General features: G+C 40.1%; 1 protein-coding gene and 2 long non-coding RNA genes across 5 annotated transcripts; 2 read left to right on the forward strand and 1 right to left on the reverse strand.

Moving 5' to 3' along the window:
• Positions 1 to 3,324: 3,324 nt before the first annotated feature.
• SYT9 (synaptotagmin 9) lies at positions 3,325 to 73,419 on the reverse strand. 3 transcript variants are annotated; one of them, XM_021527581.2, is made up of 8 exons: positions 73,196 to 73,419; positions 41,891 to 42,242; positions 38,155 to 38,701; positions 11,741 to 11,861; positions 10,538 to 10,709; positions 9,831 to 9,960; positions 9,100 to 9,256; positions 3,325 to 8,096 (listed from the first exon to the last, which is right to left on the reverse strand). In XM_021527581.2, the coding sequence occupies exons 1-7, from the start codon at positions 73,341 to 73,343 to the stop codon at positions 9,149 to 9,151; spliced, it is 1,578 nt and encodes a 525-aa protein (XP_021383256.1). In that variant the 5' UTR covers positions 73,344 to 73,419; the 3' UTR covers positions 3,325 to 8,096; positions 9,100 to 9,148. The 3 variants fall into 3 exon arrangements, with proteins under 3 accessions (XP_021383256.1, XP_021383257.1, XP_077640517.1); XM_021527582.2 differs by lacking the exon at positions 9,100 to 9,256; XM_077784391.1 differs by lacking the exons at positions 3,325 to 8,096; positions 9,100 to 9,256 and having other exon boundaries at positions 9,840 to 9,955.
• Positions 73,420 to 75,487: 2,068 nt separating this feature from the next.
• On the forward strand, positions 75,488 to 79,296 carry LOC110469127 (uncharacterized). The gene is made up of 4 exons (XR_002465205.3): positions 75,488 to 76,251; positions 77,360 to 77,517; positions 77,648 to 77,731; positions 77,951 to 79,296. It is a non-coding gene; the product is annotated as an uncharacterized LOC110469127 (long non-coding RNA).
• A 12,448-nt stretch (positions 79,297 to 91,744) lies between these two features.
• Positions 91,745 to 104,479, forward strand: LOC144246513 (uncharacterized). The gene is made up of 3 exons (XR_013340214.1): positions 91,745 to 91,865; positions 103,751 to 103,857; positions 104,363 to 104,479. It is a non-coding gene; the product is annotated as an uncharacterized LOC144246513 (long non-coding RNA).
• The last annotated feature ends 39,700 nt before the right edge of the window (positions 104,480 to 144,179 follow it).

A 144,179-nucleotide genomic window follows, 5' to 3' on the forward strand; every position in this document is an offset into this window, starting at 1 on the left:
AAAACAGCAGGGATCAGAAGTAAAAAAAAACAAATAACAATCATTATACCAGTCAACAGTTAAAATGAAAATCCGTCAGGCATATATCTAGATGCAACTCGGAAATTATTTCTACTGGCAATGGAATTTCCAAGGCAAATGGTCTCAGATCTTCTGAAAAGCTGCAGAACCTTTGAAGGTTTAGTTGGAATGTGTGGTTCTGCCTTGGCAGGGCAAGGGCAGAAAAGGGAGTGGGGCAGAGTGGGGCTCCAGCTCTCAGGCAGATGGGAGGAAATGGAAAAGCAATTCAGCCCCACACCCAATCTTAAAGATACTCCTGATGAAATGAATGATTTTTTTTTTTCCTGAGAAATCTCAATCCACTATTTGGAACAATGAATTTTTATTTAAGATGGATTTATAGTAAGAGTAGGAGGAAGTAACTTCCTGTCCTTCCTCATCAAGAGATGATACAGCTCCGGTTTTGTATTGGAAATTGCTCCTTCTCTTTCAATCCACTTTAACTTTTCAAGTAGTTTAAGTAGTGTAGAAAGGGAAGAAGTCTTGGGGCATTTACAATTAGGTAAAGAAGCAAGAAATTAATTAATCTGGGGAAATCTGACAGAAAACCTTAGCTCATGATAAGAACAGCAAAGCTTATTTTATTTATTGACCAAAATTGTATTTCTAATTGATTCACGGCCAGACTTAGAAAAATGTTCTGAGGACTTATTGTTCTTTTCCTGAGATGTGGTCTGTATTAAACCCATTTGAACTGAGAGGAAAATGCCAACATGTTTGGGGAGCTGAGGTTTTTTAGTGAGGAAATACCAATAGAGAAGGTTGTTTTCTGGCAAATGGAAGAAATATTTCCACTGGAACAGCAAATATTTGGACTTGAGTTTCACTAAAATACAAAAACTGATTGATGAGTTTGGATTTTTTTCTAAGCTATGTGATTATTCAGGGTTTTTTTTCAAATACTATTTTATGTTGGGAACAATATATAATTTTTTCTAGGAAGGCAAAAGTTTTTGAAAAGGGTCCTAACTGTTGCATTTTGAAAATATGGTTATTAAAACTATATTCCATTTTTGGGATGGAATGGCTAACGTAGCTGAACTCTATTTAATATATTGCTTTAAAACTACTTTTGTCAGTTACCAGGATATAAATGATAGGATTATAGTAACATTCTTGAAACAGAATTTTCCCTGCTAAATTGAAAATTACAAAGTAAGGGTTCAGTATTGAATTTGTTGTTACTATTAAGAATGGTTTCTCCAAGAAAAATATTTTTATTGACAGTTTTATCTTTGGGTGAGGATTTAACACTAGTTAGCTTATTGACATTTCTGACACTTCTAAATCATTCTTTAATATTAGACAGCTTTAATCAAGCTCTTTGAACCAGACTGTTTGGGCACTTCTGATGTCTTGGAACATTTACAGATGTCCCTACATGTGCTGGTGTTGGAACATGAATTCACTGAATGTTTTTTGATGAGTTATTAAGTGGTTTAAAGCCACGACCTTTTGGATGGTGTGGTGGGCTAGACTGTGTGGTTAATTAGGATGAGAATGGTAAATGCATAAGTGCACCCAGAGAATTATGTGATTCTATTTAAATGGCAATATATACCAGTCAGGGAGAAAAAAAACACGTGCTGCTTACATGAGAAATCTCTGCTGGGGACCACTGTGACAAATTTCAGTGATAATATTGTCAGAGGTGAATGGAATTCGTTCTCAGGACACGACACTCTGTGATTTCCTTCCCTGGAAAGGTTACTTTTGGAGTCCCCAAGTTTCCTTGAGGATGCTGACTTTGGAAGCAGAGCTTGCAGCCCTGTTCTGTGCCTCTGCCCCTCGCTGAGGCACGGATTTCTCTGTGTCCTCAGCTGCTGGGGGCCATCCCTGCACTCCCTGCTGTCACTTCAGGCACTTGCCAGGCTCTGCTGTGTCCCCACCAGGCATTCATTCCCCCGTGGGGAAGGCACAGGCAGCCGCCGGCAGAGCTCCTCACTAACGAGGCACCTCCCTGAATTTTCATCTCACTGCTGGTTAGCTGGGCAGCAATTAGGGGCTCCTCAGGTTTAAGGCCATGTGGGATGCTTTGCTATTGATCAGGCTTTTTCCAGGGAGGATTTTCAAACTTTGGCTTGCAGCCATTAGCAGCCTGTTGCAACCACTGTCCCTTTTCCTTTCAAGTCTCTAGGCTACATATAAAAGGATGATTCTGCTGGAAAAGTGTCTCGGAAGGAGAGATGTGTGGGCCTGTTTTGACAGAGGAAGAGGCATTTGCTTGCTTATTAACAAAGAAACAGAGATGTGCAAACCAGTATTACTGAAAGACATTAAAAACAATTTGCAAGTTCATACACTTGCTCTGCTGAGGTGCATTTTATGGTGGCTTATGGGACAGAGAGGGATAATTAGCACTGCATTCACTGCCAGGGACAAAATGCCTATAGATGTGTCCCTTGCCAATCTTCCATCTCCCAGTAACCCAGCAGGAATCTACCCAGGGACTAAAGGTGCTCCCATTATTAAGGACAGTATCAACTTCAAAACTACAGGCCTGTTGCTATCTCTTTCCCATGTGTCTGTGATAGCAAATACTCCCAAAAAGAGAGCAGAAACGAAATTAATTCCTGAGTGTCATGATATATTGTTTTGGGCCTTATGTCACTTGTTTATTAACAGCCCTTTATTGATATGGTGTGTGCAAGCAGGCCAGATCTTCCAAATGAGGAGAGATTGAGCTTATCCCAAAAGACACAGAGAGGCTTTTGCTTAATTAGAGTCATGCACAAGCAAATGCACTCTTGTGGATGGACGTGTAAATTCAGTTTGTGTAAAAGAGAAGGGAAAAGGACAACAGGACAACTGCACCTTTTTGGGTGCAGTTTGTGTGGTCATACAAGATATATTTTTGCTCTTTTCTATTTGTTTCTGGGCTCTGTCAGGGAACCTCTCAGAATTTCCTGGAGCTACATGTCAGGTGTTGACAGGAGGATGGTTAATTTTGCCAGCATGTCATGCTAAATACTAATTTTGGTAATTTAACACAATATCACTCGATAGACGCACTTCTGTAGCTTCTTGATTTTCTTCTTAATATGAAACATAGATGAGATTCACCACTGACATGTCAAATAATCTTTCTGCCATGATGACTGTGGACATGGGATGAAATACGAGGAGGTTTCAATATCCAAACTCCTAAATTATGTGTGAGTGCTGTAAAGTTAAAGCTTTTTCTCTCTGGCCTCATGTACCTTATCAAAACACACTATCTGTCAAGAAAAAACAAGCAAAAATATTTCCAAAGTGTTTACTGGCTTTCTGAATAATGAATTGAACTTTAATATTTATTAAATACAAAATAGTAATAAATTACAATTGCACAATTTCTTACAGTTTTTATTAAGATCAAAACTTATTTGTTCAGACTAGATTTATATAAATAAATGACAGTACATTTTTTACTTGTGTTCAGAAGGTTGTAATACATATTACAAAATTAAGAATTTTTTTGTCCCTCAAACCATCACTGCGAAAAGAATCATGCATTATTTCTACTAAACAAACAAAATGCCCACCTAATTGAGAGAGCCTTGATACAGGTATGGCCCTACTCTCCAAAATTAGACATGAAACAAAGAGATACCAGGACTATTTATTGAACAAGAAATAATAAAGTATAGTACAATGTTGATGAGCTACCAAAACCAAAAGTATACCAAAACAACACAGCTCTCCTCACGCGCCTTCGCGATGGGTATCGAGGACGGCAGCTGGCCGGCATGCAACCGAGTAAAACGCTCAGTTTTACAATGTCTGTGTTCGAGCACAAAGGAGGAGGAACTAAAGAGCCCAGACAAAACAAAGGAACAAACAAAGAGCCCAGATGTTTGCAAGTCCTCCCGTCGCCTCCCGCTCCGCGCCGCACGCGCTGCCTTCGCTCCGCGCTCCTGTGCCACCGCCGCCCTTTGTGCTCCTCCGAGGAGATGGATGGGCTCCCAGAGAGCTGCAGGGCCCTGGAGAACTTCCAGCTGTGGTTCCTTGCCCAACCCACTGTGTTACAAAAGAACTGTAAGCACAACTCTTGGAACCAGCCAGCCTTGGGCGCCGCGGTGCCGCTGGAACGCAGCTGGCGCCTGGCACGGCTCGGCTCACGTGCTGCTGTCACCAAGTCTGTCCTGCTGCCCTTTTCTGCAGCACAGGGGGCTTCTATTAAATTCTACAGTATTGTGGATTACTTTCCCTACATGATAAGAAATCCATTGTTTTCTCCCTTGTTACCGAGACACAATCATTTGGTAATGCAGTGTTCTAAGGGGAAAACAGCATTTCATCATTGACACTTCAGATGGAGTCACCTGATCCAATTTTTCTACTTCCCTCTGTTCAAACTACATATATTAACAGTGAAGTAATTTCAGATGGATTTCTAGCTGGATCAAACAGATTTTCCAACTGAATTTACTGGTCCTTGTTTATTGTTTGTTGCTTTTAAATCAAAAGAATTTTCAGTTATTTTTTATTTCACTTGCAGACACATCCCCTCAGTGCTTGAGTGTTGCTAGGTGATAAGCATGTAAATCAATATATCTCTTGTGTCTCTGGCTTTGGGTGCTCATGTTAATATAGCTACATACACATGCTTGGTGTTCAAAGCACATGAATGGAACCAAACTAAACCAAACCAAACCAAAACAAAGAATAAAAACAACCTAAAAGCCCCCTCAGCAACCATCCCCCCAAGCCAAGAAGCGTGGACTAAAATAACCTCTTTTTTTTTAAATTCCTTTGCACTGCCCTTTGCTGTTGTTTCATTTTGTACTGATCCAGGAGGTCCCCTACCAGCAGTTAAATTGTACCTCTATGTAAAAAATGTCTCACACGTGCTGCTTTTGCATTTTGTGGATCTGCTGGCATGGAAAACTGAGCCATGCAATGACTGGGAAAAACAGTTTTAACACTGGGTCTTTTATGCTACGTATTGGTTTTCTCTTCTGGTAGTCCCCACTTCCCCAGATTGAGATTAATTGTTGCTTATCCACTGCCAGGGCTATTTGCAGGGAAAAGTGAAAAAAAAAAGAAAACAGCAATGCTCTTAATGTCTTGTGAATTCAGTGGAAACAGATAAAGAAATATTTGAGCACTCAGATGCAAAGGAGTTACACTTTTGAGTGTTTTGTCGCGGGACTATCAGGCCACTGTCCATGGTACTTGCCTCACAGTCAGGAACTCAGAAGATTTTCCCATTGCCACTCACTGCTTTTTCACAGAACAGCACCTGACACCGAGGCTTTTTAGGGAAAACTAAAAGTAACAATTGAATAGCATATTGTTAAAGAGCAAAATGGGATTAAAATCCTGCTGAAATGCATTTTTAAGTGATTTTCTTTTCTATCTTAGAGTCACGATACTTGTCATACAATGTAATAATGCATTCACAGCAAATAAGAAAATAAATGAGGGTTTCAGCTTTGAAAACATTCTTCAGTCTACTCCTAATTCACCACTGAGAATCATAGTTCAGAAAAGAAAGACTGAGCAGCATTGGGACCTTACTTTTCCCTGGGTTTCCAGTTGAGTGTGTAGCAGAATTATCTATCCTCTGGTCCTTCCAGCAGGCTGTGGTATTATTGTAATTCAGTCCAAAGACAGCAGCAGTCTACTGGCCAACCAGAGCCAGAACAGAAAAATATTTGGGGTCTAGGGAATATCACCAGTTGAGTGGAGTATAAAGATGAAGAGAGAAGTATCCTAATATAGAAAATATCTATCACTCCATAGATGCACCACTATGATAAGGCAGGTATTTGTAAAAAGCACATAGTAATGCCACAGCCTGAGTAATAGTTTCTACGTCATGAGCAAAAATTAGAATTCAATAAATTTAGGGCTTTTTCCTTATCCTTTGAAGTCTGCTGGATTCCACTTTAAATGCTCACTGTCACAGAGATTTCTTTCCCTGTTTTAGTAGAACTCTATTCAAAATAATTATTTTTATGCCGGACCCGTGGGCATTAAATAAACTGAGCATGGTGATAAAATAGAAGAACTGCAGCCCACTAGCAATTATACCACTTTTCAGCTGATGTCCCTTTGAGCTGCTGGGGACAAATCCTAGAAAGGCTCCTGCACTTTTCCATGGACACAAATTGAGCCTGCTGTGTAGGTGTTTTCCCCTTCCCAGCAGTTCCTGTTGCTAATGTTGCAGTGGGAAGCGTGCCCGCTCTGCATTCCAGACAGAGATGACATGTAGAGTGATTTGTCCAGGAAATCAGACAACACCACTCCAAGGAAGAGCTCCTCCTCCTTTGCTCAGGCCCATCTCCCCTTGGCAACTCCTGGGTAAAGAGCACAGGATTCTGCCCGAGGGGAGGCTGATGCATGAGCAGAAATGCACATTGTCATGTACCACTGGCCTCCTGAGAGAACGCTGATGGTGCAGAGAAACAGTTTTGCCATGGCAACATTATTTTTACTCTTTTGGAAATGCCGAGTGGTTGCCCTCCTGAAATTGTGCTTAGGCAGGTTTGGAAGTGCTGTTTAGTTTGCCAGGTATACCCTTGCCTGTGGTAGCTGTATTCTCCATGGCATGGCAAGAGATTTTTGAAAACAGCTGTGCTTACAGGAGTTCTTATTTATACCTGCAGCATACATTTACAACAGATCCAAGATCTCCTGCAAGTTCCAAGATATTCTTTACCCACAAGTAATTCTGATTTTATGGAAGATCCTCATTGATCCCCTGAAACTAAATTTTCAGACTTGAGGTCAAAATTTTAGATATTTCTTCAAATCTGTGCATGCATATTTGTGTCAGAAGAGTTGCAGATCCAAAATGCTTGGTGAACACTCATCACATACAAGATGTGAAGCAATGTGAGTACACATAAACTTATCTGAGCTCTATGTAAGGATCAGGGCTCCTTCTCTGTAAGTACACAGCAGACAGCTGTATTGTATAAACCATCCATACTTTGCATTTGCATCTTTTAAACAAAAAATTCCCATGTAAAGACGTGAGTCAAGTTCTCTGAAGACACTGGAGGATGAGAGAACTCCATGCGTGGCTAAATAAGTGCTGAAAAATTTATCCCAGGGTCTCCTGCTTTGGGGCACAAATTTCATTACGTGACAAAATGCAGCGCTTTGATTAATTTTCTTTTAATGGTCAGAATTTGCCAGAATTTACAATATATCATCATGTAAAACAGCCCTGCTAACTCTACCACAAATAATAAAGGAAGTTTTCACAGGCACTATATATTTGGAACAGCATTTTCAGACAATTTGGGGGGTGTGTGTTTGTTTGTATGATCCAGCATTGCCACCTGGGACACGCTTCCAACAGTCTGCAGTGTCGTGGACACGACTCAGAAATGTTGACTGGAAAATCATCCACAAAGGTTGAGGGCTAACAACCTCCATGTTACACAGATGGTTATCTCCTTTCTCAAAGAACATGCTGTCATTACAAATACCATATGCATCTTGTTCTCACCCAGCAGAACTTTTTTTACAGTTTTTCAGATTTGAAGGATAACCATATTAATTTGTTTTCACGTCAGGTGAAAGGACGCACCAGCTGAGACTGAGGACGCAACTTGTCATCAAAAAATAAGTACCTGATGGCAATCATTCTTGAAAAAAAAAAAATACTTAGAAAGCTAATCATTCACAATACTGCACCTTTTTTCAAATACAAGGACAATATTTGTTGCTGCTTCCCATATTTGTTGGTTTACACTGCTATAATTTTGCTTGTAAACCTGGGTTATTCTACTGAACAGAAATGATGACTTGAATTTGGGTAATGCTTACGACCATACAAATAATCTATCAGTAGCAGTAGTGTCAGCTGGAGAATTAATGCTACAGGTGGATAACATCACACTATTTGAAACCAATAGCTCTTCACACAGTTGAAGACTGAGGGTCCTATTCAGCAAATATTCGGGGTCCTATGGCTGTGGCCACAGAGGTTCCAGAAGCTCTCGCTGAGTCTAATCCTGATTCAGGAACCAAAATGATATGCTGTGTATATATTTCTCTGCACAGCCTGGGTGTGCTGGACACCCTCCCCCACTTGATTCCTGGGAAGGAAAAAAATATGTCTCTGTTTAGCTTTCAGTGACATGAAAACCAGTCCGCAGTAATGAAATCTAAAGAAGTTAGCCAGGCATGTATGAAAAGAACAGGATGCCTGTGGAAAGGGAAGAGCTGTCAAAACCTAATTGTGGGCTCTGGCTGCAATGAAATTTATCAAAGAGGGAAGACAGGTTGGATATAAGGATGTAGACAACTTCTGCTAAGAGACACTTGTTGTGCTCTGGGCAGCAGTAACCCTTGCGCCACACCTTGTGTGCTGTGTCAGGATACTCCTGTCAACACTTGGCTACAGCTGAGAGCTCCCAAATGCCCAGGTCAGCACTTCAAGTGTGGCATTTCAGCCAGCATCTACCCTGTCACTGGGGGCACAAACACCTGGGCAGAGCTGCCCCACTGCTGGCAGCACACCTGTGCTGAGAAGGCGTCGAGCCTTCCTCCTGCCACACAGCCTGTGGGCACTCCCTGCTCAGACTGTGCTGCTGTGGCACCAGGAAACACAACTCCTTATGGACACAGGACAAGACTGTGGGATTCTTCCCAGCTTGCAGTATCTTCATAATGCGTGATAATCTTTTCTGGAGCTGCCCGTGGCCAGTGCTCACAACCACGCAGGGAAATCTTCGGTGGCACTGTGGTAACACAGCTGCACTCTGGTGCAGAAAGTAAACTCAGAGGGGCTGTGAACTGCCTGCCTCCAAGTATTAGTGCCCACAGCATCATTCCTAGCTCCATATGGGTACTGTGCTCTTTCCTGTCTTTCAACATTGAGGATAACTCTGGGGCTGCTCATAAATAAACAAGACACTTCCCTTTGACTGGGAGTACTGCCTGACTCAGCCAGTGAGAGCAACAATGGGAGCAGGTCATGGTAACTTTAGGAAGTGGTTTAGTTTGATCTTTGATGAATTTCTGTGTCTCATGGATCAGGATTAGTGTTCCCTGCATTGGGGAGAGGATTAGACAGAGGGATTAAAAGGACATCTTTACCCCACTGGACTCTGTGGAATAGCCCCTGAGGATATGGCTAAGAAAGAGTTCAACAGGAATGCCAAATTTCTGCTGAATAGGTTAAAAGGGTGAGGAAGCCTCTTCGGCAGCCATCCAAGCGCAGAAGACCTGCATAACATTCCTGCTGAATAGGGCCCTAAAGACAAAAAACAAAACAAAACAAAACAAAAAAAAACCATAGGAACCTTGAAAAGCTTTTCTGATTGTGTCGCTTCTTATGAGCACCTCAGATCTTCAAAGATACTTAAGCATATTTTTGTCAGTGCAGTTAGGCATCCTTTGAGATGTGCTAGTGGCATGGATGATATATTGTTACAAGAAAAGAAGTCAAATTAGGTTGTTGTATATAAAAAAAAAAATAGGTCTTGATTGTTCTGTAAACAAGGTCCATTTCTTTGCATCAATTAATAGTGAAAGTTACCCAAGATCTTATTTAAAAAGCAAAACTAAACCCTCAATCAAATAATGTTTGGTGTTTTCATGTCTGTATTTTATAGACAACAATTACCTTCTATCTCCTTAAAATTGAGAGGAGCAGACTTAACTTGTGTGTCACATTTCAACTTTAATGAGTTTCCAAACCCTTTTCTAGGATTTACCTCATGCACGCGGATCTTGGGTTTGCTCATAAAATTTTATCCAACTTCTAATGCCGTGTGGGAGAATATTCAGGATTATTGCAAGGGGGAAGCAGTAAATGAAAGCCTTACCTCCACAAGAGGATGCCAGTGGGCGATGGGCTTCCGAGGGTACGAGAGCATTTCGTTCCAGTGGTCGCGCCCTAGACTCTCTGCATCGTTGCCTACTTGACAAACTCCAATGACCTCATTGTGACCTACACTGTGAAAATGGTCCATAATATTTTTTTCTTAAAATTTTACCTTTGGAACCACACCAGTTGCATATTTCATCAGAAACATTAATCGTGGATTTTTAAGATTAATTCTTGCCTGGAGAACATAACACACTCGGCAATACGCTTGCTCTTTGTGTTTCCCACAGTTCAGAACCATTTTATATTTCCCCCCTTGTAGCACACAAAAGGTTCTTTCCCTGTGTTCTGTAATTAGCTGCAAAGGCAAACAGGCTCTAAGACACAACTTTATAAATAGAGAGTGTGTATGTAAAAAGGCTTAGCATAAATGTACAAAGTGAACATCAGTGCTTTAATGCCCAGTTACCTCATTCTGCTAAACACATCTGCAGCTTACTGATGTCAGTTATGGATCCAGATCTACATTTTAAAATTTAGTAAGGAAGTTCTGCCTGGCAAAACAAAAAATGTGCAGACTTTTACCAAGCTCAACCTGACATTAATTCCCTGCTTATAGGGAAGAAAGTAGTAACTTTCTTTCTGGGTGTGAACCTAGCGTGCAAGACTTTATCAGCCAATATTTGACAGCTACAGGCATCTCACCGGTCATAATCCATAACAGCTATCGACAAGTTAATTTGGTCAATGTTTTCTGGAGGGACGTCAAAGACTATGGCTTCATTGTAAACAGGATTTAGGGTGTTCCTCTTGGTGGAAGTTTTCCTTTTCTTTAGCCGCCTTCCTTCACACATTAAAGAAACCTTCACGTAGGGATCTGTGTGGGTCATAAGAACAACGTTGATTTTTGACAAATGCAAATGGAAAGTGAAGGGAGACTTCCTGTGTGCCCATTTCTGCTTGCTGGATTAATCTCCTGGACCTGACTGGAATTTGAGCTTCTCTGTCACCATGATATACACAGGAGGCAGTGCAGCTTTGAAAGCTTTACCTGGGTCACTGCTTATAATGACCTTTTTAGGTTCAAGAAGCTCCTTGCTGTGTACCAACTTCTCAAAGGGTATTAAAATATCCACTGAAGCGTGTTATACATGACTATTTTATACAATAGCCTGTGTATCAGCCTATTTATAGCAGCCTAATTACTTGTTAGATTTGTAGGACAGACAGAAGATGACAATGCTTTTCACAACGGGATTTACTGATGTATGGTTAAATACAATTCAAAGTGCAACAATTATTAGCTTATATTTCTCAAGAGAACGATAATTATTTTTGAACTCCTGAATGTAGCAAAAAAGAAAGTTATTTCTTTGTATCTCCTTTCTGAGAGCTCTACAGCTCTCTGCTAGTATTTAAAAGACATCTCTAAAACCTTATTTATGTTTCTAATATTTATTGTGGGCTTTTGAAAGGGTTGCTGAAAGGATTGGGGGATGATCACTACTTTCTCCATATGCCAGCAAGAACAGAAGTGGCTCAGTGGCTCCTGGGGACTGTCAGAGAGGGCCAGTCTGCCTCTGTGTAATAGCTGCAGCAGTCTGCTGCACAAACAATTCCCAGTGCTGGGAATGCATTTTGGCCAGCTTGTTTTACTCTGAATTACAGTGGCATTGGAAAGAATAATCTTGCACTCTTTTTAAGAGAGCAATTTGTTTTAAACTGTTCCTTGGATCTAAGCTAACTAAAATGCGTTGTTTATTTCTCATCAACTCCTGCACTCAAGTAGAGTTCACAGTGTAAAAACCCCCCTCTCAAAAATCATTCTGGGATTTGACAGTGTTGAATTCTGTGTCTTGGGAGGAAAAGGGGACAGAAATCCACTCTGAGCATTAAATTCATTCCTACCTGATGCTCCTGTGATATCCATTGCCTTTAGATTTCTTGCCTTTATTATTGTAATAGTTAGTCTACCAGCTGTTGGAAGGTAGCAGAGCGAAAACATAAGGTCACCAAGATCCACGTTATCCTGTTCCAAGAAAAGAAAGATCATGTGAAGCAATAATAACAATTTTTCTACTCCTAGTAGGATTTAAAGATGAAAATATACCTTTGGGGATCTACAGTTATGCAGTAAAAGCTGAATTCTTATTCTGAAACATCTGAAAAAAACAGCTATCCATGTGCATACAAAAATCAAGTCACTCTGTTGCTAGCCCACCAAAGTTCTCCAGGATAACTGAGGTTATAGTTTCTAGCACTCAGTCCTTGGAGATGGCACACATTTAAATGATAAACTGCCTTGTGAGGGACTGGAAAATCTTTCTTCTATTTTATGTTTTTTACTGATTTGCCTGTTTCGTTGGCAAGCAGCCATAAATGTCTGTGCCTTTCTTTCTGGTGTGCAGGAGGAAACCCACAGAGACAGTCACATTAAAAAAAAAAACCAACAAAAAAACCCCCAAAACAACATGGTTTGGGCAGAGCTTTTTCCAGCTCTTAAGTTTGCATGAATTCTGGTGTGACAGGTTAGAAGTATCTTTGGTAATGGGACAGGATCTACCAGAAGAAGAGTAAGGGTAATTATTAATTTTTGATCATAATAATTACAATAATAACAACAACAACTTCCTGTGCCTCACACAGACAAGCTCCCTTAAGTAGATTTATCCATCTGTTTTATTGATAATTTGCAACTTTTTCTTGCACTGATGGCATCAGAGTTCCAGAAAAGTAATAGAAAATTTGCAAACTCTGTTCGCAGTTACAAAGCATCACTATTTTTTTAAGAGGGAAATCCAGCTGTTTCATTTAAAAAATAGCAAAGGAAGGTTTGCATTAAATGATTTCTTTGATTTGATTTGCATTCTTTGGACTGAGCAGTGAATTCACACTTTCATAGACCTGCTTCCTGTAACTTAACGTTTCATTCTTGACTGAAAAAAAATATTTAAAAATTGCCTGATCCTTGAAATTAGCAGTTTCAAGGCCATGTTCCATGTTTTTTAGGGAAGACAAATGCAGCTGCTGTGGAGTATGTTTATCTTGCTTACCTAGCTTTGTGCAATAAGTTCTCATCTTTCCCACGCTGGTTCCTTCTCTGTCAGTCACCAACAGCTGAAGGGTGGTGGATGACAGAGAAGGAGAGGGAAAATACCTGGAAAAAGCTCCTAGCACAGGTTTGTCTCTGAGGCAGCTGCTGCTCAGACTGATGCCCAGAGCCTGTGCAGTCCCTTTGTGTCACTTCATGAGCTAGCAGGGGACATAAGCAGGACAGAAAGCATTGCTGGCACGGAGCTGTAGAAAAATGTTGTGTCAGAAGGGAATTGTGGAGGTCACTTGGTTCAACCCCTTGCTCAGGAGAAGCATCTTTGCTTTAGCTCACAGATCATTCAAAGAAAAAACCAAACAGGTGCAGTCATTCAAAAGTAGATCCTTTCATTTTAAGAGATGCAGTCAGAGAAGGAAAAGGCTTATATTATGGGCCATTTGTCAGGAATAACCAGCTTTTAACCCTGTCACCTTTTCCACTCTGAAGATCAGTGTTTCAGGGTGGCTGAAAAGCTAATAAAGGCTGGGACAATATCGAGGTGGCTGCTATGACTCAGACTGTTTAGTACCTCTTGATAATTTCCACTTGGAAGTAAACCTGCTGCAACAAATTGTGTCCCTGACTCACTCGGTGGGAGGATCAAAGTGCTGCTTGGGATGCTGTGAGAAATCCTACAGGTTAAGGAAGTGTCAGCACATCCAGGAGAAATGTCTCTTGGCTAACACTCACCCTTAACATTACAGGAAAATAACTGACCTCTGAGATTTTCCCAGTGATCAGCTGGAGTTTGATACTGATAGTAAAAGGGTTTTAAAATCATGGGGATTTAGGGTTAACAGGAAAATAAGCTTAGGAGGCCCTGGAAAAATAAATACCTTAAGCACATGAAGAACTAGTACTTGCTAGAACTGCACTGTGTAGCTAGTACATGATAAATAAGATAATTGTTAGATGTGATGACTGTTTAGTAATTAAATATAATTACTGTTTAATCATAAGAATAATCATGAGAAACTGTGGTCAGGGGCCTAAGAAAGATCACTAGAAACTCATGTCAATGTATAAAACAGAACAATGTAAGTTTAATAATTAATATGTAAGTTATATAACGATAGAATATAAAATACGTTCAGCTCGAAAGCCATGTCGGAGTCAGATTTGGGTCTGTACCCCTGACTCCCAGAGCTCTTAATAAAAGCACATGCAGATAATCATATCTGTGATTCTGTGTGCTCTGAAGGCTAATAATACCAATGACCAGAAAAACAGGAAGCAAAGTTTTCACTTGTCCTTCCCACTGTGAGAGCAACTTCCAAGGTGTAAATGTAAATGTACTTCCCCAGCTCCAAGGTGCTGAGATTCATAGCTGTGAAGTTCTCGCTCGTGCTGCAGCTCTCAGGGGGCCAGAATTCCAAAAGCCATTTAAAGATATTATTGACTGAAGCCATCTTTTGGGAATTTGTCACTCTTGCAACTATTGATAGGTTTAGAAGGCAGTGTTGTTGAATCAGTCAGGTTTTCCCTGACCACAGAGAGCCCATCAGGCATCTGTTATTTTACCTGTGTATTTTGGCATACTTTAACATTGTCAGCTGTGGCATAATTATATGCATAAATACAGACAGTTATTGATTGGGGATTTTACATCATTTTTTTTGTCATTTATTTTGTAGCACTTTACAGTTCATCTTTATCGGATAGAGGTAGGTTTGACTTCAAATGTATTAGAATGTACTGTCAGTATTTTGGATTTTATGTAATCATGGAGGTACTTCAGTAAGCAAAAACTGATCTATGCACCACTGATATATATATATATATATATCTGTATTGTAGAATGTCCTTCTTACATATTTTGTACTATATTATGTTAGACACTGGTACATTAGTACTTGATGCAGATATTTCCAACTGTTTTGTGTCTCTGAATACAAAATTCAGAGCCATAGTCCATATTGAATACTCAATATTCAACCCCAGTGCTCCACGTGCTGACTAGGAATTCATTCTGGGAGTACAGTAAATTTACTGCCTCTACCAAATACAGGAGCTTCCACTCCAGAGTTGATCACCCTGAATGAACATTTAGAAAAATTTATCCAATTTTTATCAAGAAGTTTATAGGTAAATGAATTATTATACAATTGTTTTAGGAATTGAATTCAGATACCAAGAAAAATCAGAGAATCACAGAATGTCCTGATTTGGAGGGGATCCACAAGGATCAGGCAGTCCAACTCCCATCCCTGCACAGCCTGAAGAGTCACACCCTGCATATATAACTGCACAAATGGACTGCATAGATGAACTGCTTAGGAAAAGAATGGATCACATGTGTTGAATGCAGTATTAGGAATTAGGCCATAATATACTTACCCACAAACTTTGCCTTACAACTGAAAAATAATTGTCACCTGCACTGTGATGGGTTTTTTGTAGCAAATACTGTGACATACATAATATACATATGTGTGATATATATACATAATATATAATAACACTTTATCAATGCTTCTTGAAAAACTGCACTAGGCATTATATGGGAAAAAAACAGAGTTACACTGGAAACAGAGCCTGTGATTTCTTTAGTCTTTTCCAGTTGTAAAAGTTGTAGGTGTTGTAGCAATAGGTCACAGATGATTGTGAGATTGTCTGTTCACAAGCCAATGCCTGAGAATGTGGCTGAAGGGCAGCTTGCAGGCAGCAGCAGGGAAGAGACACCTTTTGCCATGCAAATCCTTCTCCCTGTCTGAAAAAGAGTCCCTGTTTTCTCATACTTACATTTTAAATTGTAGAGAATCAATGACTACTCCATCATACTGGCTATTTCTAAAGATTGGAAAGGACTTTTATAACAGAGAGCCTTTCCCCTTGCCCTGGCTATTCCTCCCTGTCTTACCTCTATTTTCTCTAATCAAAGGGCAACACTGAAAATTGCTGCAAGCAATGGGCCCTCAAGGTTCAGTTAGAAAGGTTTAATGAGGGAATGTTCTTCAGAAAGTCCCACAAACTTTGACTACCCCCTGTGGTGGTGAAACAGCAGCCAAAGGCCTAAAAACTGAATCCTGCCGATGTCGCTATAGGACACGTGAAAGCACGACGCGAGCCACCTGCTATTTGCAAGGTAAAGAAGGAAGTTTATTCTCTGACTCCAACTTTTATACTTTCCTAAAGGTGAGATTGGATTGGAGAGTGAATGGGCCACCTCTCCAAAGACATTGGACAAACCACTAGTACATCAAGTTTCTCCACCCCCATAAAAGAATGCAAAGCAATATATTGTTTATAGAAATAGTGTGGGAAAGTTCTCCAACAGAATGTAAACTCAGAAGGCTTTAGAAAATCTTAAGAATCAGGGTGACATGCCTCGAGCCAACAGAAGCCATGAGAAAGCTGACAGCTCTTCATCAGCATGATCTCTGCCTGATTGATGCACTATTTGCTCTTTGGTTTCTTTATTTACTATTTGTTTTTCTAATGCATCTTGCTAACGCTCTTTGAACTGCAAATATGGCTCTGCAGCACCCTGGTTTATGGCTGTGTAGCTTTGAGATGGTCTGGGTGTGTTACTGACTTTTAATATTGCTAACAATCCCACATCTTTGGCTTGATGTTTCACGACCACAACCCCCCAGAATCTGCACATGTGTGTTCATCCCTCTGTGGGGGGGACAGGCACCAAGCTGTGGCTGGAGACCAGTGCTGTCACAGGCATGACCCTCACATCCAGCAAACACAGGGCTTTTCTACAAATGCAGCTTCCTAGCAGAACCAAAGCCAATGTATCTCTAGCCTGGAGAAGAGGAGGCTTAGGGGTGACCTTATTGCTCTCCACAACTCCCTGAAGGGAGGTTGTGCACAGGTGGGGTTGGTCTCTTCCACCAGGCAGCACTGACAGAACAAGAGGACACAGCCTCAGCTACGTCAGGGAAGGTTTAGGTTGGATACTAGGAAAATATTTTTCACTGAAAGAATAATAAAGTACTGGAATTGTCTTCCCAGGGAGGTGGTGGAATCACCATCTCTGGATATGTTTATAAAAAGACTGGACTTGGCACTGGGTGCTATAGTCTAGTTGTGGTGTTAGAGCATAGGTTGGACTTGATGATCTCAAAGGTCTCTTCCAATCTCATTATTCTGTGATTCTGTGTGATTCTGTATCAGAGCACAGAGGGGATTAGTGTGCATCTTCACGAGTTTAACATCACTGAGCTACACAGCTTAAGCCACGGATTGTCACTAAAGGTGTGCTGTATTAGCAAGAAATCACTTCCAGGAACAGAATTAACAAGCAGAGGGCAGGATCTTCTGCAAGGATTAGTTCCTGTTTCAATTGAGTCCTAAGGCATTACCATGTAGGCTACACAAAACGTGGCACTACAGGATTACACTGCCAGAGGAATTTTGAAATTCCTGCTTAGGAGAAGATTTCATAAATAATGTGGGCTATCATGTCATGCATGTGGTACTTTTCCAAATTTGTGCCTAACCTGATTCAGTGTGGTCGTAATACCATACTGGGCATGTTAGAGTGCAACCATGAGAGCACTAATATAATCTGACCTAAAGGCCGGTCAGTTTTATCAGTAACTCAAAAGAGAATAATCAGAAGATAAGTAAATTGAAATTCTAATTTACTCACATGTCCATGCCCTGTATTATTTTTCTTTTGGTCCCATTCAGCAGGAAGCATAACTGAATAAATATCCTCTAACAAACATACCGCTCTCCCGTTGTCCTCAAAGCCTGCCTAGGTTCAGAGGTAGAAATACAGCCTTTATTTTTAATCTGTAACCTGCCTGCTCCTGTATTCTAAAAAAAAAAGCAAAACAAGATTGGGATCAGCTTTGCTTTTCCAGTGCCCCAGGCTTGGGCCCCAGGCTCAGGCTGAGTGCCTTGGTGTCCTGAGCTGTGCCTCTGATAATCCCACCTGGATTTGTCTCTGAGCCCTTGCAGTGTTCATGCAGTTCTTTATTCAACAAAGCAAGAGCATGAAGATTCTCCCTTGAAAATAGCTCAGTGTTACATGGAAGAGTTCAAACCAGAGGTGTAAGTCACAAGGTTTGCCTGAAAACTGCAAACAGGATGAATCTCATAATCCATGAAACCTCAAGGTAAATAAAATTGCTGTTAGGAGCATGGAGACATGCCCCCCTGTCATATTATGCTTCCTTCTTGCTCTGTTCCTGCTGAAAATACTTGATACATTATAAAAATAATTTTTAACAATTTTCAGTGGCTTCTACTGAAAGGGTTATCGTTCCTGCTTTTCCCAGAAAACATTTTGGGTTTCCTCCGCTGTGAAACTAACCCAAAATAAATACACCTTTGAAAATGCTGAATTTGAATAGTAACATTAGTAGGCTTTTAGTCTATAATCACACATTACTTATAGTTTTAAAAAATGATTCAGTTTTGCTGGAGATTAGCCTGCAGGAGAAATGATTCCCCAGTACTGTGTCAGCAGCTCCATGCTGTTGCTTAGTGAGTATAACTCAGCATATTAAACAGGGAGATGTGCAACCTCAAAGAGGATGGTGACTAAGGGCCCCGAAATGGCCTCACCTTTGATGCCTTTGAGGGTGCATTAAGCAGCTCAGGCTGGATGAAACCTTCCCAGTGAAACCTCCAAGTCACCTGGTTGTTAGGGACATTCTGACAAATGGGAATGACATTTGGGATCAGAGCTCTCCTCTTCCTTCTCATAAATACATTAGAGTGCAGAAAATGGGTATGGAAAGCAGGCAGCAGGGGATGGAAGAAAACAAGACAATTTATATCATTTTGCTTTCTGCCTCGGATCTGGAAGGAGATTTGCTGTCCCCGAGTTAGGCATTCATAGGGTTTGTGCTCATTTCTTTGGCAACTTGAGTTTTGTATTTCTGGAGCAGAGAAGCTGTGATGGGCCTGCACCACGCAGTGCCTGTGCCACTCTAATTAAAGCATATGTCTCAATTATACCAGGTTCCTCCGTTCTCCAGCTATAAAAAGACAGACACCACTTTTTCACTTTTCTGCTATGTTGCAAAACTAATTATGGGTTGTGAGGTGCCCACATGTATTTTTATGCATCTCACCAACATAACATTAACTGGAGCACTTAGCAGGCACTGATGCCCTTGCTTATTTCCTATTAAGTCAGTAATTCTTGAGAGAGGTTTTGGAGGCAGAAGTGGTTTGAGATGTGCTGAATCCCTGCTGCTGTGGCAGAGCTGTACAGCTCAGGCCATGGTAGCTCTGCATGCTGCCTGCTGTAGCAGTGGGACGTGTCTCTGCACAGGAAAACAGGAACACAGCAGAGGTGTTGTGGAATGAGAAGGCATCATTTGAATCTCACAGAAAAGACGGAGTGCCACCATTTTATTTAAGTCTCTCTTTCTTATCCCCTCCAAGCTGAGGAGCATTAGTTGAATTTTAAACAACAAAAAAAGTATTCCTAGCTACTTCCAAATTTTTCCTGGAATTAAGGGAATTATGCTGCTACTGTGCAAGAGAAGTTTCACTGTACATCATTCTAATATTTGCTAATGAGGGGATTTGAATTTTGCAAGGATTTATTTCAGAGGAGGTTCACTCAGCTAAGACAAGGATGAGTTTAGTATGACTTACACATACTTTAAGTAGTGTTATCTGCTTTTTGGAATATGCATTTATTAAATTGCTTATCTGTGTTGAGAAGCCTGGAATAAGATTTGAGTGATAAAATACAAATTCTGCTGAGGAACATGTCCAGGACACAAATACTATACAAATCCCAAAGACTATAATCTCCTTGGGAATGACAGTAAAGCTAAAGTATCTAACATGAAGAATTTGTGAAGTTAGCACTTCATTTTTTATAATTTCATCATAGAGTCATTTTGAGTTATATCTATAAGAAATATATACCGATAAAAACTCTTTTGAAATATTGGATTTTAATTGAATTTGCATGTGACTAGAAGAGTGTCAGTTGCTTCTCATTACACATCTTGAGATGAATAGAAAAGATATGACTGGAAAATTCTATTTTCATGACATCTTAAATCAAAGAAATGAACTCTAGCAAAGGAGATATTTATTAATGCCTGAATCAATCCATATCTACAGATATGTTATTAAGTAAAGTAAGTGGAAAATGGGAATGGCCTATCTTTTAGAATTATTCTTTCAATACATCAATGTCAGGCTGTATTTCATGTTTTAAGTTAATTTTCAAGGGGTACCATTTTCTCGCTGTGATTTCATTTAAAAATTTTTATTTAATTGTCTCGATCTCATTTCTTTATGCTTTTCTTAAAAAATGAAAGCAAATAAGCAAAGCAGCCTTTTGAGCTTGGTATGTCTGATTTCACTTACTGGGAAAGAACATGAACAAACAATTCAGGAGTTTCCTTCACTGCAGTGAAGGAATACAAGAAAGCTGAAGTGTTTGCATGTAATTCACTCTGGATTTTGCACTCACAGTTTCCTGAGCATTTTGGCAACTTCTCCATAAAGACATTATCAAAAACAAAGCCAATACCATATCCTCTGTCTTCAGTATGTGAAGATCTTTAACATGGATTGTTAGAGGTTGTGTTTTGGGGTTTTTTTGGGTTTTTTCCTCTCCTGATTCCATTTTCCTTGTGTCATGACTACTTTTCTTTAATTCAAGCCACATAAGGATTCTCCAGCCACAACTCTGTGCTGTGCCCAGTCATTCAAGATGCCTCTGAAATGAGGGTAGTGGGAGCCAAAGCAGGAGCCTTTCACTTCATGAAAGTTCCAGAACAAATCCAGTCAGTGTCCTTGAGGAGAACATACTCATAACTTTCTCCTGCCACAATGTCCTCAGCAGAATCAAGGACAGAGACCTTTTCTTGTAGGTAATCAATGTACTTATCTCTCAAAAGACCCAACAACTCCACTGTCATCTTATATCCTATAAATAAGATGGCAATGATTACTGAAACTTTCCAATTGGTGAGCTGCATATGATCCTTGGGATGCATTTGTTCTTAAAATAATTTAAGATTTTATTTATAAATTATTCTGCATTAAGATCCTTTTTAAAAAAGCCTCCATTCAGTACAGATAAACTTAATCCCATACCTGTTCTTAAACATATGCTTAAATCCTATAGATTTTACTGGCTTTGAATCCTGCGGATTTTCAGTTCTCTACAACTACAGTGGTTTGCTGAATCTGGGCCTAACAGTGAATCTAATGAATTATCCTGTAGCTATTCAGATAGAAAAAATGTCTCAATTTGTTCCAAACGAAATTGATGAACTGCAGAGATAGTCTGAATTGAGCTAATGAAAATTAGCAGGGACACGACAGCAAAGGCTGGAGCACTTGTCCTGTTTATGTGTGTGTGCCTATGTCAGAAATTGATTTCATGGGAGAAACAGAAATGAGGCCTTCTGAAAGTGAAACTTCTGTAGAAAAGTTAACAGAAGTAATTTTTAACTCCCTCATCAATTAAGGAAACAGTGACTACAGAATTGGCTCTGAAGGTTTGCTAGATGGCATTACTGGCCAGACACGGAAGTTAATTTAAGTTTCTCCTTGCAAATTAAACTGTAATTCTGAAAGTTATGTTAGTTTCTTGAATTGTTAGTGCCTTTTTTTTTAAATTATTTGATGACTTGTCACTGTCTAGAAAATGGAAAATTCAGTATAGATTTAATAATACAAAAAAAAAAAAAAATCTGCCCTGGCCCTTGTTTTCCAGGCTGCCTTGGATAATTTTGGTTGGTGCTGGGAGGCAAGGGGTGCATGTATGTTTGTGGTGGGTGGGTGTAGGACAGGGAAGGCTTGAGAAGTAGAGGAAATAACGGCACCTTCCTGATGGAATTATATAAAATGTATACATATACATTTTTAAATGTATACACATACATTTTATATGTATAAAAAATGTCATAACCTCCGAGATGTGAGTTCACAAGCACGATGCTGTGGAGAAATTGCCTTCTCCTTTTCTCCCACCTCCAGGTATCCCACCTCGTCAGTGTTCACACTTTTGGAAGGACACTTCCAGAGCCTCGTGAGGGTGGGTTTGGTTTCCCACTGCTAAAGCTTTAAGGGGGAGCACTCTGGCACAGAGCTGAGTCAGACCCTTCCCTTTGCAGGGAAGGCAGCGCTTGCTTCAGGAATGTTGACAAGTTTGGGAATAGCAATGAAATGCAAATTGCCCTAGACAGGAGTATGTGTTTGGAGGGCATGTGCTTTCTTGAAAAGAAATGAGGAGGGAGCTTCAGCTGGGAAAAAGAAGAGTTTTGATGTCAGGTGGAGGTTGAAGAAATGGAAGGACAGGTAGGTCAGGCAGACGGGGAATGTTTCACAGAGGGCAGTGTCAGAAGCCAGTCGAATGGTGCAATCTGGAAAATTAGGACAGTGATGGGATTTGTTCTGAAGCATTCCTTGCCTAAATTAAGGACAAAAGTTTTTATGAATGTCCATCAGCATCTGTCATATGAAACCCAGCAATTTTTCCACAGACTGTTACTGATTTGGATTAGACCTCTGCTTTTTGTGAAAGAATGGGACTGAAAAGACCAAAGTGACAAAGAGGTTAATGGCATTGTAGTATGCACTACCTTAAACCAGTTTAACCTGAGGGGGGGCCAACCTTGCAGATTAAAAAGAAAACTTTTAGCGAACATCACAGAGATGGAAAGAGATGAGAAAATAAACCCCCGTGGTTTCAAGGCTAAAGGCTGGTTCATTGTATGAAGGAGAGGCCAAATTATGTGTTAAGTGTTCAGTATCTCTAGGCAAACACCAGCTTGAAGAAAATGAAGCAGCAAATCCATTCTAATGCATTAAATTATTTCTAGCACGAATTATTTTCCAGTTACCCTTTGCTTCCATTCTGACATAAGTTGAAAGATATGTTCAATTATCTCCATATACCAATAATAATGAAAATTTCAAATACATCCAGGAAAAATTGCAAGGGAGGAAGCTGGTTTTAAAAGGAAGTTAACTAATCAAAATGTTTTAATCCAGAATGTCTTGCCTGTTAATTTTTTCCCCCCTAGTGTGTTAAAATGAAAATGTCAATTTAAACTAGATCTGTATGCAAATGAATGGACTGGCCTTTCACTCTACCTTGAGTTACAATGGCTGCACGTGAACTTACAGCTCCACTAAAATATGAATTTCTTTCTCAGTGCGGGCATTTTGTGTTGTGCAAAGCAGCTGACTGTTAAATCATGTATTCTGAGCACATCACTCTCAGAAGGAGAGAAACTAAGTATCTGGGTAATGCTGCAAAAAGATGGAGAAAGTCACAGTATCAGGAAAAAAAAAAAAAGTTCTTTTCAGTCTGCAGAAGCACTTATAATGTGTTGTGGATGTACACATGTTCATTACACTCACATTTGGTGCTCTGCACTGACTTTGCTCCTCAGGCTTAGCACAGAGCATTCACAAAATGTGTAGCAAGGAAAGGCCATTTTCACAAATCTGGATCTACTATTAGTCTAACTTTTCTCTACAATTTTGCAGAAATCAATACAAAAAAAGAGAGGAGTCCAAATAGCATAATTTTAGAAAAATAGAAAGTTAATGCCAAACTCTATGTTGCAGTAGCCTGCCATTCTAGAAATTTTCTCTGTGTATTGTAAATGCTGGCGAACCCAATGGGAAGAAATGACAATGTCTGACTCAATTCAAAAGGCTGAATGATTTCTTTATTATATCTATGCTAAAATACATCAATATACTATATAAAAGGAGGATACTAAAACTACATACTACTTTCTCTGACTCTAACCCAACTCGTGACCCTCTCTGAGAGCCCAGCCCCAGGTGGGTTGGATTGGCCATCAGGCTCAAACAATCCTCACCAGAATCCAACCAAGCACTCACTCCAGGTAAACAATTCTCCAAACACATTCCACATGGGAAAAACAAGGAACAGAAATAGAAAATGTTTCCTCTTTCATTTCTCTCTGTGCGCCTCCATGAAAAATCCTGAGAGGGAGAGAAATGTGCTTGCCACATCTGAGATATGTTTAATTTTTTTATTTAATCAGATGTCTCTTGGTAGATCTTTCCATCTGCAGTGGAATTCCACTCCAGGTGGGATTTCAGGGGGTAAAATTTGGTGGCCAGTGTAAAGAATGCAGAAGCTGGAGAAGCACATGTGCCTTGTTCCCTGCAAACAGGCAGCAAAGCTGCACTTTGCCCCTAAATCCTGACCCCTTGGATATGCAGTGCTCCCTTCACAGCCCACGAAAATAACTTTAGTGCCATTAATGCAAACCCTGTCTGGTCATTTAAAATTTCTGCTGAGTGGAACAGGCTGCCCAGGGAAGTGGTGGAGTCACCCATCCCTGGAAGGACTTAGAAGACAAGGAGATGTGGCACTGAGACAGGGTTTAGTGGTGGCCTTGGCAGTGCTGGGTTAATGGCTGGACTACTTGATCTGCAGGGTCTTTTCCAACCTAAACAATTCTGTGATTCCATGATATCAGGATATCAAATCCCCATTCAATGAAATCCCTGGTGTGCCTTTTCTCTGTCTCTCTCTGATCCTTTTTGGCTTCTCATCCCACTAAAAAAGTAATGTCAGAGTTACTACCTAAGTTGGACTTTTCAAAAGCAATACTTTCTGTGAGCAGCTCTTTTTAAGTTCAGTGTCAATTTAACATGTGGGGAAAGCAGCATTGGTTTATTAAGCTATTTCTCCTAATTTTTTTTTTCCTATGAGCTACAAAGGGATTTTCTTACTTGCTATTAAAAGGTTTTATTTTGTTTATTTTTTTTTCTTTTCCTAGGCATCCTTGTGATTCTAAAGCCAAAAATCAACTGTCTTTCTGCTGAAATTTCTCCATGTGTTCTGTTTCTCTGGAGTCAATTCTGTCATGTTGTGCCATGCATGCCCTCTGGTCAGGCAACAGTGAAGATATTTCACCTGAAGAAGTAGTTTTTTGCTGCCAAAAAGCAACTTCATTTCTAGAGTTCCCTGATGCTGAAATTCTGTTACCTTTGACTTGAATGTTATTAAGTGATGCCACTAAATACAAAAAAAAAAAAAAAAAAACCAACCAAAAAAAGCCAAAAAAACCCACTTTGTGATCTGTCACCTGTGTAACAGTAACCTAAATAACAGTGACAATTGTATAACAGTAACAGGGCCAGACTCCAGTGCATCATCCACAGAAAGTTTCCTCCACCAGAGAAAAGGTGAAAAGGGATCATTATGACTCAAAACCAACTCTGAAAGCACTCCATGTAACCTTCCATTGGAACAAAAGCACACCAAAATTTCACAACATGCACTGTACTAATAACATTCATATATAAAATTGCCTACTTTTAAAGACAGAGAAAACAATTTCCATAGAAGTTTCATTAACTCCTTTTTATAGGTAATATAGAAAAGAAAATATCTGCAAATTTCAAAGTGAAGCAGCCAAGGTAAAGAGAATACTTCACTGCTGGCATTATTCTACTAATGGATGGGGTGCAAAGGTGTGCAGTTGTAGTGCTTTGAGTGTCCTTGCACAGCCATTCTATTTTAAATGCAACTTAAATGGAAGGATAGAATCAAGGACTTTAATCCTATAAAACCCAGTTATTAAATATGTCAATATGGATGAAACTCCTACATCTTCAATACTGCAAAATGATCTAATTTTATAACTTAGAATCTCTCTGGTTTCCAAATGCAAAAGGAATTAAAGCAGTAGTGGGAGGAAGAAAGAGGATGACAATAAAATTAATGACAACCAGACAGCATCATTCCAGTGTGGACAAGAGGACAGTTTTCATCCTTTGGTTCTCAAACCATGCTAAAAAGAAAATTACACATTTGAATCAGGGGAGATGTTGGGGTTTTGGTGATGGTTTTTTTGAGGCATGGAGGGGGAAACATGGGAGAAAAGGCTCTTCTGTTTCCTCCTGGAGGTGCCACTGAGGATTTCGTAACAGTCTGCAAAACCTGCTGACTGCATGTCATACTGAGATGCTGTTGGTATCTAACTCTGCCAGGGCAAACCTCCCTACCTCACCTCTCAAACCAACTCATGGAATCCATGGTGCTCCACCTCTCTCAGGCACTATCAGGAATATTCTCTGTTTCTTGGTCTCTTCATTGCTGGTGCTGCCCAGAAGTTCATGCAAATCCAGCTGCCTGCTTTTCTTCAGAGTCAGCTCTGGACTATTGTCATTAGGACACAAATTGACACACATTGGCATATGTGGATCTGGTCATGGAGAATTTATGCTGTTGCTGTGTATCATCCACCTACCTCACAAATAAACAGAATATTTTAATCATGAAGCTGCCAAGCTGTTTACCAATCCAGCACTACATCAACTTAGCAGTATACAGAAAAAAAAAAAAGGAGTTTTAAAGCGAAACAAAAGACTGTGAGGAAGCTGAAGGAAGGTGAAGAGAGAAGACAGGAATCCATTTTAGAAAATGCAGACTCTGAAATTGAGTGTATCATCCATCCAGGTGTCTACAGCCTGAGCAGAAGATGTGATTGTGCAGAGTGTGATAACAGTTCTTTTTCTGTAACACTTGCTCTCGATCAGATGTGTTCCTGCCTCCCTATTATATTTAGACGTGCACTGGAGGCAATTTTAGGGCCACTTCAGTGAGCATGTTTTTTCTCCCAGAGAATGCACAGAGGGTAGTGTAAGATGTGAGATAAAAAGAGCACTAAATATAGAAGTGCTTTAGTGCTTTAAGTCCATAAAGATGAGTCAACAGAACTCTCTCCTCCTAGCAGATTTTTCTACTAACTTGTTTTACCTTACACATGCTACATGTGAAACACACCTAGAAAGGAAAATGACTGTTTTCTGCAGCTTGTTCTGCTCTTCCTCATGGAATTGAGATGAGTGTGGTGAGCTGCCCAGACTTAGAGCTGGTTTATGACTATATTCAGAATAAATGGTATGATTCAGAACATATTAATTTATAGGTAGGGGAAAAAAATAGCACTGTTAGGCAGGTTGTGACTTAAAATCTCTTGGTCACTTAAATACCTTCTCAATTTTTCAGTTTAGTCAAATCAATTTGATTAGTTTTCCAGTTTAAATAATTTGATGGTTTTAGATGAGAGTTGTGAACTGGCTTGTCCTAAATTATGAATATACTTTAGAACTCTGCTAATCTGATTTTGGAGACTTGATCTGATACCTTAAAAGGGCCAAACTTCAGTTTTTTTGAAGTATGATTTTGAAAGAACTTAGTGTACTTACCTCTGACTGTCCTGACTCAAAACTGTCAGAAAAGAAGGGTGTGTGTGCTGATTTAGCACTGAAACGTTTCCCAGAATAAGTAACTTTTGACATGATGATGGGGATGAAGACAGTGAGCATAGATACATATGTTTTTAAAAATACCTGTATTGTAATGAAGAAAGCATTACTGTTACAGATGGGATAAGAAGGTTTTTCTATGTCCTTTTATGATAAAAGCTTGGTGTCAAATCAAGTGTTTTTCATGGCTTTTTCATGAATGCTGCTGCTCTAAACATTAAGTGAAGGATTTGGAAAAGGTGCTGAAAAATGAGAAACAATGCTGAGTTACCAAAAGGCATGGATCAGGGTGCTTACAGCAGAAACCTTGGGGGAAAATAATCTGTCATTGAACTCAGGTAACTTCTGATGGAGTGAACCCTATCTGCTTTCTTCAAAACCAAAGTTGATAGCTCACTCCCACTTTAATCATCAGATTTTGGGGGAGGAGGGCTACCTTCAAATCTTTGTTGAGTAAGTCATTGTCAGGTTTTGTAGAGAGGAATAGAAGGGGGGTATTTTGCTTATTCTTGAGTTCTATTGCATTTCCTGATGTATAGCTCAGGCTGCCTGTTTCCATGATTTCATTTGTCTTTTGGTACTGATATTTTACAAGATACTATTTCCACACCATGGCAAGAGGACGTGCATACAATCTGAGCTTCAGTGGGAATTCTTTCCCTGAGTTTACAGTAGAGTCAGGATCTAATCCTGAGCACTACTCATTTCTACCTGCATAAGATGTGGTGGCCCCAAGAAAGTGAAGTTTATAGTTAAATTAGCATTTACTGTAAAATTCTGTGCTCAGTGAAGTACAGATATTGAAAGGTTTTCATTATTTTTAAGTGATTCCTTTCTTCCTGATGATCATAACTATCTCGCTAGGGTGCTTGAAACCAAAGTCTGCTGGTTTTTTCTATCATTTTTGTACACACTTTTGTTTCACTTTACTGCATACATATTTATTTTGTTGTTGGGGTTATTCAGAAGTTATCATAATGCAGATCAGATGGTTGATTAAATCACAGCTGGCTTTTAAAAATACTTATAAAACCCCAGCATGCTTTTAAAGAGAAAACACATATAGAGTTCAATGAATTCTGAAAACAGATGTGCAAAATACAGTATGGAGAATTGTTCTTTTGTTCTTTGGAGTTAACCTGCAAAGTGTTTCTCCTATTCACTGCTCCTTTCCAAATAATTTTACTGCAGGAAACAGGAGGAGATGTTAGGTAGGGGGGCAATGACTTTAAACACACATTTTGGGGATGACAGTAAAGCAAGAAAGGTAATGCTGATGTGATAAACTGCTATTTTCTTAGATGCCAGGTTTACCCCAAATATCTGAGTGGGGGATTTTCCCCCAATAGTTCATATAATCCACTGTAAAAACCTCCAGCTGTCAGTTGTTTTCTGCTTCCCTGCCCATCGCAAGCAAGATCCCACCACTAGTGAGGAATCCTCTTCCAGACGTGTATGTAGCTTTAATTTGAAGTTTGCCTGGAGAAGGGAGGAGTGAATGATTGAGCACTCACCAAGGTAAGAGGTAGCTTGTGACTCCTGTTTTCTTGAGTAAATAGAGCAAGGTGTTTAATCAAGCAATGAAGGGCCAGGAGAATGTAGCTACACAAATCTCAAATGTCATGATAGCACAGACATTGCTAATGCATTCCCATCATTTGAGCCTGTCACTTCCCCACAGTACGTGGTGTGAAATGCTCACTAAATCTGTTTGGGAGCCACAGGAAGGCTCAGACACTGCAAAAGCTTCTCTGCCTCATTTACCCCTGTGAATACTTCCAGTAACTTCAGCAAGACTAGCTACAGGGGTCATAATATCCATGATTTTAGAATTGGAGTGTGCACTGAGCATGCATTGCCTTTGTGAGAACCAGTGCAGAATTCAGAGATTTGTGTGTCTGTCATTTAATGATCCCCAGGCAAGCACAAAGTGATGTTGCCGTGGCCTGCTGTATTTTTATGTTGTTCCTGACACACATGCATTCAGAATGTTTAGAGAAATGAGCATACATGCCAGGAAATGAAACAAAACTGAATTAAAATGAAATTCTCTGCTGCAAAGGCATCATAAAGTCGGGGCTGATAAATCTCGATGGAAAAGCTCTCAGTCAGGTCCTCAGTTCTGCTGCTGTTTTTTCAGCTCAGCTCTCAGAAAAAGAGCTCACTTAGCTTGAAAGAGTGATGCCTTCTGCCCCTCTTCCCCTGGGTGGTTTGGCTGCCTATTTTTCACGAAGTGAAAGAATAGAGGAGCAGAGCTGTGAATCTTTCTGCAATGACCTGGGCAAGGTTCTCTACACAGAGAGCCCTCGTGCTCTTGAGAAAAGAGCTGCCACACACCTCAACCTCCACAGCCACCCAGGGACAAACAGGGCCTCCACAATACCTCCACAATATCTGGAATGATACTTCTCACAGCATGAGAGTAGTCTGAAATATTCTGTCTGAACCCACAAGCATCACCCAGCCCCACCCTTCAGTCAACAGCCCTTACAGGGATTGACTCCACAGCCTTGGCACCATTTTTCTTAGGAAAAATTGTTTGTGAGTTCTTTGTAGTTCCTACTGTCATTTAGAGCAGTTCAAAGTTTCCTGGATGAGGAGCAAACCTAGAGAATCTATAGATATATATATATAGATAGATACCATGGGAATAATATGTCCTTCTCCACAGGTTAGCTCCCACTTCAGCTGCAGCTCCTAATGTTTTCCTCCTACTAGGGCATTGGAGAGGTCTGAAGACAGCCCTCATGTGATTATTTAGAAAATGGTATAGCCTCATCTTAATTTTGGCAAGACCTACTATTTAATCTCATGCCTCCTAGCAGTAGTTATGATCCAGCAATTCGTCCCTTCTGTACAGATGATATTTTGTCCTCTGGAATCCTGAAAGGTTTAAATGTGACACAGCTGACGTCCTCTAACAAGATCTTGAAGGGGGCCAGACAAATCTTTTGGTGAGAGAAGAGCCTGGGTGTCGTGGCACTTGCTCTTCCACCTGGCTCACAGATGTGCTAGAGAAGATGAAGACAGGACTGTGCTTCCCAAACAGCTCTGCTGTCCCCTGCCCCAACTCCCAGGATTTCCTGCTGTGATTCAGGGCACATTTACAGTGAATCCCTGAGGAAGCTGGAACAGAAAAATCCACTTACTCTTAAATAAAAGGCCCTGCCAAAATAACACGAGGACTGGGTAAACAGACTGCACGGAGAGGGAACTGTAAAACTCTGAAATACCCTGTTTGGTGGAGAAAGATGCCTGATGGCTGTGATATCTAGTGGGGATTAAAGGCTAAAAATGGCTTGAGGCTTTTCACATAAGCACAGTATGTTCAGAGGGAAGAATACTTTCAAGTTTGGCTCCAAATATTGAAACTTAATTTAAAAAGTAGGATTTTGCAGAAATTTTGATAAATCCATAAGCTATTGAAATGCTTTTTGTGACCTCTGTTAGAAAAAAAAAGATGGAGTAAGCATTCCCAAAACTGTTCAATAATTAAATGCGTGTTTGAAGTGATTTTTTTCCCCTGCCTGGATAAATACATGTTTAAATTGAAAGTTATGTAACACTGTAGAAAAAAAGGCTATGGCACAGTCTAATCCTGAATTATGAGCAGAATGGTTACAACCAAGATTCCTTTAATACAGCTATTTTAGTCCTAGCACTGTGCAAATGCTCTTTGCTTGTCTTCAAGAATTGCTGCCTATGAATTGTAAAATACTGGAGCAGGATTTTTCTGGTATTTGCAGCTCCCACTGACAATTTTGGATGGTATAATTGAAGGACGGGCTTGGCTGACCAGGATCACATTTTGACTTTGGTTTCTGTGCAGTCAGTGTTGCTGGGAGCTTTTTCTCTCCCAGAGCCTCGCTTGGGAGAGATTTCTGGGGGAAAAAAGGGATTGGCAGAGGAGGGTGAGAAGAAAGGAGAAGGGGGACGTGTGGAACAGGGACACTTAGAGACACTTCCACCAACAAGGAAGCAGGAATTTAGGATGGTGTCTGACCTTTTTCAGCATGCAGCTAATGTGTGGAGGAAAATATTCTTCATATACCACTGCTGTTCTGGGGCTGTTGTACCAGGGAAACATGGAGCATACAGGGACCACGGGGAACTCAAGAAGATGCAGCACTGATGGGCAGGGAAAGTATCAGTTTAGAAAGCAGCATTCTCATTTGATAAGGAATTTTGAGTTAATTCCATTTTGAAGCAGAACACCCATCACTTGACTCGAAACAATTTGCTTTCAAAATATTTTAAAATATGGTCGTAGAAGGGCATTCCAAATGAGAAATCAAATTATGTTATTTTGAAATTTCAGTTTGCTCAAAATACTAACTTTGACATACTTTTTTTCTATTAAATTTTTTAACTGGAATGATGCTATGATGCCGTTTCTACTACATAGGTTTTGTTTTTATTCTTTGGCTGCTTCAGTTTATTTTGTTTGGTTGGGTTTTTTGTATGTAGGGTATTTTTTTGTTGTGGGTTTTTTTTTTGTTTGTTTATTATCTTTTTGTTTAGTTTTTTTTTTTTTTCTTTTGTAGAAAAATATCCATCTTGAAAAAGCTCCCTTGGAAATTCTGATGGCCACACTCCCAGGCTCTGTAAACTTCACATGGTGCATACACACGGACACAGCTCTCTGAATTATTATTTCCTTAAACTGTTCCCAAACCCCCAGTAAATGGTAGCTGAAGCCTCAGTGATATTACAGGATCCATCCTGTTTCTGGCCATGCCTGTGGAATTACAAGGCCGTTGGGAAATCCCTTGCATGAAACAGTCTGCACTCCTTTTAGAGCCAAGCTTGAAGTGCTTGTACCACTCACCAACAGAAAAAAATTCCTTATCAAACCACTGCTCTCCAAGGCACTTGGGTTTTTTTTTACTCCTGACCCTTCCTAAGTTTTGTTGTTTATTACTCTCACCATTACCCAGTTGCTCCAGTAGAATTAAGCATATATGCTGCCTTTAACTTTCTGAAAACCTGTGAATATTTTATCTCTACCCTGTGTGATTGTACATAGCCCTGTCTGTCCTTTGTTTAGCCATGCTGAATGCTGGCTCCTAACCATTTAAATGCATGACATTCCTGACAAATGTTCCACATAGTAATTATAACAATCATTACACTTACAAAGGAAAAAAAAAAACCCAAAAGACAAAAGGAAAAGTTTTGAAAATTAATGCATCTAAATAGTAGTTAAAAATGTATTTGAAAGGAAAAACATGGGCTGCAGCTGTTCTCTACTGTACACTAAGTACTATACCTGTTGTGCTGATGCTGAAGCCTAATTAATTTCTACTTCCTTCTTACTGTGGTAACCCTTAGGAATTGGAAGGATTAAAGATCTGTGACTTCCCAGCACCTTTTGGTTATGAAATGATTCATTACACATGCACTTTCAATTTTTTTTCTGTATAGTTGATTAAGAATAGACAGAAGAAACCATGCAACGAAGGGTAACCTTGCATCTCAGGAGAAGATGAATACCCACTGATCTGCCTCTCAAAGGCAATTATGCTTTCCAGTTTTGGGTTTTTTTGAGTACTTCTGGTTTTGTTTGTGGCCTTTTTTTTGGTTTTGTTTTTAATTTTAAGTTTTAAACAAATTAATTAAACAAGGTGAATCTTTCCCCTTGTGTTTACTGCCTTAAAATAGCCATCAAATAGATGTTGTTGCTGCTAAGCTTGTGCTATGATTTTAAACAGGGAGGATTCATGGGTTTGCAAACCTTTTATAAAGAGACTTGCAAACCTTTTATAAAGAGACTTGTATTTGCAAATCAATTAAATAGGTACATCTCCACAACCATAAATGGTTGCTTCCCTGATGCCAAAGCCTAAAGAAATAGAACACCAGGTTAATAGAGGATAGGTCTTCTGTATTAAAAATAATAATAATAATAAAAAAAAACTTCAATTCTTGTTTCTCTTTTACTGACATAAAAAAAAGTAGATATGGCACTTGACATTGATGGGTTAGATTTGAATTCATAACCAGACACTTGGTTTGTTTCTGTTCTTCCTCAAATTCAAAAGCTTTGTTAACCACTGTAAATATTTTAAAGGCTTCTCTGAGCCCTTGCTCACTGCCATCACTTCTCCAAACCCTGCAAGTTGCCAGAACAGGGATTTCAGAAACACTAGCTAAAACATCTTGACAAGCGAAACAGTTTTTAGAACTGGAGTAGGTGGACTTAGCTGACTTCCTGCCAGCTCCAGAGTCTGCACACTGTCGAGGGAGATAAGCAGTGCAAGCGGAGTGGATTAAAGCTGGAGCCAGGAATCTGCAGATCCTGGACCTGCTCTCATCTCTGCCATGCCCTGAGCAAGTCCTGTCCTTGTTGGCCAAGCCTGTTCCTCTGGAGGTGAGCTAGGGGCAGGATTTACCTACTTCTTTCAAAGGATGCTTATTTTACTCAGTTTTTGAGCGTTTAAGCCCTCAGTTTTTGAGCTGCACCTATTCCTGTGCATTTGGCAGATGCTGAACTGCTCAAAGCTCTTAGGAATGGACCTGAGCAATGAGGCCTTTGAGGAAGCTCTTTTCAGTTCAGTCAGATTTCAGTATTTTATACTTTTATTATGCTTTCCATAAACAACTGACTGAAAATTTTAGCCTCTTTTCATCTCTCTTCCACACATACTGTGGTTGGCATTAACATCTCCAAAACAGGGAACTTGAAACTTCCTTCTGGTGATGTTATTCCAGTTGCATCTCAGTTATACAACATAAATGCCTAAAAATACAAATTCTCAATTCTTTCTTGCTTGGGCAAACTCAAGAACAACAACCATGAACAATTAGCATTTTTAGAATGCAGAATTTCAAATACGTATAGCCACCCTAATTTTTAACTCTCTCCTTGCCTAAACACTAACACGCATTTCAACATGAATATTATTTTTTTAAAATATACTTTTATTTCCTGAATCTGTGCAAAAGGAATTCAGCATTATCTCATACGCTGTTGTGTTTTAACTAACAGAGTTTGAAGATTCCTACAAACAGATGAAATCAATTTTTTGGCTTTGAAATTTCTGGCACATCCTGGCTCTTTCTGGATGTCAAAATGAACAACTTGATATACAGCTCATGTCTCTTCATAGCTTTCAACTATCCATAACTCTCTTTTGGGTTTAGTAAACACATTCCTTAAAGTCTGTAGCAAGTTACGTCTCAAATTCTATCTGTATTACCCAAGGTCTTGTTTCTGTAATCTCTTGTCTCTTAGATCCAGAAATATTTCCCTATGTTTCCATTTCTATCTGCACCTTGATATATTGGGGTTTTTTGAGATGAGAGAAAGCTGCCAATTGGGTGTTAGGAATAGGATTTTTTAAGTGTATATATGAACTTAAACATTCAGAAAAAAGAGCAGTTTTTGTTGTTGCATGCCTAGATTTTAAACATAACTGTATTTGACAGCTGAAAAAATAGCATCAGTGGCAGATGCTATTACACTCTAAGACCAAAGCCAGAAATCTACCTGCTAAAATGACTTCCTCACTCCAGTTATTCCTCTCATCTAAGCTGAGAAAACTCCTCAAGAAAGTTTACCCTCTTATTAAGTGCTCAGCACTTTGAGAATCCCAAGAGCCAGGAGGAGCCAGAGCTGTATTTGCAGCTGGCAGAAACGCTCTCTGTGCCCTGCACTGGCTAGTGATGTTTAGCAAGCAACTTTTGACAAAGTATTTTCCTTTCTAGGGGCACAGCAAGTTATGTAAGATGACACTTGGCACCTTCTGAAAGAGAAGGCTTTCCTTTATCTGAAATGGACCATCTGACACCTTCCTGTTTCATATCTGACACCTTCTTCTTTCATGGTTTTCCATTTTATCTTGTGACAAAGCCATGTGTTTTCGCTTGATCCCACTTGAGTTTGAAGATGGCAACCAAGGCAATATCAACCACTTGTTTTTTCTCTTCAAACATACCATCACTTTGTGAACAAATGCAACCAAAAACCCCACCCCAAACCCTGACCATGTTTTAGATGCTACTAAACAAAACATGACAACAAAAGAAGCCCAGCCCAAAAATAAAAACTATCTTTTTTTCTTGATAAGGCAGAAACCAGTGTAATCTGACTGGTAGATAAAAGAAAAAAAGCTTATCTAGTTCACTTCATGCTCATGCTAAAGCTGATCCACTTCATTATTTCTACCATTGTACATCCCACTGTTGCTTTTCTTCCTGCTTGGAAAAAGTGTCAGTGTTACAGGAGAGAGATTTTATGCTCAGAGGACCTGGGACTAGAAGAACAATAATTTTGATTTAGGAGATTCATCTTTGGCACCAGACTGCTTTTAAGCACGTAAAAAGATTTTATGCTGAAATATTGTCTGTGTTACAAAATAATTTCAAGCTCTGGGATGGCAACTGATCTTATAGTCTAAAGAATGAAAACTGCTGGTTTAGGATAAAAAAATCTACCACTGTTATTAGAAAACAGAAGAAAGCACATAGCATAATAGGTCAGTTTAATGGCATTGTTTGCAGTAAAGCTGACATTTCAGGCATAATCTGCAGTGCTCACTTGAAGTAGGACATTTTGCTGGGCAGAGAAGGATTTGATACATTCTTTTATATTGCTGTGTCAAATTGGATTAGAACACAATAAAATGGAGAATGTAAAATAAAGGCCTTTGGGCTCGCTGGTTAGGCAGTGTAATAAGATGCACAAGGAATTAAAATGAATTGTACTCTTCAGAAGTATGTCAAACCTGTCATGTGCAGTTTGTGTGGAGCTTCCCTTTTTCTCATTCATTTCCTAGGAATATCTTTCCTGTGTGCACTTTCTGCTGACCTACATAAAGTCAATTCCCTTCTGTGGCTTTGCCCAGCATTTTTCTGTTCTCTAATTACAATCTGAAACAAGACGATGCTTGAATATAAATTATTGAAAATCTGTTACAGTTGATACAGTTTTGGTTGCCAACCATAAACTTCCCAATGGGGCTCAAAACTTTGCCAAAACTTCTTTCTGAGTTTCACTAAAGCTGTCTGCTGGCCTGAAGAGAAGCCACAGGAGGATTCAGTGCAGCAGCCTCACCAAGCAACCCTGGATCAGGATCCAGCTTCTGCTGTTAGGCTGAGAGATATCTCAGCTGCACAGACAAGAAAATGGGCTGAAACTTGGTTTCTTAAATGATGCATGGAGTATTTCTCATAACCCCATGGAATGAATTTTAACCTTTGAAATTTTGGAAATGTTAATTGGTAAGCTGGGTACTCCACACTTTCATTTATCTGATACTCTTATCTCAGAATTCACATTACCCAAAATTGAATGTGTCTCCTATGTGCCATGAGTCACTTGCTTTGAAAAGGCCTCTGTTAGTTGGAAAGCCAGTGACAAGCCATCTAGGCAGGTCGTGTGTTCTGTTTGGATAAACAGGGTTACACTTCATGGGAGAATTGGTATCAGGAGGAATTAATAAATGACTCATGTTTCAGTACTGAATTTAATTTCATATATTACAGAAAATCTGAATACAAATGATATGCTGCATCACTTTTGAAATTTGAAAGAAGTGATTAAAAAAGAAAATACTAGAGCCAATCTTCTGCCTAAGTTAAAGCAGGGGAAAATGACCTGTTCATATCAAAGCAGCTCCAGTGTGTGTGCACATTCAGCTTTCAGTTGACTGTGAAAAATGTAGTTGATCTTTGGACACTTAATGCTGTATGAAGGCAGCCTTTCACTTGGAATGACTGTCATCTGCTCTGTCACATCCTTACTTTTCCCTTGCAGCTGAAAAGCAGTAACTTCTCCTACAAAAGCCAGACATCACTTCCATGCCCCTGCCTGTACCCCAAGTGAGGAACTGCTTGTGCTGCTGCTGCACTTCTATCCTCATGTGGGACAGGATTGTGCAGAGAATTCTCCTTAAAGCCATTTCCATAAAGAATTTTCCAACAAAAAAAAACATCCATTTGGTCTGTAATATATATAAGACCACAGAGGTATAAGGGGAGGGTCTGCGTTCAGGAAAGTTATTTGTCTCAGAACATCCTTTACTTTTCAATGATTTCTTATTCTCAGCTAAACAGATGTTTCTGTGCTTTCCTGAACCGAGGTCTAACAAACTTACCCTTTGATCTTACTGCTAATGATGTCTGGTTTATTTGACTCTAAAATGTGCACTCCACTGGAGTATGGTTTGACATTGCAAATGAAATGTTTCCTGACACCTGGCACTGGTGCCTTCACCCCTGTGGATTTCTGCAATGTATCATTCTCACCGAAGGTCTGTCCTCCCGAGGATGCGTGGGATTCATCTCTAATGGCATTACAAGGAGGTTGGCTCCTGCTCTGAGTAGAAAGCTCCTTCTTTTTTGGAAGTAATTTCCATGATTTTATACCTAATACCTGTTTGGGTTCCTGCATAGAACTTGATATCCCAGAGATTCTGGGATAACTGAAATGCAGACTTCTAAAATACATTCCTCATTTCCCTGGGAACACAGCAATGCCAAACAAAGAGTTAAACCAATTCAGTTCACTGCTTTCATGGAACAGAATTGTCTGAACTCTGTTTGGCTGGATTATAGCTGTGGGGTTTTCTGACTTTATGAGAATAAAGTCTTCAGCCTTTTGAAGAACTGGAGATTGCTACATAAGAAATGTTGAATCTGCAGTTCTGGCTGATTAGTGTGCTGTAAGTTACATAAAGAATCATGCAAAACAGGAAGAGAGGCAAAAAAAGAAAAGTAGTATTTCCTTAAGTAAATTTCATATTAAGTAAGATTAACATTCTCTAGCATTTCTGCCCTATCAGCAGGGCAATGACTAAACCCACTGTCTCCTACATAAAACATTCTTTAATATATCCAAAGAACAAGAATTGAGGACTGAAAATGTACTGTCAGTTTCCTTGGATTAAGGTCAAAGCTTGAGAAAGAGAAAATAGAGTATTTTCCTTCACAAATTCAACAGACAATTTCAGTTTTAATCAGATTAGGGAAATAAAGTCAGAAAAAAATAAAATTCAAAAAGAAGAATTGTAGTACTTACATTGGTGACATATTCAATATCCTTCCAAATATTACATTCCCTGGGAAAATCTGCCAAATCTAAAAAATTATCCACTACCACTTGGCCAATCAAGTCGTGCCTGGAGAATCTGTCAAAGTCATACACAGAGAAATGGAGTTTCCTTGTGTTGAGATCATTGTAGGGGACAGTAAATAAAAAAACTTCATCAAACACTGGATTTAGGGTCTTTCTGTGCACTTTAGTCTGGTGTTTTGTTTTCCTGTCAGGGAGCAGGTATATCTTCACGTAGGGATCTGAAGTTCCAGAGAAGTCCTTTGCCGGCAGGTTGACGGCCTTGTGAATCTTCACTATCAGCTGCTCCAGATCGCAGTCGTACTTGAGGATGAAGTTGAGTTTTCCACAGGCCTTGCTGTTACTCCTCCGGCCGTCGTCCGTGTCCAGCGATCTCTGCTTGTACAGCTCCGGCTTGATGCGGCCGATGCCCGTCAGCTGCTCCTGCTTCTGGACCTGCTGGATGTTGAAGTCAGGGTTGGACAGGTTGAGCTGTCTCCGGAGCGAGTTGTGCCTTAAAGCCAAAGAGAAAGAAGTGAAACAGGCTGTGCATGCACGCTGAAGGTGCCGGTCACGCCGGGCGCGTTCCCGTACCGTGCGATGGGCTCGGGTTTTTAACAAAGGGATAAAAAACCCTGAGACCCAGCGTGGGTGAGAGCTGACCTTCAGCACCAGACTGCTAATGCCAATCAGTGCCTGCTCCCATGTCTCAAGCTGGGCTGAAACGGTTTGCTGATCACCCCAACAATTGTTTTCCTTTTTCTCTCACACCTATGTAATAAACTCTGAGGTACCTTGACTGAAAAGCTCCTTTACTTTCATTAGCTGAAGATAAGAAAGTTGCTTTTAGCTTAGGTCCAGTGAAATTTAATTGTCGCCCTGATTCTTAAGATTTTCTAAAGCCTTCTGAGTTTACATTCTGTTAGAGAACTTTCTCACACAACTTTCTGTAAACAACCTATTGTTTTGCATTCCTTCACAGAGGTAGAGAAACTTGATGTACTAGTAGTTTGTCCAATGTCATTGGAGAGGTGGCTCCTTCACCCTCCAATCCACTGCCACTTTTGAGAAAGTATAAATGCTGGAGTCAGAAAATAAACTCTCTTTTTTCACCTTTGCAATAGCAGCGCCTTGTGTCATGCTTTCACGTGTCCCACAGTTACATTTAATAATTCACACTTACTGTGACTGAAATTTCTCCTTCATGGATGTTAACAAAAATCGAATTTTCAATCCCTGTTGAGTCAGGGAGATGTGAAAGTGAAAGCTGAATTAGGTAAAGCCCTAATCTTTTATGAGCTCCATTTTACTGTCCTCCTCATATGCAGCAATCAGTGTATTGGAGCACCAGGAGCTCAGGTTGAACACAGAAAGACAATGTGGATAATGCCAGCACAGGATTAATTCAAAGCTATCTATATTGAATGTAATCAGCAAGAGTTCCTCTGCTATAATTGTTCATTCATTCCTGGTAAATATCTGTTTACCCATGCTTAAAGCAGAAACAGACTCTTATGTGCTATCATAATGTTTTTTCTCTTGTTGCATAATAAATACATAATCTTGTGGCTCTACATTAGTCATTTCCAGCATAAAAAATTATCATGTCACCAAAGGAAAAAAAAAAATTCAACCCTTAAGCACCTCATGGCAGTGAGAGGACTAGAATATCCTGTGGAGGAATAAAAAGAGGCTAGCAAAGAGCTACTGGGCTAGTGCTGTACTTTCTCCAACTGAAGTGCATCTGTTTTGACTCAGATATTTACTGGCTCTTCACATGCTGATCCTTATTCTCGCTGTATGAAACATAATCCTTTTTTCACCTGCCCCTGCACACGCTCTCAGCCTCCCCCTTTCCTCTCCCCTCGTGTACTGGTTTTCCAGTTCCCTTGGAGACTTCACTGACTCTTGTTCAGTCACTCTTCCCCCCACAGTCATGACTGTGGCTAAAACCTGAGATTTTTTAAATCCAATTTCTAACTCTTGCAAGAGTTTCATTAGCTTGCCCTACTTTTCTTCTTTGGAAAAAATCTTTGAGGAGATATTACTGAGTGTTCAGCACCAGTGCTAAGTGCAAATGAATATGCTTTACAAGCTAAATCTAGGCTGCCCTGGTACTTTTAAGGGATGCAGGGCTCTGTGTTATCCAGCTCCTGAGGGAAAAGCACCAATGAGACAGTAGTTGTAATGTTTTAGGATTCTAGCTTTTATATTTTTCATATATTTGTAATCCTGCAATTCTTTAGTGTGTAACTCTAAACTCCATATACAGTGTGAGCTGCTGTTCTCCCATTTTGGGCAGACAAAACAATTCCTGTCCAGGCCTGGCAATCAAAGACACCTCACTGCCTCAGGCCCCAAGAGATGTAAACAAAAGTGAGCTGGGGAGGGGCAAACGGAGGGTAAATGACTTCATTACCTGAAACTGTAATTGGAAGACCAACCCCCATTTTGCAAATGAACCAAACTTAAAAAGTATGAAACCCGTGATGTGTCCCCCATTTTAGGTGCAGCACCTGGGTGGGCTTCGCCCGCCCAAAATGTACCTGAAGGCCCTTCAATAAATCTGTAACTGCATTTAATTCCCTTAATTTTGTCTGGCCTCTGGTTTTAGGTAGTCCCAACATGACATCAGTTGAGAGAAGAGTGGAATAGGATTGCGATCCTGTTGCTTCAACCGATAAGGTTTGTGCACCTCATATATATATATATATGTGCATGTTGGAACTCAAAATGTTTCAGACATTTTTGGAGGTTCCAGGCCCTGGTCAGAGGCATTTGAGACCCTGGCAGGCAGCTGGAAACAGCTGTGATTTTGAGTTTGAGCCATGGAATGAGTTATCAACTTTTCAGGTAGAACAAGAAGTCACAAAAGTTTAGATATAAGAGTAGAAGTAGTTACAAAGTAGAGGGAAGAATTTTTTAGTGTTGTACAAGGGGGTTTTAACACCTGTACAGGGAGGGTTTTACTTTGTACATGGGGGTCAGAGGTTTTAAGATGGAGGAATGTAGGCTGGTCCTATTTCTCCTCTTTCTTCTTCCTTACCTCCATGTTCTTGATGGTATTGGCACTTATAGATTGGTTTAGAGTAGAAAAGCACCATTTAATATAGGTAGTAGGTACTGGGGAAAAACTGTAACCATGTAACACGTAATGTACCATATAAAAGATAGAAAAGCACCATTTAATATAGGTAATAGCCATTGGGGAAAAACTGTAACCATGTAATGCACCATATAAAAGAGATGTACCATATAAAAGAGAGCAGCAGCCCTGGGCAGGGAGAGAAGAAGCAGTCGGGGTCAGAGAGGATGTCAGGGTGTGTGTGTGCCTCTGCCTGAGCTGTGAGCAAACCACAGCAGCCCACAGAAGAAAATCTTTTAGATAATTTGCAATAAACTGCCTTGAGACCAAACAACAAGAGGCTGCTGAGTTTTCTTTGGAAGCACGGGCTGGAGGAGAGACTTTACCACCACATGGAACCCCGGAACCAGGCCAGGGTTCCAACATGTGCGCACACACACACACACATACACACACACACACACATATATATATATATGTATATAGGTGAATAGCATATATATTTATATATATATATTTTTTTTAAGGAATGTGGCAAGAAAATGATACCCTTTTTTAAGATCACTGTGCTTTTTGCGCTGCATCCAGGAAGAACAGAGAGAAATTGGAGCTACTGACCGGGCAGACGAGGTGGGCTCGGTGGTCTGGCGCTGCATCCGCACGTTGGGCACGCAGTTCTCCTTGGCTCCCTCCTGGGTGTCCAGCGGGAGGTCAGGGGACGTGTGGCTGATCTTCATGGAGGCCTCAGGGTAGGCGGCGGGCTGGCCCAGGTAGTCCTCGCTGTAGTCGCGCTCATTGGCGTCCGCGTCCGCGTAGTGCAGCGGCTCCTGCTTGCTGTCCTTGTTCCCGAAGGGCAAACCCCGCTCCCGCCACGGGATCCAGCACAGCTTCCAGGACACGAACAGGGACACGCCGAACAGAGCCAGCCCGCAGGCGGTGACAACCAGGGACAGCAGGCTTATGGAGATGTCTGCGAACGACAGAAGCGCATCCGTGTCACCCGGAGTGCCAACACAGCAGCCAAACGCCTCTAGACCACAAACTCAATTCTGGTCCCTGCAACACTCATAAAATTATTAAAAGTTTGTATTTCTTTCCCCCTCAAGGGAAAAGAAAAAGTTGGGAATTCAGCATAAAACTCGAACCCAGCTTATAATTTCCCTACAAAAGATGGGTGGGATGAAAGGTCGTTCTAAATGTGAAAAGGGTTTTTAGCTTGCTCACTCGGCTTCCTGCAGTACATTTTATCTTTTTGGTTTTCTTTTTCTTTTCATGTAGTGCAGCTTCCTCCACCTGTTTTACCCATTCTTATTAGCTTCTCTTCCAGAGCTTGTATTAGGCTTAAACACCATGAAAATATGCACACAAGCACCTCTGTGACATGAATTTTTAAAGTATTGCACTGCTGTATCCTGGTTTATTATTTTAATTCCATTCCATCTAATTTTAGACTCATTCCTATATTTGCAAATTATTTTTGTCTATCAATGCACGGCTTGCTCTTCGTAATTTAATCAGGACACCAATAACTCTTCAAAACTGAGGTTTTACTGGGTTTTTTAACTCCAAAGGCTCTTCCTTTTCTTTTTCCAAACTTCTGGTATAAAAAGGAATGTGAAGATGAGTTTTCTGTTGTTTTTCCTCACATTTCCAGCATTATCCTACTCCATCAACAGAAATAAGTTATGGGAGTGGGTTTTGCTATGTTTTGTTTTAAGTTGCACGTTGGTAAAATGACTCAGTGGAACAGCTGGTTTTGTGGTTACAATGTTTTGGAAATTAATCTCTCTGTGGATTACACAATACATCATGCCTCGAACACAATTAGTGAGGATTCTATTTTACTGCCTTAAATTATAAACACAAGCTGATCAAAGCAATTTTTCACACTGTGTGTAGGTTCAGAGTGTCAGGCTGTATCCCTCTAAGCAAACAGCCAGCCTGAATTCTCAAAGGATGACAGAAGGTTGAAATGCTCTGCTTCTACTAAGACAATTATTTTAAAATTACAATTCAGATGAAACAGCCCTGGTCCATTCCAAAATAAAAATAACATTTTTTAAAAAAAGTGGGAAAGCCAATACCTTCTGCCCCTGCTGTGAGTCTCATTCTCACCAGCCAGCCAGATTAAATTTCCACAGTGGGGGGAGTGACACTGCAATCCATTTCACACAGGAGCTGTCCAGTTTATTTTGCATGCTGCAAACCAATTTCAAACAATTTTAGCCAGAACGGCCCTTTCTGTCCTTCTCCGAGTCATAGCAAGATAAAGCTCATGAACGGTGGGGACAGCATAGCAGCTGCTTGGAGTTACAGCAAAGAGTTTTTCAGAGCTAAAATTAATTAAAGAAATCCCTCCCATGCATAAAAGGGAATTTGGGAGAGAGTGGAATGGTAGTTCTTGATAATTTCTGAATATTTATTGGTAAACAAATCTGGCAGTGGAGGCAAAGCACAACCTCTTTTTGATTAAAAAGCTGAGGATCAAGGATATAGAAGTGAGAGAAGGCCTTTAGAATAAAGTAATTTGTCTTGGATTCCCTGGAGAAGAAACAAGAAATACATGAGAAGTCTGCAAAAAGGCCATTTCCTTCAAAGAACTGATACAAGCAAATGACCCAGCATTGAAAGAAATGAGAAATTTGGAGCTATCAGAAGCAGCCAGAAGATTACAAGGTGAGAACAGAAGACTGGCCAATGGTAAGGGTGTGTGAATATAAAGGTGAGGAACAATTTGAAAAGCAGATCAGCAGTCCCCTACCCTACCATGAAGATGACTAAAGCAGAGGAAGTTTTCTAGTGAACAAACACTGTGAGAAAAAACACATGAGGGCAATATGAACTGTTTTTCATTTGGAGAGTTTGGGGGGCTTTAATAACATATATAACACCTTCCTCTCACAGCTTGCTTGCAGAGAAGCTGGGCAGCAAACACTGCAGGTCACAGCATGAGAGAGGAGTTTTTATCCATCATCTTGGTTTTACTTCTTCCCGACTCCTTTGTGGCAGGAAGTTTTTGTATGAACTTTTTGTTTCTGTGGGTGGAAAAGAGACCACCACGTATCTGTCTGGCTTCTGTGGAAGACGGCAGACTAAAGGGTAGTACTCTGAGCTTTTCCCTTTCATCAGTCAGTAATTTTCACATCCTGTGTGCCTGGCAGGCAATTTTCAACAACAGTGCAGATCCATGGTGAACATCTGAGGTGAGCACAGTCCCACGTGAAGAGATTTTTGGCTGCATCCCTGAGCTGCTTTTCTATTAGCCACTTGTACAGTTACATACAGTACTTTTCTGTATATTTTTTACTCCATCTTTCCAGATGTCTCAGTTTTTCTAAGCCTGTTTATCTGTATTCTCCTGTGGTAGCAGTACTCATCTGATGCCAGTGATTTCCTCTGCTTTGTAATGAGAGCAGGGTAAGTCTACACTACTTTGTCCTCACAGAAATGAGATCTGCAGCACAGAAAATGTTCCTCAGAAATCCAGCTGCTTCTGAATTCCTTCTGTGAATGCCGTGACACCAGCCAAGCGTCTTGATACAAATCCAAGTCAAAATTTCATAATTCTACCTTTGTCATCATGGCTGCACTAAGAGCTGAGCTCCCAAATTCCAGCATGTCAGAATACTTGGATTACAGCACATTGATTACAGCATGCGTTCCCCACTAGTAAAAGAGGCCTTTGGATAGACAGAAAACAAAACAGACCTTTAGGGTGGCCCAAATATTCTTGAGACCTGGTAGGTGCCTTTAATTCTTTGTCTATTGAGACTGTGACTTCACTGTTAAGAGGACTGGGGAGGCACTGCCATTATTTCCATGCAGCTCCAACAACCAGAAATTCAGCTATGGTTTCCAGGAAGGACACAGGCTCTCTGAACATCTTGCTCATGGCACTGTCTTACAGATATTCTGATGCAATAGTAAATTTTTGACCAGGTTTCCATGTTTCAATGCCTTTTATTCTACTGACTTCAACCTCATTTATCTACTATGCTTATTAGCATAATATTTTCTGTTTTTTTCTTGTTTTTTGGTTTTTTTTTTTTAGTTTTTGTGGGGTTTTTTTGCTGTTGTTGTTTTGTTGGTTTTGGGGTTTTTTGTTTTTGTTTTTGTTTTTTCTTGTAGCAATCACAAGGTTAAAAATGATGTGGAAATAGCAAGTTGAGTTTTCTACCTTTGGATCACACCATCAGTTCTTACCACAGACTGGAGAGATAAATGTGGCCTTTCTGTCTGTGACAGATTTTATTACAGTCAGTGAGATAAAAAACCCGCAGCCCTTTTATCAAAAAGACTCAGTTTGGTCATTGCTGAATGCTGAATCTTCCTACATTTTTTTTACTTACATTTTAATGTAGATCTGTTACGCAGAAAAGAAAAATCCCACTTTTTGTATCAAGAGATTGTATGATAGGAATATAAATTATCTTATCTTCAGATTCTCCTATTAAAGGGAATCAGAACTTTTGGGGAAGGGACCCTTCAGATCATTTCTGCCCAAGCAAGGTCACCTCACACAGAATCCACCCAGACGAAATTTCTCCAAATGATGGACACCTCCCCAGCCACTCTGGGCAACCTATTCCAGTGTTTGAGAGCCACCAAGTAGGTTGATAGGATAATGTCACTTTGGCCCGGATAAAATACTAAATGGGTAACATTTTTTAGATCACAATAACCAAAATTTCAGTAACGTTTTAAGACATAACTTTGCTTTGTAGATTATCTAGTAAAAAAGGAAATGAAATTATGCTTCTATTTATATTTCAAAGGTTTTTAGTATAGATTCACTGAACATAACCTTTTTTATTGACTTTGAATAAAATCATGTTTTTCTAGGAGAATTTGAATTGTCTTGAGCTTTTACATACAAGGTGCATGAGTGTTGTTCAGTATGACAGGCTGTAAGACCAAAGACAATTGTATAATAATTCCATTCAGACAGAGCACCACATTGCAGGCCTCTGACTTGTTTTTTCTGGAGTAAATCATTATGCTTTATCCTCTAAAAACTCTGGTGCTGAAAAATCCCACCAAAAAATCAGACCAGCAAATATAGAAATGTGGTGGCTCTGCCTTTTCATATGTGAAACAACGACTGAAGTTTTTGGGGTTTTTGTCCTTCTTGTATTTATTAAGTTACCATTTGGATTGCTAAGTTTTATACAAAATAAAATATCTAAATTAGCCAGCAATGGGAAAGGTCAATAGCTAATGCAGATCAATTTATGTGTCTAGACATGCAATTGGAGTTGTGGAGTCAAAAAGCACAAATTACACTGTTTGGATTCGTCTGTCTCCAAAAGATTCAAATAAGAGCCAACATATGAGAAATAAAAAAACAACTGAGCAGGCAATTTCTCATCATCCAGGCACAAAGAGGACATTTAATCAAAGGAACTGCTGATCAATAATGTAATTATTTAGACAATCAAGTTGTTGGTTGCCTGGATGTGACTGGTGTTCTACCAAATGAACTCCTTTCCCAACAAACTGGCTGTAATTTGGTTTAACTTGAGGCTGAAGGAGTTTGACTAGAAATCCTAACTGGGAGAGTTTTTACACATTCTTATCAAAGTACAACAATGATGAATTACTCTCCTGCTATTAAAATGACTATTCCAATGTTGCAGGTATTGTAATATACAGTCAATCTTTTGGGCAAAGTTTGGCTACCAAGTAATGAAACAAATCTCAGCAAGTCAAAATCTGCAATACAGATATTTTTAGTTCAAGAGATGCAATCTTTTCCTGCTTACACCCAATAAATTTCAAAAGGCATTAAAATAAAATAATGAAGTAAATTATTTTCTGAATAATCGTATTACTAGGATATAAGCTATACTGGGACAGATCAATCTTTGCAAATATGATTCTGTCTAAATTAAGTGAAAATTTCAAGCTGTCATTTCCTGAGGGAAAAAAAAAATTGTCTTTTCATTACTTTTTTTGTTGTTTGGGGAGAGATTTTAAGGAATATGTTAAGAAGTCCGGTTTCTTGAAAAACATCAGTGCCTATTGCTCAAATCCTAGCTGTGCTTTTGACAATCTGAATTGCTTTTCTTTTTTGCAAATACATCCATGGAGGGTTAGCAGCCATCAGTAGTTGTATTGCAGGAGCAAATGGAAGGTTTTTTTTAAACCTAAAATCCTAAAACCCTAAGATTTTAAACCTAAAACCCTAAGTTTTCCAGAGGAGAAATGTTGGGGTCAAGTACCTGAAGCAGTTTTAACCTGGCACTGCACTGTAGTTTCCTCTGTGCTTCACAAGATTTCCTTAATTAACATAACTGGCACTTGTTCAGGATGGAAGGTGTCCCTTGGCAAAGACTCCTGGGACAGAGGAATAATTCTCAGCTAATGTATTCTTCCCTGAAATGCTGTTAATTATCCTTAATACCTTGTTTAGAAACTTTCAGTGCAATTCTTTAAAGGAAGGCAGCTGAAAACCAAGGGAATGAATCTCAAATTATATTCATTTTATAACACATACATGCTCCAGCTGTGTCTGACCCTGACATTTATGGGTGTGGACCAAAATAAAAGCCTAAATGACATCAGTGGCAGGGCTTCACATGGTAGTAACATTCTCTGAAAAGATATTTGTAGCTGGCTCTCACTGGTATTTGAGGCTGTTATTAGCTTTTAGTGATTTTTTTTTTTATTCCCTGGTTGTGTGTTCTACATCTTCTAGGTAGGCTTTAGGGTATGTAAAGCTCTTCTGTTGGCTAAAACACTGTTCTAATCCTCTGAGTGGCTTGCATGTCTTTTTATTCCCAAAAAGTGTTACAAATTCCAGTTTATCAGTGTGTGCTTTCTCTTCATCTGCTTCGCTACGGTTACAAATTTGTTGAATGTGTTTTCCAGATATTGCTCAACATTAACTAAGTCTCATAAACGTAATCCCAGGACTTCAGCAGGGTACTTGTCAATTAGTTTAAATCTACATAAATTTCACAGCACAATTTCCATATGAAATCAGAATTACTAAATGCCCATAAAAATAGTCACAATAACAAGTGCAAAAGCAGTAAGAGATTTGATTGTGCAGAGTATTTTTCTAGCAGAAATCACTGTGATACAACTCAAAACTGACAGAAGATTGACATAATAGTTTATTGACAAAATCAAAAAACTAAAGCTTAAGGCAAAAAAAAAAAACAACAAACCAAAAACCCAAAACAAACAATCTAAGAAAATCTAAAGCAAATTGTTCATGGACATTAAACAACAAGAAAAAAAGTATTCAGAACATAGAAAATTGCACCTTTTTTTGTTTTTCAACAAGAAAGTTTAGCTTATGAAGAAGAAAAGTTATGTAAGCACAATGTCTTGTTTGTAATTCAGGTAAGGTCATTTCATACTTAGATAGTTGATTAATTACAACTGAAATTGTATGTGAACTTGTTCTAAGAAGAATTTATTACTGTTTGCAGAGCGGATCTCTAATATATTTAGTCTGCATTAATGTGAATATCTTTGACAACTTAGCTGACACATAATACTGTGCTACAGTTTGTAAGTGACAAAAAAGCCTTCACTAATCAGACAGCAGGCTGCATGAGCAGTGATTTTTAAAGACAGAGTTGAGAGGAGTCGTATGTCCAAGGGCTTGCATTTTTCCCTGCCATCCTGCAGCAGTACCTACTGACAAAGAATGATGCTGTTCCTCTGGTGAAACAAAAGCTTCTGCTCCACAAGTGACACGGACACCAAGTACAGTAGAAAAAAATAATTTTTCATGCCTGCATATACATTGCTGCAGTAAAATTTCCCCCAGGTTCCTATGCCTCATTCTTGGCTTTTTTTGCTTATTATTGATTTCTCTTTCAATACACACTTCATGCAACTGTATACCTTTGGTTTTCTAATGCCAAGTGTAAAAAATTGTAAACTGGGGGAAAAAAATCATAAATTAAAATAGAACAGAAGAGAGGACAGCAGTTCTAAAGATACCATGCCAGATTTTCAAGTACTCTGTGTATGGAGATGGCTTTAATGGTTCTATTTCACCCTGCTGGGAAGAATCATGGGGAGTGACACATTTGCAGGACAGGAAATGTAGCTGGAGCAAAGTAAGACAAAATCTTCTAAAAGCCATTTGGCATTTGAGGCATGCTTGTGTCTTCTTAGCTAAAAGGGAAAGCTGGTGATTTTACAAGTGGGAAAGGAATTTTGGGGGTAGACACAGACTGCAAATTCCTGTGACCATCAGTCCTGTAAGGTCCTTCACAGTGAGCAGTTGTGTTTTGTAGGATTAAAGTTTCTGTGACATTTTCTGCATCTTTGCGTGTGTTAAATCACAGAATCAGATTATTTATTCCAAGAAAACAATTAATATGATACATTCTGACTTTTCTTTATCTTGCAGGATCCTTCACAAAGTGAATGGAGCTGTTAATTAATGTTTTGCAAGTGTTTATCCTGGCTTTTTTTCCAGTATGCAAAATAGAACTTCATGCAGTAATTGAAGGATTTAACTTCTCATCTAGTCAAACAAAATGACTAGTCACTTTTGGCAAATACTGTGCATGTTCCCTCATTAGCAGAATGAAAGGTTTTAATAGCAAAATGAATGATGGAGAATGAATAAAGAATAACCTAAGAGAAATTTTCCAGGAGAAATTTTTTTGGACAAATTGCATCTGTTAAAAATTATGAAACTGTCAAGATTTGTGAATATTTCAATGACTAAGCAATCTGAGCACGCATTAATCTTGAATATTATGACCCTATGAATAATAATGGAGAGAAATTGCCATTTATTTCTGCAGTGCATAGCCAGCAGCAGGAAGTCCCCAGGCTATGGAAGAGCAAACAGCTCATTTGAACCATGCCAATAAGCTCCAAGTTCCATTATAGTCCTTGAAAGCCCAGTAAGCTGCAATAACAGTAAAGTGTTTTAAAGTATTAAAGGAAATGACAGAGCAGCATTTCATTTCCCATTTGTATAAAACTGTACAGGAATATTCTCCCAATGTGCTCAAAACGACAGCTAGAGAGACCATAAAATTGTAGGATGGTTTGGGTTGGAAGGGACCTTAAAGATCATCTCATTCCAGTCCCTCTGCCATGGGCAGGGACACCTTCCAAAATCTGTGAAATTAAATTAATACAAAGGACTGGGAGATGTGGACAGAGCACTAAAGAGTATGAAAAGCTGTTTGAGCCTCAACGAAATTTAAGTTTCACGTTAATACCTAAAGACTAAATATGTACTCACAAATCTATAACAGGATGAATATGATAAACAGATACTTTCACAGAGACAGCCATAGTTAACAGGAGTTGTGTTGCTCATATAGTTCTAGTCAAAATCTGTATTTTTCTTTCAAACTTCCAATCTTTTTCCTACTAGAAGCACTGAATTTCATATTCCACTGGTCTCTCCTCTATAATTGTATTAAGTCTAGTGGAAACCTTTCTGATTTTGAATAACCTAACAAAAATTATCTATTTTTGAACCTTTCTTAATTTTTTGGTGTATTTTGGTTTTGAAGTTTTTTTTTTTTTAATAAATATTTAAGAAATAAGAATATAGTATTACTTTTCTGGCCAATTTACATAGAGTAGAAGTGCACTTCTCTTTAAAGTCAGATGGCTTCCAATGGAAAAGAGGTCAATTATTTCATTAACTTCCTTTTCACAATCAATGACTCTAAGCCTACATTATGGGAGTCTGGCACTTGACAGTGGTTCAATATTTACAATGCTTGCTTTACATTTAAGGAAGAGCCAAAATTCATTTTCTTTCTCTATATTGGCAGATCATAAAAAGGTTGTCACAAGTGTTGAAACCTCACAAGGGACTTCAAGAAAGTTGTCTGCATAGATTGATATGGATAAAGAGGAAAATTATTGCATATTACCATCACAAATCACTAACATCTTAAGCTGATTAAATAGCCTGATTTTTCTTTTAGAAGGGACTTGCTGGAACAAAGGTAAATAAAGTCAGCCTTGAAAGCATTTATCTTCCCCAGATGAGGAGCCAGATACACTGCAACACTCACATTGACTTTTGTTAAAAATATTTTAGCCACAGCTAATGTATTCTGTAATGTCTGTTGTTCTTTGTGAACTTAGGGCTCCCACTTCATAAAAGGAAGATTTCTGGGCTGATCCATAAGTATTAGGGTGTGTTGAAAGCCTTACTGGCAGGGATATTTGCAACTAGAAAAGAAAATGAATTAATAATTTACCATCAGATCATGTCTACTATGAATTCACTGTTAGGAAAAAAAATGGAATATATATTTTTTCCATTCATACTCCGTTGGTAGAGAGCAAAAGAAATAGCTTAAGACTATGAGTGGGTAATTCTGGAAGTCATAAACTCATAGAATCATTTGGCTTGGAAAAGATCCTTAAGATCAAGTCCAAATGTCTTGTCTGTCAACAGCACTGTCTAAGAGAAAGCTGCAGAACAGATATGAAAACAGAGAAAATCAAGAGAAATCTGAAGTGAAACATCTTAGGAATGCAGCAGCTAAAGAACAGAACTGAGAAACAGATTTGATAATATTATCATTCAGACTGCTCTTCTGCTTTTTCATTCCTAGACATGGATTATTTTAAAGCCAAGATGGTCTTGGAAGCCTTCCTAATTTAGGTAAATCTGAAGAAAGAAAAGAACTTCAGCTTGCTTATTTTTGCAAAGCACATACTAAAGGATGTATGCTTTGAGTAAGATCTGAATATATCTGGATTGCTGTTTTCTTGGGTTTAATTGTACAGCCATGCAAGACATTTTATTAAAAGCAATCTGTAGAAAGAACAAGTAGCAACAACTCTTGTAAATTGAACAATTTCTTAGGAACTGAATCATTTCATGTTGTATTTAGTCGTGAATATAAAATTGAAACTGGGCAGCTTGAGGGGTTTTTCTTATTGCATTTCTCACTCCACAATGGGCAAGAGGCATCCAATTCTGCAGCTTTCTCAGGGAACAGCAAACTGGAGCTACTGTAGTTCACCAAGGATGAATTCAGGGTTTTACTCTCCACAGCTGCTGATTTAAGCACTTTGATTGAGCTGTGACAGATTAAAAAGAGGGGAAAAAAAATCAAGATGATAATAAATCTGAGCCATGCACTTCAGCATCAGTGAAGCAACCATGGGATTCCTGCTCTCCAACATAAATGTCAGAGTTGAAGGATGGGATGCAAAACTCCTGTCAGTGACTCAGGAAGATTGGAGTATTAATATGCCCTTAAATTCCCTGAGTCAAACTGGGCACCTCTACCTGGAGAAACGTGGCCCTGCCACGCAGCCAAAGGGGCACACTCAACAAATCTCTTACTGAGAAAGGGTCAGGCTGCTGGGAACCTGCTGGATTTGTAAGGAAAACAAATCTTTAGGAGGAGACAGGCTGGGGACAAGAGACAGAGATGAGACTTGATATAACCATGCTGTCAACCCTGATCCCTCTGGTACCTTTCTGTTAACAACACCCATAGTTTGTACCCATAGAATAACAAACTAGAAATTCCACAGAACAGTATCAATAGCTATTTCTTTAAGGCTAGAAATTCTGACAACCATCAAGATTAAGGTATTTCAGCATTTATGAAAAACTGCCTATTTTGGCCCTTCCGCCTCTATGAAAAACCAGATATTTTCAAACAAATGCAGTCCTGCAGTCCTAGAAGTTAATTTATTTTTCATTCATCTTGACATAAAGTCAAGATAGTAATGTTTCAGCATTTCAGGATTTAAAGGCTGATAGTAACTTCACAACCACATTAGCCTTGCATCTGTCTGGGGGTTTCAAAAGCTGCAAGGGGCTTCGTGGTGGATTTTGCACCTAAGAAAAGCAGGAGGTATTTTTATTTTAGATATTTGAAATCACTGTGAGCCACAACTCAAGAAACCTCAGAACACTAGAGACTAAGGCCAGAGAGAGGATCAGAAGCTCTTATACAAAAAGTCATTTATAGCAATGGCTGCATGCTGAACCCTATTTAAGGGTATCCACCACTTTAAAGAAGTGCGTTAATCTGATGCATGTAAAATATCCAGCAATTAAAATATAAATGGCTAATATTTTAAAACCATTCTGAAGATTTTAATCTATTTCTCCCTACAAGGAAGAACAGGCACACTTCATACATTCCATTTTTCCAACACTGCAGAAGGATCCACAGCCATTTATTCTGGTTTGTACTCTGGTCTGTATGTTCCCTTTCTCCTTTGCTCCTGTGTTCTTCTCCCTCACTGCATCTCTCCCCTCTGACATACACACTCACACAAAACCATCCCAAGTCTAAGATACATCAGCATAGGTGGAAATATAAGATTCTGACATATGTATTAAATACACATAAAATGATCGCTGACATGAGCTTCATAAATGCTATTGCCTGTAGGGCTTGGTGGTCTAAAAAATTCCTAATGCTGAGAATGATAGATGTGTATGGCTGGAATCACAGCTCCTTGCTCTGTTCTGATGGAGCTGTGAGAGCTGAGAGAGAAAGCCAATGACTTTCAAGAAAACTTGACTGAGTCATCCTCCCTGGAGGCATTTAAAAGGTGTCCAGACATAGCACCTTGGCATTCAGGGCCTTGGTTTTTGTGGCATTCCCAGGACTGGGTTATGAGTTGGACTCAACGATCCTAAAGGAGCTTTTCCACCCTTAAAGATTCCATGCTGTGATTCAATGAAGGTGTCATCAGTCATCAGTCACAGTGAGCTCAGAATTCCAAAGCTAAACCATCCAAGCACCTCTGAGACCCTGATTTAAGGAGTCATTTAATTACTCTTCAGGAGTGATTAAGAGAAGGAGGTGACACTTTCTTGTCCAAGTCTCCAGACCACCTCTCTGATGCACAGTTACTTCATTAATGTCCATCAATTTGCAATATGCCTCTTGACCTCCTGGACTATGACATGAAGGTCTATTAAAAATATTTTTCTCCGGTGCTTTCAAATATCATACGAACAGGAAAAGATATGAAAATTCAGATTTTTAATTGAAAAGATGTACTGTTTAATGTCTTAAAGAGCAATTTGCAAGCTCTTTTTTTCAGTCTTTATTTAAGTATAGTGACCTCTGCTATATATCTGAGACATAAGTGACAGCCTTCTATCCTTGTTTATTTCTTTTTTTATGATATATATTCTTTTTTTAATAATTCTTTTTATTATATATATATAAAATAAAGTAATTTTATTTTTTTTTAAATCAAGATTTACTCATGAAAGCTGTGAGAAAGCATTAAAATGTGTCTGGACAGACACAGTTAAAACCACTGTGAGTAAATCTGTATCAGCAAAATGTTAATCGAATGTAAACAGCACAGAAATGTGCCCAGAAACTCAAGTGGATATTTGAAGAATTGTTTGTTTTTCTATTCACAAGACCAAGTAGACCATAGGAAAAAAGCTGTTAAATTAACTCAGTGATTAAAGTGTTTATCACTAAGTAGCTTTTCCCTTTATAAATGTCATAGTTACTTAAATGTCTTCTTAGAAATAGGAGCAGAAACCCAAAACGCAGCACAGTTCTCAAGGTGAGCCTTTGTAAAAGAGTTTGGAAAGTTAAAAAGGGAACTTGGATCTTCTCACTCCTCACTGTGAGTCTAGCAACCTTCCAGATGCTTCTAGAGAAGCGTGACACAACTGAAGAGAAGGGATGCAGGGAGTTTGACAATCACACAAGCAAGGTACTGACCACCAGACAGCTGGGATAGCTTTTCCAAAGAATCCAGCTAAAAAGGAGTTAATGAAATAACTGAGCCCTGAGAAAGCTGTCATTTCTCCAAACGCACCTGCTTTCAGCAGGCACACGGCCAACACGTGAAGGACTGAGAGGATGAACAGATTTTGGAGAAGGAAAGTGATACAGGCAGCTGAAAAGCCACGTCACCAACCCTGCAGAGTAGAAAAATTCATGCTGAGCATCAGTTCTTAGGTTGTAAAGCAGAAGGATTTATTTTTTTTTCCAGAGTAGATTCTAGGAAGACAGAAATACCTATGAATCTATGAATCATAGAATGGTTTGGGTTGGAAGGGACCTAAAAAATCATCTACTTCCAAACCATCTGCCAAGGGCAGGGACACTTTCCAACAGACCAGGTTGCTCAGAGCTCCATCCAACCTGGCCTGGGACACTTCCAGGGATGAGTCACCCACAACTTCTCAGGGCCTCACCACCCTCACAGCAAAGAAATTTTCCCGAATATTTAATCTAATCTAATCTAAATCCACCCTCTTTCAGTGTGAAGCCATTTCCCTTTGTCTTGTCACCTTTGTAAAAAGTCCCTCTCCCTCTTTCTTGTGGGCTCCCTTCAGGCCCCATTCAGGTCACCTCCTCTTTCCTGGGCTGAACAAACCCAATTTTCTCAGCTTTTCTTTGCAGGAGAGATGCTCCATCTCTCTAGTCATCTTGTTGGCCTTTCTCTGGTTAATGTCCTTCCTGTGCAACTATAAAGTTCCAAATCAATTATAATCAACATCTGTAATTAAAAAAAAAAAAAAACTGAAATAGAGGTTTTGATAAATGTAGCAATTCCAGAAGATCTAAGCAGAAAATCCAAGGAATGGCATTTATGTGCAATCTTTAATGACTCCTGAAGTAAAGATTTGCAGTTGTCTTCCATGCCCCAAGTGATGCACCCCATTTTCTTGTGGAACATGAAATTTTAATGGTACATGCAATTGCTAGCAAAGTTAATAGCCTCTTTCAAGTTAGAATTCTGCAGATTTCAATCTTGCTGCGCTTTCTTGTGAAGCAAACTCTGCAGCATTTCTTTTATAATCTTTTATTATCAAAAGACCATTTTGCATATTACATAAGAACCTTAATCTGATAATTAATTGAATGGAGACTAGAAAAATAATTAACTGGATTAAAAGTAAGATCTAAACTAGTTTGAATATCCTGGAAACCAGTTCATGGTCTTAAGGCTTGTTTTTTTAATTTGCAAGAATTAAAAAAAATAAAAATCCTTCTTTCATCCAGCCTTCTGATAGAAGATATTTTCAATGTTTTAGATGTACAATTATTGCCACAATTTGTCAAATCCAGATTCTTGGAGATTTTTTGTGCTTGCAGCAAGTAGAATCTACACTCACTGCTAGAAAATGTATTCAGCTGCATCTGCATTTTCTTTAATTAAGTTAATTTAGCTCGATCTGTATCTTACCTCCTGAAATTATTTTATCCAGAAAAAAAATAGAACATCTAGTTTCTTAACACGAGAAACTGAAGAGTTCTGCTTCAGCAAGGATAGCAATGAAATTTCTGATTATGTCTTCCTTGACCAATCCACTACCACATGAAAAAAGCAGATATCCTCATCCTAAACTTGAGAACCAGATCTGTCCTCCAGCATCCAACCCCTGCATGACAGCAGGAGAAAATACAGCTCTTCATTCCTGGGAAGGAAAATTTTGCAGATTCCTGTTGTTGATCTGTGAGAAGGGCTTCACTTTTTTTTGGGTTTTTTTTTTTTTTTTTCTGTCCTAGACTATTTCTTGGCAAAGCTCTTCATTTTATTGAGGTTTCTAGACGACAGCCCATGCTAATTCTGGAGCCTTGGCTGTTTAAATAGAAAATATTGCCAGGATAAACTGGCAGAGGAGTTCATGTGAGCCATTCAGTGCTGCTTCTACCTTGTGACCTAGAGGATGTGGAGCAAATACATTCCTTTAAAGGATTCCTGCCCAGTTCCACATGCAGAAGGAATTGCTCTGTCTTACAGAAAGCACAAGAACTTTTTCACTTCAGTCCTGGTGTGCAGAGAATCCAGCTCCTCTTGCTGTGTCCCACAGTTTGGTAATGGAGATTGACTTTTCATGCCTTTATGCACAAGTTCCTGTCCCTGAGGCTAGGGAGATTTCAAGCACAGGAGGGCCATGAGTTTGGAACATGGATGATATAAAAATCTCCATAATTTTCTACTCTGAAGAAAAGTCCCCCAACACAAAGGTCTTCTTATTTTGAGTTGCTTTTTTGTAAGCAATTAACTCACCATTTTTGAGAACCAAACAACAAACCAGCAATGTGCTGTGTGCTTCAGAATAAATACAGTATAGCAATTATGGCTAATTGCATATGAGATTCTCAATGAGACCGGGGATGAAACAAGGGTGACAAGCAATTTACCAGACGGCACTTTCAATGCCAAAATCAATTACCACATTCCAAATCCTGTAAACATTAATAGCAAACTATGTGTCATTGTGCATCTTTGAGTGATGTCCAGGATGTACAGTCTGCTTGTGTCTAGCTATGGGGAACATAAAGCATTAACAGCTCCTTTAAAAGATAGTCTACAGTACTTACTTATAGAGGGAGAACAAAATATCTGCATGTACATATATTGCTGCTGCTGCCAGCTGCTCCAGAGTGTTTAGGCCAGCCTCTGTATGCCATTGATAGCATAACTGCAGAGTAATAATTCATTAATTTCTAAGCAATGCTACCCCATGCAGAAGGAGGCTGAGTATGAGGCTGAATTCATAGCACCGAGCTCATTATTCAATTTGGTTCACTATTGGATGATAGCGCCAGGGGATTACAAATCCCTCTGGGGTTATTCTGCAGTGAAATACCACCAGTTGCAGAGTATCCCCCTTCTTCTGAAACAGAATTTCAAATGTGCTAGCTTCACTCAAGCAATAAACGAGAAAGAGAAGATAAACAACCCTAGCAGAGAGAGAAATTATAATCACGGGGTACGGCACAGATTTTTTAAGATGAGTTCAATTATAATCAGCGATACACAGCCTCTCCAGGTGGCACACAAACAAATGGGATGTAGAGAAGGGACCATCAGCCTTGAAACCTTCTTCTTGCAGACTCATGACTGCTCTTCCTTGGGCCTATTCCAAGGGGGGAACCACTGCTCTCCTCATCTCCCTCCCAGAATTACAAGAGTGTGAAGGAGATGTTGGTGTCAGCCCCTTGTTCCTAAAAACCAGAACACCACTGCTGAGGGATATTTCAGAGAGCAGTGTGCAAACACTGAGCTTTCATGTCTTCTCTCCTCCTCCAAGACTTGCTCTCAAATCTGGGGTTTTCCTTGGCTTTGAAGAAATTAAAAAGTTCTGCTACTTCTAAGGGAAAAACAAATACAATGGATGGCAAATTTATAGCCACAGTTTTTTCATCTTCTGCTTTCTAAAATAGTAATGGGGGTTCTCATTTCTGCAGAGACAGCTACACCCCACTTTTCTTGCTAGCTCGAATACACTGATGGGATTTGTTAACTTTTCAGCCATTTCAGTGGAATGACTTTAGGATAATTTTTGAGAACTTGGTTCTTTTTCCTTTGTCATCCAACACAGGTAGATATGGCATCCACCAATATCTACTTATTATCCTTGTTCCACATGGCCCCTCAAAATAAAGAAAGAAATTAGGTTGAAAGAAGAAAATAAAATCCATTATATTAGGGAAAAAATACCTAAAACTGAATTATATGAACAGTACTTTAGATATTTTCTTTAGACTCAGGTGCTCGTATGCATCCTTTTCTTAGGAAGACCCTGTGATCCCTTAAAATCAAAACAGTTCCCACCATTGGGTAGACTGAGATGATTGTAGGGAAAAAAAGGAATAATTTTTTTAATGACTAAATTGTGAATATTAAGAAAATAGAAAACTTTTCACTTATAGGCATGACATTTACATTCATTAAGAAAAAAACTGACAAAAAAATAAGGAAAAAGGGCCCTTCCAAGCACTTCCAAGAACTGCATGTTCCAAACTTCCAGACTTGTTAAAGTTGTGCTGCTAGTGGGTTGTTGAGTACCCACTGTGAGTTACCCACTGTAATTTCTCTGAAGAACTTTCATGTAAGGGGTGGGCAATTAATTCTGTAAGTTTCCTAAACATGAGCGCAGCATACATTGAGGCATACTGAAATGAATAAACAGATATCCTTAAGAACAAGTAAATAGAGCCAGTAAAAATACACTCTTTAATCCCAAATGTGAGTGGGACACAAGCTGGAAATGGGGCATATTAGAAACAGCCTTTCTCCAAGAAAAATATGTTTTATTCTGCATTTCTGCTGCAAAAGTGAACAGGATTAGCATGACCATATTCCTTTCAGTTTCAGTCTCAAGTGGTATCACAGCAAGATGTGCATTTGTAATCCAAGCCAGGCCATGAAAACAAATGCTCAAAACTCTGAAATTATGCTGAAAATGGGGCAGTAAACAGCAAAATGCTGGGATATGCAAAAGATTACCTAAAGTTACCCTGTTAGAGCTGTTGCTGTGTCAGATACAGGCTGCAGTGAGTGGCATGATTTGTGTCTGAGAATGTAAATCCAAGCTTGCAAAAAGGTATCATGAATAAATTCCGTAGCTAAACATATGAAAGCTAGCATAGAAATAGAAGTTTTGAAATCCTCCTCATGCTTTTATTTAGTCCCATTTGAATGTGTATTCCACAAAATCACTGCCTCTCAATTATGGCTTCCTTGCTGATAACAGAGGCACATTTCTATTTGCTAACCCACACAGGAGGAAAATGTATTCTGTTTATTATTTATAAGAGTAAAGTGCTGAGAGGCCCCAGCAAAGCCCAGGCTCTTATTTTGTGTTTGCTATGAAAATAGAGTGAGCCATATTCAGGCTGGCTACTTTCCACCTAAATCCTTGGGCCCACAGTTTTCTCTTGGCTGCTTTTTAGGCTGTTTTCTGCTCAATGCTTTACTGACATCACACTTGAGACATGCCCTGCTTTCTCTGCTGATTACAGACACAGCATTAGATGGAATTTTTACTGTATATCACTACTGAAAAAGCAGCTGAAAGGGTAGGGAAAACCAGCAGTGACAAATTTCTACAAGATCACATCTCAAGTTCACTATTCAAAAAACAGCCTTAGTTTTCACAGTCCCCAACTAGTAATGTATGGAAGCCAGCTAAAACATGACTCCTGTCTCTAAAAAACATCCCTGAGGCAAACACATTCGTAGTAACAAATTGTTGAGCAATATTTGGTCAGCAGGATTTACAGGCAGGCACCTCCTGTGCTGTTTTGTGTGTTCATAGTCCTCAGCTGGGGTGAAGTCCTTCCATTACCTTGAACCAAGTGCGTCAGCATCATCCCTTCCATTCAACTGCTGAGTCAGGAAATACTCTCTCAAAGCTTGCTTTTTCCCCTTATTTTTTTTTTTTTCACAGAGGCTAACAGGTACAAGAAAAAGCAACATTTGGGTTTTTGAAAACAGCAGTGTTAATATTTCTCTCAGGATGACCTAGGGATTTAGGATCTATCTGCTGTCATTTACTGGGAACAGAACTTCTTGAAATGCTGCAGAAGGGGAGCTTCCCTGCTCATGAAGGCTGGTTATGCAACACCTCTGTATCTAATGTTTTTTCTATTCCTGTCCTAATAAAACTATTTTTATTTATTAGCAACATCTGCAAATTTAACAACCCCAACACGTGCTATACTACGTACAAGGAATCCAAGATCTTACATGAATACCCACTGTGAGGTGTTTCTTTTAATGTAAATGACTCTATGATTGCAATTATTAGTTGCAAACTATGTTTCAAACCACTGGGACTGCCACGAAAGAGAAAGAATTGCTCCTCTTTTACAGCTTGGGAAGTGTGCTACTGCTGGAGTCCAAGGACTTACATATTTCCCAGATGCAGCTGGCTGTTCTTGATGTCATGCACTCCACTACACTCCTTTACTGATTGCTTTATCACATCCAGTTTGCTCACATATCTTTGAGAGAGCATTTTAAGGCACTAATTTTTCAGCTTTATGATCTGCTTTGCTTGGTGACAAAATAAAAAGGGATTTTCACCAGCCTTAATGCAGCAGTGAAGACTTGAGAAAGGAAAAGGGAAGAGGATGGAGGGACTGCACAGTTTCTCTGTCTCTCCATCTCCTCCTGTACAGCAGATGTCATAGCAGATACTGTCAACAGGACTGGAGAGAAGAAGCAGACAATGGAGAAAGAAAAGCAAAGGGAAGAGAGCTGTTAAATTTATCCTTGGCAAAAACACCTCACAAAGGCAGCAAGACCATCCTGAGAGGAAATCCAGTGTGGGAGAAAATTTGGGATGCTGCTCAAGAGAACAGGACCTGGCGAAATAAAAGGCAGTATACTGATTTGGGGTTTTGAATTCCCTAATTCCCCTCCTCCCTGGCTCTCATGATTTTGAATGAAACATTAATACTGCTTCAGATGCTTCTTCCCTCCAAGGCCAATCAGCTGCTCGGCAGGGCGTGAAGAGGTTGTTCATTTGAACAGCTAACGAGGGAGTGGAAGGACAGAGCTGATTCTGAGGCTTTTCCAGCACTGCTGAAGCTCACATTTGTCTTGACACACAGGGAATGACCTGAAGAGCCTCTCTTCACTTTGGAAGAAGAGGAGTGGTGTGTTAATTCTGTGTAAACAACCCTGAGTTGTCAGAAGGGATAATTTTTCGTGATACAGCCGTAAACATCCGGTTTTGAGACGGGAGTAGATACTCTGTCCTGCTTAGTGCCATGGCAACAACTACCACTGTAAATCTTCCACATAGAGAGGGGTACAGAAAAAAGGGACTAAAACTGCCAAACAACCAAAAATGTTAAATCCCAAGCCTTCCATTTTAACAAAATTACTTCATCTCTCAGTGGCCAAGCCTTCAGGATAAGAAGCGAATCCCAAGACTGAATTTTGGATCTTCCTGAAGGTGAAAAACTGTTTCCCCTTAATCTGGGAAGGAAAGAAAAGTTGAATTGGCTGAAGGTGCTGCTGGTCTTGTTGCTATTAAGGTCTGTTCTGGTTTCCAGCTCCCAAGAAAAGGAGAAAGAAATGAAGAAAAATCCATCAAAGGAAGCAAGAGCAGTTTTTGTTCACAGTGCTGGGTCTGACTTGTAACACTACAGAAGGACCTATAGAGTAATCACCATCCAATCATTCTGGCAAACCTATACCTGTGCACTGCTATTTTGGGAACTGCTTTTAGCTATTTTATCATCTCTGGCTCCTAGCAGCAGCAGGAAAGAAATCATCTTGACTAGTCAATTTGCTCTTTATAACACAACGACAACAGAACAAGAGACAGGTACAGAACGAATAAGGTAGGCAGGAACAAGACATTAACTTGAGAATGAGAGCAGATATAAAAATGTTTCACCTTCTGCAGCTAAGAGAAGCTGGCAGGAACAGTGATGCTGCTGCACAGGGAAGAGTCAAGGTGACAGCTTTTCCAGAATAAGGGAAGCCACAATGGCCAAGCCTTCTGTTTACTGATTAGACACAGCCCAAATGTCAGCATCAAATCCTGATTTCTCAGGCTGGCTTCGAAAAAAACCCACCAGTGAATGAACAAACCAGTGATAGGACCCCCAAGACAGACAAAGAATTTGGACAGGTCTGCTTTATCTATTTTTTCCTACAGCAAACTTCTCAAAGAAGCTCAAAAGGATTCAAAAATCAGGACAAAAAAGACAAGTTATAGTGTAATATAAAACAGAAATAGAAATTTTTACAACAGAGGTATAACACAGTATATCCACAACCTTTCCTGTCCACTGTGTCCCCACAGGCAGGTCGTCGGAACCCCAGGCTTCAGCTTTGCTAACTCTAATTTCCAGGTGACAGCAAGTCTGCTTGGTGCTCTTTGGTCCCTTAGGAATATGAGTTTTATCCCTCTTTTCAGAGGTCTGGCTGCCTGTTCTGCTCCTCAGGTCCATGTCCTGAGCAGAACAGGTGACAGGCACCCCGCTCATGCCTGCTGCGCCTCGAGCTTTCAGCACTCTTTGTTTGTGAAACACCCATGAACTTAGAACAAACAAAAAAAAATGGACACAACTGGGCCAGCCCCTCACCTTGTGTTTATCTGCTAAGCCTAATTTCTCACCTCTGCTTGTTTTTTAATTCACTAGTCATCTTCAGCGTTTGTCAACTTAAAATGAAAAGAAAAAGGAAGAAAAGTGTCCTTTTGTTATCACGGATGCCTTAGTGGTATCTGGAGAAAAAATACCCTTTCTTGATGCATGATCTACTGCAGGAGAGTACACAATCACAGAAGAAAACAAAATCTGAGCAACTGGTTTAGATTTGTGTCTTGTATTACCCCAAGTAAATTAGTATAGCTTAAAAAAACCAGAAATGTACTGATAAGAGAATTTTCTCTTTAGAGCTTTATCTATTTTTGAAGTAACAGCAGATCTGTTTTCTCTTGTACTTAGTTGCTAATGGACCTAAAATCTCTTTACAGCAGGTAATGCCACTGTTACACATATCCTACATCAGCCCTACTAGAGGGAACAGGAGGGCACTCAGTGAGAACAACTCAACACCTGCTGCATTTCCCTGCAGCCAGGCTCAGGAAACTCTTTTCCTTTCTGCTGTGCAGAGAGAACTTAGCATAATGAACACTTGAGATCAGCCTATTTAGGGTAGGCTTCCCAAAAAGAGATGGAATAACTAGGCATTAATCTTATCCATTTCACTTCTCTAGGGAAAAAAAAAAAATAAACTCCTCCTTCAAATGGATAAAACATCTGCTACAAATGGAAGCAGAAGATCATAAGACTGTTGGTCTCATTGATCATTTTCTAATTTGCATTGTACATTCCTTTCTGTAATAGTAGGGTAATTTGTACAGAATTACAAGTTGCAATTATTTATATAATTGGAAAGATGTGAGAAACAGCTTTTGGAATGTCTTAATCTGTACTGGTGAAACTATGAACTCCATAGCCATGAACCTCTTGCAAACAACAAAAGAAGCAGAAAGTTTTAAAAGGGAGCTCTAAAAGAATTTTAAATAGCTACAGATACCCAGTGAGACAAGTGTGTAAAATGGTTCCAACTTTATGTATTGACTGATTACACAGCTACTGAAACTCTCACTGCATTCCATAATTTCACTAAATGTGAGAAGAAAAACAAACTATATTACTGAAGTCAGGCAGCTAAAACAGAGATGAACTGAAGAGATTAAAATTAGGGCAGTAAATAAAATGAGATGCTGCTTGAGAAAAAGAGTGGGAACACCCCGATGGGCAAACACTGGTGTATATACACACATGATTTATAAAAGGGATGGAGAAGCCAGGCACAAAGTAACCTGGATGGAATGATGAAGATTGGTTTACCAGAACAAATTTTCAAAGATAAATATTAAGTGGTTTGTATACACACAAGAAAGGTCCATCACAGGGGGAAAGGAAGCATTTGGGGAGATTCACAGACTGTAACATAGAATTAGAATGTTCTAAACAAACTCCCTGATGGACATGTAATGAACTGAAGGAACTTATATACAAGGGAAGTCAGCAAGGCTTTCTTTTTGTGTGCATGTGAAACTCAGCAGGAAAACAAAGAAAGTGAGAAAGTATCCTGGCAGGAATTATCCTATTTCAAATCCTTGCTATTCTTATTTTAAAATGAAATTTGGAGTGTTTCCGAAAAAGCCCTTTGAAAGTTTTAACTCCAAAATCATTAGTGCCTTTTGTTTTATTGGTTTTTTTTTGTTTTGCTTTTTCGGGTTTGTTTTTTTTTTGGGGGGGAGGGGTTTTGTTAGCATGGTGGATTTACAGCAATAATCTGAAATCTTTTTCTGACAGATTATAGACTCTTGCAATACTTTGCTTTGGTAGACACACATCAACTGTAAATTAGCTTAAAACATGCACACACACATGCCAGTTTTGACTGCATCTCCTGCATTTCTGAATTCCAGCTAACTTTGGGAGATGCACAGGACCAAATCCTGCAGTGTGCATGCCAGCCAAAGGAAGCCAAGCTGATCTCAATGCCTAAATCCAAAAAGAGAGAGGCAGCTGAACATCTTGAGCAGCTTAAGCCACACAATAATACCCAGCGTGACCACAACAGCAAATGTAAGAAATGTGCAAACCACCACCTGTTATACACAACACTTTATTTCTGGACTCTCCAAATAAATGGATCAAATACTCTCTACTTAACAGTACTACAAAGCATGCAAAAAAGATTGATCTTGTAAAACGATGAACTTTAAAAACTGCAGTTGCAACTGACAGCATCTGTAATTAATTATTCTAAATTTTTATCCCTTGGACTAAAATTTTGTAAGCAATATGAAAGAGACATAAAGCTTTAGGTCAAAATAATCTCTCTTTATCTCTTTGCTCTAAATAAAGCCACAGAAGAGCTTAAATGAATGAAAAAATATAGCGGAAAATGTACAGTGCAATGTTCTTAAGTACAGCTTTGCACTACATCAACAATGATCATTATTTTCAGTGGGGGAAGAGCTGAACCCTAGAAATGTGGCTTTAAACAAAAATACATAAATTGCAGTTTGTGCTCAGCTTCTACATATTGCACATCAAAGCTGGTACAGAGCTGCACAGCCTCGAGACTGAGTTTAAGCAGATCTGCTGTTATGACAGCAATAATTTTGGACTTACATTTCTAGGTCTCTGAATTGTCAGTGTAATTAAACTCACACAAATTAGTTTGGAAAGGAATTTTCCAGAAAAATATCTGGGGCAACATGTGGCTGATCATTTGAGTTGGGTCACTAAATGTGTAGGTCACAGAAATACCTAACAATTCAGTATTATACCATAATAAAATTTCTAAAATGTTGTTATTGTAACACAAGTTTGTGGGTTTTTTAGGCATTAATAACCCATAAATCTGTTACAGCAACACCTCTGCTTAAGCAATGAGAGCTTTTGGTGACAAATGTAAACTGTGGCCTGCACAAAGATTTTGGGTAACTTTAAAGAAAGCATAATTAGAAAATCATTTCCCCTCTCCTCCCATCTAGAAGGAATGTGCAAACCCACTGAAACAGGAGGTGTGACAAATGCAGTGATCAAGATTTAGTGGCAAAACCAGTTTGCATGTACAAGGGCTAAATTAACCTATTGCTCTTCATCAGCAAAACTGGCACTTAACCAGGAATTCAGGTGTAAGACTGTATGCTATCTAGGCATCCTAGTTTTCCAAGGTCATTACTCTTCAGGCTGTTTTCAATGATAGATATTTTTGTTACTTGCAGTTGAAAATAACTCGTTTTCCTTAATGCTCACTGCACATTTGGAAGAGACTTGCATAAACTGTGTGGCTGAAGAGATAACTGATTTCTAGTTAGCATGTTATTCTAACTTGTAGCATTACTTCACAAATGGGCTTGCAATGACTCCAGGAAATAAGTATTATTTTAATATATGTGTCATATTTGAGTAAACACATTTTTTCCTCTTAAATACAAAGAGGTGTAGTTGACATCAGTCTGTTTAACCCAGTGTTACACACTGTTGTAGCTTCAGGGTATAAGGGAGACCGTAAACAACAAACATTTGGTGAAATCCCCATTTTGTCAGAATCTGAGGTATTGATGATTCTGAGATTGTAGAAAGTCTCTGTCTCTCAGCCCCACTGCCAAAGCAGAAGCCATAATTGGTCTGTGCTGGTTTCCAGGTTGTTTATTCTGTTTATCTCTCACATGTTCTGCTGCCCTGCCCAGCTCTGTCCTGCAGGGCAGCGTGTGGGGCTCTGCCCTCAGTGGGATGTTACAAACATTAAATACCAGAAACTCCCTGGGCTGCATTTACAATAACGTGCCAATATCTGTCACCTACGTTGCACAGTGTGTCCCCAGCCTGAACCAACAGAAAAATGCCAACACCACAGTGAGACATGGAGGGCATGAAGAAGGAGAAAAAGGACAAGGCACACCCAATTTCCTCCATTTGTCCCGTTTGGACCCCTAATCTAGAATCCTAAAATTCTACTTTTGCACCTGTGCCACCCTTAATTATTACTCATATCAAGCACTCGGAGCTTGTAATTGATCCTGTAAGATTGAAAACTCTTTTCCATGGACAGAGATCACAGACAGTGTCTCTGGGGGCTCTGTCCAGGGGGTTCCTGACCCCTGCAGGGTCCCAGACCAGCCAGGGCAGCCAGAGGGAAGCCCTGGATTCCTACACCATATAAGAGAAGACTAAAACCAAAATGGAAATTGAAGTCCCTGCTTTCCACACCTGTACTGAATCTGGATGCAGAGGCCAAGAAGGGCTGGCAGCCACCTTCCTCTTGCCTTTTTCTTCTCGACTTGAAATATTTCTGCTCCCCACAGTGTCCAGGAGCAGTCGTGGGCCAGCAGTGCAGTGAGGTTTGGTCACAGGGACTACAGAAAACCTCCTCCTGTTTGGCTTCTCCAGTTAAAGTGCAGCTGCTCTGCATGTCTGGAAAATACAAAGTGATCTCAGAAGAGCAGGCTCTTTCATATCTGAAGAGTATTTAACATGACTGCGTTCCAGCTTGATCAAAGCTCAGTTTTATCATGAGGAAAATCTTTGTAGTCGTCCTTTTCTCTGGTTCTGAAGAGTAAGTCATAACTTAAACACCTCTAATTCTTTAGGTTGGCTGCTAAAGGAACAAAAATGCATTCCAGGAAAATGTTATATGTGGTTATAATGAATTTAAATCTTTACTTTTATTTAAATGTATTTACCTTAATTATAGTTTCAAGTCATTAAGTGCACAGGTAGTCCCTTTCCTTTGAACATGATTTGCTCTTTTCTACAATTTGTTTCAAAATTCAGCTGTCTGTTTAAAACACATTTCCAAGGAGAAAAACAATATTAAAATCCTCTAGTATGACAGGAAAGTCTCTGAGAGCCCCTTTGTTTAGTGGGAATTAAACTAGCAGAGCATTTTGGAATTCAAGCAACAGGAAGTAATTGTTTTTACCTTCTTCAAACTTGTTCCTGACTTTTCAAAAGAGAAAATTAATCCCTATTTTAAGTCTAAAATACACAACATGGTTGTATTTTTTTCAACTCTTGAAAGAGCACTTTGGTTCTTAAAACCCAAAGGAAATTGGGCCTAACAGTGTTCATTCATTTGACCTTAAGACAGGAAATATGATTTACATTTGTCCTCTATCCTTTGATGTCTTGCACTAGAAGGACAAATTGAATACTATCACGAAAAGAAAAATAAAAAATATGGAAAGCAACAGCTCACAATGAGGAAAATAAAATGAAAAACCATACTGGAAGCTATTTCACCCACTCAAATGTTTTTCATCTGTTTAAAACTTGTAAATGCTTTTTGAATTTATCTAGATAAATCTAGATGTACTTAGCATCTTGATGAAAATCTACATCTTGATATGCTCCTGGAAGATTTGGGGGGTGAGGTGGGAATAAATCAGGAAGTAATTAAAGGTATAAAAATTTAAAAATACCTTTTAAAGGGATCTAACTACTTTCTGAAGACAGGTTTTGATTTTAGACTCAGTTCTGAATTAAAGTGAAGCTTTTTGAGGTACAATTTAATTGCAAGTATTAGCTTTCTAGGGAATGAGCATTCTACTGGAACAAAACTCTCCACAGAAAACCTTGGCTCTCACATTCCACCACAGGGCTGGCAGGCCACGGTTATGCCTCTTTGGCTTTCTCTTTCTTTGTGCTTTTCTCTGTCCTGAAGCTGAAAGCAAATATTAAAAAGTAAACTACTCATTCATAAAATGCTTAAATTCTACTGCAAGACCATAATTGCAGTTTCTCATACATTTTGTCTTCAATATCCATTGCATTTCCACTCCCAGATTTTTTAATTTTTAATTTCTTGACTGTCAACTATCTTTACCTCCATCAAGTGCTAAAATCTGTTTTTCTGTCACTGTGAAATATTGATCTCATACTTATGACCTGTAAAACACTTTATGCCTAATGGCCATTGCTATGCCCAAAGTAGTCATCATGTATTCTGTTGCAACATCTATTAGTCAATTTTAAAGAACAAAATTAAGAATATTATAAGACCTTGATGGCTCATCCTCAAGATGTGCAATCCAAAGCAACAGTAAACTTTACTTTTTATTTAGATTCATTTTTCCACTACAAAATTTATGAAAAATTCACTATGATTAGTGGCCTGGACTGTTGTTAGAATCCTTATTTCATAAGCAGCTTTTTTGAGTTAATTCTTCTTTTAATGGTCAGTCTCTCTATCAAGATTTTCTGCTTTCATGATTTTGTTGTTTTTGTTTTGGTTTGCTGGATTTTTCTTTTTTTACACATTGAATGAATTATTCTGTTCATTCCTGCACTACAATATTGCTTTATCATGTATCATGGGGTGATAATCCATGATCTTCAGTGCTTGTTTTCAAATGCCCATAAGACAAACACTATTTTTACCTGAATATGTCTGAGAGGTCCATCTGACTCTCCTTTATGAATGCATTACATACTTGATGTGTTCAAATTTTGCAATTTACCCTCACAAAGCCCTTCAGTGATACAGAAATATTATTGACATTTTACAATGGAAGAGAAAACGAGTCAGCTTATTAAGGTATCTAAATGTTTAAGGATGCCTTTTGGGGATTTTCAAGGTTACTCTGACATATAATTCTTATTGAACTAATTGAAGATTTTTCACTAAATGCCTAATTTGCATTTCTATTTTTCTGAAAAGCTTTAAAATCTGACTCACCCGTGCCACCCTTGAAATCCAGTGGACCAGCATGTTAAACCCAGATCTCATTAGCCCTTAAACTCAACTCGTGTGCTCAAAGCACGTGCAGCACTCCCCACAACAGAGGAAAACTGCTGAAATATATGGAAAAACTGACAGATAAAGATGTGGCACACACCACAAGTAGCCAGTCCCCTCCTGGCCCGAGTCACACAACCAAGTGCATCCCATGTCAGGCAAGAGAGGACTGGATCTCCAGGGAGCTGCTGCTCCGTGCTGGGGCTGAGAGCACCGGGAGGCTGAGCCTGGCCACAAACACTGGCACCAGCTCCCTCCCTCCCCCAGTCAGGGCTGGGTTTCTCTAACCAGTCCTGACAGGGGACAGAGCCAGCATCCATGAATGGCTTCAGCCAGCGTGTGGGAGTCCAGGGCTTCCCTCTGGCTGCCCTGGAAGGTCTGGGACCCTGGCAGGGGTCAGGAACCCCCCTGGACAGAGCCCCCAGAGACACTGGCTGTGATCTCTGTCCATGGAAAAGAGTTTTCAATCTTACAGCATGAATTACAAGCTCTGAATGTTTGATATGAGTAATAATCTAGTGTGGTACGGGTGCAAAAGTAAAATTTTAGGATTCTAGATTAGGGGTTCAAAGGGGACAAGATGGAGGAAATTGGATGTGCCTTGTCCTTTTTCCCCTTCTTCATGCCCTCCATGTTTCACTGTGGTGTTGGCATTTTTCTGTTGGTTCAGGCTGGGGACACACTGTCCAACGTAGGTGACAGATATTGGCACGTTCTTGTAAATCCAGCCCAGGGAGTTTCTGGTATTTAATGTTTGTCACATCCCACTGAGGGCAGAGCCCCACACGCTGCCCTGCAGGACAGAGCTGGGCAGGGCAGCAGAACATGTGAGAGATAAACAGAATAAACAACCTGGAAACCAGCACAGACCAATTATGGCTTCTGCTTTGGCAGGGGGCTGAGAGACAGAGACTTTCTACAATCTCAGAATCATCAATACCACAGATTCCAACACCAAAATTGCTGCAGAATTATCTGTACCCACCATGTCACTGGCCTTTAGGCAACGCTTCATTTCAGAAACACTTTTCAAAGCGTGTCCCTATGCACTAATTCCTGCACGATACCTAGTCATGTACCTCATCAGATATTTATTCATGCACTTTTCTCCACTCTGATGCTTTTTAGATTGCTGTTTTGGGTGGCCTAAGAGCCAGTTACTCAGTCTGACTAAAGCATATCGCCTTCGCACCTCGGGAGGCAGGAAGCTGGACAAGGACAGCTCCATCTTTCGCCCAGCTCTGGTAAGGAGACGCTGTCCTTCAGCTCCACTTTCCTCCACATCCCTGTTCAGGCCTCTAGTGGCTGCAAAGGGAACGGATCAGGGCTTTTTAAGGCCGTTTTGCCCTTGTTAAGTCAATGAAACTCACTACACACAGCAAGCTGGGTTTGGTCAGTGTATTTACTGCCCTCTCACTATGTATTGCTTCATTTTGGAAGTCATGTGCACCGTCCTCTTACAGCCCATAGCACCACAGCTAAAGACCAGCTAAACAAACCACGTGGACAGCCATACTAGGATAAGAAATACATTTTAATCAAAGAAATATGAGATCAGGTAAGTGAACAAATTCCTGACATGACTACCTCACAGAACTATTTTCCAAGTCAGGGTTTATGGGTAACAAGTTGCCTGCTAGACCCTCTGAGACTGGCTGCAGCTGCAAAAAATAAAAACGCTCAGCTTGAGGCCAATGGGAAGATGCTGCCTGCAGCATAAATTGCTCAGTGTTGTTGCACATTGGCTGGCGAAGGTTAGGGACTGCTGCTCTGTGTAATCGAGCAGGTTTGCAACAACAGTGGAAGGCTGTTGTGTAATAACAGTTCAAGCAAAACAGGTAGAAATAAACACACTTTTTTTTTTATCTTTAGGTAGAGGCGATAAATTTTTACTGAGCACACCATGTTTTAAAATCAGTCCCAAACAGATGCCAGGTATTCTTTTTGCCTGAGGCTGATGAAAAAAAAAAAAAAAAAGAAGCAGGTAGCTTCTGAAAGAAATCTGAAAAGCTGTTATCCAACTGGCGAAGGTTAAAGTCTCCATATGCATTTCAAGTAGTTTCATATCCAAAGTGAGCACTGATATAAGCAGATGGCTTTGGAATCATGACCTGATATACAAAATACATAACTGATCCTTTAGTAAATTAAAATTACAGAAAATCACAGGTGTCTGTCCTAAAATTACTGCTTATATGAACAAAGCAATTAAATCTGCCTATATGAACCAAACAATTAAATTTGCCTACTTTTAAAGAAACCCTATCAAACATTGCATGAATCACTCCAATTTGAATATTTTAAAGTAGTGAAAAGCCAGAATGTCTGCAAATAGCTTTGGATACAAGCAAAGTGAATGATGGAAAATTCCTTATTCATTTATTGTGACAGCACATCTTTTTCCTCCATTGAGTATTTTTTTATTTAGTTTTACTTGTTTTCTCCAGGCCTCCACCATATCCAAGGATTTGTCAGGAAGTTGCACTCTGAGTGTTACTTCAGGCTACTAAATTACAGAAAAGAGTATCATTAGACTGCCCTATGCTAAATGGACTGATTTATTTCAGAGAATAATGAAGCAATGAAAACTGTGCTGTGATGACTGGCTGATCTAACAGCAAGGCTTCCCAGTACTGCAAACGTTTATCAACTTCTGTTTTAACTCAGTAAATTTCTCCCCATACCGAGCAACCTCAACTTGATGATGCAAAAATAAATCTAATAAGCTCCTACTCTAAACTGCAATTTGCCCTTCCCTTGTATCCAGAGACAAATCTTCAGTCTTCTCGTGCAGCTAGAGCGAAGCTTCCTGATGCGAAAGCTTCCTTAAGTCAAAGTTTTTAAGTAAGAGCGCTATGCCACGATGTGGAAGCCATAACCCTGACAAACACACAGAAACCGACCCCGTGTACATCCTGTCCGACCTGCAGCCCGCACATCTGCTAGGGGAATGCGAGGAACGCTCCTTTCAGCTTGTGACCCACGGAACCGGGGAGTCGCGTGTGCCGCGTCCGGCAAAGCCGGGCCGGGATGCGGCTGGCCGCTTGGCCGCGGGGGAGCGGCGGGGCAGCCCCGGGCGCTGCGGCGGCGGCGGGGCCGGGGCGGCTCCGGCCGCTCCGGGCGGCAGCGCCCGCGCGAAGTTGCGCGCCCGCGCCCCGCGCTGCCGCACCCGCCGCGGGCTCGCCGAGCGCTGCGGGCTCGCATCTCCCCCAGCGCCGGCCGCTAAAACACCGAGCCCCGACCGCCGTCCTCCCCCAGCCGGGCCGGGCGAAGCCGTCCGGCCCCGCGGCCCCGGAGCATCCCCCCGCCGCGCCGGCAGGCCTCTCTCTCCCCGCGGCAGCCCGGGGATGCTCGGGGCAGCTCGCCGTCCTCCCGCGGCCGGGGCCGGAGGCAGGCGGCCGGTGCCCGCGCCCCCGAGGGCGGCGGCCGTACCTGAGTCGCTGAGGCGGGGCCGGGCTCTGTCCCGCAGGTAGTAGATGAAATCGCGGCAGTTCTCGTTCTCCACCGCCCCGACGGAGCACAGCTCGGCCAGCAGCTGCAGCGCTTTCTGGCAGATCTCGTCCTCCCTGTCGCCGGGCATCGCCCCGCAGCATCCTCGGGAGCGGAGCGGAGCCCTGCGGTCAGGCGCCGCGCCGCTGCCCGCCGCCCGCCTGCGGCCGCCGCGCCGCCGCCCGCATCCTCCTCAGCCGGCGGCGCCCGCCCCGCCGGGCCGAGCCGGGCCGGGCCGGGCCGGGCCGGGCCGCCCGCCGCTCCCCGCGGTGCCGCACGGGGTCCCACCAGTTGAACGTGAGGGCGGGCAGCGCCGGCGCCGCGGCCGCCCCGCCGCGCTGGCGCAGCGCTGCCGGCGGGGGAGCGGGCGGCGGCCGCCGCGCCCCTCTCCGCCCCGGGGGCAGGAGCCGCGCACGCCGCTCGGGGAAACTTCGGAGGCGGCGCTGAGGCTGAAGGAGCGCGGGGCCGGGCGCGGTCCTGACGGGCAGCGCCCCGTCCCCCGCCTCCCCACGGCGGGCAGGGCAGGGCAGGGCAGGCCCGGCCCTCCCGCGGCTCGTCCCGGGCCGGGCGCCCTTGTGCCGCGGCGCCCGCCTGCCCCGAGCCCGCCCGGCTGGCCGCGAACGCCTCGCCGCCCGGAGGGGAACGCGTGCGAGATGCAGCCCGGGCGGAACGGCGACCTTCGCTCAGCGGATTCGCATTGCCGGGTTAAAAAGAGTTAAAGCGCGGCTGAGAAAGCTCGGGCACCTGAGAGCCAGGCATAGCCGGAGGGGAGGGCAGGAGAGCCTTCGCCGAGGGGGTGGCGGCTGAGGAGATGTCTGCCATTAGGCATGTTTATCCTGACAAGTGAGGGATTCGTAAGGTGCTGCTTCGCTTTCTGGGTTTGTAGGCTGGGAGGCTGGTGGGTGAAAAGCTGAGAACTGGCTGCTCCATTTAACTTCATTTTTTTTTTCTCTCTCTCTTCCTTTTATAATACTTTAGGCAAATATCAAAGGCCACGGTAAGCTCAGGAAGTTCAGACTGGTGTGGATGTTCAGCCTCCTGTTTAAAGACTGCTGATAACGGTTCTAGAAATAGCATCATCTTTTAGTAGAAGCTTTTTTCTTCATAAAGAGAAAAGTATATCATTGAAATTAGATGCATTTTGGGAGAGGATATTAATAAGAAAAGTTGTTTAACAATATAACTTGCCTCCTAGTGCTTTGGCAACATTGCTTATGTCTGAAAGGCATTCTCCCCTCCACCCCCTCTTTTTAATACAAAAATGATATCTGTAAAACATGATTGTATAAGCCAGGCATAATTCCACCAGTAATCAGACGACTCGCTCAGGCTGGGTTGTCATTGTTAAAAATTAATAATAGATAACAAAAGAGTGTGTAGCTGTTACAGTTGTTACCATTGTAATCATATTTTTGAGGGCCAGAGGTTTTGATGACATCAGTGTATGTTTTCATATCTAACCATGTGAAACTCCCTGCTAGTCTCAATAAATGCCGCACAAATGCTCATCTTGGTGCTGGAAAAACCAGTCCTTTGTTTGTTTCTCCAAGCATACAGGGAGAAAGACAACTCGTAAGAGGTACTGTCAGTCACAGCTCTTCCTCTGAAACTAAGGATCAGGCATCAGCAGTCCTGCTGCTTAACATACTGCAGTGAAGAAGGGGCATATTTTAAAGAGCTTTGTAGACCCAGAGGTACCAGAATGTCTTTTTAGGGAAAAACAGGTTCGAGCGGGCTATCAAGTTATTCATATGTATGTAACCTCTCTAGAGGCAGAAACTTTCTAATTTGTAACACAAAATCAAGACCAGGCCAATGCTGGTTATATGTCCAAGAGGAGGGAGGATAGTGGAGCTATCAAAGACCACTGACATAGATATCTGTAAATACAAAGCCCAGTGATCATGTGTGACCAGATTTTAAATTACTGTATACAATTTGCCTATAACTTTTATATTATTTTACATATTACTTGGCTATAATTTGGTTGTTTGGCACTGACCAAGATGGATGTGGTGTTCTATAGCATGACCTCTTTCCAGGACAGACAAATACATCGACTGCAAAGTGATATAAATGCCAGGGTGTGGTTTTTATCCTGTGGGATCACAAGCCCATTTCTAGCTTGGGATTCAGGCTTGCTGCAGAGTGAGCTGTGGACAGCCTGCTGATGAAGCAGTAATTTGTTCATCCTTCTCCTGTAACAAAAATCGTGGTTCATTTTTTTGAATAGCAGCAATTTGAAGGTGCTGAGATGTTTGTAATACAGGTGCTTGGAGATGGAAATTTTTCAGTCTGGTGGAGGCAAGAAACTATTTGGACATCACTGCTTGTAAACAAAGGCATCTATTCTCCAAAGCTCTGAGCTCTAAGTGCACTGTGAGAGCAAATGCCCATGTCTCTGGAGATAACAGCAGTAAATGTAATCAACTGTGTCTCAAAGCAAGTGCAACATTTCCTTCTTGGTCTTGCCTATGAGAACTGGGTTATATCTGCCATTTTGTTATCATTGATTGCATGTTTGTCTTCTTGCAGGCACTCCTAGTTTACTCCTGTGTCAGCAGCAGATTTCCCCAATTGAGGGGACCATGTTATGTTTGAGATCCCTAATGAATGCTGCACTAATTATCTTTGGTCCTAGAAGGTCATTGAATGATGCAGTGGGATGTTCTTATTAACCTTACCCTGAGAGTTACAATCTGTACTGACCACAGTAAATCTGTTTGGGTTTTTTTTTCTGTTTAGCTCAAGCTTCCCTCACACAATACAGTGTACTCAGAAGTCAGGAAAAAAAATCCCCAAGCCTGCTACACACAGAGTCAGAATAAGTTTAACTGTTTGACCTACAACAGTTCTGTCATCATGAATTGACACGTTCGTCTTTCTTTTCTTGAAATAAAGCTTTTCCCCAGTGTTCTGGCAGCAGCACAAGGATTGCTGGCAATGAAGTCACCTTCAAAGCTAAAGCATTCATGGAACAAATGCATTTCTGGAAGCAAGTAAGGCAGCTTGCATCAGAATTTTTGTTATGGCTATGCTGCAACCAGAACTTATCCAGTATTTGTGTTGAGTATTTTTAATTGCTTGTCTTATATTTGCCCATTCAAGCAGAGCTCATCATGGGAGTACCTTTTCCTTTAAAATTAAGGGAGGAAGGGAGGTCAGGGGTGTTTCAGGAAAACACATAGAACAACTAAGTCACTAATGGAACACAACAAGCAAGACTTTTTTTTTTTTTCCAAGCAATCAAAGTTTGTGAATGTGTAGTTAAATAGGAAGACAAAATGACTCAAAACAAGAATATTGATGTATTAAAGGAGGCCATTTCAACAAAGGCAGTCACCACCTGTAGTCCAGGGTGGAGAAGGGAAAAGTCATTGTAGGCTCAAGGATCATCTATCAAAAATCTTTCTGTTATTGGCTGTGCCAGATTTTCTGCCTCACTCTCCCTCCTTTATACAGCTACCCTTCTATTCTTCATGGATATATCTTCCTCTGCTGCTGAAAAGTAGAGAATGCCTAGGTAAACATAGAAGAGAATGGAAATCTGAGTAACTACAACTGGGTTTATTTAAGATGATGCTTTTCTGAGCAGTGTCATTTTTGAGATGAGTTAGTTATTCTTCACAGATGGTTTAAGGGAAGGTTTAAAGGGAAGTTAGTTAGAAAACAGGGGTATGCCCCCATTTGGGCTCTCCCACATCATTGACTTTTAGAGGTCATATGGAAACACCTTCTTAACTAAAAGGAAGGTGGTATCATCACTTTGATGATATTGGCATGAAAAAATAGCTCTCCTTGAGTATAATGGAGTCATTCAAAGATTTTGAGATCAGAATTACATACTCTGATGAAAGAAGGGATAGCAGTGTATTTTCATTATGGTTTTTATAAAATCTTAGGGCTTTTTGTTTGAATCCACATGTCATTTATTGATGTCTGCTCAGATTTTTAAAATGCAATGCATAAAACCAGTGTTAAATGCTTTGGATAGTACCAATCTTTGTATTTCCTCTGCAGGAGGCCCATGAGCTGTTCCTGTGTCAGAACGAGTAAAATGTCATTTGGGGGTTTTCTGAATGATGGTAGCAGGCTTTCACCCAGCAGGTCCTGAAGGAAGAGCAAAGTGTCCCTCCTGAGCAGAGGAAAAGTGTGGCAAATGTCTGAGCTGCCATCAAGTGTCACTAGAAGCTGTACCAGTGGATGAGGAATGTACGTCTGCCAGCCAGTGCTGGTACAGCTGAGACTCAGCTGCGTTCCACAGAGTGAGCTGAAGGGCTGTGGGTAATGAGTGAGTTGTCTGAATGGAGGTTATGAGCAATCATAATCAGTGGGATTTTTTTATGGTTCCTTTTTTTTTTTTTTTTTTTTTTTTTTTTTTTTTTTTTTGTTCAGTTGTTCTTTTCCCCATGCTGCCATTGGACAAAACTTTACTGCCTAAGGAAAAGTTGCAAGCTCAACATGAACACAAGCTCTTTGGTATGATGGACCACTTTCATGGCATCTTTATAACAGATTACCATTTTTTTCTTGATCTTTTTACCATTCACACTGTTAACAGAGAGTACTCTGGGTGCTGTAGCATGTCACATGCAATTTTAATCTATCTTAAGAAAGCTTCCTTAAAACTTGAGAAAGAGGGAGGAAAACACATCTCTTCTGATTTACCTTCTAATTTGACAATCTCTTCCTTGACAGCTTTTGCAAACTCTACTGGGAGAACAAAAAGAAGTGTACTGAATAATTCAGCCTTGAGAGTGAATTGAGCTTGAGGAGAATTGTTGAATTCCCAAGTCTGTGGTTTGTGGTTTTTGTTATTGACTGCTCACATGGATTGAAAGTCCTGTCTCTGAAGTCAGTGGTTTTTATCTCCCCTTCAGATTCTGCAATTTTATCTGGCTTTTTCTCCCTGATCACCAGCTCTCTGTTATTGCTAATAAACACACAAGAAGCATTGAAGGACCTTCGTGATTCCAAGGAGAGCCATAGATAGACTGCTATGCTAATAAATCAGAATTTAACATTGGACCTGAATGTGGAAGATAGTCCAATGAAATTATGAGGCACTCTTCCTACTATCCTCCCCTCACATGCTGGAATATCCAAGTTTGATATCAGAAAAGAACCTCCTGAAAATGGGGTGTCTTAACTGACCCTGAAATTTGTTGTTTATATTAACATGCTGATGGGAGCCAGACAATAACAATAGGAGCTGGTCCTGCATTTTATACACTGGCAGCCAGTAAGTAAAAAAAACCAGGTTAATATAATTTGAGAATTTGTGAATGCATAAAATACAGAGCCCAGTGGAATGGGCTTTATATTATAAAATATAGAGCAAGGTGGAATGATGATCTGTTACTGAAAGTAGCTTGCCCAGAAAAATGTTATAATTGTAAGAGTCTAGCCAGTATTCAGGACTCTATAAAACCTGAACCATGCTCATTTCTTAAAGCCACTGAATAAAGTAAATGTTATTACCTCTAAAGCATTTTTTTCTCTAGTTCAAAAAGCAGAATTATCTGCAGAAAAAGAATATATAGTCTGAAAATTGTAATCACACTGTCTAATACAACTTTTATTTAACTCTTATTGACAAGGTCACTGAGTGGTATAGTTCCTATAAGTAAATATCTGAGCTCACTCACTATGTGGACTGCAGGAAGGCTCTGCTAATGTATTTCCACTCAGATGCTTGCAGCTACAAATTAACATTTCCTAGCCAAAGGAAAGAAATAAAAATGTTTGGTGGTTTTATGATGAATTTGTAAAAGAATGCTAAGGAAGTGACTTTCAGTGAGGTCCCTTATCCTTGAACTTAAAAAGATTACAGAACCTTAACCTAAAAAAGGAGAAAAACCCAAACCAAACCAAAGCCCAAATCAAATTCTTAATACCCAATGAAAAAAACCCTCATTTTTGATTCATGTTAAATTCATGCTTTGTAACTTACTGGTATCACCAGTGTTTCTGTAGTCATTGACTTCTTTGAAAGATAGCAAAATCTAGAAAACTTTTAAAATTAAATGACATGTCAGATGGGATCTGCTTGCAAGTGAACCAAATCCACAAGTCTCCTTGTGGAAGGATGAAAATTTTTATTCCTTAGTTCTGATTAACATCTAATCACATAAACTGGAGTCCATCCAGAAGGCAGTTCTTGGTTTAAAATAGTCAGTTTACTGCATCAAGGATATGCTTTCTGCAAGGTATTCCTGAGGTGGGAAATGTAGAAATGGTGTTCTGGGCTAAAAATCCCTTTTGCCACAAGCAGGAATTCAAATCAGAGTTGTAGCACATGCATGCACACTGTTTCAAGTGCCAGAACACTTCTGGTTCTAGTTAAGGGGAACAGCCCATGTCCCTAAAGGCAGGTGGGTGTGAATCAGGGCTGCCCCTGCAGTGCTCCTCGAGTGCTGGTTTGAGCATCCTGAGGCAGAATCCTTCCCTCAAATCTCTGGCTAAGGATGAAAAACTTACCTTGAAACTGCCCGGATTTGTAACAGCTGACTTGGGCACAGCCTTGTTTCTGGGCAAAGGAATGATAGGAATAACAAATCCCTCTTACCCAGGTGAAGGAGGAGAAGAAGGAATCCCAAAGCAATAATAACAAATCCCTCTTACCCAGGTGAAGGAGGAGAGGGGGGAATCCCAGAGGAGCAATAACAAATCCCTCTTACCCAGGTGAAGGAGGAGAGGAAGGAATCCCAGAGGAACAATAACAGATCCCTCTTACCCAGGTGAAGGAGGAGAGGAAGGATTCCCAGAGGAACAGGGTGCTTTGCCCCCACTCTAACTCGTGGTACCTCGGTGAAATGTGTGCCAGGATCCTGTTCCTGTGCAGCCACAGGGCCCAGTGCTGGGCATCAATCTGGGCACAGGATGGGGGAGAGTTTTATGGGATCTTGGGCATCTCCCTTCTGTCCTACTGCAGATGAAACACTGGGGGAATAAATGAGCTGTGCTGCAGTGTGAGATACTTTTGAGGGAGAACCAGGTAAGCTGTTTCTTTGGCAGAGGCATAATTTAAACTTGTGACTGAGCCCCTTGTGTAAATGAGTTTTTTTCAACACAATATAAACACTTCCATCAGCAGAATCGTGTTTTTTTAGAAATGTATCTCTTTGTGATACTGAGGCAAAAGACACTGCAATTTGATTTATTTGTTGTAATAATTGTAACCTATACCTTAGAACAGCTTTTTCTTCCACCCTGTGATCATCTCCCCAAACAGCTAGGAGCTATTTTTCCTTCTCTGAGGATGTTCTGATGAAGCTGATGCTGTGTGGTAGGTCCTGGCCACCTGCTTTACTTGGTCATGTGAATGTTTTCCTGAGTCATACTCCCAAAATACATTGTTGCCTAAATCTAGGGGAAACTGACAATCGGTAGCAGCTCAACTTCCATATTACAGCAGAATTCATGTTAAAAATAAATTCTCGCAAATGATTACTTTCTGGAATACAGGAGCTGCTTGCTAAGAAACTAGGTAAGCACCTAGTTCACTGTGTGGGGTTTCTTTTGCCATTAATTACTCCATGAACTAAAGTCCATGCCAAACACTACATAGGAAATTGAGATTCATGTTCCATACTTTTCTGGTTAAATATTGAAGCTGTCACAGAAATGTTCTCCAGCCTCTGTCAGCTGCTGTTAGCTTTCAGAGCCCTGTTCATTCTTCTTTGGGCACTGAGATTTTCAGCTCTTTTCCACACAGGAGCATCTCTGCAGCCAGAAGAGTTAAGGTTTCATTAGCAAAGCAGAGGTCACAGGCCATCTATAAGTTGTTCTGTGAGCCAGAACCTGTGGGAAAAAAATATTTTTCTGTGATGAAATGACTCCTGGCCTCATCTTTTCCAATGTGATCTATGTGAGGTTTTACTGTGATCTATGCTGTTTTACTGAAATCCTGCAGTTTTGGCTACTATGGCTCTGGATTTTAACCCTCCTGAGGCAGTGCCTGCCTTTGGGAGCGGATTCTAGACAGTATTCTGTGAGAATCCAGGGCTTCCCTCTGGCTGCCCTGGAAGGCCTGGGACCCTGGCAGGGGTCAGGAACCCCCCTGGACAGAGCCCCCAGAGACACTGGCTGTGATTTCTGGCCATGGAAAAGAGTTTTCAATCTTACAGGATCAATTACAAGCTCTGACTGTTTGATATAAGTAATAACTAAGTGTGGCACAGGTGCAAAAGTAAAATTTTAGGATTCTAGATTAGGGGTCCAAAGGGGACAAGATGGAGGAAATTGGGTGTGCCTTGTCCTTTTTCTCCTTCTTCATGCCCTCCATGTTTCACTGTGGTGTTGGCATTTTTCTGTTGGTTCAGGCTGGGGACACACTGTCCAACGTAGGTGACAGATATTGGCACGTTATTGTAAATGCAGCCCAGGGAGTTTCTGGTATTGAATGTTTGTCACATCCCACTGAGGGCAGAGCCCCACACGCTGCCCTGCAGGACAGAGCTGGGCAGGGCAGCAGAACATGGTAGAGATAAACAGAATAAACAACCTGGAAACCAGCACAGACCAATTATGGCTTCTGCTTTGGCAGGGGGCTGAGAGACAGAGACTTTCTACAATCTCAGAATCATCAATACCTCAGATTTCACCAGTATTCCAGGTGGCTGGTGCCCTTTTAGTCTGAAGGAAAGAGGGGTAATGTAAAGTATGGTGCTGGTCCCAGTATTTCCTGGGGCTGTCTCTACAGGGGTGTTTGAGTGGGTTGATTCCAGCAATCTCCTTGGCCAGTAACAGAGCTAGTTTGAATTTTGCTGAGGTGTGTGTCTGACTCCATGGATTGTGTGTGAAAGTCAGTGGCCTCTTTCCCCCATATCAGAAAATAAAAGGTGAAGAATGCATAATCCACCCTGTACTTGTGCTGGCTGCAGCAGGGTTTGGGACACAAACTTAGGCTCATGGGGAAAAACAAACTGAGCGAGTTGACAATGTGAAGCTACTTCAAAAAGCGACAAATGTGACTCTGCGGCTTATAGTGAGAAATATTGCATGAAAGACAAAGGACATAATTGTTCTGATTTGAAATTGCTGATGCTTCATCTAACGCGAGTTTTGGGTACTGCAATTTCAGATATAGACAAGTTGAAGAGTCTCCAGAAAAAAAGAAACAAAAAATAATCTTACAAAACAATGTTTTGTAAGCATTTCCTGTGAGAAAAAGCTAAAAGAAACAGGTTTCATAAGCTTTTCTAAAAGAGAATGATATTATGACTGTGGAAAAAATTGTTGGTTTTGTGGCCAGGTTTTCTGGCTTCTTCAAATAGAAATTGAGTATGATTACACAGAAAAATGGGGCAAAATATAATCAACACAACATACAGGAAAGTAAATGCAATTTTCTATTCAATAGAAGGTGATCTAACCAAATATGAAAATAATTTAAGTGAGAATGTATTTTTGTCTCAAATGAAAATCCTGCAAAAGCATTTTACATCAATGTCTTAAAAGTGGTTTAGTTTAGCCAAAATTTATTATGATTTAAAATATTTTTCTTGAGTGAATAAGCATGCCTTTGCAGTTGCTGTTGAATGTGTATTAAGTTCAGAGAAAACATAAAAGGTTTCCTTAATTGTTCCAAATGCAGCCCATCTCAGATCATTCAATATTCAGTGCAACTCCCAACAAATTCTTTGTGAGGACTGTGGTGACTTTTCCCACACTGCCAAGCAGCTTTTACTCCCAAAGTTGGGTAAAAGCAAAGTGATCTGTGAGGGTGCCTGTGTTTGGGGTATTTCAGTACATGGCAGCAGTCAGTTCTGAGATTTGTTTGTCTGTGTGGGGTGTGGGGATTTTAGTTTGAGGTCAATCTCATCTTGTCCTCTACATCTGAAGTTCCCACTGTAAATTGTGGGCTCACTTCAGCACTGCAGAGTTGCACAGAACCAAAGGATTGGGACATGAAACCTTTACAGTTCTTTCTTCTGAATCACACAGTGGACTTAACTTTTCACACTTTCTCTACCCCAAAACCATAAAATGATTAAACCAGACAAGTATGTCTACTTCTCAGTGTATGCTTTATCAAAGTACAGATGTGAGCAAACTAAGGAATGTGTGCTATGATTTTTATTGGTAGTTCTCCTCACTGAACTGTCAATGGTGACTTAAATCTCTCCACATTACATAACAAAGATGTTATTGCTAATAATTTTGCTCTTCCTTGGCAGACATGCCAAATATCAAGGGTACAGGAATTTAATCTTGTTATTGATAGCAACTAGATGTTTTTTAAGATATCCATCAAAAAAAATCTTTGAACTTTTTGTTCTGTCCAACAACTTTATACTCAGAAAACAAGGAGAAATTATAATAAAATATGATCATTGTGTTTTTTCCAAATACTCATCTGTTTCTCACAGGAGATTTTAACCTTTGATCAAAGTATCTAAAACTACACAGTAAAGACCTTGATAATTAACAGGTCAAGACTTACACTCAGTTATGTCACAAAATAAGCCATCTCTGTGTGATTGTAGAAACAGTCTCTTCTGACTGGATTTTCTGCTTTTCACATTAAAACCAACATTGATTAATAATTTTTAATTAACTTACTATAGCCTTACATAATCAGAGTGTAATTTCTTAAACTGAGAGTTTCTGACCTGAAAGTTATATTTACAGTTTGTATCTGAACTTAAACCCTCATGCAACCAGAGATGAATAAGAAATATCTGTCTGACTATTTAAAATTTGGAGAACTTTCATGATAGCTCCTGTTCTAGCAAAGGGCAGAAGACAAGGCTTTTTTTTTCCAAGTGTTTTGGAGTTTTTTGGTTTTTCTGATAAAAGTGGAACTGTCTTGATTGAACCAAAGACTGTCATCTTGGGAAGAGAGCACCCTGAAGCAAATGCCTGATGCCTCCTTCCATGTGAGTCTCCTCCGATTGCCACATCCAGCTGGGAGGAAGGAACAAAGACTCACCTTTTAAATTCTTTTCTCCTTGACTCTCTCAGAAAGTTTATTTTTCTTACTAGCATTCCTGAACCAAATGAACACCCTGGCATTTCTTTACAGAAACCTGTTCAGTTAAAGCCTTCCTGGCAGTTTGTGTTGTTGTATCTCGAAGGCTTTGGCAGAGTGAGCGGTGAGTGGGATTCTCTATTTTAGTCCCAGCATCTGGATTAGGGTTGGCTAACAAAATTCTTATTCCTCCCTTGAGACCTCAGATGACATCCCATTTATCTTTTGTTCTTTTGTTCTTTTCTTTCTGTGTTGTTTTTTTTTTTTTTCACCCCATGGTTGTTTTCTTTTTTTTTCCTCTTATGTAGCTCATAAAGTCTTTACTCACAGACATGCAGGGTTGGATTACCTGCTTTCCACAGGAGTCTGAACTCTTCAGTCCAGACTCCTTGCTGCCATTAGGTCAGCAGGCTGGTACCAGCCTGCTTATTGCAGGTTGTGTGCACCCAGTGCTGACAGCTATTTTTCCCTCAAACCATGTGGAAAAGGAGAAATGATCCATAGCCAGCCAGCCACAGTCTTTGTTTTTTCCCTGCTGTTCTGTTTCTGTTCATGTGTAGGCTTTTCAATTTTATGAAGCAGCTTTACATGAAAGCTGAAATGTAATTGCATCCTCCTGAGTAAAATGGACAATTTCTGTGCTAACCATGTTTTTAAAGAATAAGATTACAGCATTCACTCTGCTGCATGCTTTCTCTGCAAGCGAATCCCTTTGCTGATGTAAAGGGATTAAATATTCTAAGACACTAGCCAGACCAATTCTTTATAATTCTGTAAGTGTGAAGTATAATTCCATCACCTTCATTATTTTTGTCAGGAGAAGAAATAAGACATAACAGGGAGGCCTCTTTCAATACACCTTGCTTTACTCTAGCAAATACAAGTGAGGATTCATTTCAGCCTACATTGTGCTTGCTGTTCATCTCAGCTCTCCATGTTAACTTACACTATAATTTCCTCATGGAATTTTTGGCTTTCTGGTATCCCTTGTAGATCTAAGGCAACAAAATAAATATTGTGCAGTTTTCAGTTTTTGCTTCTTTGTTTTAAAATGAGGCCCTGGGGTGTGACAACATTTGTTACCCTAGGGAAAAAAAAGTAAAAGGGTGCAGGGTAGCAAATGAAACAGTTTTCAAATATCTTTTTATGCCCTGCTTTTATAGTTTCTAGTAGTCTTTGTCTTGCTCATAATATCTTCATAGGGCTGTAGGAAGTGGGTGGTTTTCAGTATTTTGTCTTTCATTGATTGCACTTGGTAAGATTTCCAGGCTCTACTCATGCATTTTATGTTTGACTATGGACAACCATAAAATAATTTTCTTATAGTTATGTTGTAGGCATAACAGTGGCACTGTATCTTTCTTTCTTGGAATAATGTATGGACTTCTCCCTGGCAGATTTTTTCAGACTTACCAGAAAGAATGCTTGATATCAAGATTATGCAATGTAGTCCTTGTTACCAAAATTGTGCTTGCCCATCTCAAATCTGTACAATCCTGCCCTCAACATTTAAAATTATTCTCTCAAAGCCATCTCTGATATCTCCAGAGTGGTGCCAACAGCCTAATGAAGAAATGTTAGGAAAACAGCACTCTGGCTGTTTTAGGAGGGGTTGTATTTGCAAAGGTGGGAGAGATTCCTAAACTCAGAACAACCTGAACTGGAGAGAGGCTGGGCTATCTGGGGCAATACAGTTCTACTTTGGACACAGCAAAGATAGTTGGAGGTATGGGTAAATTGTTAAGTCTTGTAGTTTCCTTCTGGGAGCTGCTGAAGGGCTAATTCCCATTGATGTACAGTCCAGCAGATGTTCTGTGTCATGAGGTGAAGGGGGTGACAATCTGCTTCTCCTCTGGTTCTTGTCATCCCTCCTCACTGCTGATGGCAGCTGCTGCAGGACAGAGCCCATGGTGCCACGTCAGTGACTTTGGGAGCACTGCATGCTCTTCCCAGGCCAACAGCAATATCCAGACAAACCCTAAGGAGCCATTAGAGTCCATGTCTATAAAAAAAGATTATGTCCTGAAAGATGCTGAGCATCAAATCCAAATAAAACCAGAAAAGAACAGAGTGTGCAGGGTGACACAGAGAAATACAGAGGAGGCACTGTGAGTCTGAAAGCATTGGAACTATGAAAGAAACTTATGAAATTAAAAACAGCAAAATGTTTTTAACTACACTGCAGCAGACGGGATTATAAACCAATATGAACACTGCTACTTAGGAGCTTGGGGGAAGAGAATTTGGGTGGATCATCAGAACTGAAAATGCCAAGCAAAAGGATTAAAACATCCTAATACTGTAATATCCTCATGTGAGGTCAGATTAATGAGTGAAACTTTAGGATGGGATTGTCACCATTGTGTGTCTGCTTCTGTATGTGGAAACCCAAAGGGTTCTGACAGGCTTCTTTTTAAGGAAATTCTGTAATTCCTTCTTTTTCTCCATGAATAATTGTAGAAATTTACTTCCTGATATATAAGGTGCTACAAACGCCATGATTTTTTTTTCTCATTGCAAAGCACAAAAAAGTCTGCATTTTCAGAGAACAGCTGGCTATTACTGTATGTTTGCTTATTGTTAACCTTACTAAATCATGAGAGAGGTAACCATGACTAACCTAATTTTAGCCAGATTGAAGGTAATTTACTCTTCAGTCTCTAGCTGAACAAAAGCATGCATCAATCATCTTCATGAGTTCTCAGAACCCCAAGATTACAGACAGCTCTGGTGTTGTGTAACCACCTGCAGATCCTAATGCCAGACATCCTTTAACAGTGTCCCCTGTCTAAAATGAAAATGGTTCAAAGCTGTTGTGGGAGAGAACAGAGGGGTTTTCCTTTCCAAGGCAAGCAGTTCCCTTCTTTCTTCTTAGTCCAAGCCCGTAACTACTTCAACCTCACAAGGTCTGCCTTTCAAGAGATGCTTAAAAATTCCAGAGAGGTAGTACTTGAAAGCTGAAGCCAATGATTTTCCACCATCTGCACTGCTTATGATGTACAAAGACCTCTCTTAGCTGGTAAAAAGAAAAGTACTTTGTTGGAGACTGCTGGTGATTACTAGCTCTTTTAGAAGCACTGGTTTTGTGTGATATTTGTGTGGAGCATTACTTGAGTCTTAAGTTTAGTCTTTGATAGCAGATATTTCTGTCAGGCCTTTAGACCTTTCCCATTGTACTTGATTTTTGAGAAGGCAGAGCCTATGCTGTTGGACAAGTACAAACTAAATTGTCTGTGCTCAGCACTCAAAGAGCAATAGCAGCCTTCTGGGGGCTCTTATGTCTAATACAGCCCTTTTTTTGCTGCTATAAATTGGTATCTGTCTTAAACAGAATGATAGATAAATCCCCTCTCCTCCCTCCAGTCTTCATTTTTTTCCATGTGAGGTTTTAAACAGTCACCATCAATTTCAGCTTTCCAGCTCTGCCTTCCTAACTTTAAACCAGCCTAACCTCTCTGGATTATTGCCAGAGGCTCTGTGCTTGCTGTAGCAGGAGTAGTAATTCTTCTGTGGTTTCAGTCCTGTGTCCTTATTTCCCACCTTTGACGGTCCATGGCTGTTTCCACCTCTAGGGTTTCCCTGTACCTGCCCAGCCACAGCCCAGCTGCACCCACGAGTCTCATGCCAGCTTTAGGAGTGACATGACATTGCTTCCTGCTCCCTCAAGCTCTCATTTTAGCTGCGTGAGCGTGTCAAGCTCCATCACTCAGCTGCATATGCTCTCCTTTTCCAAACTCTGTCCTTAACCTAAATTCCACCTTTCAGCCTGGCGGGGGGACTTGCTTGTCTACACTTCTGTCCACCAGGTCACCTGGGAGGCTCTCAGCCTGCAGCACCCATCTCACTGCTGCTTCTCTGCTCTCCTGGAAGCTGCCTCCCAGTGCAGTTGTAGGGCTGGCTGGTACTTGCCTGAATTGCAGTGACAGCTCATTTAGCCCTGCTTCCTCCAGCTCTCATTTCAGGAGCATCTGCCAGCCTGAGAGTAGGGCTGAGTCTTGAAGGGTTTGCAGGGATGAAGTAAGTGCTATGGACAGGATAGGAAGGCACAGTCCATTCTGCAGGGTTTCAAGTGCCTGCTGGATTTTTTTAAGAGCCACAGAGCTAAAATGTGGCAGGTACAAGTCACATTTTAGGCATAGCTTCTACCTTACTTATATATTTTTATCATACTTTTACCTGTGGTTTTGCTTGTCTTTTATGATTTAATGCCTGCTTCAGCTTCATGAGTTCTCCTTTCTTGAGCCATCCCTGACTACAGTCTCAGCTGTCACCATTGGGCTGTTATTTGTCTTCCCATGCTAGAAACTCTTTTAAGATTTAGTCCTGTGGATTTTCTCCCTCATCTCTTAATGTATCCCTGGCCATGTGACTTGCACTTCCCATTTAAATTATAAATCATTAATAAATCATTAAGTTGTGCTTACTCCATAATTGTATGAGATAAAAAAGATACATCTGAATTCATCCTCAGGTTGAAACTAAGAAATTTGAGTTACATTTTAGAAGACATCTGTAAGATGTCCAGCTGGAGCAGAGTCCAGATTAAATATGCTCTGAATTCCTATATAAAGAGAGCTTTTTTCTCATTTATCATCACTAGAATCAAGCATCATCTTAGGCTTTAGCCCCTGCCTTCCTGATCCCTGCTCACAGTCTGAGCCTCCTTATTCCAAGTAATAAACCTAGCCAAGTGATACCAGCCTGATTCTCTAGGTAGCCAGTCAAGTAATTTTTGTCCAAAATAGAGGTCTAATCCAAAACCAGTTGTAGGTTTATAAGCCTTCCTATGGTGATCCTTAGTACTATTTAGTCCACCTTCTCTTCTTCCCAACCTCCAGCCAGTATGGATTACTGAATCTAGTTCTTTATTCCGTTTTCTGGGCTTCAGACTTTCTGCTTGACACATCTAGCCTAGAAATAGATAACTGTTAATTTCTCTGCTGTGTTTACTTTGGTAGATAAATAGAATTTATACCTGTGCAGGAGAAATCATAAGTAAAATTTTGATTGGAAAGCCTGTTGAAATAATGAATTTTCATAACCAGTTTAGTACACATCCACACATTTTCACTCTCAGAGATGGCTATTCTTCCACAGAAAGCTGTCCTATTCACTAAGAGCACTAGCAGTGTTCTCTGTGCAATTGCGTCACATTTTCAGGGTGTAAGGAGAAAGGCTCAAACCACCCCCCTTTGGGCTAGATTTTTCCAAGGAAAGCCTCACTCCAGGAGAAGCACAGGGAGTACTTTGTGTGCTGTGCTCTCTTGAAAAATGTGTCAACTTGCTATGATCTCTCCATGGCAGCAGATCTCTTGGAAAGCCTGGCTCCTATACAGGGGAGCCAGCACGGATGTGTGTGGTGAAGCCTTCCTCACCATGAGACTATCAAAAAAGCTGTACACATGATTCTTCAGATAGATTAAATGCAGTCCAAGCACATTTTCTCTGATGCATTCCAGTGCTTCTCAGCTTGGCAGCTGCCAAAGTGTGTTTTTTCAACCTTTTGAATGGTAGAATTTTTTAAATATTTATTCCTTTTGATGATGGGTACTTATAAAATATATTCTCTCTTGGAAAAAAATCAAGTTTATCAATTTTACAAAGGAATCACCATGAATTTAATGCAATATCCTACCTGTAAATAGCAGAATTTAGGTTGGAAGGCTGATGTCAGAGTAGATTGGGAGCAGAAAACCCAGATTAGAATGAATCTGTAAACACAGTTTGCTAGTACAACATCAGGAATGGAAAAAACAGTTTTCAGGTCTTAAATTTACAGCATCATATTTAAGATCTTGAGTTTTTAGGCTGAATGAAATCTCATCAGAAATTAACGAAAACTGTTGGTTTATATTTGCTTTCTTAAGAGATTTCAGGAAATGTTTTATAGCAAGGCTAACTGCGTGCATGCATTTACTGTCAGCTTTAAACTCTTTTTCCAAAAAGTATGAGGAGAAGAGTAAGAGAAGGCTGGCAACACCTAAGATTGCTGGAGTGCTCCAGATGTTCTGAGTGCTGAGGCCTTGCCAGCATCCTGCTGCCTTGAAAGATCAGCAGGCTGGTGGTCGAAGACAATGATGTTCTGTGATGTTAAGTTAAGTGCTTCCACCCAGCAGCTGGGAGTCACTGGAAGACTCTCTGCTGCAGGGATCCTGTGCTCTCCTATGATGAATTAGAGGTAAAATAGCGAATTCCATAATAAATTTACATGATGGCAGGTAAAGTAGATCCTTTACTTCCCTCAAATTAAGATTGAACAACAGCAAATATTACTCACCTTTTTATCGATAAATCACAAAGGGCACAGACTTGAAGAGCTTTGATTGTAGTAAAAAAATGAAACTCATGCACTCAACCAAATTATACTGCAGCTTTTTTATTTCTAGCTCTTTGACATACTTGTGGTTTTGAACATGTTACTTTGCTTTTAGCTGAGGACTTTTGAACACAGTCTGAAGCTTTGTTGTTTGCCAGTGGGAGAGAGAAGACCTTTTGTAAAAACAGCAGTTTCAGTGAGAATTCCATGGCTAAGGTTCATAATAGCCAGACCTTTCTTTAAATTGCAAGGAGCAGTCTTTTTTTTTTTTATATAGATTTTTTTATTTGTGATGAAAAGAGAAGGTTTGATAAGCCTGCTTAGCCTTTCTCCATGCTTTGTGATTTACTTTAATAAAATACTACTTTGCCTTGGGCTTTTTGCTGACTGCGCTGTAAGACTTGTACCCCAAAATGTGTTTGTCAATCTCTGTCACGTCTTTTCTTATCTACCTTCATCTCTCTGTCTATTTATGCAGCCTTCAGTATCATCAAATGCTTATCAGCACAGGAATTCTGGCAGACACCCTGTCACAGAGCTCCCTGTGTGAGAGGTCTGTGTTTCCCACCTTGCTTCTGAAAGGATGCTGCACGCCTGTGTCACACTGTACTACACAGCTGGGAGTGTAATTAGGTGAGGCTGTGCTTCCAAGGAGAAGGAGGAGCAAGCACAGGGCACTGTGAATGCTCAGCACTTGATTTCTGATTCATTTTCTTTTCTATCCCTGTAATGAGAGCTTGCAGCACTGGGGAGATGCTCTAAGAATGAGCTACACTAATTTCTGAGAACCTCTGAGACAGAGAAGAACAAAAGCGGTAACTTCAGCACTTTTTCTCTAAAAATAAGTTTCTCTGAGTACTTATTCTATTTGTCCCATTTTCTATTTGTCCCATATTTTCCCACAAAGTGAAGGACCATCCTTTATGCAAACAAGGAGAGAATTACAAACCAAATGAGTGTAAGACATGCCTGACTGGTCAAGGGGTAGAATGTGAAAGAGCAGTATGTATATGGCAACAAAAGGTGTGAAAATGTAGAAATCTGTAGGAGAAAGAAGCCTGGGTTACAGCTGGTTGCCTGTAAAACTCATCACCAATAGCAGTTGTCGTGGTTTGACACGGAAAGATAATTTTTCCCGGAAGGAAGAGGTCAATTTAGATATTGACCAATTGAAAGTAGACACGCCTCTGAGAACACAGAGGGTTGAAAGCAGAATTCCCAGGGGAACTCGCTCTCTTTGGTTCCAGTCAGCGTGCAGTGCAAACCTCCCCTGCCCAGCAACGAGCTGGGTGGGGAAGGGGAAGCCCCATGGCCTGAGAAAGGTATGCTCCAAGGGTGGTGGAAGGACTGGAACCGGGCTGGGCCCTGCAGATGGAAGGGTGGAAGAAATCTGGGATGTCTCCATTTCCCCCCCCAGAGTTCCTCTCCCGAGAGGGAGAGAGAAAGCCGCAAGGAAGGAGGAGCCGGGGGAGCTGCAAGGTGCCCAGTTGTGTGGGAGGTGCTGGATGTCCGGGCATCGAGCCATCCTGGGAGTTCGGACTTTTAACCCTTCCTTGAGAAATGAAAGCTTTGTGAATTTTCCTTTCCCCTCCTCGGTTTGAAAGAGAGGAAGAGGGACACCTTGGACCCTGGGATGGGATGTTGGAAGGAGGAATTCTGGATGGGAGGGGGACAAGGAGTGGCTTTTGACTGGACTTTTCCGTGTTAGCCACAACCTGAACCAAATCTTCTCCGTCAAGAGGGACTGTGTTTTGGGAGGATGCCAGTGAGTCAAGAGACCTGCTTCAGCTGAGAAAAAGACAAAAGTGGAGTGAACAGAGAAAAGGTTAGGGGGTTTGTGGTGGCACCCCCTTGCCCTGGAAAGGAAAGAGAAGAGAAGAAGATCTCTGTTCTTGAGCCCTCGGCCCCAGGGGAAAATGGGGGGGGACTGTGGTCCCAAACAATGAAAAACTGAACTGTTGTTTTCTCCCCTCTTGGCAGGGCATCCTTGAAAGGAAAATCCTAAAAGCAGTCTGTCCATCCATGCATTGGTGGTGAGAGCATTGTGCATGGAAAGGAGAAGGGTCACCATGGCAAACTTTTTCTCCAGGCGGTGCCATGTGTGACATGGAAACACAGGATGTGAAGCTGTGTTTCTTGGGGGGTCTGTGGCACAGGAGAGACTCTGTTCCCTCGATGGACTGAGTATCGGTTGTTTGGAGTGTGGAAACCTGATTGGGGTCCAGATTGTGTCTCACTGTGGTTTGTTGGAGTTGGGTGGTGGGGGGAGGAATGTTTTGCAAGGTTTTCATTTGGATCTTTGTGGTTTTTTTTTTTCCTTCTTTAGTTTTCTCTTTTCTTTTGTAGTGGTAGTTTAATAAAGTTTTTTTCCTGTTATCAAGCTTGGGCCTGCTTTGCTCTATTCTAGATTCCACTTCACAGCATTCCAGGTAGGGATCACATTTTCATGGGGGCACTGGCATTGTGCCAGTGTCAAACCATGACAGCAGTGAATAAAAAACCTGAGTGACAGTTCTGCTGTTGAGTTGGTAGTGGATTAAAGCCCTGTATCTGAGCATTCACCAGGCCCTTGCTTGTGGGTTTTCTTCTGTTACTTTCTCTTCTTTCTGTGTTTTTTCAGCTGCAGGATCAAGGGGAATAGAACCACTAGATCAATCCTCCAGCAAGATGCCCTTATCATTGTGTATTCTGTGGTGTTGGGATTTTGCTGGTTTTATTTCAAACTCTTTTCCTTATTCTATTATCTCTTATAACCAGCTGTGCTCAATATCTGGTCTCTTGGTCTTCTTTGAAGATTAAGCAAAACAGGTATTGAAAGTGTCTGGGGAGTTTTGCATTTGCAATTTGTCTTATTGGAGAAATCCTGGACTTGTATTTGTCTAGGTCTAGTTTTTTATGTTTCTTATTGCTATTTGTGTCTTTCCACAAATCCATTTCACACTGCAGCCCCCAATTCTGGCATTACATGGCAATGTTTCTTCCTCCCGTGTTTGTCAGCGTTGTGCTTCATCTGATGCACCTGTGAGTTTGACCTAGAGCTGTGAGTTGTCTTGCTCCTGTTCAGCTTTTCTCACTTCTTATTTTCTGCAGAATCATTGGTGCTGTCTCTCATGATCTCACTCAAAACACCTTCACACATTTATATTCTCAAACGCTTCATTAGTCAGGTCTAAAATAACAGTTTCTTCCACCTGATTTTTTTTTTTTTCTGTCTCCTGAATCAAAACTTTTCCTCATCGCTTTTCCTGACTTTTTGGTTAGCCTGTGCCCAGGTAGATGCTTAGGATGCAGGAACGTGCCACCAACAGTTGTGAATCTCTCAGGGGCACTTTCCCAGCCCTACCTCATGAGTAATAAAGGGCTCTAAAGCTGATCTTGGAATTACCACAGAGAACCCATTAATCTGCTGCACAATTACAGTGTAGAACTGCTGTCTAGGGTTTTCATATATTTTAATGTTTTTGGGGTTTTTTTCATTTCCTTTTGTTGCTGTCAGCTGAGCTAGATCAGGACAGATTGAAATTAGCCATAAGTTTCCCCAGGCATGCTCTTTGCTCCCAGCAGCACCCCAGAGTCCTGCAGCATCGCCATGACAGCTCTGCAGCACTCTGCCTGAAGTGAATTCATGGAGGAACACCAGCAGGAAAATGGGGGTGAGCTACACAAAACATGTGCAAGTACTTGGGTGTGGAGTCCAGGGCTTCCCTCTGGCTGCCCTGGCTGCCCTGGGACCCTGGCAGGGGTCAGGAACCCCCCTGGACAGAGCCCCCAGAGACACTGGCTGTGATCTCTGGCCATGGAAAAGAGTTTGCAATCTTACAGGATCAATTACAAGCTCTGAGTGTTTGATATCAGTAATAATTAAGTGTGGCACAGGTGCAAAAGTAGAATTTTAGGATTCTAGATGAGGGGTCCAAAGGGGACAAGATGGAGGAAATTGGGTGTGCCTTGTCCTTTTTCTCCTTCTTCATGCCCTCCATGTTTCACTGTGGTGTTGGCATTTTTCTGTTGGTTCAGGCTGGGGACACACTGTCCAACGTAGGTGACAGATATTGGCACGTTCTTGTAAATCCAGCCCAGGGAGTTTCTGGTATTTAATGTTTGTCACATCCCACTGAGGGCAGAGCCCCACATGCTGCCCTGCAGGACAGAGCTGGGCAGGGCAGCAGAACATGGTAGAGATAAACAGAATAAACAACCTGGAAACCAGCACAGACCAATTATGGCTTCTGCTTTGGCAGGGGGCTGAGAGACAGAGACTTTCTACAATCTGGGAATCATCAATACCACAGATTCTGACTTGGGGATGGATGGAGTAACTTTAACTTCATTAACTGGAGAAGCTTGAAACACTTTCTCCAAGAAAAAGCTGCTTCAATGTTTCCCTAGTGTGTTGAGAACGTGTGAGTGACAATAGAGACATGGGGAAAGACAGTGAATCTCTTTAACCGTGCACTTTGCCAAAACAAATCTGCTTTTTGTAGATTAGGAAGGCATTGAAAATGTGATTATACAATCCTGTGGGCTCCAGTAGGTTTCCTGAGCTTGGCTGAGGAAGAAAGCAGAATCCTCCAGAGAATCCAGAAAACTAAAATAGAGAACTGCTGATCCAACATAAATGCTGGCTTCAAGGCGTTGCTGACGGGCTGTGAAAGGATGGATTTTGGGTCTCAGGAAGGTGTGCCCCATGAGTGCTAAAGCTAGATTATTGCCCCTGCTGTTGGTTGCTGTCTGTGCTGCCATGCTGGAGCTTTTCCTGCCTGTTATTTTGCCTTGAAGTAAAGGTTGGTAATACCTGTTACAGAGAATGCTCTGTTAAAAAGAATCTTGGGAAGTGACACCAGTGGCGGAGCTGTGCTGGCAAACTACCCAAGCTGTTAAACTTCAGCAGATTTTCTCTGCATTGAGCTACTCTCTTATGGCTTTCATGGCTTTACTTGCTTTGATATGACTTTGATACACTTGTTAAGAGAAGTCTATAGAGGTCACTTGTCTCCTTGGAAACCAGAAGATAAAATTACTCTAGTCGTATCTGTATTTTGATAAAAATAAGGTTTTTCTTCTCCAAAGGATAGCTGCATAGGCACTGAAGCATTCATGATTTTGTAATGATTTTCTGTCTTTTGCAAGGTTGAGGGGGTCTTACAGTAGAAGAACAATCGCAGCACTCTTAATTGACCATCTCAGTTGCACTATTTGCTTCAAGCCCCTTGCATTGTAAATAGAAATCAAAGCATTGCAAGATGTTCCCTTCACTTCTTACTCTTAACAACTTGTGGAGTTTCTCTGTCTTTTGTCCAGTCTTTAGTGCAAGGTTATTTCCACGCAAATGCTTTAAATAAAAGCTTTGTGGAATATGTTCTTTCTATAAACCTTAGACTTCTGTTGGCAAAGAGATCATTTACAGTCCCTGCCACTGAAGCAGCTGTTATTATGGAGTTACTAGTGCTGTGCTGAAAGGAGAAAGAGCAGAGGAAAGTGCTAAGAGTCTACTAACTGTAGGTCAGAAACACTTTTAGCAGATAAAATAGAAGTATATTTACTTTAAAAGACAGATATAGTGTGACAAGTGATTTTTTACCTAAGGGAGTTGGGGTAAAAGCAACTAGACAGATGTGCTCTTAGGAGATTTAGTCTCCAAGCATCTTTATTTACTAGACTATTTCTTGTACATTGCAATGTTTAATGCAGGGAAAATGACCACCTGCAGGGAGCCTAATTGGGTTTGATCTGTTTCACAACTATTGACCTTATGATTTGGTTTCAGGCATTAGAAAGATGACAGTGTAATAGGAATTTTCTTCATGTACAGATACATACAGTGTATTTGAGGCATAATGTATTCTAAGACACATAATTATTCCTGCCATGCTAAAAATTCACTTTTTCATCTTGTGATGCATCTCTGATTCCTCTCCAGATGACACTTATGGGGTATCACATAGGTTACAGCTAAAGCCTGAGCTTCTTGACTCATTTCCTCTAAACCCTACTTTGCTTATAAAGGGGAAACCACAAGGTTTGCTTCTGTACTTGACTATTAAGAGAACTAGAACAAATCCATTTTTGGGACTGAGAAAAGCAGTGCATTGGGTATGGATTTTGACTTAAGAAGATTCCAGACAACAAAAAAATCTAGTATCAAATTAATCTGCTCAGAGGAATCACATGCTAAGACAGTCTGAAAATCCTTATATTGAACAACTCACATAGCACCTGTGAATCTCTGTGGGAAAGGATATATATTTTTTTTCTGTTTCTTTTTTTTTTTTTTTTTTTTCAGATGCATTGCTGAATGTTTTCTCTAGCAGCAGGCAGTTTAATTGCCAGGAGTGTGTTGCACCATTCCAGAACAGAAGCTATGTTTTCCCTGTCCCATGTGCCTCTAAAGCTGACTCTTTCCCACGTTGCACTTTATTGTGGGCTTAGGCTGTCCAGCTGGCAGATTATTTCTCCACTACTAATAACAGCTTTGTAATTAGTGTAACATGCAGTCCACATTATCTCTTGTGAAAATTCTGTCTCCAAGGCTGCTTTGTTCTGTTAAATTTTTGAGCTGCTAAAAACTAGGAAGAATTGCCTTGCTGGTACAGTGTGTGTTTCCTTTCTGCCCTTGTCGTATGCCCATATTTTTACTGGGCTCTTGGAGGCTCTTGGTGATGACAGAGTTGGAGACACGGTGCTCCCACAGCATTCTCATTCTCGTTTCCTGATTTTTGCTGGTCAGCAGACTTTCTACTGTCCTCATGCCAACCAACAGCAGTTCATCAAACACCTTGTGACCTTGTCCATTGGATTTTAGAAGTTCTGCTGTGTTCTGCTCGGAGCAGGTTGCTGTAGAGCTAGAAATGATTTGATGGAAAACTGGATCTGGAAGTGTGTTTGGGTATTTGGGCGAATTGCGTAGCACATGTTAGATGGCAAGTAATTGTTTTGGCATTGGAATAGTTTGTATATATGTTCTTTCTCTGACTTCCCAGCTTAGGACCTGATTTTTGGTTAGTTTTGTGTGTCTTGATGAACAATGCCTGAAGCCCAACTTCCAGTGCTATATTGATTCTCCTGAAGTGAAGCTTTTTGTAATCTGATACAAAAATATGAAATAACTACTTTGTGTCTTTTTGTGCAAAGAAAAGCTTGTTAAGGGATTTCTGTGTGGTCAGGTAAATTTATCCATGGAGAGATGGACATGAGTTTCTATTAGCATTTAATGTTCTGCAGTATTTTTCTGTGGTTAACCATTAGTGAGTTTCAAAAGGGCATGATGACTAAAATATGCACAGGGGTGGTCTTTTATAGTTTATATTAAAAAGTTACTACTGCTTCTTCTTCCTGACTTATAATGTAACAAGGGACAACAAACTGAGTAGCACTAAACGTAGAAAGATACGGCTGTCTAAAAAAGCCATATTCTCACAAAATTTTTATTGTCACAGAATATTCTGAGTTGGAAGGGACCTACAAGTATCTCCAAAGAGAAAGTCCTGGCCCTGCACAGGACACCTCAGGAGTCACACCCTGTGCCTGAGAGCAGTGTCCAAACCCTGAGCTCTGTCACGCTTGGTGCTGTGACCACTGTCCTGTGGATCCTGTTCCAGTGCCCAGCCACCCTCTGGGCAAAGAACCTTTTCCTGATATCCAACCTAAACCTCCTGTGACACAACTTCAGGCCATTCCCTTGGGTCCTGTCACTGTCACTACAAGGCAGAGATCAACGCCTGTCCCTCCTCCCACTTACGAGGAAGTTGTAACTGCGGTGAGCTCCAGCCTCAGTCTCCTCCAGGATGAGCAGACCCAGTGTCCTCAGCAGCTCCTCACACGGCTTCCCCTCCAAAACCATCCCCATTCTCAAGGCTCCTCTGGGTGTTCCCCAATACCTTTATATCTTTTTTTCCATCCTGGCACCCAAAACTGCCCCCAGCACTCAAGGTGGGGCTGCCCCAGCTCAGGGCAGAGTGGGACAATCCCTCTCTTGCCCAGCTGGAGATGCTGTGCCTGATGTCCCCAGGACAGGGATGTCCATTCTGGCTCCAGGGCACTGCTGGCTCATATTCAGCTTACCAAGAACCCTTTTCCTGGCTCTGCTTTCCAGCCTCTCATTCCCCAGTCTGTCTGTACATCCAGGGTTGCCCCATCCCAGGTGCTGAAGCCAGCACTTGTCCCTGTTAAAATTCATGCAGTGGTGATTGCCCAGGCCTCTGGTTTATCAAGGTCTCTATGCAGGACTCCTCTGGCTCAAGGGAGACAACAATTCCTCCCAATGTTTTATCAGCTCCTCACTTAGTGTCTCCCAAAATCCTGTGTCCAAGTCATTCAGGATGTTGCAGAGCACAGGACCAAGGATGGAGCTCTGGGGATCCCCATTAGGGGCAGCTAATGTGGTATTTGGGGATTGTTAGGTCATATTTTGGCATTCAGCTCTGAGGAACTGTCAGGGGATACTTTCAAGAGTGACAAATCCAAAGGCAGCCAAGCACACAGCTGCTGGAAAATGCCATGGAATCTTACAATGAAAAAGCAATATTAATCAGAAGATTGCATGTAAATTGTACGTGGCCCAAATAAAGTTGAAATGGCCACAGATGAAGTCTTACATTCAGAATTAAAAGGCCCAAGATAGAGTCTTATCTTTTTAGGTGACTCTGGAAAGGAAGGTCAAAAACCTTATTTTTTTTCGCTAAATGCTTCCCATAAATAAAATAGAAAAAAAATCTCTGCAAACTACTATCATGGCACCTAGATGCCTGTATTAGTTGGATTTTTCTCTATGGAAACAGGAAAAGACTGTTGTAGGAAGTGGAGATTAGAGAGTTTTTTTTTCTTTAAAAAGCACACAGCATTGACTTGTTGTTGCCCTTTTTGAACTAGACATATAACTCCATGTAATTTAATTTAGCTTGCATGGAAATCAATTGTGAATTGTCTCACTCTTTCCCAGTCAGTACTAAAGCATTTTAATGGTTCAGGATTGATCTAATAAGCCTGGGAATAACTTATATCAAAGTGATTTGGTAAAGACTAATTTAATTTTTCTGACTAATACTGTCAGGATTTTAGCCTATTGGGAATAATCCTGAAAGCTGAACGAGTGTACTAAGTGGAGCTGAGATGGGCTAATAAAGCCTTTACTGGCTTGTAGGTAGTGTGCTGTTCTTTCACTTCCAGATAAAACTCTAGTTTTATGCTTCTAAGTTTTTTTGCAAAATTTTCAGTTTATGTCCATGGTTCTAGTGTGAGTATTCAACAACAGAAAGAAAGCAGGATCAATAATAGAATTAAAAAGTGTTCCATACTAGAAGAGTATGGAACTGATAATTTGAATTTCAGCTGAAGATAAAGTTTGTGTAATGCTGCTCTGCTTTCATTTTGCAGTCAGCTCTTTATGACTGGTGAAAGGTGTTTGCTTTGTGGAGGATCTCTACAGCTAGATGTATTTTAATGAATCTGTTTTTCTTTGGTATGCACAGTTATATTAGTAACTAACTGCAGCTTGGCTTGAAATATTTTTATCCCACCCAGAGGGAACTGGGAAAAGAAGCTGAAAAATGAAAGCAAACATTTTGTTCTAATACTAATGCATGGTTTTCTTTGGAGTTTATAAAAACCCTGGAACTTTTAAACTATTTCCTGCATAATGCTGTGGATTATTGACATGAGTCAAGTTGACATGAAGCTATTTATCAGCAAGGTGGAATTTTCAACATGAAACATTTTTGAATAGCTGGGTTGCTTTGGGCGTTTTATTGGATTAGCCTAACACTCGGGTTTTGAGAAATTTTGCATATCTCTAAAAAGGTTTTCCAGGAGACTGCAAGTGAGCTCGCTTTCCAAAATGCTTGAGGTGAATACAGTTGAAATTAATTAGAATGTAAAATGTGTTGCAGAACATCTCATGTTTCCTATGTAATAGGTATAATATGTAGGAAAGGCAGATTGAGAAGCCCTCGTTCTATGGAAAGGTTTTTACTCTGTTAAAACTTGGTGACTTTGATAAACTGTTCATAGATTAAAGGGCTCCTCAGCATATATGCATTATTTATATGGCTCTAAGGGATACATATGAAGTTTTAATATTGTCTGAAAGAAATAGATTTATGTTATTTCAGTCATCCCCTCTTACTCAATTTCATCCCTTGATGCTGTACAGTCTGTTAAATTCTAAACTGAACAAAACTTCTGGGTTTTTTTAAACAATGCCTTTGTACAAATAGTATTTTGTTAGATTACTGGGTAAAACAGGACTCCAGTGGAGTGCTGTTCAAACAAAGCAATTAATTTCATAATTCCTTCATTTTGTTGCTGCTACTGTAGTATCAGAAGATAATTTACTAACTGTTGCATATCCTATTGACCTATTGATTCTGTAAGTTTTACAGAAACTTATAAAATATTCTAGTTCTTGGAAATATTAGATTTATCTTTCTGATTGGTTTAAAAAGAGAAATAAGAATGTTGGCTGCATTAGGATATGGGGGCTGTCTGCTGGAATCCATTTTTGTGCCAGATTAAGTTGCTATGTAAGAGGCAATGGAAGTGCTGATTCTACTTCCATTTTTATAGGGGAAAGATACAACAGATGTTCAAGAGGATGTTGGGAAACAGCCAGTGCATTAACTTAGCATCCAGCTACTTCTTTTGCCTTGCCATGTGAAAATAAATGTGGCAACAAGTGCAGTTATTTTTGCTATTTAACACCAATCTCCTAGGCTAAGTTTGTTTGTGACTTTTTATAATTCATCATGACTAGTCAAGAATTATTACATGAGAAATGTTATTTGGATAATGTTATTTGGATTTTACTTAGACCAAATCTGAGCAGTGCATTCCTGGAACATGATAGAAGACCTCGAGTAGAGCTGTTATATGCACATAAACCACCATTAGGCAAACATAAATATGAAAAGTAATTAAATATTAGAGCATTTGCTGAAGAGTCAGGAGAAATATTGAAAATACTTGGACAACTTCCTCTTTTTTAATTAATAAAGAAAAGACCTTCCTAAGACATGCTGTAATATCAAGTTCAAACCTCCCCATGCAGACAGTTGGGTGCAGTGTGCAGTAAAGAGGCATCAAAAGTTGAAAGTCATCAGAATAAAGCACAGCTCTCCATTACAATGAAATTAGTTTCTTTTTTATTTTTCTATTTTTTTTCCCATTTCTTTAAGGCAATTTCTGAATCAAACAGAAGTGGCTGCTCCCAGACATTCAAAAAGCAGGAATTAAAACATAGAATATGATAGCTATCTTGACTTCAAAGAACAGAAGTCCTTGGAAAAATTTTGTCTTGCCCAACTCCCTCTTGTGCTGTTGGCACCAGCTGTGTGGGATGCAAACTGAAAAATCCTACTGGGAGATAAATACTCAATGCTGACTGATTTTATTTTTTTTAAAATTTCTTTATATTGCTCTTAATTCTATAATTTTTAATCTGTACTGCAATATATTGAGTCATGGGATGAGAAGCATTGCAAGGGTCCTTAAAAGTTTTTAAGTGTGGAAAGGTTTATTTTTAATGCGTCAGTGCTCTGTGCTGGACGCTTATGGCATCGTGTTTTAGAAATATGCATAATTTGAGAGCATGTGGGAAAAAATACAATTAAAATTGGAAAATAGCAAAACTTTTCAGCTCTAGCTACAAAACATCTACCTCTGGAGTTAATATCTAGAGTTTTTTTGTCTTCTACACAAGGCCATGCTGAAGTAGTTCTCTATAGATGTGCAGTGTAAATGTGGAACATAACCAAGCTTTGCCAGAATTCAGAGAGTGTCTGGACTTCTCTTAATCTTATGGTTTAGTTTTATGCAGCCCATAGAGCAGCAGGGAACTGGGCTTGATGATCCTTGTAAGACCCTTCTCATCTGAGATATTCTGTGTTAATTTATGATGCTTATTATTTTTGTTTGGCAGTGCTGCTTTTCCTGGGGCTTTGATATGAAATTCCTGGGCAATACTGTCACCACAAAAATTTTAAGCTCTTGAGGATGTTTTGTTTTGGTTTTCCTCTAAAGTAGTAAATTAAGCAGTGAGATTTACTTTTACAGGATGCAATAAGGTGCAAAACTAAGAGTTCAGAAAGGAAATTTGATGGAGTTATGGAGAAAAAAAATCCCCAGGCTGATGTTCAAGAGGCTCCAAAGAGCAGATTGCCAGAAGCAAATTATCTTAGACAAGAAAACCCACCTTGGTTTTTGTAATTTCTTTTTTTTTTTTTCTTTTTTTTTTTTTTTCCTCAAAAATGCTCTTGGTCTCTTTTGGAAAGCATCTGATGAAAGTATGCAAGTCTGTGCTGAGGCATTTACCTGTCCTTAGCTGGACTGCCTGGCTGGGTCTGAATATCCTTTTTTCATACCTTAATCTTTTTAACACTTTCTGGATTTGGATGTAGAAGGTGTAAAGAGAAAAGGATGGTGGGGGGAAGGCAGTAGTGGTCACGTACTACGCCTCCCAAGGCTGTCCTCTCCAGATGAAGCCATGGATCTGGCAGGCTCCAGACATCCTGCATCCTGCCATCTGCCACAACTGGTTGAGTTAGAACAGTTTGTCCATTGCTCTGGCTTATTTTGAAACATACTGACGTGTTTAGGGGATAATTTGCATAAAGTGACATCCGTGTGCAAAACCTGGTAACTCCAAGCCAGATGCTTTTCAAAATTATTTACATATCTGCTGAATAATTTTGGCAAGGGAAATTCTGCGCAACCCACTTGTAAATAACTCGTGACGGTATTTTTTATTGCGAATTTGAACTACCTGGATTAGAAAGAAATAAAATCCTGCTGTTCTCCTCCTTGAGAGGGTGAGGCATACCTCTTCTTAATAGGAAGCAAAAGATGAAAGATGCTGTTGCTTTTTTTGCAACCATTTTAAGACTGTTCTTTGCAACTGTCCACAGCATCTCTGTCTTGTTGGTGGTGAATTCATGATTCCACATCCCTGACTTCAAAAATGCAATCATATTAATGTTAATAATTCATCTTGGGAAAGAACACTGCAATAGCTATGGAAACGCTTTTTGCAATGTACTGCCTTGGTAATTTTATTATCACTCTAAATACCTACATTTTTTCTGAGTAAATATAATTAGAAGTATGTCATGGAGTCTTGTTACATAAAAATCTACTGTTTTTTTTTTCCTTCTATTCTACATTGAAAGCTTTTTTCTCTTCTTACACCTCATTGTTTTCTCTTGCATGTGCAAGAAAGATTTGGCAAATGTATGTCTGAGGATGACTTGCACAGGAATCTTCACTGCCTTTAGAGTCCAACGACGACCTGCTGGACCATAAAAAACCACCAAAACGTGCCTGCAGGTGAGCAGTGCTTTATAATGTGACTAGGAATAATTTAGTAGTTAACATTTTCTGTACAATTTTCATTGGCATGTGGGCAGCCCACTTCTGGTACTGAAACTGGTGAGGACACTGGGCCCACATATCTCTAAAAGATGAGATTATTGTGGTGGGGCAGAATGTTTTAATGATCAGCAAATACTAACTGTTGTTAAACCACATTCTACACTGCTTCTGTCTTAAGGCAGTAAAATTTTCTCTGAGGTGTGTGTGAAATCCCATTCGGTTGGATATGCATTGCAAAAACTACCATTGTGTTTCAAACCTCTTTGAGTCATTGTAAGAACATAAAATCTGTTACCTGTATTAACACAGGCAGGGATTTCAACAGGGGAGGTGAGAGAATAATGCACAGAGCATCTCGTTCCAGTCCTTGCAGCTCAAGGCTTATAAGGCATCTGTTAAATGTTGGATGGAGATATGAATGCTTTGGAAATTATCTTTTTTTTTTTTTTTCGTTTTCCAGACTCCATCATCCTAAATTTCCTGGAGACATGTTCTGTTTGTCCTGATAGCAGAATTTCAAAGAATGATTGACTGATTCTCTTATTAAAGTCTATGCCCAAGAGGAAAAAGCTGCTCAGTCTTTTGTCTGTCAGAATTTTTTCATTGCCTTCCATGTGTCTTTGTTAATGTAACTGCTCATATTAATTACGAACTGTAGCTTTATTTCAAATAGTGTTTTTTTGAAGGTTTTGCAAGGATGTGTGTTTGTACTGTAGTACTAATGTAGGATCTTAATGTATGTTCTAGTTTCTTCCTGCTGTTCAGCTGTGACCTGGGCTGTGTTAAGCAGAGTGAAGCTGGCACCCTTTCCCACCCTTCCCCTCTGTTCAGGGCTTGCAAGATGTGGAGTACAGTTTCCACTTGAGAAGTGGGATTGAGCCAGGGGAGTGTAGAAGTCAGTCCCTGTTGGAACTCAAAATGTTTCAGACATTTTTGGAGGTTCTGGGCCCAGGTCAGAAGCATTTGAGACCCTGGCAGGCAGCTGCAAACAGCTGTGATTTTGGGTTTGAACCATGGAATGATTGACCAACCTTGCAGGGAGAACAAGAAGTCACAAAAGTTTAGATATTATAGTAAAAGTAGTCACAAAGTAAAGGGAAGAATTTTTGAGTGCTGTACAGGGGGGTTTTAGTTTTGTACATGGGGGTCAGAGGTTTTAAGATGGAGGGATTTGGGCCTGTCCTGTCCTCCCTCTTTCTCCTTCCTTACCTCCATGTTCTTGGTGATGTTGGCACTCACAGATTGGTTTAGAGTAGAAAAGCACCATTTAATATAGGTAATAGGCATTGGGGAAAACTGTAACCATGGAACATGCAATGTCCCATATAAAAGATAGAAAAGAACCATTTAATATAGGTAATAGGCATTGGGGGAAAACTGTACCCATGTAACATGTAATGTCCCATATAAAAGAGAGCAGCAGCCCTGGGCGGGGAGAGAAGAAGCAGTCGGGGTCAGAGAGGATGTCAGGGTGTGTGTGTGCCTCTGCCTGAGCTGTGAGCAAACCACAGCAGCCCCAGAAGAAAATCTTTTAGATAACTTGCAATAAACTGCCTTGAGACCAAACAACAGAGACTGCTGAGCCTTTCTTTGGAAGCACGGGCTGGAGGAGAGACTTTTCCACCACACGGAGCCACCCCCGACCCAGGGTGAGCTCCGGCAACTCCCTGTGCCAAGGCTGAGCCTTCAGCCTAGAGAAGAGCAAGTTCTGGGGATACCTGAGGGGCAGCTGAAAGGTGGGCACAGACATTTTAGGGTTGCACATTGTGATGGGACAAGGGTGATGGTTTCAGACTGAAAGAGGACAATTCAGGTTAGATATAAATAAGGAGGTTTTTGCAATGAGGGTGGTGAAACACAGAAGCAAGAAGATGGGGCTCTGAGCAACCTGGTCTAGGGGATGTTGGACTTGCCAACCCAAACCACTCCACGATAAGTGATGGGTTTGGGACTCTGTCATTGTACAAAGTGGTTTGAAATATTGTAGTTCTAAAACTTAAACTCAGAGCTCTCCCAACAAGGATAACTGGGGTTTGTTGCCTTTCTTTCCTGGATGGCATGGAGCAGGATAGCTGATTGTACTTTCCAGCTGAATATTACCCTGAACTGGGGCATCTTGGAGTGGTTTGGGGCTGTCAGGATCATGCTAAGAGTGCACTTCAATCTGTTAAACTCAATGCCTTGGGGACTTTAATCAGCTGTGTTGGGTCAGACAAGGCCTCGTGGCTGGTCCAAAACATCTGGAAGAAATTACAAACCCTTTCTAAATCTTTCTTGTGGTGTTTATTTTTTGTTTGTCTTTTTTACTATTCTCTTCCATTTACTCGATTAATTGGGGCCTAATCTTTGAAAGCAGATTAGTTTTATTAGAATGAATTAATAATACACTTCCTTGTTGCTATGTTTTAAAGAGTCTGATTTATAGAAATGAAAGAATCATTTGGTTCTAAACATGGATAGCTTAAAAATTGGTGTGGGTGACTGATTCTCTTGTAGCAATATTATGTCAAAACATGAGTTGAAGAAAGCACAAATAATGTAAAGTGTTGACTGCATCTTGTAAAACTCTTCTGGTGAAACCCTGGCATCTTTTTTGGTGCAAGCTTAGTTTAGCTTAATGTTCTGTGCTCTGAAAGGCAAAGATGTTCAAGATGACTAACTTACTAAATAGCACATCCTGTTGTGCTGGATCTGCCAGGGAAGAGTCAAACATGGCAAAAACATTCACCAGCATCTTGCAAAAGATGTTTAGTGAATGAAATATACAGGCAACTTCTGAAACTCCCAGAAAGAATATCCACAACATAAACAACCTCACTAAATTGCTAACAGCTACTTCTGAAAGATGTAGCTGTTAGCAATTTGGCACTTTGAAGAGGGTACATAAATCAAAGTTTCATCAAGCAAAATAAGTTTAAAAAGAGGAATTTTGAAATATTCCAATTCTTTCAAATATTGCTTCATGTGTTTGGTAACTGCTTTGAAAATTCTGTGGCTAGTAAAGGAGACGTAGCCATTAAACTCCAAACAAAACTGTGTTATTAAAATTCCTGCTTCTATTAATAGCAAACCTACAGTGCAACTGAAAGAATTCATACTTAAATGATTTACAAAACATTAGTAAATGCACCTTGAGTTGTACTTTTTCAAGAACACTTTATATACTATTAATTATGCAGATGGAATAGTAATGCTTTATAAGCAATATATGTCTACTGATTAGTTACTAAAATAAACCTCAACAGTTTGGGGGGAAATACTGTCTAATAATGAGCCAAAACTTTTAGAACATAAATATAAAAAAAAAATAGTTGTTTTTTTTTTTTTTAACTTGAGAATTTGTCTACTACATGCATGATATCTGTAGTGGCACAAAGGAAATTCAAGAGCCTGTGGAAATTTACTCGATTAATGAAAGTCAAATTAGAACAATGTTTTGTAAAACAAGCTATGTTTGGTGGAGTGGGACCTGTCCTGAGAGAGACTGGAAATAAGACTGTTTTAAAATTTGTTCCTTTGCTTAATTTTGAATAACATTTTTTTAGCTTCCCTAGCTCCTGCTCTTAATAGGCAGCAGTGTAGATTATCAGAGGTGAGGCTGTTACATTAATATCCTGTGGCAGTGTGTGGATTTAAAAGATGGAGTACATTGTTAACTGCTTAGAAGTTTCTCTCAAAGGACAGATTTTGCTTCAAGTTATTGTATCAGTTGTAAGGAAGTTTGGTGCAAGTGAAGAACTAGCAAGGAGAGTAAATTTTCTACCTACACTCCAGCAGCTTTCATGCTTTTTTTATTATTTATACCCCATGAATATTCTAATGGAAGTAAAGCCTGGTTATGAACATCTGGGTGGGAAAGGGAGATGTTAGAGAAAACATTATTTTATACTCTGTCTCATGATTGTAACTATTCAAAGGACAATGTTTCCACCTAGAATGGGTTTCAATAAAAATTTAAAACTAGGCTAAATAATAAGTAAATATTAACACAGAGGTAATAATCAGATTGCAAATAAATCCTGACAGTTTCTTTTTTGTTGTAAAAAAAGAAGATAAAGGAGTTTGAAAGTGTGATCAGGGTGTTTGGTCTAACATTTTCCAACAGCACCATTGACACAGTTTCCGTCAGGAGAGTTTGTTTGCTGCGGAGAAGCTGTACAAAAATAAATCCTCGGGAAGAGCAGATATTTTTTCTGGGTGTGCTGCGAGTGTAGTGTGGCTGTGCTGGTGTTTAGCTTAGGACAGGCACAGTTTATCTCATCAGCCCCTTCTCATCTCTCTGTTTCTGGGTCAGAGCCCGCGCGCCGATGCGGCGCCCGTGGCGCGCGGTGCTCGCTCACCCGAGGAGGATGAGCTGCTGGAAATGCCACCCCGGGGTGGCAGAGCCAAAGGCAAGCTCAGGGAAAGCTGAGCCCTTGCTGCCCTCAGGTACAGCTGGGGCATTTCAAATCAGGGCATTCGAGACTTTTAGGAGTGCTGAGTGATGCAGTCTGTGTGAGTAAAATGTCAGTTCTCCATATCCCGTTTTCCTAAGGGCCAGAGCTGCTGTGACTAATGCCACACGAAATGAACCCGGTTTGGGGTTTGAAAATCTTTATGCCTTTAAACCCACGTTTGAGACTCGTGCACATCATTTTTCCAGTCCTGCACATCATTGTTTCCAGTCCTGCAAGAGATATGGGTGCGCTGAAAATACTGCTCCAGGGTCCTGATTTACAAACATTTGTTTGCTTGAAGGTAAGGGATTTGATCAGATAAAGCCCAAATGGTCCCTTTCAACCTTGAAATTATTCTCTGATTTTTGCTGTTGGTTGGATATGTTAACTGGAGGAAATGCTGGCTGTAATAATCTGTAGCATTTCAGGGACTTCTTATATGTTTTCTGAGAGTCATTTAACATCTATCAGCAAGCACAAATGACTTACCAGGGCCTTTTATCCACTAATGCAAAATATTTCTTTGAGAATTCTAAAGCCAGTTCAAAATAAACTCAAACCAGTTCTGCCATGGATCATCATCTCAGGTCATTAGCTTGCTTAATTATGGGCTTCATGCAGAACTCTGCAGCTTTCTCTAATGCTTTTGCACCACCTGTGAGCATCCAGAAATTACTCATGAATGACTGTTCATCCAGCAGCAAGGCAGATTTGGAAAAGGGCTTTTTCAAAATGATCACATCCTTTGTTTGAGGATAGAAAGAGGCATATGGCTTTCTGCATTATTCTGCACTGCACTGTTTTAATTTCTGTGTCAGATGAGTCCGGGAGGGCTGTCATGAGCAGCTGTGCTGTGCCAGCCAGTCCCTCGCTGAGCTGCTCTGGGGTGCCAGGGCACTGCCTGGTGAGAGGCGCTGGGCAGGAGGAGCTGTGCCCCCCGCTCCTCTCCGTGCTGGGCACCAGGGCCTCTGCTTTCACCCACTGCCCCATCCTGCTGGCTCTGGGCATTAGGCTGCCATGCCCAGCCCCTGGGGAAACCTCCAGCAGCAATGTTTGGTTGTGGGAATCCAGGGCTTCCCTCTGGCTGCCCTGGCAGGTCTGGGACCCTGGCAGGGGTCAGGAACCCCCCTGGACAGAGCCCCCAGAGACACTGGCTGTGATCTCTGGCCATGGAAAAGAGTTTTCAATCTTACAGGATCAATTACAAGCTCTGAGTGTTTGATATCAGTAATAATTAAGGGTGGCATGGGTGCAAAAGTAAAATTTTAGGATTCTAGATGAAGGGTCCAAAGGGGACAAGATGGAGGAAATTGGGTGTGCCTTGTCCTTTTTCTCCTTCTTCATGCCCTCCATGTCTCACTGTGGTGTTGGCATTTTTCTGTTGGTTCAGGCTGGGGACACACTGTCCAACGTAGGTGACAGATCTTGGAACATTCTTGTAAATGCAGCCCAGGGAGTTTCTGGTATTTAATGTTTGTAACATCCCACTGAGGGCAGAGCCCCACACGCTGCCCTGCAGGACAGAGCTGGGCAGGGCAGCAGAACATGTTAGAGATAAACAGAATAAACAACCTGGAAACCAGCACAGACCAATTATGGCTTCTGCTTTGGCAGGGGGCTGAGAGACAGAGACTTTCTACAATCTCAGAATCATCAGTAGCTCAGATTCTGACATTTGGTCATGATTTCCAGAAATGGGACTACTCCATGGTGCTGCAGTGCAGCAAAGTTTTCAATAATGTTTGCACAGCGCTGCCAGTAATAGTCCTTGGTGTGAGGAGGGGAAATAACCAACAGAGAGGAGAACAGGTAATCCTCTGCTAAGCTGTCATTTGGCTGTTGCAAAGCATGCTGAAACTTAAATGTCTTTAAGAGACACTGTGAAAACAAGTAATGCTATAAAATACTTTAGTTGAAGTGGAAAAAAATACCTCACATTTGAAATCTCTTGGCACCCCCAAGGGTAGCAAGGCCTCCTTTCTGAATTTATGATCCCACAAAGACCATGCTTTTAGCATGTTGTCATGCTTCTCTCTCTGGGAGGTTGATATTCAAAAGTAGGAAAAAATATTCTAAGCTGCACCATGGTTTTACACTGGATAAGTAGTTTAGGGCTGTAGGCAACAAAGAATGCAGGTAAAATAGTTTAGGTTTTAATGATTAGTTGTTTTGTGTCACTTCTGCCAAGGAAAACCATTCAGGTATAAACTCTGGGAAGCAGCTCCTAGCTTGGAGAAAGAGAAGTCTAATTGTTATCTGGCATTGTTCCAAAAAGAAGAAAGAAATTGGCCCCAGTGAAATGCTGATTGCATAGGTTACCCTGAGCAGCATGTAGGGTGTGCAACTTTTTGTGAAAGTTGTTCACATTCCTGAATAAAATAAATGTATGTGCAGCGATTCTAGAAAAAGAAAGAAAGCATTTGTGAATTAAGTTTATTGTTACGTAATGACTCCTTGCTGGTTGTGAAATCCCTGTGCATTACATTATCAATGACAGCTGAATGTTCCTCTTCCTCAGCAGAACTGCTGCTTTAGGAGGTGGTTGAGAGGTGAAAAGGACCATAAGTGTGCTTACTTCATGGAGCTGGGTCTGTGGGAGCCCTGTGTTTGTGCCACAGCTCATATTTCTCTGTGTTACAACTACTTGCCCTGTTCGTAGTTAGATGGTTCCTCCTCCTCTACCTCAGCCAGATCCTTCCCTGGGTGCACTGCCTTCAATCCCTGATGAAGTGAATTTATGTATCCCTTCCCTTAATTATTCCAGTTTCATATTGGCTCCTTAATAAATACGGTGGCAGATTTTTGATTTCTCTTTTTGTGCGCAATTTTTAAATGCTGCAGGTGAAGTGACTCCTGTTTCAAGCAACCGATTCTGCTCACCAGGATGTTATATTTGGAGACATTCCTCCAGGAGGGAGCTCTGCCTTGAGCTGTGTGTGCTTGCAGTCACCTGGTAGGGAACACCTGGCAGTGGAGCAATTAACACCTGGAGGGATTCATAACCAGAAATTGCTTCTCAGATGGTGTGCGTGGACATTAGGTGCAGTTGTAGAAGATAATGCAGTGATTTAACTTGGAGGTTATATTTGCCCCTTCCCTCTCTCACATCTGGTGTCGTTGACCTTGCAGCACCCTGTGTAACTTCTTCCTCTTGTCACTTGGCTGCTGCCTAGAGAAGCTTCAGCCTTTGCAGTAGCTGCAGATCCTATTCCCACAGCTCTCAGGGAGCCTTTATTACATTCTCAGGAGATGGTGCAGTGATTAGGCAGCTTTACAGGGAGTTTTTGCAGCCCTTTCAGCTCTGCTGTATCTGATCACCGGGTCAGAATCGTGCCCTGTGTGTTTAGAGGATGCAATAATGTACGCAGTAAATAGAATATTTTGAGAGAATTGAAAAATCCAGCGGGCAGCAGTAACAATGAATCCCAACAGAAGGTTAAAAGCCTCTTCAATACACAATACTTTAAGGAGTTGGAGTGCAAAGAGGAAAAAAAAATGTAATACAATTTTCCTCTTGTTCATCATGAAATTTCAAGGAAGCTTTTTATATAAATAACCATTTTCCTTGGTTCAGCTGCAAAACATGTGGCAATACAGAAGCCCATGTTAGAAATTATGTTTAGCTGCAAGCGTGCAAAGATCGTTTGCACAGTGGGGAAATTCTGTCAAGATATTAAAAGGTAATTTTTCTTAATCCTAATAAACTTACAGATGCAACTTAAAGGGCTGCAATTGCTCACCTGGAAGTGATTGTTGTAGAAAAATAGCTGCAGTATGTAGAATGTTTTTCCCCACATGGTGGGACTTCATTGTCTAACCCAACAGTTTTCCAGTCAGTTAATCAATCCAAAAATCAATGTATGCTCTTAACCATTATTAGCAAAAAGATGTCATTTTTTTTTGTTTGTGTATGAGACTCAGCCTTTTGGGAGTATTGTGGGTAATTATTCATGGATCAAAAATTATCTTCTACCATGAATTGCTTTCATCTATTTGGAAGAATATTCAGTAAAAATTTTTCTCTCAATTCACAGGATATTTTAAAGTGCACTGCAGCCTGAGAGACAAAACCAGAATCATGGTATGTATCCTGGGGACATAAATTACTGCAAGAAGTCCTGAAATAATGCTTTTTTCCAGGAAAGATGTTAATTCCATATCCACAAATACTCCTCACTCTGTCAGATTAGCATTACACGTTTTCCTTTTCTGAAATGCTCGATACTAAAGCATTCATTTAATGTAAATATTTACCATATGCTATTAAATCCATGCATTTTCTCATTTAATTATTAATATTTTTATGACTAGCAGTGTAATGTCAGGAATATTTAAAGTGACAACTTGATGACTTTGTCATAATATGTTGTGGATTGTTTGCCTAATCCCTTTGTGGTATAACCTGAAAGGTCTGGGTCAGTCTTTGAAAGATGAAGAAATTAAGGATGGTGTTCATAGAATAAAGGATTTATTAGCAGCTGTTTATCTTCACAAGTGGATTAGAGAAAGCAGTTTTAGTGGGGCCTTTATTTTAAGGCTGTTTAATTTTGTGAAGAAGTAGCTGTGTGTGTGAGAGCATCATTCAAATTCCTGCTCCTTCCATGGATTTTGGGGTAGCCTGAATGATATTTCAGACTGTGGAGTTCCAAGTGGCACTGAACCTCTCTGAGGAATTCTCTTTTTTCTGTCTGATGTACCAGACTCCATGGTGTACAACAAGGCCCAAGATTATATTTGTATGGCCTTGTTTTCTTTGGTGAGAGGTGGGCAGGCTCCTTGGCAAGCTCTGGCTTTGGGGCGCACTGGGAGAACTTCCTTCTCCCCAGAACATTTGAGTGGTAGTGGCTGGATGAATATTTCACTTTATTTTTACGTTTCCTGGTTTTATAAAACCTAAAAATGGTTCCTAACTTTTTGGGAAGAGTTTGCAGTGCCCAAGATGGATATGCTTTGCTCTGGTAGAAGTTGAAAATAGCCAAATGGCATTTTGGGTCATGTAACAAGTGATATCTTGGTTACTAGGAAAACCCCTAGTTTACTATTGGTAACATTTTAAAAAGATTTTGTAGTGAACAGCCAGATTAAAAACTGAAAGGATTGGATTCTTAGCCATTATGTGCCATGAAATAAGAGAAAAAAGCTAACTGACAAGTGCAGTTGTGTTTAGACCTCAAGTGGGGATATTTCAAAGCAAATCTCTGCTCAGCCATGCATTCAACTGTGATTTTTATTTTGTTTTCTTTCAAGACTTCAGCCTTTCATATAGAGAGATATATGTCACAACACAGTGACTAACAGCCGAGTTGTGGAAGTTATGGCAAGGATTAAGAGTGATTTTGTTCTCAGTGCTGAGTGCCACTCTCTTCAGAGTGGCAGCAGTGCTTTGATTGATATTGAAGGCATTTTCTGAAAATATTCATTGACATCCAAAAATGTATAATTTAATATGTACCTTCAGTCACCAAAAAAGCTTCTCTTTGTACTTTGGTTATAGCCATAACTCACTGTAATCTCAAATATATGCTCTCTTTAAAGACACTTCTGAGGTTTGTTATTGAATTTTGGCTCTATTATAGCTGGAAACGCATCTCAGGTGACTGTACACTGAAATTCCATCCTCAGGTTATTTATAACATTCTTCATGCCCATTTGACTGGCAGGCTTTCAGATATCCATGCAGCCTGGCTCTTGAGCGTGGCAGAAAAACATTCTTTCTTTTAGTTATGCCTTATTCTTCCAGCCTCCTGTGATTCTCCTATGTCCTGGGAGAGGCAGATGAGTCACCTCTCAGCATTTAGCTACTTGGGTTTTCAAGTCACAGAGGAGTTTTCAAGTCCTCACGTCCCCCAAAAGAATATCAAGTGCAATGGCACAGCACTCTCATGGTGCTGTGAAATTTTTGTAGTCTCTGTAAGAGGGAAGAGCCCTGAAACAGGGTGTTTTTTGATGTCAAAAACTGCAATGTCTCTTCTCCAGACACTGATGATCTTCAGGGGAGCTCTGTTTCAGGTCTGCAGTCTCTCAGGAATCACTTTAGAGAGTGAGAGAGGAATGATAGAAAAGTGATGGAATAGCTGATAAAAGGGTCGGGCTGCATCACAGAAAGCAAAAAGGAATTAGACTAGAGAGAAAAACAGTAGATTTAAGGATGAAAAGATGAATTCCATTATAAAAGAGATAATGTAGGCATCTGGGGGAAGAGGAAATACAGAGATGTGTTATTAGTATGAAAATGAAGAAAATATAAAGCAGAAATCAAATCAAATGGAGGATGTTTAAAGAAGTCATCTGAAAACTGGGAAAAGAAAGCTAAAGAGAGGTGGTACTGCTAGGCATCAAAATGAGCTGTAGGGACCAGCTTAAAATAAGGGAATGAAATAAAAAAACAATCCTGTGATGTGTATAAAATATTTAAAAATGAGAAATGGATATCTTGCAGCTCAGTCTGTATGTTCTGTGTAACTAGTGGTCTTGATGATTTGAAAAGCTACCTGGAACAGGGGCTGGGCAGAGTTAAAGAATAAAGTAGGGATTTATTGAAAGGCCTTCACAGGATCCACCTTGGGCAGCACAAGAGCCCAGCCAGGGCTACACCCAAGATGGACCCAGGACGGATGACTGGTCAGGAGTTTTCACATTTTTGTAAGTTTTGGTCAATTTCCATACTGGGGTTAATTCTCCAATTACTGCTTCAGGTTATGAAGTCCAATCCTCTCAATCTGCTCTCCTCAATTCACTGCTGTTTACACTTTTTGGGCCTGAAGCTGCAATGGTGTCCTTGGGCTGGAAAGGATTGTTCTGTCTGACCAGACTGTGAAGAGAACTCGCTAACACTCCATATGAAGTTCAGAGTTACAAAATCTGGAAACTATGAAATCCAAACCTGAAGGCATGGGTGCTCATGATGCCTTGGGAAGGCTGAGTTAGAAGAGTGGCTGGACGGAGCTAAGGAATAAAGCAGGGATTGATTAAAAGGATCTCCTCCATGGATGCACCTTGGGCAGCACCAGAGTCCAGCCAGGGCTGCACCCAAATGACCCAAAATGGTCCCAAAATGCACGAGCGCTCCCGGGGGCTCTCCCTGGGATCAGTTCTGCTCCATTGGCACCTTGGGGTTAATTCCAATTACTGCTTCAGGTTATGAAGCCCAATCCTCTCAATCTGCTCTCCTCAATTCACTGCTGTTTACACTTTTGGGGCCTGAAGCTGCAATGGTGTCCTTGGGCTGGAAAAGGATTGTTCTGTCTGACCAGACTGCAAACAGAACTTGCTATCGCTCCATATGACGTTCAGATTTATATACCAATGCAGTACAGATTCTGGAAAATATGGGAGCTAAAACTTCAGGCATCAACCTCATTTCTTGGCAGCTCTGCTTCATGCTCTCCTGTCTGCCGTTCACTCCGGCAAGGATGACCTCTGTTCTTCCACATTGCATATGTTCTTGTGAGTTCTGTTGTAGCTGCAGTTTTTCCTCTTGTCACTTTGTTCCTTTTGGCTTCTAAATATAGCTTTTATTCCTTTCAACATGCATTATTGGCCTCACACACTGCCAATAGCAAGAAATAGATTGGTACATAAAGAAGCCATGGAGGATTACAAAACCACAAATGTTTTCTCAGGTTAATTGTGTGAGAGTGAGCAAAATACAGTGTCTAGGCTTAAAGAAATGCTGCTAGGAATACATTTTTAAAATTTGTATTCTGAACAACCCTGTAGTGAATATTGCTGGCTTCAGATACATTGAACTTTTATTTTTTCTGTATGAGGCGTCTGTCTCTTTGCTGCTGCTGCTGCACAAATATTTTTTTTTTTATTAAATTTAAAAAAGTAAAATTTATTTCTTTGATTTTAATCAATTCATAAGAAACTTTAATAATTTAAATATATTTGCACTCTGTCATTATTAATCTTTTTATAGATGACCCCCAAGTTTTATTTATTAACTAAATATCGGTTAGCATCTTGAACTTCTGCTGGCATGGGCAAAGCTCTTAAGTGTTTGAAGTTAATGCCTCAGGCTTCCTATATTTCTGTGCTAGGCTACTTAAGAACAAAAACTAGATTTTGTGGGCAGCTTCACCCTGGGGTGAAGTTTGTGGTACAGGAGTATTTACTCAGTTTTGGGATAATGCCTTATCCCAAACCTGTGGATGCAGAGCTGCCATCCTGAATGTTCCCAGGCAACCAGAAGTCAGCAGAAGTTTGTGAACATTATTAGTAAACTTGAATATTGATACTGATAGCTCTAAGAGGCAGATTTGCATGAGGTAGAGGTTCCTGAAGTTAAGTGTTCATACAATTTTAATCTCTAGTACAATAAAAGACCTTATATGGGAATGTTATAAAAAGTGTGATTCTTACAGGCCTCTTGATGCTCACAGCTAGAACTGTTTGCTCTGAAGTCTGTTCCTTACTGGTTTTAACAGGAAAAAAAAAAAAAAACAAAACCACTTTGAAAATCTAAATATGGATATTAAATTCCTTTTCCAAAGACATTTTGGTTCAGGACAGCATTTTTGTGGGGGAAAATGACCATGGTGGATGTCACTTTGCTGCCTTCTCTTGCATCCAGCAGCATCATGTTTGGGCTCAGATCTGCATCCTCAGAGGCCAATGTGACCTGGGCTTCTCCTCTAGTAAGCATCCATGAATTAGCATGTGCTTCATTCAAAGCAAATTTTAAAAGATCCTTTATCAGTTCTGGTGGTTTTTGTCTTAATTTTCCTGTTTTATGTTTGTGTTGGTGTTGTGTGCACATATGAGCACACATATTTCTTCCTCTGGCTTTTGAGGGCAAACTGAAGGGATTTTTATTTGTAGTCTGTGACACAATTTGTTCACCCAACTCAAAGATAAATTTGAAGAAAAATTACTCTTTCAGTGTTGGAGCCCTGGCTGCTGAGAATTTCAGACTTTCTGTGCTGACAGGCACTGACCCCCCAGGAGAACTCTGCATTGACTTGAGGCCGTGGAGAAGCTTCCAAAATGGAATGACAGAACTGGGATTGTGGGTGTGGAGTTTGGATAGAAGTGTTGACATCACAGGGTGGAAAACTCAGAGTTTGGGGTTTCAAAATATAGTAATATATATAAAGCAATATGGAGGTTTAGGGTGGAGGCTGCTCCTTCTTCTTCACATTCTTCTCCATGGGTTTGGATGGTTTTGTGTAATTGTATAAAAAAGTCCACATTGTGAGCATGGGTGGTTGGTTATTGGGTTAAAAGTAAAAATAATTTAGGAGTCATTTCTTAATTGGACAGTTTATCCTTAAAAGGCCTTGTAGGGAGAGAAATGGGGCTCCATTTTTAGTTTGTGAGAGTGCTGTAGAACTCACAGTCTGTAAGACTGTAACATTAGAACTAATAAACATCTAAGTCCAAACATGAAATACTGTCACACAGTTAATCCCAACCCTGACAAAAAGAAGTTAAGAGTCCACATTTCAGTTATATTATTTGAAAAAATAAAAATAGTAAAGAAACTCCTTGGTGGAGAGAACATACAGCTGTTTATGAGCTACACTGTCATTTTCATTTCAGTTATGATTGGACCTGGATAGGTCCCTGGATGTTTGATTCAAATAAACATTTATTTCCTTCCTTGTGATGAAATCACATCAAATGTCAGTGCTGCTCACCTGTTCAAGTTTTAGCCTGGGCTGTTTGCAAAGGTGCAGGGCTGAACCTTCCTATGAAATAGCATTGAAACACATCCACTGCTCATGGATTGGGGTGGATGAGCTTGGGAGACAAAAGTCCTCTGGTTGTCCAAAAAGCACATGGTGGATGCATTCTAAATTCTTGGTGGCCTATATACAATTTTGATCTGGAGACCTTAACAAAACTGAGAGTTTATTTGGGTCACCTTTGCAGCTTTGAAAGGAAATTGTTGATGTTTCCTGTTTAATTAAGGACAGAAATCTGCAGTCTGAGAGCTGAACTGAAGTCATGAGTGCTGCTCAGGTAGCCAGCCAGAATGCTTTTGGATTGCTGCTTCCAGGAAATACCTGGAATTAATAATGAAGGCTTCATTTCAATTGCTGTCTGAGTGGTAAAACGTGATGTTCCCTAAGCCCTCATCTGCTGATGAAAGTTTTTAGGGTCAAAAAGTACAAAAACACCATTTATTTCTAAATAGGTAGAATTTATGTCTGAAAACTAAACTCATGTTTTTGTTCGTGGAGAGAAAGTCCATTCTGCAGACTTTCCTGCCATCAGTGGGGACTCAAAGGCCTTTCTTCCTGAGCAGATTATGGAATTTATAAACACTTCCAATACCTGGGGATTTTTACATCTCCACTGCATTTAAGGAAAAATTGCAGATGGATTTATAAGTCATGCAGTTGCAATGCATAAATCTCACTTCCTTAGAAGATCTGGCTAAGAAAGAAATTTGACTGTGCCTTACAAGCAAAAAGTTAAATGGGAAAAAGATTTTAGTTTGTAACAGTTTACTAGAAAGCACCAGCTGAGCCTGATTCATTTAAATGGCGGTAGCAATTGTCACTGAAACAAATCCTGTTTCTCAGGTAAAGCTTTGTCTGTTTAAAACTGTCCAAACTTTTTGCTTTAATCAGAAATATAAAATAGGCACTATGTTAATCAATGTCTTACGAAGGTAGAAACAGGGGAACGTGCCAAAGAACACTTGGGAAGGACTGTGCAGGTCTGTATTGTGATATTGGGTTTTAATTCAAGTAATATTTGTTCTTTATGTATTTGGTGATAATGGTCATTGGGCGATTTCTTTTGGGCAGTTTAGGAATATCAACAAAGCTTATTTGGTGAACTTTTATTTTAAATTAACTTAAGAATTGCTCCTAAGGCAATTTTCCCTTTGAGACTGTAATTCAAAATATAACATTAAAACAAAATACAGTTATTCCAATTCCTGTACCCATAGACTATAACTAAATTAGCTTAATTATCTCTTTTCTAAAAAGAATTCCTGGAGTTTTCTGATGGAAGTGCTGTATGGCTTTGTGATCCTTAAAATGCTGGGTTTGAAGAAGGCTGTTGTGATTCTCTATGTGACTTTTTTTTTCTATAATGGTTAACAGGCAGCATAATTCTGTTGATGAAAGGCCATTATTACAGAAGAAATCTGTCTCTTAACAAGCAGTGACATGAGAGACAAAATTGTATGAGGAGAACATTTTTCTGTAGAGACACATGCAGAAGTTAAGTTAATGCTGACCACTGGACACAGGGACCCAGAGTTTTTGGGAAAATTAGTTCAGCACCACTGACAGCGCTGCTTTTAACTCCACTCTGGGGCTCTGAGAGCAGAGCAGAGACGTGCCAGGTGGAAAGTGCCTCGGTTTTTGTTGATTTTTTTTTTTCTAGAAGACAAGAATGCTCTTATTAGATTGCTGAATCTATGCTTGCATTGATTTTTCAAAGCAATGACCACTCTAAATGTTGAATATGTGAATAGTCTCTGAATATGAGAGCTGCTGACTGCTTCTCTCATAAACAACACATTTTTAATTTGGACTTTTAAAAAATCCCCCCAGTTTTGTCCATATGCTCTCAGAGTCTCACTAAAATGTTAAGATCTTTGTATGTCTCTTCTTTCTTCTGTGGTGACATTTTTGGCCTGAGACTGAGCTTTTAAAGAATACTCTTTTGAAGGACTAAGCCTCGGTGTCTTGCCAAGATTTTTTAATTAAAACTCTCTTCATCAGATATCTGTATTTTCTTTGAAAAAATAATAGTCTGCCAGAATGATGATTTCAAAACTATATCAGTGGAGTATGCTTTAAATATATGATTAGTTTGTAGGCACTTGAAATTTAATTTTACATTTTTCTCCTACCCCATGAGTTCCCTGCTGTGGCTTAATTGTTACTGGCAGTGAAAATCTGCAATAATCTCAAAGACATCTGGTTCCCTCAGTTTTATTAACTTGAAGCAGAAAGGAGCAGATATATTACAGCATACCTCTGCCTTAAGTACTTGCAATCTTCAAGAATATTAATTATGCCTCATAAAAATGGTTCAACCTTTTGTTCACAAATTGTTTAGCTTTCTTAATTTTGGGTAAAAAGCATTTAAACATTGTTTCTGGTATGAGCTGTGAAAATCACCTGATATTAAAATCACATGGAGTTGGAGAGCTAAAAAGGAAGAAGGTAAAGGTCCAGGAGGAATCTTTATTTTTGATCTTTCTGTAAGATTGAAAGAAAAGAGGAGCCTCTTCAGTGCCTGCTGGCAGAAGCAGCTGGATTCCAGCAGAGCCACTTTGAATGTGGAGGGAAAAAAATGGCAAGAATATTTGATTGTTGAGTGCAATATGAACAGACTTTGCTATTAGAATTAGGTATTCTAACAGGAATTTAAGGTTCTCTAAAGGATTTTTAGGAGTGTGTCCAGGCTGGGGATGTTTGGGATCACCTCCTGGAATGAGGCACCACCTGACATGGCAATCCTGAGCCTGGGGAGAGCTCAGGCAGCCAAACTCACAGTCTGTGTGTGAGGACGAAGTGCTGAAATTAAGGAAGGAAGTGGCAGCTGCTTTCTTTGTCAATCCTTGCAAACTTGAGTTGAGGCCTCACAAATGTTTTCTGGGAATTTTTCCCTGCAGACCCATCAATAAATGAAAAACAGATTGGCAAGAAGCCCTGCACTAAACCAGTTGCATCCTCTGAAGCTGGCATAACTCTTCTTTTCTTCATCCTTTGGACTCTTTGGCAAAGCCCTTCTAATCCCACCCTCCTGTACCTGCCTTTTGTCTGCAATGCCACTGTGTGCTGATATTTTCTATAAATAAAATAATAAATAATATTTCTATAAATAAAATAATTGCAGATGTGGCTGAATATCCAATGGAAGCCATTGTGGTGATAAAGACACCATTTCTTAACCACCTTTTTAGCATAGCATAGGCGCATATCATCTTATAAAAATGCTCTGCATTTCTGAGTTATTATTAATTAAATAATCATGGCTTCTATTGCTAGAAGTACTGGAATGGTTAAATAAAGATACATACTGAAAGAAGCATCACGTTTATATATGTATTTAAAGACTGATTTTTTTCCTAAGTGCATTGCAAAGCCCTTTAGAGTAATAAAGCATTTCAAAGTTGTTGCACATTAGGTAAACTATATTCATTATTTAAAATGAACAAATAATATTGAATGGAAGCAGAGAGTTATATTTATCCTATGAAATGCTGTGTTAATGGGGATTGTTGTTAGCATTCATGATGAAAACAAACCTGTTTACTTGAGGTGCGAATCAAAAAAGTAGGCAAGAAGTGTTCTGAATTAAAACAGACTCAAAAGTATTTGATTTATTGTGGGAACAGGACTTTTATTCAGGAGAAAATTCAAAACAAGAAAGTAGGCTCATCATCAAGGCAGGTGGATTAATAGATCAATGATTACTCTTTTGCTCTAATTTAGGGTGAAATACCAGATTCCTTATTTCTGTAGTGCATTTTGCTGTACACGATCTACTCTTTGCTTTTTTTGGTATTTCAGCTTTTATTTATTGCAGAATCCTAGAAAGCCATACAGCACAATCTCTGCAGGAGCTGTTTGACTCTAGCACAGCGCTTTCAGTGCTTCCTTTATGTTCTTTTAATGTTTTTTGCGAGGTGCTTAAGAAAATTTTAGGAAGTAGAATTTCTTTGAGCACTGCAGAAGTCCCTATGAGTTTAGAATATTTTAAATTCTTTCTGTATTTATAGGCATTATTCCCTGAAACCAAGTCAGAAATGGGAGAAATTAATCTGACTGCAAGTAGGGATGTTGTGATGACTGCCCAGGTGTCCAGCTCCCACCTTTGCCCTGCGAGGACCCCACAGATTCCCACTCATATCTTCCAGGACATTGAGGCATTTGCAGTGGGAGGAAGGGTGGTTGGCAGCATTTGTGCTTGAAGAAATAAGGTAAATCTCTTGGTAGTAAGGAAAATGCAGCATTGTTGTGAAACTCATCAGAGGATGGAGGGAAAGGCACTGCTGTGCACAAATTCAGCATAATTTAATGTTTTGGAAATCTGGAGCACCCTCGGTAATAATTTGCTCAAGTTTGACAGGAATAAAACTTAGGCAGGAAGTGTTACTGGCATTGCTGCTACTCGTGTCCACTAACTCAGACCATTAATTTACAGCAAAATAAATAAAATGTAAAATACAATAGGATAAGAGCAGCGAAGCACAGTTCTGCCTACTCAGCTACTTGTTGCTGTAATAAAGCAGATGGAGAGGACAATATATTAAATTACTTTGTGTGTAGAGACCCCAATGTATTTTCCCTCATTTTTTCCTTTGTGTGTGTTTTTTTTCTGATAGTGCTACCTCACAAATGCCATTTCAGTATCTACCAAATGTTGCATTTGGCTGGGAGAATTTACTCCAATTCTAACCCAATCACTGCTCATGCATTGGATGTAACATGGGAGACTTTCTAGCACATTAAATCAAAATCAATGAGAGCCTGAACTTTTCTTCCCTCTTTTTCTTCATTTGATGTTATAATGATTGCTTCAGGAAAGCATATTTGAAATAAGTCTGAAAATAGCTCTGTTCAAAGCAGCAGGATGAGTTTGGGATAGGGAGAACTTGAACCAGCACAAAGTGTTGATAAGGATGTCTATTATATAAATCTACTATTATATTATAGTATATTAATAATATATACTATATATACATGAATATATACTTTATTATACTATATAATATTAATATAGTATATTAATATAGTATAGTGTCAATATAGTATATTAATAATATATAATATTGTATATTAATAATATATACTATATTATAGCATACTATTACATTAGTATAAGGATGCACTCTCTGTTTTTAGAGTTTTAAAGAAATTCAGAGCAATATTTTTAATAATGATCTGCTTCTATGAAAGTGATGGTAAAGCCACTGTTTTGAAACAAATGGAAGATTGCTTAATATTTATTAAAATGGGGCTTAATTTTATTATTTGTCATTTGCCATTGTGTTCCCTGCTGATTAAATTGTTGCATGAACTGTAGGTGAGAGTTGTAGATTTGTTTCTAATAGCCATCAAACTGCTCTTTACTCTGTTTTATCTTCTTTTTCCCCATAAAACTGGTAGGTTGAGATGTTGGCAGTGTCATATTTGGTGGATTACAACTCATTAGCAGTGCTTTGATAAATATTCAGAAGCTGTTGCAGCTTGGTGGTTGGAAAAAAAAAAAGGATTAAGATTTGCTTTCAAAGGCAGGCAAAAACTGGCACTAACAGGTCACAGTTCTTGGTGTTGTGGCTTGAACAAACTCACCCAAATTACACTAATTCTGCACTGGCGGGGTTAATCTGGGATTATCCTGTATAATCACGGGCCACTTGAGGGTTGAAATGAGATTTTCATGCTGTACTTGGCTTTTTTCTGCAGCGTTCAGCCTGTGGTTCCCTTTGGAGGTAAACACAGGTGAGGAGATGGAGCAGGAAAGATTCCATGTGCAGCTGGGGATGTGGGAGAGAGCCCACAAGGGTGAGGGAATAATTTCATCAAGGTTGAAGAACTCTCTGGAGGGGCTGGAAGTCTACACAGGAGGGACAGGCTTACCTGAATTCAAAAATGCGATTAAAATGATGACACTTAACACAAAAAATTATATGGAATTGTTTTTAAATCTAAGTAAAATCCTTGTAGACAGAATGCGGACTATCCAAGGATGCTGAACCAGAAAAACAGGGTTAACCTACTTCTCAAAATGTTTTGAAAAGCAAACAGAGGAATGAAGTGTCATTGTTAAAGAGCAGAACAGGGGGGTTGTAAGAAGCAGGAAAATACCCTGCCAGGAGGTGAACCTGTGCTCCAAGGGGAAGATACTAAGGCTGGTGACTCCAGCAGGTTAAGCAGAAAAGGACAAGAGAGGGAATAGTGAAAAATAAATCCCTATTTTTCAAATACATCAGAATTAAGAAGCTAGAGATTATCAAGGTGTAGAAGGAACACTCAGAGAAAATAAGTATATAATAGAAAAGTTAGAGTTTTAAAGTTTTAGAATACAATAATATATGTATAATAATATAAAAATTTTAAAGTAGTAACTAATCCTTCTTCTTCACCTTCTTCCTCATAAATTTAAGTAGTATTACATAATTAAATAAAAAAACCATATTACAAACCACAACTAATTAGTTATTAAGTTAAAAGTAAAAATAATTTAAGTATAATTTCTTAATTAAACAGTTTATCCTTAAAAAGCCTCATTAAAAATGACAACTCAATTTTTAACTTATTAAAATAAAATATTCTAAAACCCATGACTTATAGAAATTAAAATAAATAATATAAAAATAAATAATATAAAAATATATAATATAAAAATAAAAGTATATAAAATATTATAAAATAATATGAACTATTTAGGATAATGTATTAATATAATGTACCAAAATAAAAAGAATATAAAATATACAAGAACATAAAATATATAATATACATTATATAAATAATAATCTAAAAACATATCATTTTTATAATACAAAATACTATAAAAATAAGGAATATAAAAATAAATTTAAATAAAATATTTATATAAATATTCAAAATTTATATATATTAATATATATGTTATATATAAGAATTAATATAAATAATATATAATATTATTAATAATAATATAATTATGTTAAAATGAATATTTTAAATTATTTTTAATATAAAATAATATAAAATATATAATATAATAATAAATGTAAATGATATATTCTATAAATATAATATAAATATATACTCTAAATAAAAATTAATTAGCCTCTTAATACAAACAAAAAACTCCATCTCACACATTTAATCCCAACCCTAAGGAAAAAAAAAATCAAAACCAAAAAAGCCCTCAACATGAAGTGGTGTTGTTCCGTGTGAGGATGAATTCATGAGCCAGGTACAGACTGGGCTGGGTACCTGATCCTGTGCTCTGCCTGTTGGTAGCAGCATTTACCTGTGCCAGGTGCAGCTCCTGCTGATCAGCAGAGGCAGGGAGGAGCTGCTGCCAGCCCAGGGCTGCATCACACACTTGTTGGAACTCAAAATGTCCTTCAGACATTTTTGGATGTTCCAGGTCCAGGTCAGAAGCATTTGAGACCCTGGCAGGCAGCTGGAAACAGCTGTGATTTTGGGTTTGAGCCATGGAATGATTGACCAACCTTGCAGGAAGAACAAGAAGTCACAAAAGTTTAGATTTTATAGTAGAAGTAGTCACAAAGTAAAGGGAAGATTTTTTGAGTGCTGTACAGGGGGGTTTTAGTTTTGTACATGGGGGTCAGAGGTTTTAAGATGGAGGGATTTGGTTGGTCCTGTCCTTCCTCTTTCTTCTTCCTCACCTCCATGTTCTTGGTGATGTTGGCACTCACAGATTGGTTTAGAGTAGAAAAACACCATTTAATATAGGTAATAGGCATTGGGGAAAAGCTGTAACCATGTAACACGTAATGTACCATATAAAAGATAGAAAAACACCATTTAATATAGGTAATAGGCATGGGGAAAACTGTAAACATGTAACATGTAATGCACCATATAAAAGAGAGCAGCAGCCCTGGGCGGGGAGAGAAGAAGCAGTCGGGAGTCAGAGAGGATGTCAGGGTGTGTGTGTGCCTCTGCCTGAGCTGTGAGCAAACCACAGCAGCCCCAGAAGAAAATCTTTTAGATAACTTGCAATAAACTGCCTTGAGACCGGACAGCAGAGACTGCTGAGCTTTTCTTTGGAAGCACAGGCTGGAGGAGAAGTTTTTCCACCACATGGAGCCACCCCTGACCTAGGGTGGTCTTTGGCACACACTGACACATGGAGGTGTTGCCCTGATTTTTAAAAGTGTTAAGTTTTCTTTTATAGTTATTTTGAAAGTCTTAAAGTTCTCATAAAACTTCTTTAGCCTTCTGATAATGTTTACATATTTCTACTGGAGTTCTCACACACTGTTCATGTAAATAATGATTTTTCTGCATTCTTCTTTGTAGGAAGAGAGAATTGATGGACTGTTAGTTTGACCAGCGTGGTTGGAGAGGTGGTAATTCCATCCTCCAATCCACTGTCACCTCTAGAATTTTATAAATATCCGATGCTTGAATAAAACACTCTCTTTTTTGGCCTTTGAACTTACCAAGCATTTGTGTTCTTACTTCATGTTCAATAGTGACATGGAGGGGCTTTGCCACCACCTCTGCTGCCATCACCATCACAACTGGCTGATGGCAGTGTGGGGTGTGCCCTGATAGAGCTAGAAGAAGTTTCATTTACTAAAAATTAGTAGAAAATTCTGGTGTAGAACTCAAGATTCTGCTTTTCTAAACAGTATTTGCTATTTATTCTAACACTCCTTATTCTATTAGACTGCAGAGGAATTCACACATTTCACTTATTTCAGGACAGATTACGGATGAATTATGAGACATTTCCTAGAATTTACCTGTGGGATAATGGATTTGTAGAGAGAGCTTGACAGAAGGCTCACACAATGTGCATCTGTATGTAAACTTTGAGATAAGAAAAGCTGACTTAGAAATGCCATGGAATAGGATAGACATTGTTGGGTGAGAAATGGAGCTGGAAACCAGTTTCAAAGGATGGTTTTGCAAATTAATCTGGACACTTTGGGGAGATATAACTGTGAAAGATGCATTGGAGTAGGAGCTACGAGGGGTAATTTTAGATTATTGGCTTTGAGGCATTGACAGCGTGGTGTAGCAGAAGCCGATAGGCCAAAAAAACACTTAAAATGTATTGTAATTAGGAAATAGTTGGCTTCTGATTGTGATGGAGCGAATTATAAAATCTGTATTGTCTCACCCTTCACATGAGACTGAAAATGGAAAAAAAGTTTTTGAAATGCCTCTCAATTGCCCCATCTCTGGGTCAAAAAAGGGCATTTTCTGACATTTACCAGTGTTCTAATCATTTTTGGCTGCTCTGCAGGACGTTGCAAAGACTGAGCAAGCAGCTCTTCCTCATGACTAAGGTAATATGTCCTGTATTTCCAAATAAACCTTGTAGCACACAACAATGGGATCATTCTGCTAGGGAATTTTACACGCAGATAACCTCCACTAAAATCTGATACCTATTCCCTTGATCTTCATCCCTCACTACATTTGCCTTTTATATATTTTGTGCCTTAGATAAGAAGATTTGTGGAAACCAGGGACCAGAGCATGTCAGAGAGGGTGGACCCATTTCTGCTCATTACATTGCTGCTCAGCAAAATATTTAATTTTCCTGTTTACATATTAGTAATGTAGAGTACAGAAGTGGAAGAGGATGTTGAACTCTTGCCATCACCTTCTGCTCTCAGTTTTCTGAGAAGTGATGTTCAACATTCAGGCCAAAATCTGCAGGCCAGAAGTTCAGATTTGTGATGTTTCACAAAGGAAATTAGGAATTAAATGAACATAATCAGACGCTTTTTAAAAGAAAATGTTTTTTATCTCATGTACTCATTTGCATATTTCAGCTAGTTTAGGGTTTATTATAGATGCACTTAAATTATTTTCTTGATCCGGTATTGATGGAAGTGTCTTATAAACGGAAAAAAAAGAATAAAATTGGCGCTATTGGTGGTTTTGCAATTTCAGCCTGCAGAAAATGACTCTGAAATCACCAGCAAATCCTTCCAACCCCGGACCATAGATTTGAGGTGGATATTACAGGAATTTTTCTATGACAGTTTGAGTCAGGAACACATGATTAAGTTCCACTGATTGTTCATTTTGAAGCAAGGAGGTCACAAAATTGAACTGTTTCGTTGCTTGGGAATGAGGCATTTGTAGCTGATCATTTGCCACATGCCACATGCCAGTATTTTTAAAATTTTGAAAATGGAAATCAACAAGTTTTAAGGTAATGCTTGCTATTTGCTGAATAAGATGTACCTCCTGCTAACTTTTGGATGTTGATATTGTGATTCTTCTCCAACTTTATACCCATCAAATTTAATTGATTTCAGTGGCACTGCATTGGGTTTATGTCAGTGTAACTGCTTACAAGTTTAAAACCACGTTTGCAAAGATATTCTCTGTTGCCTTTTATTATCGCCTTACAGTTGGGAGATAGCAGCATTTGTGATGTTAAACAATTTGTTATTAAGCAGGCTGTTTTTGAGATTTGTTATGTGTCTGTAGTACCAAAGTTTGAAGGCTGGGAATTGTAAATGAAACTCTGCTGCTGGGCTTTTTCCTGGTGTTTTCCTTGATTGTAGTAGGAAAGGGATTAAATGAGGAAAATCTACAGTTTTAGTCTGTTCATTTGGCAGTTACCCTCTGGTATTTGAACTGCAGTTGCAAGCAAATGAATGGGAATATTTTTGATTTGCATGCTTTTAGATACATATCTTAGCTATAGATAAAGATATATACACACACTCATGGCTAAAGATGAGATTTTAATACCTATTTGACATGTTCAAGGTATCTCACCCTGATCAAAAGTTGGAAATTCTTAATTCACATTGATTTCAGTGTTTGTGAGTATGAATGTTGTGCATCACCTGCTAACGCAAGGAAATAATATTTTCTGTGTTACCAACAGTGCATAGAAGTGCAGGAGGACCTAATGCAAAATCTCTCAGTTATTTAGAGATCTGTGCAGGCCAGGGAATTTTCTGCATTGTTCTGATCATGTTGACCAGGGAGCTCTCGGATCTCTCTTTTGCTTTGTTCAGGTTAATCATGTGGGTTTACTGGTGCACATCTGCAGCTCAATAAGTGCCTTTGCACCAGTCAATTCTTACATATTCACCTGGTAATTCTTTTCTAAAATCCATGCCCCATATTGTCTTCTACACCTCAGTAACTGCTAAGCGAGAAGAAATAATTGTCTGGAGTAAAACTACTCTTTCAACTCCTTTGTTAGTTACTGTCTGAGTGACCACTGTGAGTGCTTTCAAACAGCATCAAATAGATTAATATAAATTATTTCCAATGGTGGTTCAGCCTGGCCTGGCTCAGCACAGAAATGGACCTGGAGCATTCATAAAACCACTTCTGGTTAATGCAGTCATAAAAACTGTTCTTACTGCTCCTCAGCCATGAATTTCTGAAGGGTTTTCCAATGCTCTACTCAGTCTCCAAAGATGAAAATGGGAGAGAGGCTTGTTTCCTTCTGCCCTGAGCTCTTGGTGACTTCCAGATGAGGTCAGAGGGGCACCTATTGATTGCCAACATGAGTGGGTGCTAAATCGATTGGGAAACTTGGGCACAATGAAGAGTTATAAAATGAAACCTTCACCAGAACAAGTGAGTATGGATAGTGGTAAGTGCTCAAGCAGAGGTCATGAGTGACAGAACTATTCACCTATGCCATCCACTGGGATAAATTATGCATTTTCCAATTAATATTTAATAAATGTCACCATTAAATATGGAATTCAAAACCACAGCTAAGAAAGCAGTACCATCGTCATCTTTGGGCCCATTTGGAAGGAGTACATTATGAATGTTGATTATGGGGTGAAGTTTTGAAAAATAAATTTTTCAGCAACCATACCAAATTTATGTAGGTCTAAATACCTCTGGAAGCAGAGCTCTTGTCCAGAGTAACTCCTCATTCCCTGCTTGGAAGTGAGATGATTTATGTTTTAATTGTATACAGAAAACAAAATGAAAATAATAGAAGATTATTTAATCTGCTGGAATTTAAAGCTGGTTAGATTTCAGTGTCAGTGTTTGCCTCTTTTCCTCCAGCTACTCCTTCCACACCCCTGAAGAGCCCTTGCCAAGGTGTGCCTATCTTCCTTCTCCTTGGACCACTCTGTCTTCTCTCCACCTGAACTCTCCTGCTCTCCTCCCTTCACTTGGCAGCTCGTCCCACACACTCAGTCCCTGCTCATCTGCCCTCTCTGTGCCTCTCTGCTCTCTAAAGTAGTTTCTGGGAAGGTTCTGTGTGAACACCACAGTTCTGCACCCGCTGCAGGAATATCCTGTTTGTGGGGAGAGCAGGGAGAAGGCAGTGCCAACAAATCCCCTGGAAACTCCACACCCCCCCAGCTCCAACCCCTTCTCTGAGGGAACAGATGGAACCTAAGGGGGTGAAGGTGTCTTGCTGCACATAACCTGACTGTGATTCAATTTTATGAATAAAAGTGAAAAACTGAGTGTGCAGCTCCAATATATGTAATGGCATCTGATGCTATGTTTATTTTTGTTTGGGTTTGGCTCTGGGAGAAGAGTGATTTTAGACATTTTGGTCTGCCACAGAAATACCATCTGCAGCTCTCTATAGGTTTTCTAATAGTTTCCAGGTCACTGATCACTTTTGGTGGCGGAGGTCTAAGCTCAAGAAACTGCACAGAATTCATCTCACCCTTAGCACGGGATTAATGGAAAAGGGAGGAGCTATACCAGTGACAAATGGAAAATGCTCAATAAAAAGTTTGATTTGAGAAAGGTTTAGTCAGAGGCTCACATAAAGTTCAGGTCAAATAAGAAGGTTATTTTTTTTTTTTCAACAGAAAGCAGGAGTTTAAGTGTAAGAATGTAAAATTGGTTTAACTCCAATTAATCTTTTACTTAAGTAAATCCTGAAAAAGTGGAGACAAGACATGCAGTTACTACTCTATAACTGCACCAGTATGTGGCTTCTTGATGAGCAACCTGAGGGAGGTCTTGCCTGTTGATGAATAGTTTATACTTTTAAAATGTGTTAGGCATGTGACTTCTTGCTCCATAGGGAGTTATACAGATGGCTGAACTTCCATCAGGGGAATACACTGATGTTAAATTAGTCTAGAGATGCTAGAGTGACTAGGGATTTCTTTAAAGTTCTCTGTATCCCAAATTTAAAACAAAACAAAACAACCCTCTGTTGAGATATTTGCATCACAAGACGTTCTTCATAAACTCACAAGTTGTTTCCACTGCACAAACCAATATTTAGTCCAGGAGCAGCACCCCCAGGTGGGCTCTTATGACATTTTTACAGGAAGAAGGGAGTTACAAGCAAGGGGAATTTTCTCCTTTACTTTTCAAGAACCAGCTCCTGAGTGGGATGCTGACCCCTTGGCCAGTGGCTGCAGTCTCGGTGCAGCTTGTGGCCCTGCCTTGCCACTCATCTGTCTGGAATCTGGTGGCCTGAAGGGAACAGGATGGTGATGACCAGGAGGCACCTGCAGTTCATGCAGGTGTGATAGCAGGGTGCACTCTCGTCCTCAGAGTCCTACAACAGCATGTGAGTTAAACTTGGGAGGTGTCTGTTGTGAAACTGCTACTCAAATTCTCCCTTTGGGCTTTAACAAGGGCTTTGCTTCTGCATAACATTTAAAAGCCTAAATGCAGGGGAAAATGCCCAACTTTACTCTTGGGAAATGTTACATGGATATGTATATGGATTTCTTTTTTGTTTCACTTTGTGAGGAACGTTGTTACAGAAGTTGAAGGAACCAATTTTCTTGTGCTGAGCTTTGTTATGGAGTGACATAAACTATCCATCATGCAAATTCCAAATACATTAAGCTAAGTGTTTCAGGCTAATTGACAATGTTCCATTAATTTCCACTGCTGAATAGGATCTGGAACATTTCTAATGTAGTTATTTTTCCTTCCAACTCATGCATCACAACAGCCCTCTTAGTGCTGCTTTTGGTCCATTCTCTTCCAAATTTAAGAAAGATATGTGATACAGCAGTAATTTATCAGGTTTTTAGCTACCTGCCTGTACTGGGGAATTCAGTTTTGTCTGCTCACAGCAGGATCTTAAATTATTTCTTTAATTACCCTATATTTGTCTGTTGCCTTGAGATAATTATAGTAACAAAGGATATATAAGGATAGAAAAAATTGTCTATAAGTCCATCTTCTTCTGTTGTCTTTAAAGAGGGAAAGAGAGAATAGGGTCCAAACCAGCTGTTGTTAGTTTTGTAGTTTTGAAATTTTGCTTTACCTGAAAATCACTGCCAGAAGAAAAACTGCAGTGCTGAGAGGAAAATTAAGGAAAAATGGTCTTGGCATTTAGAAAGTAGGTCCCAAACCTTTTAAGTGATAAGTGAGGATGTAACTCCCTAACAATGATGAATAGCCATAAAGGACATCATTGATTTTTATTTATTTTAGGTTTTTTGTACTAGCATTTTTTGATGCTGATTTGTTGAAGACCACGAATTAAAATTATGTGCTGCTTAAATGTATACTTTTCTTCTTTGTAAAAGTCCAAACAGCTGCCACAATATTTGCAAATTTGTACATTGCTGCAATACCAACTCTTTGAATTAGAGTAAGAAAAGTTGATTTCGATCAGATACCATTCAAATCAGTTGGAGAGCCTCCAAAGCAATTTAGACATGGGATAGTATTGCTGAGAAAGCTAAAATTAGTAGCAGTTTGTTAATGGAGGCCATGTTCAAGCAGTTATAGTGCAATGCTCTGGCAGATCCCCATCAAGCTGAAGAAATAGGAAAAAACAAAAACACGCTTTCAAATATTTTATTTTGCTAAAGCTGCTCATTTTGTTTTGCTTCTCTTTGAGATGCTAATGAAGGGCACAGAATAAGTAACAGATCCTGATTTTCCTTTCCTAACCCTGTTGAGTCGTGCTTTAATATAAAATGGGCACATTGAAATGGGCTGAACTCACTTACAGAATAATATATTACCCTCAGTAAGAATGGAGTTAAGCTGCAGCTTTATCAGCAGCAGTAACAGCAGCGTGGAGTTTATTTTAGTAATGGATTTCTCTGAAATATCTGCTGTGCTGGACTGATTGGGCCAAAGTCTGGAGCTGCAATCTCAGTCAACTTTGTCACTCAGTAATAAGGGTGAACAAATTCTGTGTTTGATTTGTGTACAAATATCTGAATGTACCTACAGAGAATAAATCCTTTCTGGGCAATGCCCAGCCATGTGTCTCAAGGTTAGAAGGGTTCTCTTGGATAGTGATTTCCCTTTGCAACACTGGAAAGGTGAAAAACCTAAGACAAGGCTGTCAAGACAAAATTTTGTCATGTATTTGTCATGCTAATATTACCTGGTAAAGGAAGGTACTTACAGGCCACTGTCAAAGTTTATTTGCATTCTTTAGCAATGCTTTACAAAGAAATTCTCCTTAAATGCCTTTAGGCTTTCAAAATGGTATTGATTTTGTGAAACTTCAGATAAACAAGCTGAAAAAAATATTTTGCAGTTTGTGTTGTATGAAGGTGGGTATGGGATAAGAGAAAGCAAACATGATTGGCAAAGCTTTTTTACTCTTTCTCTTCAAAAACCTTTAAAAAAGAAAAAAAGGAAGCTGAGTGACTGAGTCATATTCAGTGGACCAGAAAGAAAATTTAATCTCCTTTGTACTCAAGTGCATGGATAAGTTACAATGGGCACTTCAGTAGGATTGTGGGCTGGGGCAGAGCCAGACCTGCCTGTCACTGGCATCAGGAGAATATCCTCATTCCCAGAACTCTTTTGCAGCCCTTGGGAGTTCAGCTATCCCTCTCTGCTGTAAGGGAAATGTCCCCTAGAAAACCAGGGCGAAACCTGTAACTTTCTGTTCAGATGTTAAGGTAATGTTTCCAGGAATGCTGAGTTCCAGGTTCAAATGACCAGCAGTTGCACATAAAGGGAGCAGATACCACTGGCTTAATCTCCTCATGTGAATCCTGGTGACCTCTAGTTACCTTCATAAATACCATTTTTTGTGTACAAATATCCTATAGCACTGGGGGAGGGGAACAACATCAATCTGTGTAGCATGCTAAACACAAATATACACATACTAGTGTGTGTGTAACATAATACAGATGCAATAGAAACAAAAGTGAAAGTTGTGTTCCACAGCTAGGCTGGCAAGAGCCCCCACCTGAGGGCGTGAGCGTCAAATACTCCCATAACACTTTGTGATTTTTCTAGGCCCATCAGCACTGCCCAAAGTTTTGGATAATTATTTTTGTGTTTCTGAAGAAATATGTTATTTTCATGCAGGCATGTATGTGTAAAAGTATTTTAAGCAGGTGTTACGGGGTGAAAGCAGGAGACAAGCCCTCCAATTTATGGAATAGTAATGTCCCTTCTGGAAAATGGTTCAAAAGCTTCTCAACACATTTGGAATCTGGCAAGTTGGCCTATTTCTGTGCTAGGCATTTCAGTTACCATAACCCACTTGGCAAAGTGGGTATATGCTCTGTGCTGTAATATGAATATGCAATACCATTCACTTTCCCTTCTATTCTATGTATACATGAAAAAGCTTTCTTAAAAATTCCACGCAGATCTATAGCCTAATTCTTCCTCCTAAATGTGTTTCAGAATATTCATGTGTAAATTATTCGGGAGGCTACATTCTCTGGCCTCTGATTTTGAACATAAATCCTTAAATTTCAGATAATGCTTCCTCCTTCCCTCACTGGAACCTGATATGTCCACAAATCAGCCCAAATCCACTGTGCTTGCTGGTAAGAGGCTCTGAACTCTGCATTTCTAGGGACTGACTGTCTTGTGGCTGTTGTAGTGCTCTGGGGAATGTTTTTTCCCTCCCCAGAGACCCCCGTAGCTGTGACCATGTTAGTTTGACCCTTCCTTCCTTTCCTGACACAAGTGGCTGGGAGCCAAGTGGCCCCTCCTGTACTGAGCCTGGATAAGGCTCTGTCCTTCCTCGTTCACTCTCTTTCCCCATTCCTCCCCTGGAATAAACATCTTAGACCACATCGGGGGCTGGAGCCTGTTGCTGTTGAGGCAGGACAGGAATGAGAAGATTTTGACTCAGAAGCTGCTGAGAGTAAAACTCTGGTTTATTCAAAGTACCCCACTCTTTTATACAGAGCTTTGTGAGGACCAATTCCATTGGTCCTGAAGTGAAAACAACCCACAGCATTGGTGCAGAGTGCTTGACGCACAGTGATAGAACTTAACTATAAACAATGTGAACAACAAGAGAGATAAAGAATTATTTACATTCTCTCCAACTCTTTCCCAGGCTTCTGCCTGGCTAGAAACTCTCAGTTTCTCTCTTTGACTGAATCTGAGAACCACATTTCTCCCTTTTTGTTTAAAGAAGGAGGTGGTGTTTGTCAGGGCACCTTGCAGAGAAGAGGACAAACACTACTCCGAGGTTCACGAGTTGATAATTTAAAACCCCCATTAGATGTTAGCTCAGAATGGCCAAAGAGATTTTGGCTTACACTGTAACTCTTTATAAACTTAACTATTAAGTCTAAAAGTCCATCACCAACACCAAAACATTGTTAATCTGCTGGAGCCTCTTTTGGAATCTTTGCCTGAAAGCAGGTTCTCACACATCTGGGCTGGTAATTTCGGGGGGCTGCAGGGGTAGGGGTTTCATGTAGCCTTCAGCAACGAGGAAAACTGTGGGGAAAGAGCTACACCAAACCCCAAACCATCAGGCTGCTCCCAGGGAAAGGATGTGAAGCTCTGTTGGAGCCTAATCACACAAGGCAAGGTGGAACAGAGAAAGCTGCCTGCCACCTGAACAGACTCCTGAGCTCCACGTGAAGCCTCCAGGAGCAGGGCACAGACTGTGCTTGTGCAGAGGGCACAGAAAGGACTCAGGGCTGCAGGAACCAAGGTTTTCCTGCAAGCATCACACCAGGCCATCCCCCAGGCAGCACTGATGGCAATCCAGGAGCTGGGGCTGTTCCCTGCTGCCTGTCCAGCTGGGTGCAGCAGCGTGGTGCAGTTTTGGAGATTTCCCATCTGTTGCCCTGATTCTTAGGATTTTCTAAAGCCTTCTGAGTTTACATTCTTGTAGAGAACTTTCTCACACAACTTTCTGTAAACCATCTATTGTTTTGCATTCCTCCATAGGGGCGGAGAAATTTGATGTAGTAGGAGTTGGTCCAATGTCATTGGAGAGGTGGCACCTTCGCCCTACAATCCACTGTCACCTTTGGAAAAGTACAAATTTTGGAATCAGAAAATAACCTTCCTCTTTTTCACCTTTGCAATAGCAGTGGCTTGCATCATGCTTTCACATGTCCTATAACAACACCCATCAGCAGAGAGGGGATGAGTAAAATCATTCCCGGCTGTGAAAGCACAGTTTTAAAAACTGGAACTGAATATTCATGCTGGGAATGTTACTATCATCCAGGCTTTTAGGGGACTGCCTGAATGGGTGAAATGAATTCTTTTTCCATTTAACTCCGTGGCCAAATTTACTTGCTTTAGTGGGAATAGGATTAAAGTCTTTGATAACAATTTCCTGAGGAAGGAAAGTATAGCGTGGCCATGGACAAATCTAATAATTTTTCTGCTCTAATCATCTTATGCCTCAAAGAGGAACTTATACCCCAGAGGGGCCAGTATTTACATAATTGTAATTTATTGGGTAAAGATTTTCCTAACGCAAAGGAACATCAAAGTGTTTGTCTTTGTCAAGTTCCAGAACAATTTTGAAGTTCACATGGAAACCAAAGGTAAAGGAAAATATTCCTTTTAGACCAATTAGACAGAAATGGCATGCAATATTTGAAACTATATAGACTGTTTGAGTATTTTTAATGGAATGCAATTAGCATTTTGTGATGAGCACTTATCAGTGCTGTCTCTGGGTATAATGTACATGGCTGAGGGGGTGGTTTGCTGGAGAATCTGATTAAAATAATTGCTGATGTATTTGATCAGGGTGTTTGTGCTAACTTTATAGACAAGGAAGTGCTTGTGTAAAAATGAGCTTTTCCTAGCATTAAAGTTCTCTCCAAAGAAAAGAACTGGGTATTGTAATTTCAGTAATTCTATTAGAGTATATCTGTTTAGGTGAAATACTGATTGTTTATCTGCTACCTCAGGCTGCAATAACTCTAGCTCTGCTGATTTTTAGTATTAAACTGTGGTGTTATTTATTTAATACTTTCACATCTTCTCTTAAAAGATAATCCAAGTAACTTAACCTAGCAATGCATCTCAGTTTGTTGTACAATAATCACAAGATGTATTAAGGACATGAATTACTCAAGCTTAATTGCTTTAGCTTCCCAAAGATCTGGGAACTACTTTGCTGTTTCTGCAGGCAGGAAAAAGCAGCACTGGAAGCCCAGGCTTAGGAAATGGTGTGAGATAGATTCTCCAAATCAGCCACAGCCTCTGGCATCCAGGTTTTGTCACAGCCACAGCTCGCGAGTTTTCAGCCTTGAGAACATCAGAAGGACCTGGTGTTTTGTTGTAAGGAGAGGAAGGAGGGCTGTTGGGAAATATCTTTTATTTTTAGGAGGAAGGGTAGCAGAGAACTCACACAGCAGATGCAGAAGGAGCTGGGGAGCAGCTCCAGGAGGAGCCAGGAGCAGCTTCCCAAAGGCTCTCAGCCTGAAGTGGTTTCCTCCCTGTGAGCCCTTAGGGGTGATCTCAGCTTCAAGGGGAAGGCTTGAAGATTTCAAATGTAAGGCTTAGACTTTTACCATTTTTTCCATTTGAATGAGAGAGTTGAGTCTAAGCCCCGTTTTTCTATGGAGTTAATACACAACATAACAGTTATATTGTACTTAACAATAGCCTAGGAGGCTTGAACTTCTTGTGGCACAAAAGCAAGTGGGAAGAACCCACAGAGGGGGCAGTGTTTTGTTCAGCTAGTTGAATTGGAAATAAGTTTGTTTCAACATATTAAGGTGCAGTGTTTTCTTCAACTAGTTGAATTGGAAATAATTTGTTTCAACATATTCTTACGTGTTGGAACTTGCTGAAAATTTCAGTGTCAGAAAAGCTCATCGAAAAGTAACTTTTTGGTTTGTACATTCAGCCCTGGGGGGGGCGGCTTTTAAATTTGTTTTGTACTGGCATTTGCCCGAAGGATTTCACTGTGGAATTTCTTCTTTTCTAGCTAAGGTGCAGAAACATTGCTATTGATTGGTTTATACTCCAACCAGGCCAAAGCCCTGCCCATTCCAACGTTGAAGGGAGAGCTTTAGATAAAAGAGATGCTATACAATCTCAGAATCTGAAATAGCAGGGGAAAAAAAAATCTATTTTCTCTTATTTTGAGGGCAGAAAATGCTAGCCTTAGTTTAATACAATATAAATTGCAAACCCAAACTTTCTGTTGATAAGGTATTGTTCCCAAAAGGCTTTTCCCAAGTTTAAGCACCCATGCCATTTAAGATGATAAAAAAGTTATGTTTTTAATGGATAATTATTTGCTAATCATCTACTGTACTCCATGAGTTACAAGGCAGAAGTAAAAAGTTCTATGTTTTCCTCTCAGGCAAGGGTTTAGTAACTTTTGTTGGGTTGTTTTTTGTTTGTTTGCTTGAGCTGTGAATTTTTTTTGTTCATTTTCTGTAACTCAAGTAAGTTTTTTTGTTTGGTTTTTTTTTTTTAATCATGGGCCATTCAAAACAGATAAAAATAAAATAGGAGAAAGGGGAATGCAAAAATCAGTAGTAAAGCTGTTGGAAGCAGCAAAGTAATGGCTCTCCTTTTACTTTGCTGCATCCCCATAAAAAAGATTAGCATTTTCTAATGAGCACCTTGGAAGGAAGATCATGACTCAAGAACTCCTGGACCTTGGGACTGCACCAGATCCCATCCCTAGGTAGATGTGGTGGTTTCCAGAACAAGAATTGGATGGGTTTTTACAGTCTGCTCCAGCTCAAAAGGTTCAAGTTACTCCTGGATCCACTGGATCTATTGAGATTTGCTAAAGAAAATTAATTAACATTCATGAGAAATACAGCAAGGGCATTTTTCTTCAGAGTTTAAAAGTAGCTGGATGATTGGGATAATTTCTCAAACAGTGTATTTTCTCTCTAGTCTTGTTTATTAAGAGAAATAATACAGTGGAGAGAAATTCATTCTCTCAAACATTGTGATAACATGTTTGCTTCATTTTGTTATTAATTCTCTCCATGAAATTCCTGCTTTACATCTCAGTAGTGGCACCAGTAATTGCTGTACCCAGTTTTATTTTCTCAAAAGTTCACAGTTAGGGACAAGTTTTCAGTGTTTTTCAAGTATTTTGTTGATTGGAACACTTCAATCACCTCATATATGAAATACAGAACTTGAATTTTTCTGTTGCTGTTTATTCTAGTGGAAGATTTAAAAAGAAATGTCTTGCAGAAATAACCCTACAAGACTCTGGTTTAAGCCTTGATCAATCACATACCCTAATCAATAGGTCTCTTCCTATGAATGAGGCAGGGTTTTAAATGGCCTCTTTTAAATGGCTGTTTTGTCAAATATTTATTTCCACATCTTACACTTGATTGTACTGCAAGAGGAGGTTCAGGAGAACAGTCTTTGGGTTTCATGATAAAGTTTTGGAGAAAGATTTTTATCCTTTAACATAAATAGCACAGGTGTTCAGGTGGTACAGCACTGAGGAATGCCTTGCTTTGAGTTGTACTAGAAATGCCTCTGGGAGGTTTACATGCTAGTGGTAAATGTTTTGCTTGGACGTAGTAGCATTTTCCTAGCCTTGACAAATCCTCAAATTTGTGATGCTTGAAGTCTGGCTTTGCCCCTGTGCTCCCAGCCAGCCCTGACCCTGTACTACTTCAGTCCTGCTAAATGAGATATTGACTTTTAGATTATTGTCTTCACTGGCAGAATATTGATGTGACATTTCTGCAAAATTTTGTATTTCCTCTGTATGACTGAATTATGTCCAGGGAAAGCTGGTAGTGGACAAAATAAAGGAAGGACTCCCTGGAAAAAAAAAACCGTGGGATTTTCCTGCTTCTCCACTACCCTCTGGCAAAACCTCCTTTGGACTGGTTCTTCATGATGTGATGCCTAAGGTTTCAGCTTTTCTATTTTTCACATTCTGTGCTGCTTTAGTGTGTGGGTCTGGGCTCCACATGAGGGGATGCTGAGCTCTGCACAGAGCAGGGACACAAAACAATTCCTTCTCCAGCTGGGCACCAAGGACAAATGATCCAAATCTCAGCCCAGGAGCACAAACACCGTGGGCTGGAGAGAGAAGAACAAGCAGGATGGGGCTGCCTGGGCTGAAGCTGGAATGGGACAATGAACTCCAAGGTGCCAATGGAGCAGAACTGATCCCAGGGAGAGCCCCGGGAGCGCTCGTGCATTTTGGGACCATTTTGGGTCATTTGGGTGCAGCCCTGGCTGGGCTCTGGTGCTGCCCAAGGTGGATCCATGGAGGAGATCCTTTTAATCAATCCCTGCTTTATTCTTTAGCTCTGTCCAGCCTCTGCTGTAGCTCAGCTTTCACAAGGCATCAGATGCAATTGCCTGCATGTAAGGAGAATGCAGGGAAAAGGGCATAAAAAGTATGAAGGATTCACTTTTTACTCATTATTGACAGAATTATTGTTTGAGGATTCCTTGGTTTTGCATTCTAGCGTTTATTTTAGTGATATATTAATTATCACTTATGTCAATATCTTATGTCTGACTTATTTCACTTGTGGAAATCTCTAATTAACATGTTTTTTTTTCAATTAAATATCAAAGTGCAGCCCTTTTGTCTTCCAAACTCTGTTTTATTTTCTTTTCTCTGCCCTCTGTCTGTGTCCCCCTTTTGGGAGGGTGTTTTCAGCTGGCCCCCAGTGGGATGCACAGCTGCCATGGATACCAGCAGCACAAGCTGAGGAGGAAATGATCAGATACTGGAAGCAACAACAATAACGGGTGAATGTCCAATCTTGTATGAGTATAAATTGTCATCCTGCAGCTTAGGTAAACTGTGAGTTTATCAGAAATTAATTTTCTGCCTCCTCCAGAAGAGAGTTTGTGTTTATGTACCTTTAAATAACCTTGGGTTTTATTTGTAGGAAGAACAGTTTTTCTCATGTAATGACTCCCTTTGATATTAGATTTCTTCAGAAATTGCAAACCCAGTGGTAGTTGCTGAGGTTTAAGCCTGTAAATCAGCAGGAGGAGCTAGTCAGGGAATTGGAGACTTAAGTGATGATGCAGAGAACTGTGATGTGTTTGCCTACTCAGATGCTGAGAAGTGAACGAGTGGGGAGTCGGAGATGTGGCTGAAGTGGGATAAAAAAGCACAGGAGATATTCAGAGATTGAGATGGCAGCACTGACTTGCACACACAGCACACAATGTGAGCAGCGTGCTCAGTGGTAGGGAAAGCAGAAATTCCTCAAAGCTTGAATCAGGGGTGATGATATTGTTGCAGAGTTGTGTCATTTTTTAACCACGGTAACAGGTCTAATTTCCCTTGCAAACATGAGTAGGAGGGCAGCTCTGCTGCAGGTGAAGGTAGCAGACAAAAGCAAGACATTTCTCAAGGAACTATTGAGACTGGTAATTTCAGCTCAGAATGAGATGAAATTGTCTCATTTACCTCAGCCCATTTTGTAAAGAAGGAAAAAATATTTTATGTATAGATTTCCTCATACTTATTTGTGTGGTAGCCCCTTGTACGGTATGCCTCTAAATAGGCTGTAACTCAGCATGCCTTTACATTTTTTTTGTTATTTCTTTCTCAGAGGTTGTGGGGTTTAGGCAGCAAGGAAGTAGATTTAATGTTTGTTTGTTGTGGGACTCAGCTTTATCTGATAATATATAGGCAATTTACATTGCATTTGTTTCAGTCAGCCTCTGTGTCCAGTGGGATGGATGGGATGGAAGAACTCATTCATTTTTTCCATTGTGGGATTTTGCTGCCCTTAAAAACAGAAATGTGGATGAAATGCCACACGATACAATTGAGTGACTGGTTTTACCCCAGTGGAAGTGGTTTAACTTCCTAAGGTCCTGAGGCAAGAAAAACCAAAACAAGCATGAACCTTCAGTTTCCCCAACTTTCCACTTTGGGTCTGAAACAAATGAGAGTCTTTTGGGTCTGAAACAAATGATGCCTTGTGAAAGCTGAGCTACAGCAGAGGCTGGACAGAGCTAAGGAATAAAGCAGGGATTGATTAAAAGGATCTCCTCCATGGATCCACCTTGGGCAGCACCAGAGCCCAGCCAGGGCTGCACCCAAATGACCCAAAATGGTCCCAAAATGCACGAGCGCTCCCGGGGGCTCTCCCTGGGATCAGTTCTGCTCCATTGGCACCTTGGAGTTCATTGTCCCATTCCAGCTTCAGCCCAGGCAGCCCCATCCTGCTTGTTTTTCTCTCTCCAGCCCACGGTGTTTGTGTTCCTGGGCTGAGATTTGGATCATTTGTCCTTGGTGCCCAGCTGGAGCAGGAATTGTTTTGTGTCCCTGCTCTGTGCAGGGAGCTCAGCATCCCCTCATGGGAAGCTCAGAAGTGCACACTAAAGCAGACTAGAATCTAAAAAATATGAAAGCTGAAACCTGAGGCATCAAACAGGGAGGATTTGGTAGGCTCCACTCTTCTGTTCACAGAGAGACTCTGAGATGAGTTTCACCTTAGGCTTTTCCCACCTGCAGAACCTGTTACTAAAAGTGGTGGATGCAGCACCAAGATAGTGGCTCTGAGGGCCCTCAGGCCCTGGAGAAATCTTTGAGATGAGATTTAAAGGAGCTTTACTCTGTGCTGTATCTCATTGCTCAGTGCACATGAAGGACCAGGTTTGGTAAAAAGCACTGGCTTATGAGTCAAAAAATGTGTTTTGAGCTTTAAGCAAGGCTTTGTAACTTCAGGGTTTTTTTCTCTTCTGTTTCTTCCTCTTGGTCCATTAGTGTGCTGTGCTCTGAGGGCCAGGCAGGAGTGCCCAGCTCAGCCTGGCAGGGTCCCTGGGTACAGCTGTGATGTGAAGAATGTCCCCAGCAGCACAGGGACATTTCTTTAGCCACATTTAACATTGCTCAAGCCAGGCCAAAGTACCCGTGAGAGATTCCGAGAGCTGCTAATGTGCAGTGAGGATTGAGTCACTGGGAGGCTGTAAAGTCTCATGGAATGGCTGCAAGGCTGCTTTCAGAAGCAATAAAGCTCAGCATATGTCAGCATGCTGCAAAGCAGGGCAAAACCAATTCAGGCATCATCTCAGGCTTTTTTGAATCTACAGAAAGCGAGTCCAGTCGGACTGCACACAAGCGATGCCCTTTGTTATTCCTTCTCATCCTCTCACACCTTCCATACAGAGATTCATATGAGAGAGCAGTGGAGTTTCTTTCACTTTTATTTGTTTAATTTATTTTCTTTATTCTGGCAATAATTTAGTCTAAAGTGTGCAGCATAGGAAACATGTTTTCATAAGTTTTCATAAGTTTTCATGGAGTAATTCCAGTTGGTAAATGACCAAAATTATTTTGTGCCATTCCCAGTAGATATGTATAAAATTTCAAGGCAGCTCTTTGTCCCCCTAGCATGTGCAAGCTGACTTTTAGCAGCATGATCTCCTGAGAAGGTCTTGTATACAGGCAGCTACTTAGGAGATTAGAATATTGAACGTGTGAATTAAAAAGGGTGACATTGGTCTCAAAGACTGAAGTCAATTTTTATTACCATACAGCTGTCCTCTGCCTTTGCCTTGTGGTTTCTCCAGCCAACCTGGAGAGAAAAATACAAAGGCATAGGTTCAATGTGTGTGGTAAATGAGATGTGCAGTCATTTTTTGGCTAGCAAACTGAAGTCTGATGGCCACATGAGAGAGATGAAAGGCTGTCATTTGTTGTTCAGAGCATTTTCAGCGAGCACACAGCCTCATTATATGGAAGCATGGACTGATAGATGCAGGAAGGTAAAAGGGTTGGAACTGGATTCTAAGAATTTTGAAAAAGTATTGCTTGCTAAATGTGATAAACCCCAAAATGGTTTAGGAGAGGGAGAACAGTTATTTAAAACAAATGTGTCAGAGCCTCAGAATAAGTGGTATAGCTCTAAATAACTTCTCTTTTAGAAGTGTTTCATTTTTCAAGAAGGACTGTCTAATGTGACAGTCACTGGATTAAGGCTGAAATTGAGGATGTCAGGGAGGATGCTATGTGGATATTGAAGCATGCTGCTGGTGAAGCAGTGAAGAGACAATTGAAATAACACAGAAAATAATCACAGAATGGGTTAGGCTGGAAGGTCCC

The sequence above is a fragment of the Lonchura striata genome, chromosome 6 (genome assembly GCF_046129695.1).
Source record: "Lonchura striata isolate bLonStr1 chromosome 6, bLonStr1.mat, whole genome shotgun sequence".
Lineage (NCBI taxonomy): Eukaryota > Metazoa > Chordata > Aves > Passeriformes > Estrildidae > Lonchura > Lonchura striata.

Coding starts and splice junctions, on each gene's coding strand:
- SYT9 (XM_021527581.2), bottom strand. CDS start 73,343: ATGCCCGGCGACAGGGAGGACGAGATCTGCCAGAAAGCGCTGCAGCTG. Junction 38,702..41,890: donor GAGCCCACCTCGTCTGCCCG/GTCAGTAGCTCC, acceptor TTTGGCTTTAAG/GCACAACTCGCTCCGGAGAC. Junction 9,257..9,830: donor ACTGGCATCCTCTTGTGGAG/GTAAGGCTTTCA, acceptor TTTTGTCTTTAG/GGCCCTATTCAGCAGGAATG.